This window comes from Pelecanus crispus, chromosome Z (genome assembly GCF_030463565.1).
Source record: "Pelecanus crispus isolate bPelCri1 chromosome Z, bPelCri1.pri, whole genome shotgun sequence".
Classification (NCBI taxonomy): Eukaryota; Metazoa; Chordata; class Aves; order Pelecaniformes; family Pelecanidae; genus Pelecanus; species Pelecanus crispus.
In genome coordinates, this window is record NC_134676.1 from 16,978,718 (window position 1) to 17,122,896 (window position 144,179).

The following is a 144,179-nucleotide window of genomic DNA, read 5'->3' on the forward strand; positions in this document are numbered from 1 at the left end:
GCAAAGTAAGCTGGTTTCCCCCTGAAGCAGCAGCCCTACCCAGCTCACCCCGCAGTGCGGCAGGTTAGGCACTGTCCTGGGAAAAGCGAGATGTGCTTTGAATCTTCCTGGACAGTTAGGAACTGAACCTTCGCAAACACTCTCCTTTCTGAATTAATACAGGGAAAGAAGCATCATTGCCATTTTTTAAAGGAGATGTGGCTGTGCCACTACTATGTTGAAAACTGCACAAGCACTGCATACTTGCTGAGACCCTTCAGCAGGCAGGTAGGTGGACACCAGCTTGTGAATCCCATACAGGCACAGGTTTGAGATAAACGTGATTATTTGCACTGCACCAAGGGCAGCACTTCTCACACGGTGCAACAGCAGCAGTGGCAATGTCTGAAAGCATTGAAGTAGTTGCAGTCTAAGCATCTATCACAGCTTTACACAAATTTAAGTTTTTCTCTGGATTGCATGCTCAGGGGACCGCTTTAAGAGCATGGAAATAGAAATTCTAGTTTTAGACTCTACTGCTTCCACAAGTAAGTAATGTTCTACTTGTTTTTCCAAGCCACTACAATAGTAAAAACACAAGAAATAAAATCTAAGTACCATGGGAAGCAGATGGAAAACCCATTGGCCTTGAAGGCAAGAATTCCTTCCATGCTCTCACTTCTAAAGATGTACATAAATATGTGAACCAGGCACAGCAAGTTTTCACAACACAAACACAATAGCTACTTTTACCTTTGCTGGAGCCTCAAAACTTGATGTTACATAAGTACATTCAGGAAAGGAATTTCCTCCCCCTGTCCTCCAAGGTGTCCCCTTAAGTTTTTCCATTAAAAACTGCTACCAAAACTGCGGCATAGGTATATTCAGAGCTAAGAACCCTGGTCTGTAGCGGCAGATGGATATGGGCAGAAGAGGGGCTCAAAATACTGCACTGCATCAAGGAAACAATGGGATATTGTAAAATAGGCAACAATAGAAGATACAGAAGATACCACAAAACTGCTCAGATATGCCTGTAACCTCTTGTCAGAGGAAAACTTTACCTTCTACATTTTATGAGTGGATTTTAGAGGTCCAAGACTGGTGTATTATCTCAGTGGTTTTGGCACTTACCTTGTACCCTCCTTCACAGGGGTGACAGACTGTTGGATTTTGGCCATGCATATAAATTACTGAAGAGTTTCATTTCAGAGCGAACCATCAAGGTCTTTTTCTGAGCCTAAACATTTTTCTTCACATTTATCAACCTGCTTTCTGATGATACTAAAGATAAAAGGATAGTATGACATATTTACTCATGACCTTATGACATGTATTGAAAGATGACCCCACTATCCACAGACAAGCATTTTCATCACTTTGCAATCATCTACTTTATCATTCCCCAGGTAGGTAATGGAATTCGTCTTCATGTGTCATCTACTACTATTTTCAGAGTGCAGACACACACTAACATCAATGATTAACATCCCAAATGCTATCATTTCTACAGCAGTTTTAATCAAAAGGTAAAAAAATCACTTCTCTAAGGACTACATATGTAGTCCATTATTTGACTTGATTGAAAAACAAGTAATTATGAAAATGAATGTGATAATTATGTTTGAGATTGACCCAGAGACATCAGTGAGAAGACACAACATGGAGAACCTAGCTGTTAGCAGAGTTTCGAGCTTCATTATTACTGTTTATCAAATCCCTCCACCTTCAGCCAAGACCTTGAGGGTTTTGCTTGTGCTGAGGTGTGACATGCTGGTGTGAACACGTACTGCTCCTAATGGCACAACAGAATACCATGAAAAATGGTAACAACAGATGAAACCTGAGATTTTCAATATTTGTTTTATTGATTGTTTTGCAAATACATAGGACTTGATGTTTAGTTTGCAGAGCTTACAGTACAACTACACTTCTATAATATTTCATTTTTTTTGCTTTTTCAGGGACAAAAGTCAATAAAATACAAAGTGAAATAAGTCCAATGTGATAATATAGTAGAATCCCCATATTGTTCAAGATAAAGAGTATCAACTGTCCATAGTAGAATCCCCATCTTCTCCAAGTATCAACTGTCCTTGTCTTGTCAAGTGCTATCAAGCAGAGGATGATCTCAGCGATGTCCCAATAAACCTTCATGCATACCATCAACCAGTGAAGAAGAACAAGAAGCTCTCATCCCTGTAATACCGATCATCACAACTACTGTTCAGAGTATACCTTAGCTATGAAACACCTGTGTCCACAGAGAGGGAAATATTTAGGAGTGCTTTAATTTCTAATCCAACTTTACAAATCGATTTAAAAAGTGGAGTCACAGCTTGTTGCAATTAGTTTGTGCGGACACATGACATTTGCATAACAATACCAATATTCTACCACAATATATTGTCCTCAAGATAAAAAAATTCAAGTGTGACATACAGATATTTGCACAACTGCAGAGCCTGTTCTCCTTTATTCCCCAGTTTTCAGCACCATATTGACTTTTGCTCTCTTGCATTAACACTGATACAAATAAGAGAAGACACAGAACTCATATCCAGCATTTATGACAGTCTTCAAGTACCCTTCCACGCTCTTGGTCAAGTGTGATCTCCAAGCTGAAGAGAAAAAATAACCTGTTGCACAGACCTTAGCTGGTTATTCCTCACAACATCCCTGTGAGGTAGGAAGAAAAATACGTTCTCTTTCAGCAACAGGCGACAAGGCAGAGAGCACAGATGACATTCCTCAAGGCAGTAAGTGGAGAACTAGAAAAGCTGAAATTCAGGAGTTCTTGGCTCCTAATTCTTTGCTTCAGAAACCAAGGTGCTGAACTCCTGGACATTATCAGGTCATTAGTCTTTTTATAGCCATATATTAATGACAATGGTGGCTTCTGTGCGTATGCCAGCAAAGCGTAGTTCTATGGCAGAAGCAGTGCATACCTGATGCTGCCCTCAGACACTTCTCCTGCCCTTTATATATGTCAATAAATGTTTGCTGTAATTAACTAATCAGTCCTACAACTAATGTAGCACAGGTAATTGCAATAGATCAAAATTTCTTTTATAGGTTTCTTTAAGACTTCCCCATCTATTTAAATATATATTTTTTCTCTGGATAAGTTACTATTAACTCCTTTCCCCTGTATAAGTTTTTATACTCCTCCCCTAAAACTAGCATCTATTCTGGGTACTCTTTATAAGAGCTTTTGAGTGATGATGAACAAGACACACTCATGGGTCACACCCATCCCCTCAGAGTAGCTCTTTACCCACCCCTGGCCCTGAAGGCAAAGATAGGCACCTTTTGCTGTACAGCACCACAAGGGTCAGAATTGTCACTGAAACATCTCTATGGATTGGGGAAGGGGCCTCTTGGCTGCTCTGTCCAAAAGCAAAACTGTTTCAAACTGAGCTAAAATAGAATCAACTTTTGTTATATAGAGATTTTTAATCTCCAAAACCTCTGTGAGCAGAACTTCAGTCCACCTCCACAGCAATAGAAAGGGACAAACTTTAAGAAAGTAACTCGTTTGGAATGAGTGCATAACATAGGGTATACACCTAAATAGAGAAAACAGGTGAAAACTACAGCTAGGTAAAAACTAACTTGTGCTAATCCTGGGTTAAGATATTCTGGAGCACTTTGATCAATGTAGTTTCAAGTCTTGCATGCAAATTACCTATCAACGAAATCACTTGTATACATCTAATCATGAAATCAGCACTAGTCTTTGTACAACACATTTCTTTCCCATGGGCTCAGCATCATGTCTTGTCTACACATTCAAGCCATACAATGGCTCACCACCCATTAGCACCCATGAGTTCAAGTCATACAACTTAGTATTATGGGAGTAGTTTTGTACTAGCATAAAGGTACTTACAAAGGCATTTTGTTTATTCCTCTGTGGGAAGAAGGATAACCTATCCTGGTATTGACAAGAGATTATCAAAGGATTGTTTAGAGTAAGTGCAACTGAACAAAACAATCTCCCTAATCAAAACAGTTTACTGCTATAAAATCCATGTGTAGATCAAGACGAATTTTGTAACTGTCCCATGAAAGAGAAGCATTTCTTATTTTATAATGGAAAAATGCAGTACAAAGTCTAGTACAGGAGCTAAATGTACGATTTTCCTATCTGGGTCCCTAGAAATGTGTTACATTCCTTCCACAACACACAGTGACTATAGTGAATACCTTATCCATCTAGTATTAGAATGCCCTTCCATACCACATCCCCACACTGCTTATCACATGTGTGACAGGCATATATATGTATTTATTTGTGCATCTGCATTTTGCATGTTTTTCAGTCACTTAATCTGCTGCAGTCCTGATGTCAAAGATTATGTCAGGAATTATTTTAACTGAAGTGTTTTACATGTTCCTATTTGTATGAATGACAGAAACCATTATACTTGGAGAGAACACTGTATTTTAGTAAATGCAGATTTCCAGTCAATTCATGCTCTAAATAATAAAGACATATTGTGCTGATTTGTGATGTGAGATCCAATGCTATTTGAAAAAACAATGGTAATTTTGTAATTAATAATAGGGAAAGGAAGATCTTTATTAAATAGCAGAAACAGTATGAGAGAAAGAGTTTTCATTTTGATTGTCTCGTGGCATTCATTCTAGTTTTCACAAGTTTGGGTTCCAAACTCTAGTTTTTGCCAATGCCTTGATCGGCAAGTCGTGCAAACTTATTGCTTTTACCTTTAAACAACTGTATTCCCTTCAAGGAAGGACAATCCTCACTCCAGAAACAATCTTCATTTGCCTTTGAATGGGGGCTGGGGAGAAGGATTATATCTGGAGACTAGAAGGATTATATCAGGAGACTAAGAGCAGTTCATGTGGGACAACTGTGCAGCTACCAGTCATCTGCATCAGGACAGAGACTTTTTAATCTTCCTCCTTCATACTAGCCCTATTCTAGTTTGTACGATTTAAATAGAAGGGGTCAGAGTTGGACTTTGGGAGGTGTAGGCTTCTTAATGCCAACACACACACACCATGGAAACAGCAGATACATTCAGGGCTAAGGACCTAGTTACTTCCACCGGTATAAACAGTTTTGTCACAGACTCATTAAAAGGTTCAGGAAAAGGAAGTCCATATTCCTAACGTCTCTCTCCAGCTGTGTACATTTGCTACAGACCACTCCAGAAAAAAACCCCACACCTTTACAGGAGAATGGACATAGTTAAGTGCTGTAGTTCCAGAGCAATGGAGTGACATGTAAGTTTAATGACATCAGGAAAAGCAGAGGCAATCATAAGTTTTGCATGGTCATTTTCTGAATCTGTGTAACATTGTAGTATTTGGCAGAGACACTAGAAGGCATTTTTTCGACAGTGTTCATTAACATTTTAGTATAACATTATTCAAAATTCAGGGAATAAATTCACCCTTCCATTACAACTGGTAATGTTATGAAAGTAAAATACAATTTAGGCTGGTAGTCACAGCCTGAGTTTAACTATCTGTAAACTACTTACAAAGCCCTTAAAAAAAAAAAAAAAAAAAAAAAAAGAAGTAAAATTGCAAAACAGACATCGATTTCTCTTCACTGAGCTCCCATTTGGAAACAAGCCTTCTGGCAAGTTAAGCCCAGTCTGTATTTCATGTTTAAATCTGCCTCATTGGTATTAGTTTTGGCGAAACCTAGTAAAAAGGAGGGAAAAAACACAACAGTCGGTATACAGATATAGCAGTACAACCCATCATTCACTTTCACCTCTATCAACTATGTGCCACTGAAGACTAGAGACACTGTATTTATTTGAACTCATATATCTGCAGTATTTCAGAGATAAACACTCCCACAACTACATTTTCTGATGCAGGAATACAAGATATGTGTGGTACTAGTATCCCACCTCTAAACTTCATTTATTTTGAGTTGGGTTATTGATTTAAGAATGCAAGCAGATTAAACTTGGACAGCTGAACCTGTACTTGCCCCTGCTAACTGCATGGTCTCCTCAGATGGCTTCCAATGCCCGCAGAAGGATCAGCTGAACTCAGGTGAAGCAGCAACTCAATTATACAGCATACAGGATGGCACATGAACATAACTCAAAAATAGGCCGTGGCTTAGTTAATGCCCTGGCCTATAAATGGTCATAGCTTGTGTAGAGTGGGGCTGCGCTTGCCATGAACAGCAACAGGAGAGATAACTGCAGATGGGCAACAGCTTCAGCTGTCACCTTCCAATCCACTTGCATTCACGCATCAATACACTGAATGATGTAGAGGCAACAAAGAAGATTATATTCAATATATGACTGAATCACCACTGCAGTATTAAAACAAGCATGCCAAGGAATCTTAAACTGATGATCTCCCTTCTTTGCTCAATAGCCAAGTTCATTCTGCTTTTCCTCCCCACCCACCAGGAGACAGGACGCTGTCTGTCAGTGCTGGGTCTGTGCAGAAGTAGTCAACTGAGTTTTGGAACATGCATATTAGCAGGGGATATACAATCAAATGTATGCATATCTTATACACATACTGTGCCTATAGCATATGTATACCTTTGATTTCATTATTTGTTTGATGATGAAATAATTCTAATTTTACCTATTTTTTTTTAAATTTGCTTTCTTCTATTCACATTAATTTGATTTGTCTGATGATTATATAGTTTAATACTTCCAATTTTACCTTTTTTTAAAAAAAAAACTTGCCTTTTTCCATTCACATTCCTTTTTGTGTGAGGACACACTTATGTATTCCATTGTTTTAATTCCATATACTCATAAAAATGAATTAGTGGTATTATAAGATATCCAGCAGACCAAAAATAAAACACAGTAAGCCTAAATAGGAAACTAGATGAGGAAAGATGGTGTAAATGGGAACAATACAGAGAATACTTTGAAGAGTAGCCATGGTGAACATTTGGTTGAACCCTGACTGCAGGTCTACACAAATACCTCTTCAAATATCTCCTGTTCCCAGCACCATTTAAATAGACGCCCCAGGATGAAGATCAAAAATAACTCATGTGATCTTACTTGTTCAGGATGAAAACCAGTTCAACAGATAATCTGGCTCCTAGTTGATTAATGTGTCCCACTGAAACATCATATACCATATTCCTTCTGCCTCCTTACCCCATGTTTTTCACTTAACAGTACTGAACAAGCTAACTCATGAAAGAATGATATATAAGGGCCTTCCCAAGCATTAAAGCCTCTTTCTCTTAGAGGTACAGGGCTGCATTTCCTGTACCAGTTAGATTTCTACACTATCCTTCCTCCAGCCACTATATATCATTTATAACCTTATGAGAATAGCTACCAAGGAAAGCTTAGTTCATGAAGAATGTGTTTACTGTATCAAATACTAATGAAATGTTTTCAGTGGATGGAAACTGGTCATTGATTTTTCAAAGTTGTGTGTGAACAAGGATAATAAATAGATGTAATAGGTACAAGTGTGGAAGAGGTGGAGAAATTCCCTGAGTGCACCAGCATTCCTGGACTAATTCCAGAAATCTTTCAGCATTTCTGACTCCAAGTGCCTATGTGCCTCACTTAATTTGTGCCTATTTCTGCCTCACCCGGGGATCGTTCCACTGAAGTAAAGGCAAAAACTGGAGGATGAAGACAGCACCATTAAAATCTGTATTCTGAAAATAACGACAAAAGGCAATTACTGGAGGAGATGATTGTTTTTCTGCTGTCGTCAATTTTGGCGCCATCAAAACCTCAAGCGTTTTACATTTGAATGAGCATATTACATTAAATGTAATGTCTGCACATCTGATGCTAACAGCTGTCATTTGTGTGTATCACTATCCGCTTCAGAAAGGGTCTGATCCCCATGAGTGCTGAAGAGTCAGAATGCCTGCTGAAGATAACAGAGGTGGTGACAGCCCAGCACAACTCAGAACTGGACCCAATGTTTGCTCTAAATAAAATGTGATTAAATAAGCAGAAAAATGCTAATGTAACAAAAGGGATGGTTTGTGCTTGGAAAAACAAGGAATAATCAAGTCTGAAATGCAGAAAGCCCCCTCAGTCCACTGCTTTAAATCCCAGTAGAGTCAATTTGGTAACACCCTGTGCTAACAGCACAGCATTTGGTAAGGGCTGAATGTGCTTAATGAAGACTATTTTATAGTACATAGCCACAGGATTGCTACTTTCTTACAGCACCTCCTAAGCAACACGTTCTTCATATTATTTCACTTATAGGAAGAACAGCTTATCTTGGAAGCTTCAAAATACTTTGCTAACATTGAACAGGTAGGTGTACTGGCAGGAGTTTGCCTGGGCAGTCCTGTACGCAGCTTCTGAACTGGTAAGAGGACACACAGCGTCAGGGACTCCCTGCAATTCAAGCTTGTTGACTTTCTGATTTCCAACCCAAACTACCCTTTTCAGATACACAAACAGCCCTATGCTTATTTCATAATGTTTCTTTATAGCAAGCAGTTCTTTCAAGGCCTGATTCTGAATGATGCTGAGTCCTAATAACTTCAAATGACCTTATCAGGTGTGCAAAAGAAAGTTACTGCTCAAAAATGTAAAAACAGCCCCTCAAAAAAAAAGACGACCAGTGTTAGCATATTTGTTAACAAAATAAAAGCTGCTTATCCCTTATTAACTCCTAATTATTTGGAATTGCAGATAGAAGCAAACCACAGTTCCAATCAGCTTTTGTACAGAAATCTGTTCCTGATATGACTTTTGCAGTGGGGGTGACTGATCAGGAATAAACACAACATCCATTTAAAAATTGACTCAATCCTGCAACAGCCTGTTTCCTCAAAGGAAAATGTACTTCCAGAAAATAAAACGATATCCTCTATTATTTTGTACTCACTGGCTTGAACTTGGACTGTAAATTTCTTTTTAAACATACACTAGTCAATTGCTATTCAACTACCTAATGTTTCCTTGGCAGATGCTTTTCCTAAACTCCATATTATCTTTTAAGATAATTTTGTAAAACTGAGCTTTTACATTAAGAAAAAACAAATGGGGGGCATGGGGAATTTTTACCCAGGCGGGCTTATCCTGATTATTTTTATAATGAAATACATCTGCAGAAGTATGGTTCTCAGTCTGTTCTCTCAGGGTCTCATCAATGGTATAAACCAGTACAAGCCCAAAGAGATTACCTGCCAAGGTGATCTATAGGCTAGGCTACAGCAAATCTGATTTAAGAATGCAGGATAAGCCAATGCTTTGTCTTCACAGCACAGTAAAATCGAGGGCAAATTGTTTATTTTTGATATGCCAGTCTCTAATGAAGATTGTTGACTCTAAATGTTGTTTTCTTTGATGTTTTGTTGTTGCAAATGTCCTTTAGGAGATGTTTTTCCAAATAAGTAAGCAGGCGGTGAAAATGGGACTGTATAGCCAAATGCGTCTCAAAGAAAGCCATATAGGCTGTAAAGTTCTCCCCTCCAAAAAGGAGTAGTCTGCATGGGGAGAGAGAGTTATATATAAAAGTACAGCCAAGCCTTAAAATCTCACTTGTAATGAACCTAGAGAGATGTTTATTTCAGTTCAGATCATTCACTGCATCCACTGAAAAAAGCTGCTAGAAAACGGTCAGCTCCTCATTTGCACCCATTAGTTCTGTTTCAAAGTAGCAAAACCTATGATCCAAAAAACCTGCTTTTACTGTAGCAATACAATATCACTGAAGTTCCTGTCACAGATATAAACAAGAACAAGATGTCTGTCTCAGTGAACATAAATAATCACAAGCACTACTGTTATTCTTGCAAGGAAGCCTGAGGCAGAATCTTGAAATGTGGAAAAAAGGACTGAGAATGCTGCTTTCTGAACAAATGCCTATTGCAATGCTCAAATCTTTATTTTCTGAACTCCAAAACTAAGTGAAGGAGCTGTAGGTGTTCGCTGTATATGAAAATCAGGCCATCAAGGGTGCAATACTGTGCAACAGTTACCCAGTCTTGCTGTCACGGATGTCAGCAGAAGTTTTGGTAAGGATTTCAATGAGGGGAGGACTGGGTCACTGTGGCCTGGAAACATCCTTTAGAGGGGGGCAAGAAAGAAAGGAAGAGCTAGTGCCATGCCACAGCTTTAATAAACAAATAATTGTGGCTCATCCTTTCCATCTGCAGCACTATAGAGATTTCAGGTACTTCTGGAACTACCAGTCAGTAGGTAATGCTGATCCTGTGCATACGCTGGCAGAGGTACATGCTTTGCAAGCATTTATGCAAGCTGCATGCTTTCAAGGTAAATAATGAAAGTGCATGAACCAAGCAGCATCTACATTTGTCATGGCCACAGCTCCTTCACTGCAGCTCGTGATTTCATGTATGACCATGGCAGCCATACAGAGCAGACTGCACTGGAGTTTGCCTTCAGAACTAGGAAATGGTGCCTGTGAAGTGTCCCTTCCTGATCCCAGAAAGACAGATCCCTGGGACCTAGACAGTGGATTGTTGTAAAACCTCTCATCAATTGCTAAATTCAGGCTACGCTCAAGAGTTAAAATTCATACCCCTCCTTCATAACATTTACAGGAAAGCACTAAGGGACAGTGGGTGGTGCTAGTCATTTTTTTGGTCCTAATAGTTTTGCCCTATCATACCCACCATGCTGCTGCAAAGCTTAATCTCATAGCCTGTCGTTTTAAGCTTACCACTTCTCCTTAGGAAGCTGGCAGCTCATGGCCTAGGCAGGCGTACTCTTCGCTGGGTAAAAAACTGGCTGGGTGGCTGAGCCCAGAGAGTAGTGGTGAATGGAGTTAAGTCCAGTTGGTGGCCAGTCACGAGCAGTGTTCCCCAGGGCTCTGTTTTGGAGCCAGTCTTGTTTAGTATCTTTATCAATGATCTGGATGAGGGGATCGAGTGCACCCTCAGTAAGTTTGCAGATTGACACCAAACTGGGTGGGAGTGTCAATCTGCTGGAGGGTAGAAAAGCTCTACAGAGAGATCTGGACAGGCTGGATTGAATGGCTGAGGCCCATGAGGTTCAACAAGGCCAAGTGCTGGGTCCTGCACTTTGGTCACAACAACCCCATGCAACACTACAGGCTTGGGGAAGAGTGGCTGGAAAGGTGCCTGGCTGAAAAGGACCTGGGGGTGTTGGTCAACAGCCCACTGAAGATGAGCCAGCAGTGTGCCCAGGTGGCCAAGAAGGCCAACAGCATACTGGCTTGTATCAGGAATGGGGTGGCCAGCAGGAGCAAGGAGGTGATTGTCCCCCTGTACTTGGGACTGGTGAGGCTGCACCTGGAACACTGTGTCCAGTTTTGGGCCCCTTACTCCAAGAAGACATCGAGTTGCTGGAGCGTGTTCAGAGAAGGGCAATGAAGCTGGTGAAGGGTCTGGAGCACAAGTCTTAGGAGGAGCAGCTGAGGGAACTGGGGCTGTTTAGTCTGGAGAAGAGGAGGCTGAGGGGAGACCTTATCGCTCTCTACAACTACCTGAAAGGAGGTTGTAGTGAGGTGGGTGTTGGTCTCTTCTCCCAAGTAACCAGTGACAGGACAAGAGGAAATGGCTTCAAGCTGTGCCAGGGGAGGTTTAGATTGGATATTAGGAAAAATTTCTTCACGGAAAGGGTAGTCAAGCATTGGAACAGGCTGCCCAGAGAGGTGGTGGAGTCACCATCCCTGGAGGTATTTAAAAGACGTGTAGATGTGGCACTTTGGGACATGGTTTAGTAGGCATAGTGGTGTTGGGTTGATGACTGGACTGATCATCTTAGAGGTCCTTTCCAATCTTAATGATTCCTAGTCTTTACTTTCATTATAAATAATCCAGCCACCAAGCCAGGAAACATGAAATTGGTACTCTACCCTTAATGGGTTTAGTGGTGGACTTGGTAATGTTAGGTTAATGGTTGGACTGGATGATCTTAAAGGTCTTTTCCAACCTAAGCGATTCTATGATTCTGTGATTCTCTGAATACTTTGGTTGCTTCTGCTTTCATTGCCTTGAACACAGACTGCTGGACTTTACTTTGGGTAACACACACTCCATTAAATACATATATAGTCACCTAATCAAAAAGAAACCAACTCTTTCCAAACAAGCAGGTTTGGAACACATAAGGACTGGTGCCTTCTGACAACGGAAGTCCTTTCCTGTAGTTTCAGTCTATTTAAATGTTACTAAACATGGCACCTGCAAATTCATCATGAAGTTAGTCCCCAAATTAAATATGCAAGAACAAAACAAAGTGACTGACTGCAATAGATACAAACCTACAACGTCATTTTTTTGTTTGACAGGCTGATCAGCCAAAGAGAAGAATTCCTGACGTTATCGAAGTTTTAAAAATTTGATAATTTTTTCCTAAATCACAGTCAGAAGCTGAATGAGTAATTTCCTTTGCACACAGAATTGCTGAATATGGAAGGCTGCTTCCACTGTAAATTAAAAAACAATAATGACTTCCATAAAATGTTACATGGAAATTAATAATGGAGCAAAGTGATTTTGTGGCAGTTTCCTGCAGTCTGCAGTTGGACGTCACTTGTCTTTAACTGAACAATTTTTCTCAGACAAACGAATGTATGGTGTTCAGAAGTGAACAGCTCTTTATTTAAAATATTTAAAATGCCACAATAAAAAGATAACCTATCTTATTTAGTTATCAGAAATGCTCTCTTATGGACACAGGAAATGAATGAAATTCTACAGGCTCATTGCTCAGAAAGTTTTACTTACTGCCAATAGTATGCTCAAAGCCTTAATAGCAAACTCTTTCACATACTAAGTGCTCTGCAATCTCTCAATCATGTGCTCTAGCCCTGCCATGAAACTCTGCAAAGAGGAAGAATATTGCACTTCATCCCCAACTAGTATACTGTCATACCCGCTGTCCTTGCCAAAGGAGGGCTGACCTGCCCCAAAAGACTTCACAACACAGAAGAAGAAATTTCATAATGTGCATGTAGAAGGCCATAAAGAAACTGTATGTTATCAACCACACATATGGAATCAGTTACAATCTAGTGTGCTACAGCTTTCCATTAATAAGCCAGTTTTGCGTTAGCATTAAGTGACACTTAAGAAGGAATGTGAAGGTCAAAAGGCAGTGGCTTTCTGGATTAATGTAGAGCATAAGTTTCATTTGTACAAGGCAATGGGAGAGAAAAAGCAAAGATATCAACAGTAGAGCACTTAATTGATTGGCACTAGTAACACAGAGTGGACATGTGTAGTCACCCCTGTTGAGAAGACTCACACCACCACCTAAAGATAGCATGAAAACTTAGCAACAGAGAGTTAGATAAACTTACTTATACACTGGAAAAATAAATACTCATCCACCTCTCAGATATGAATCAGCTCCCCTCTTCAAAGGATCAGAAAAGTTCCCTTTCCATGTTGTCCTTTTACTCTTAGCTATTCCTCCATCTCTTCTGTTTTTCCTAGCTTCTAATGCTTCCAATATAATCATACTAGATTAGCCCTAAATTATCTTCTTGTTTTCACTGTAAATCCCACATATAATCTACCCAGCCCTCACCTATAAGGAGGAAACTTACTGCGTCTACAAGTCTTCATGCGATGAGTGTTTGTGGAGAATATTTGTTCTGACACCAGACTAACGATACCTGTTTGTAAAATGACTTACTGTGAAGTCACAGCCAGTGCTTTTCTTGATATCATCCACTGTCAGTCCTTCCCAGATTTCCACAAGGGTCAATCCTTTCTTCTTGTCCACATCAAACACAGCCTGTAAGGTTCAAATAGCACACAATTATTTTTTTTATTATCAAAGCAGAAAATGAGGATGTAAGTAGGGATATTGTACAAAATGATATGCTGAAGTAGGTAGTGTTCCCTCAGTAATAAAAGATGCCATTATCAATTGGTTTCACTTTCCACTTTTCTGACTGACCAATAAAGATTTCTGCTACATTTATTTGTACCTGAAAGAATCTAAAACATGACATGTGTTAGTCTTGTGGGAAAAACGTGCAACTGTTCTGCATTGCATGAAATGAGGACCATGCCTGCTGCTCCCATCTGGTGAGAATTGAGCAGTCCAAAGGAAAGGGCTGAGATCATGAAGGAAAACAGGAAAAGACAATGTCTCCCTCATGCTTCTGTTTCGTTTTAAGGCCAGTAGAGAGGTACAAAGTGGTTGACCACCTTCATCAGATTATAAGCTTCTCCAACAGCTATTGTACACCCAGTGCAAATTTTAGTATTTTCAGAAGCTAGCACTGAAAGACAAGATTTCTTGTTGTATTTTTAACAGAAAGCCTGGAAGGAAGTGGCTGAAGGAGCAAAGCTTGTTCTTTCTGATGTCTTCACACGACACGCTTTCCACTTCCAAGGCTCACAAGTGCATCAAATAAAAACACTTGTAAAAGGATGTGCACTTTAATGGTGCCTAGCAGAGGGAGATACACAGGTTGCAAGCCAGTTGCCAGGGAAACCAGAAGATCTATAGTAATTTTCCTTAAAAAAAGAAAAAAGGTCAGTAGCAAAAGACTGGTGAAGATTGAACTTGAAATGAAAGTGAAGTCTTAAGCTCATCACAGAAGTGTACTAAAGTTCAGCTGTCCTCTGGGCACACGAGACTGATTTATGGGACTGAAAAACGATAGTTCCTCTAAGTCTTAGAAGCTGAGCATAAGGAACATACGCACTAGAAAGCTACTGTGGAAACAGAATTTGCAACACTAAGTACTGTTGTACATTTGTGTCATCTCCTAATAAAGCAACCAGATCTCACAAGTGGTGACTCTTAGAGAAATTTCTGCTTGTTCTTTACTTTCTATCAGTCCTTGTTCGCTCTCATTTTTTTGTACCTTACATTTGTATGTGGCCAGTTAGTAGAAGACTGGAAAAAATTCCACGTTTTGATTTATTTTCCCTTACTTTATGGAGAAAAAAACCCTTTAACTTGCAGTAGCAATATACGAACAGGAGAAAGCAAATTCTACACCAGCACCTTTGATCCATTCTACTTAGCATGATAGATGGCTCACAGGGGGACTACCCTAAACCCTTAAAAATATAAACACCAATAATAAAAGGAGTATGATTACAGCAAAAACCTTAAGTCACTTATCCTTTGCTGAAAAGATCCACTAATGTACTTTGAGTAGCAGCAATATCAGATGCTCACATGTACTTGCACTGAAGAGTAAATTCCTTCACAAATGGAATCAGGTAAGGACAAAAGAATTAAAGCCCTGCTACAGCTACAGGTTGTGTTTCTCTGAAAGAGTCTGTAGTATACACCAAGGAAGATGCCAATTGTCTGACATATACATGCTACACAGTTGTTGCTCTGCTGGGAAAAAAAACAAGCAGTGGTTACAGCTGTATTTGAGGATTTGCATCTCACACAGCAAATTTTTGGGAACACTTTGGGAAAAAAAAGGAGATACACACTTTAAATACTTCTCATGCATGGCATCTTTGCTCTGAAGGTGTCTAAGAGTAGGGTCCGGTATGCTAGATGTCAACGGTGAAAGCTTTAAAAGGAAAAGTATGAGCCCCTGGACCTCTGGCATTGAACTCCAAGGGAATCTTTGCCCTTCACTGGCAACAGATACCAAAATACCAATTCTTCATTTTTACCAAGCTTTATTACTTTTACTGAGCATCCCTTCTTAGGTATAGAGGAGGAAAGTATCAACAAGGATTCAAGAAAAGTACTTTACCTTCTCTGTAATGATGCGGTTTACACATTGTTTCCCAGTAAGTGGTAAACTGCACTTTTCCAAGATTTTATGGGCATTACCCTGTGTTTAACAAAATAGAAACATTACTTTTCAAAACCAACACAATTTACTCAGAATTCAAATCTATACATGAAAATCATAGCTGTAGCCATTCAGTGTTATTGAAACATCCACTGTACTCAGAACACTCTTTGAATTCACTTCTATGGCAGATCACATCTCTGGCAATTTGGGACAGTTATTACTTAAATGCTACATTTAAGGAGATGACTAATAAGAATCTCACTGTACCACTGAGGGGTTGAGTTCCTGAGTTCAGAAGTTCTGCATACTTCTGCTTAATAATTTGTCTTTCCTGCTGCAATGTGAGGATAAGAGATACATGGGACCACACTGATGACACATAAAGGAGAAAAAATAGGGAAAGCCATTGCGGGCATGACGTTTCTGTGTCTTATACTTTATCACAAATGGTATGTGCAGGATCGGCCATACAGACAGGCATTTCAAATCCCCAGGGCTTAAGTGCATAGTCATGCTCTGAAAATAGTAAATCCAGTTTCTTTACCCACATTGAATTCCCATTCCCTCCATCTCTCCAGGAAAACCCAAAAGCAGACTAAGAGAGAAGCACAATATGCTCATCTTCAAGTGCTACACAGAATTTATATTATCTGTGTTTTAGACAGAACAAATTAGCATGCAAATACAGTAGAAAAGAATGTATATATAGAAAATAGGATTTACTTTAAGGCATTTCCTTTTCTGGGGCATCAAATGCCAGCTACTCTAAATGCTGGGAAAAATATTTTCTAATGAGAAGACATGAAACTGGGCAGGTAAGGTTTGGATGGTGAGCTTTGGGGGTTTTTTCCTTCCCTTTTCTTTTTCCCCCTTCTTTTTTTTCCATTCTTTTTTCCTTCAATGTTTTTAATAGGAGTTCACAAATGGCTTTAGATCCTGCTAAATGAGCGTAGGCTGCAAGAGCTCTGAATGGATATAAAAGAGATGGATCACTACATTTTTAGTCAGTATTTGTAGGCGTTTTACAGAGCTAGCATTTAAGTGCACATTTCTCCCACTATCACATGCTTTTATTTTTTCTCTAATTATCAATTTTCAATCATGTATTTCAAAACTCTCAGAGTACTATATGTCTTATTTAACCATCTGAATGCAATACTTTTAAAATTTACAGTCATCAGTTTGCCTTAAGGCTTAATATAAACTCAGGAACCATCTCAGCCAGTTTGACTCCTGGGTGATAACAAAATGAGCAATCCATGCGCTTCTGAATTTATCTTTTTTCTGTGAAGAACTGCTTCTTCATTCTAATTCTAATTATATTGGCAAGATCCACACCTGGTATCAAGGCAACTACTCTGATGAAAGTCACTCAGTCACTCACTCACTCACTCTTAAGGAAAATAATGACTTGTGACATTGTTACTTTCAATTGATCTACTTATAACTTGTCCACCTCAAGGACCTTCCTGTGCACTTTGCCTAAGAGCCAAGACTAATCTGTGCTATTTGTAATATTTTGTCATGGTTTAACCCCAGCTGGCAACTAAGCACCACACAGCCACTTCCTCACTCCCCCCTGCTGTGGGATGGGGGAGAGTATCGGAAGGGTAAAAGTTAAGAGAACTTGTGGGTTGAGATAAGAACAGTTTAATAATTGAAATTAAAAAAAAAAACCAACCAAAAACGTTGAAAAGGAAAACAACAAGAAGAGGAACAAAACTGAGGGGAAAAAAAACCAAGTGATGCAACCACCCGCAGACCAATACCCAGCCAGTTCCCGAGCAGCGATTGCTGCCCCCCGGTCAACTGCCCCCAGTTTATATACTGAGCATGACGTCATATGGTATGGAATAGCCCTTGGGTCAGTTTGGGTCAACTATCTCGGCTGTACCCCCTCCCATTCTCTTGTGCACCTGGCAGAGCATGGGAAGCTGAAAAAGTTCTTGACTAGTGTCAGTGCTACTTAGCAACAACTAAAACATCAGTGTGTTATCAACATTATTCTCATACAAAATCCAAAACACAGCACTACGTCAGCTACTAGGAAGAAAACTAACTCCATCCCAGCAGAAGCCAGGACATATCTTCAGTAACGTATCAGGTATACTTCTCAGCCATATGAAATGAAGTGTCTCTTCTTGGTGCCCAACTGAGATTGAAATGCATGGACTTGAAAAGGTGACAGCTTGAATGGCTCCTGTGACCCTGAGAACTGATACATTCCAGCTTCTTAACACTTGAGCTCAAGATTATTGTATCACCAGTTAGCATTAAAGGTGACTTTTGGAAGACATCCATCGGGGCACTATCAGAATAGGAATCCAAATGGAACTGCATTAATTTTTACTGTCTGCATTTATATGGGATTTGTTCAGATAAAGGAGAAGACTGTTGTGTAGATACGTAAAACCCTAAGGTGTTTCAGTATGCTTTAAGTAAAAAACTCTGTTGTTGAAGAACAAAAATGTCCTTAATCTTCCACAACACATTAAAATCAAAACTATTCACAATGATAGAAAGGAGTTCTCAATTGAGTGCTCCATGTTTCAGTCACGTCCAAATCAGGTGCTCTAGTTTCCATTCTATTTTTCTGAATGGTGTAGACAACTCATTTCACAACATGGAACAATTACTAGCCATTACCCTACTATGTTTTGCAAAACATGACAATGATGGTATGGGGGTAACAACTTGACTTTTATTTCCCTTAGGCAGTATTTAGCAGATTAGGCACAGATGCACAGTGACTGTTTAGAAATTAAGTAACAACTTACGTTCTATTATTTTTCTTCATGGTTACAAACAAAAACAGTAATTTAGCAAAAAACACATTAAGAAATACCGTAACGAATTAGACTTAAGGTCCATTTGCCAAGTGTCTCACAGTGGCCTAAGCATATGGAGCAAAAATTGAGCCACCTTTCCACAGATATGCCCTCCTGGTCCTGACATGCTGTGAGGTATAGATTTCCTGAGCTAAGGACTGCTTCTGGGCAATGCTATTTAATTATCACTGATTAACTTAACCTCATAAAACAGTTTAGTGCCTTTCATATAGACTTAGTTCTTTGAGCTCCTGCATCATCCTGCCAATCATCCACAACTTCATTAGCTGGCTGTGAAAAATGTTTCTTCTTGTTTTAAACATGCTCGTTGCTAATTTCAGTTGGCTACCCCTACTTCTTTTATAAAGCAGTGACCAGCCATTCTGCATCCATCTTCTCCATGCCCTTATTATTTTGTGTCTTTCTACATTATCCTTCCTCAACAGCATTTTCTTAAGCTGAAGAGACTTCTACAAAACTCATTTCATGTTCTGTCATCTTTCTTCTGTACCTTTTGGTTTTCATTACATGTAAAAATTTAAGTAATTAAAAATGTAAACAATGTGGGGCAGACCGTATTTAGTTTTATTTGTAACATACTACATATCAGAGTTTAAAAAGAGGAACATTCTTTGGGTATTTATTTGAGTGTTAAGACAGATGCTAGCTTCACCCTTATAATTAAGTGTAACTTACATTTTGCCTGCACTGCAAGGACCCAGCCTATTGCTATGTTTAAAAACTACAACATGCATACTGAAAGGAGAATGCACTTTTAAACTCTGAGAAAACTTATTTTAATGTTTAACAAGCCATTTCTATTATAGAAAAAAACTTTAGAAGGATTAAAAGATCCTTCACAAGATCACAAATCAGACAAAACTGACTGCAAGAACTACCTATTTCAGCAACTCTTGAACATGTCCATTGAAGGTACTGGCTATATCCCACAGCCTTCTACTGTATTTCCATCCATCAAATCTTGACTGCTGCTGATTTGCAGGAGACTTTGGTGTCTAATGATAGATTTTTGATTATTTATTTGGAGAGTAAGATGTCAAAGATGACCCTATACTAAAAAGCCAGCAGACATGACAGACTGTCACAGTACATGTAGACATTTCTTTCACGCAGCAGCATGCTGGGCTTTGAGCAGGACAAAAGATTGCTCCTCTGACACGTAGATAGAGATGCAGTAAGCTCCTGAGAAAATCTTTGGTGTAAAGAATTAAAAAGCCATGAATATAAAATTGGCTCTGTAAGAAGCAGTCACCCCAATAAAAGGCTTCTGACTTTCAGAACTGGTCTCACAGGTGCTATACTTGCCTGTGTATTAAAAAAAAAAAAAAAAAAGAGGAGCACCTGAAAACTGTAACAGCAGCTTTTTATTTCCAAACATTAGATTTCCGTATTACATCATCTTCACTTTTGAGCAAACAAGAAAAAGCAGTATGAAGACCCCAAAAAGAGACTAGGTAAGAGGAAAGAGTGCCAAGAATACCCTCCATTTTAAAATAAGAATAAAATGAAAAATCACGCACATAGTTTATTTTTGCAGTGCCTTCTCACAAAAGCAGAATAAATAATTTATGAAAGCCTGTAACTGGCTCTATAGAAGTGCACACTAGGCATCCCATGTACCTAAGAGCCAAGTTACATATGCCAAAATAAATCAGTCTACACCTGGACTTTTGGTAACAGTGAACCTATCTGTGTTTGCATTTTTTTCAGGTTTCAGTACTCCTACTGACAGAAAAACAACATGCAAATAACTTCCAAACACTGTACTGAAAAAAGATTTTGGTAATAGTACTTTTAAGAGAAAAACTGGCATGAATAATTACACTGTGTGTGGACTCTGAGCCTCAATCAAATTCCACTGTAACTAGATATTTAGCATAAATATTTATTCAGATCACATTAATACCTGAAGTATGTGTCTGAGCAAACGGATAATTACATATCCAGTTTTTGGGAGGCTGTGATAGGGATGCAAGTCATATAGATGAATTTGCTTTGTACTTCCATTTACTTATTTACACATATGCATGCAAAAACTATTGGGTCAGACTCAGCCCTGTTACTGAAAATGTGCCCCTTAAGATCACAGCTTAGTATAAACTGTGAAACTACTATATTTTTCAACAATTTTTTAAGTGAAATTCATTCTTGAAATCACATTTAAAAACCACACAATTGTTAATATATTTAGCTTTCATATTTACATATTTACTACAGTTTACCATGAAAATTCCCTATGCTTACCCTTATGCATTCTGACAGGGTTATTATCTTGAACAATACACAACTAATTCTTACTGCAGACATACGACAAATTTGGAATAACAGAAACACAGAAATTAAACAGAAAGTTCCTTTTCAAACTTTCAGCATAGTTCCCTGAAACACAGATTTTTGTCCTTCAGTACATTTTTCTCATAGTTTGGGCAGTCCCATTTTAGAAGTTTCAAATGACAAGTTTCCTGTGACCTTCTGTAGGAGACTGTTTATATCTATAAAACTCCCCCCACAAAGAAGTGTCTAGATTAACCTCTGTCACAAAATGATGTAAGGCAGCCTGCATCTCATCATGCCAAAAAGATCTATTCTATTAAGCTGTCAGTACCAATTTGACTGGCAACTTCAAAGGTAAATATCTTTCTATCATAACAAGTATTTAACTATGGGGAATCTCATTTTTCAAATTATTCTGAGACAAAGAGTAAAACCTCTGGGGTAGCATCTACTGTAGCTCTGGCAATTGCCACTCTCATTAAATTTGCATGAAGTAACTAAAAAAATGTGTGCAGCTTTTAAACATCAAGTTAATATTTCATTTTTTTCCACGGTGAATGATTCACTTACTTAGAAGAGGAAAGGAACCATGCTAACATAGCCCCCTGTTGCACCTCCATAATAACTAACAGCAGAACTGTCAAATCCTCACAGAGCAGCAGAATGAATGCAAGGAGTCTCTTCTTCTTCTCCTCTAAGGTTTTTCTTCTTTTTTTGGTAGAGCACAAAACACTTATTTAGAAAGAAGCGGCAGAGCCTTACCTTGGCCGAGTGCTCCATGGTGACAACCACTTTGGTCTGCGCACTGGATACCAGGTCCATGGCACCCCCCATTCCTTTCACCATCTTACCCTAAAATTAAATTTTTAATGGAAATGTAACATTTTTACTATTTAAAAAAGAAAAAAAAAAAAAAAAAAGATAGACTACATTGCTATATGGGCTGCAATGACAGCACAAGACATTCACCTCTTCCTGCACAGAAAGCCCACTTATTTCATCACCACTCTATTCAAACACTAACAGAGCTTCACCAGAGTGAAAACAGCTGTCTCATTCTAGGCTCTATATGATGTACATGGGAGAAGGAGAAGTAGAATAAGGATCCACTGCTGTGGCTGGTGCCCTGGGGTGTAACTTAAATCTTAGTAGTACCATTGGCTTAATGGAAGCCCTGACACTGAGGAGCGATGAATTTAGTTCCAATGGCTCTGACATTAGAAGAGCAAAGTGTTCACTCTCCTGTTGATAGAAATGTCATTACTTCCTCAAAAGAAATCTTTGCTTATGAAATGTAGCAACAAGAACATCTGAGCATTCTCCACCTGCCAGTTTAGAAAGCCCTGGCTCCTATCACTGTATCAGCACACACCAATCTTTTTGTTCTATTCCAGGTGTCTGTGGACGTCATTTCAGAACACGGGCAACTAAATCAGTGTGGATCAGTATTCACTTCTGTTTGTCGCTTAAACCAAGCAAAGCTTCCTGCCTGTGTGACTCATTTGTCTCTTAAAGAGTGTCAGAATTGCACCTGTCATCACAGCAGCTGTATTATGGCTTCGTGTTCAGCTACCTCTATTTTTACTTTCTGTAATGCTACAGCATTCAACCCATGCCTGCTTCCACCACCTTAAGCTGAACGCCTCTGATCTTGGAAGGTAAGAGGTCCAGACTTGGCACACTTCTGACGGGAAATGACCGTAAAGTTTTATCAGTGTAAGCAGAGCAGTCATTTTTGGACAACAAGCACTAGACCCCAAAAAATAAACAAGGCAACAACCTCATATCCCACTCCAGATTTGCTGAGGAGGGCAGAAAGGGGAGTGGGACGTCAAGGCACCTACCTGCATGACAGGGGAGCTTATTAGGAAACATGAGGCAAGGAATTTTACTAATTAAAATAAATAAATTTCTGTCTCAAGTATTTTGTATTTGCTCTTTTTTGACTGGTTATTATCTGTAATTAAAATAAATTATGGACAGTAATACAATGTACACTGTTTTATATGTAAAACCTAAAAGTATATGGTTAAACGACTGGAAAACTTCCTAAGATAAAGCTTTTCTCTTATGCTTCCTTTTATTAGTTATGCAATTCAGTACCTTACTAGTTTCAGTACCTATGGTCCATGATATAAAGCATATGGAGAAGACTTGTCTAAGCTGCCAGGCCAGCAACTTATTGGTCTCTTGATCATAATGAAGGAAATAGACACACATGCCCCCAAAAGAATAGTCATATTTTCTTACTGTTTGCACAGTGAAGAATAAATCACATCTTCCTGTATCTATAAACAACCCCTTTGGAATTTCTCAGGTCAGATTAATTAACATTACTACTAAATATTTCTTTGCAAATACAAACCTGAAAGGGATGAGAGGATTTATCTCTGTCCTTAACTTCCTGGCACTGCTCAGATCATTCTCCACCCTACCTGGAAATACAGAGCTCTTTCACAGACTGCAGTGACCTCTCACGTGCCTGCCACAGGCTCACTAACAAGATAATGCAGAGTAGCTGAAGACGATGAATTATCTCCCCACTAACTCAGAATACATTTGCATTGAGGATTATGCTATCAATACACCGGTCCTGACAATGCCGTTAGTTCATTTTCCAGGCCCTTTAGTTCTTTTGACTGGTAAAGACCTACAGCAACTACAAAGTATCTGAAGAGTAAGTGCCAATGAAGGACAATGACAAATATACTGCTGGAGAAGCTGTCATATAGGACTGAGAGAAGAGACTTCATCCCTTTGTGTATGCAGAAGCAGGAAAATGCAAGCTGAAGAGAAGGACTTAGGGACCTTTAAATTGCTACATCTGCTCCTCCTCTTTAGACAAACATACTCATCCCTGCAGGGTGCCTGGTAAAGCAAATCCATTACGCATTAACTCCAACTAGCCAAGTAATTATATGCTTTTATTTTGAGGAATATCAAAAGCATAAGAGCCTTACATTGCTCCCAGTGCATCGACCGAACTCCCACAATTTACACTTTCCCCCACACCATACTGGCATAGGAGACAGCTGTACCCTAAATTTGAATTAAAATGCTCAAGACTAAAAGGTGATTCCCAAAAGACATTTTGTTCCTTTTTCCCTAGGATAAGCATGCAAACCAAAACAGTTCTGATATTTATAAACACTGCACATTTAAAAGCAACAAGCAATTTCTGCTTCTTTTAAATTTTAATAGCATATTTAATTGCATCTGATGTAAGTCAGACTTTTATTTGAATACTTTGCATGTAATATGCAGTCTGTCATAAAAATAAAGATTTCTGCTCCTGAAGACCACTTGCAACAGCCACCTCTGCTGTGAAATCTCTGAAAAAACCTAAATTGGGTGTATAGTGCTGGATACTAGCTGAAGTGAGAACTATACACTTCACTTGAATAAAATGTTAATTTTTATTTATTTTTGATTGGGCAAATTGCAGACAGTAAAACTGTTTACTCTTGGTTACTTGATAAGGCATTTAAGAGTAATGTAATAACCTGTACAAAGCTCAAGTGTTTTAAACAATTCATAAAGAAGAGGCATTTCAAATAAGCAACTGCTAAAGTACATTTGCAGGTTTCCTGCTCCTTCTTACCATGTTGGTAAGGTCCAGGGTTTGCATGCCCCCGGCCCCCCATTTATTTATTTAAGACAGTTTTTGTTAGTTCCCAATTACACTGGTGCTGCCAGCTTAAGAAACCAGAAGGAAAGACTTAGTTCAGTGGTGGAGCACTGGTAATTTGAAGCACTATTACAAAGCCCACTTCATCAGCAAGAGCTTGAAGTGAGAAGAAAGGCTTTTTTGTGCTTCCTGGGATGTCCAATGTTGGCAATATTTATACAGAGGGTTAAGCAGAGGACAGAGACAGGCTGACAGTTACCTTTTAGCTTCTCAGTTATCATAAAAGGTCCATTTGCAAGGAGGAATTCTGCTTTTCCCATTGTCCTTCATCAGCAGTTCTTGCTAAGTCTCAGTCCAAATAATCTTGCAATGCAAGAGGTGGAAATTCATAGACGTGATAGATTTTGTAATTTTTTTTTTTTATATTAAGATATTCAGCTCTTCTAGTCCTTCACAGTCATAAAACCACATAAAATTAGTGGAAATTCTTATAATGACCACTTACTGCAAAATAAATTACTTGTAATGGTGATGATGGGGCATCTTTAAGAAAATATCAGAGAAGGGTACATATTTTTTCATCTGACATCTTCATATCTGAACGCTGACTGGTCAAAATAGCACATCAAAGAGCCTGAGAAAGTAATTTAGCCTAATAGTAACTCCTAAACAGAAACCTTCCTTTTGGTTTGGTCACTTGTGGCACCCAAGATGATATGTGGCACTCCAACAGAAGCTTGTGAGTACTCCAAGGTGGGAAGACAGTCAAGATGTCTTTCAAGAGAATGTGAAGTTTTTCTACAATGGTATCACAAGCTAGAAAGAAGCTATAGCAAGCAGGAAGCAATTTATAAGAAAATCCAAACAGACTAAAAAGAGGTGTCTGAGAGAAAAGAGGAAAACTCAGGAGACTTCAAACACTATTAAGGTCTTGAATCCATGCTGGTGTCTTACACATTTCCTCTGTATTCCCAGGGGGAAGGACTTTTCTTCCATAGCTGAATTTCATAGCTACTCCCAACATCATAGCATAAAATGCATCTGAACTGATCTGGTTATGTTAAAAGAACATAATCTTTTGAGACAAACACATATCACATCAACAGTACAGTAAAGCAGATGCTAATGACGTGTTCAAGAAGCAGTGAAAACTTATCAGTGGTAAATGCAGCTTGAAGGATTAGAACACAGATGGAAATAAAAGCTTGAATAATTCCATTTAAAATTCACTATCAAAGGACAACCAAGGTGAAAATGTATACTCATTTGAACAGGAACTGAGCTACTTCTGTTAAGAGTCCTTGCCCATGTTGCCAACTGCCCCAATACTGTATTAAAAAAAGAAAAAAGCATTTAGTCTGAAATTTCTCTTTCCTTCCATTAAATGAAAGAAAGAATACATAAGCCTCACACTATACTCAAAGTTAGTAAAACTGCTGTTTCAAAAAACTCTTACAGAAGATAATGAATGCTTCTTGTTTAAACTACAGTCCTCATGCAGGCTTCCCATTCAGTCTGAATTTTCAGGCATCCCCCTGGAAGACCTTGAACAAGCTATCTAGGATGAGAGAGTAGATTTCAAGAATGTCAGTATGGGCTGTGACAGCCACAGACGCAGGCTAGGTGGCAGATAAAGAATCCATCACCAATCTCAGCTTCATTATTAAAGGAAAGAATTACATCATGCCAGGGACAGCTACTAAAATTCAGAGCAACTGGAAGAGTATGAACTCCACAGAGAAAAGCAGAAATGAAGGTAATGCAGTGGATACAAGATATTTCATCACCACCGTCAATGGTGCTAATGCTGCAGTCAAATGGATGAACTTAGGACCCCTTCAAAGTTTTCTGCTCTGCCCCTCTCTGCAGTGGTATGTATGTACCGCTAACATACATAAGTCACATAGGTCTCCCTCTCCGTATAGGTACTGTCTGTCTTCACAGATGTCCCAGCTTCAAATGACATGCACGGCACAAGAAGGTCATCAGAGCCTTATGTAACTATTTAACAAAAATACTGTCAATTGTTGTGGGGTTAGATGTCGTTGGTTTGGGGTTTTTTTGTTTGTTTGGGCAGGTGTGTATTAGCACAGACCTTAGCTTTGTACAAAAAAGACACCAATCAGAACATAACATTAAAAAAATACATATACATAAATCTACTCTAACTACATAAAAATGTTGATGACGTCCTTTGCCCATTGCTAACAGTCCTGTCCAGTGTTTAAGAGAAAGGTACATTTATAGTTGATTCTAAAATTAAAGCCACAACTCCGCCAGATTTCACTTTCCATTTCTTCAGTGAAAAAGACTGGATGAAGACTGTATCAAAAAAGATGGATAAAGCTGAAGAGTAAGTGTTCTGAAATATACTTCCTTGTCCTGTTTTCCACTGATTTTATGTCCTTATATGGTACAATTACAGAATTATTTTAATTATACTGTGAACTATGACAGCTGGATTAGATTTTACTCTCAGAGTATGACTGAACAAACATTACCAATAAACACTGGGAAATCACTACTGGGATTTTTGAATCAGTACAGTTGATAATGCAACAACACAACAAAGAGTTAATACTGGCTGAATGCAACAAAGTGGACCACACTTCATGCACAACAGGGTGAAGATATTTTTTAAAGGATGTCCAAAATAAAGATTTCATTGTATGGCTTAGCCATATAGAAAATGACCCAATTTTCAAGAATGCTAACCACACACATAATGAAAAGCAAAATTAAAAAGTAAGTATAATTTTTTAAAGAATGGAACATAAGTTCTTGAGTGACTGATACTTCTTGGCAAAATTTATTAATAATGCTTCCCTAAAGTGTAGCATACACAAATATGTGAGGTAACTATATTTATACTTTTACTTTCCATAACCAGAAAATTAAGGCAGCATAAAATATCTGCAAAGAACGTTGGTCAAATTTTATTCCTTTATTCTCCCATTGGTAACAGATTCAAACGACTGAGTGAAATTCAAACAAATACCTGAGAAACTGCATCTCAGGAGCAACTCAAAACAGTCTCCATTGAAATGGATTTGCTTTACAGTGATGAATGTTACTTCAGTGCAAAGGTACAGTTAAATCTTCCATTTACCTTTGCATACTGTTTCCAAAACACACAGCATAGCATGCAGTAATTAAATATTACTGCCATAATACTAGTCTCACTTGAAAGTGATGGTTCCATACCGTAGTCACAATTGTTACCACTAACCCACAGGTCAGGAATCTTTTGACGTAAGCTTGTATTTTTGAGACAGGCAGAATTTCTTAGCTGCTCTTGTTATACAGATGCCTAATCAATAGCTGCCACTTCCCACACTGAAAATTTAAGAGAACATGAATAAAATACCAACAGTGAGCTCCTATATTGCTTCCATGCAGCCTGAAGAGAAATAAACACAAACAAAATTGATAGAAAAAGCCCTCAAAAAGGTGGAAGAAGTAGAGCTAACACAATACTCTCCCGTTCTCCTTTGAGGCTCCAGGACTCTTCCAATGGTGGTAATTATGTGCTGCAAGGGCTCTGCAGGGCTTCCAAGCATGTTTTTGGTGGGAGAGAAGCAGTAAACTGATATACTACTGCAGGCTTCATTCCAAGACACGTCTGCAAAAAATTAGTATCTCTTCATATCAAAGTAATATCCCATTGAAATGTAGATTTTCAAGGAGACTCTAGGTAACTGCTAGGTCCTGTCCTTCTCCTTTGTTCAACTACTGCTGTGTAAGCCCTACTCAGTCATGTCCTAGACACTAGACAACTTCACATTACTACTAAGAGAAACCCAGTCATTGAACGTAATTAACCTGCATATTTTCTATACATAAAGAGTTTAGCTAATTTGTAGTGCTTAATTCATTTTACAGTTAATAGTTAGAATCATAGAATCATTTAGGTTGGAAAAGACCTTTAAGATCATCCAGTCCAACCATTAAATATGTTAAAATATTAAATATGTTAAAAGAGTTAAAACATGTTTCTCAAAATTTCTTGCAATGCTGTACAACTTGAAACAAAACACTGACAGTTTGATGCACTCAGTGCAACAAAAATACTAGAAGAGAGTTACTAGACAGTGTGTTTGTATTCAAGCAATGTGGCAAATAGCCTGCAACAAGGCTCCTTGAAGAAGACCTCCAGCACTCTCAGGCATGCAGGTGTCCCTTCTCTCATCATTAAAAATTATAATCTCCCATCAGAAAAGCTCTTGCTGTGGAGCCCTCTGCTCTCAGGCTTGGAACTACAAATAATAATTAAAAACAAAACCAAAAAACGCTCCCACAGTCACATACTCAGCTGGCCTCTGCCAGTTTACTTTCACTTTAAAACATCTCTACCAATGAACATGCAGTTCACCTCATGGTCAAAGTGTCCAAAACTGTGCAAAAGATGTACTTTGAAGCTCTGCAGAAAAACTACCAATAATGTATGAAATTATATTCCTTACACCTTAGGTTATAGTGACCTCTACAGATGGTAAATCAAAAGATTTATTACTAAATGTCTTCTTTTCAGATAATCTTTGATAAAGCTTAGAATTTTTGTATCATTGTATTCCAATTTATTTCATTATTAACACTTTAATCCTTTAGGTTTGGCTACTCCAAGTCAGAGCATTAAAAAATTAAGGCTGCTGCTTCCAAATTTCAATGATTGTTTATTTTTTCCAGGAACAATCCAGATTTATGTATCCAAACTCCATCACCCTGCACAAATTACATCACCCCCTTCCTCAGCCCCCTAACTGCATTACTTTAGCTATCAAAACATGAATTTTGTACTCCAGCAGAAGAATATACAAAGCTAGAGTTAATTTTCTGGCTCAAAATTGTATTTGGCTTATATTGTTTGTAGAGAATAAAGATGTTAAACAGTATTAGTCCTGGTATCATCCCTTCGGCTGCTGCTTGTTAACTGAACTGCTGGCCACTAGATTTTGAGCCTGATGGTTTAGGAAATTGCCAGCTTCCTTGGCACATCTGGATGTATCCCCTCTGTCCTCATGGACTTACACATGTCCAGTTTACTTAATCAGTCCATAGACCTCTTCTACAATGGGTACTACTCACCCTCCCCCAAATTCTACCACTAACCATAGAGACCATACCACTAAAGTCTAAGGCAAAGATGTTGAGTACCTCAGCGTTCATCCAGAAACACAGAATCATAGAAACATTCAGGTTGGAAAAGACATTTAAGATCAAGTCCAACCATTAACCTAACACTGCCAAGCCCACCACTAAACCATGTCCCTAAGCACGACATCTACACATCTTTTAAATATCTACAGGGATGGGGACTCTACCACTTCCCTGGGAAGCCTGTTCCAATGCTTGACTACCCTTGCCGTGAAGAAATTTTTCCTAATATCCAATCTAAACCTCCCCTGGCGCAACTTGAGACCATTTCCTCTCATCCTATCGCTTGCTACTTGGGAGAAGAGACTGACATCCACCTCACTACTACCCCCTTTCAGGGAGTTGTAGAGAGCAACAAGGTCTCCCCTCAGCCTCCTTTCCTCCAGCATGAACAACCTCAGTTCCCTCAGCCGCTCTTCGTTGCCCTTCTCTGGACACGCTCCAGCAACTCAATGTCTTCTTGGAGTAAGGGGCCCAAAACTGGACACAGTATTCCAGGTGCAGCCTCACCAGTCCCAAGTACAGGGGGACAATCACCTCCCTGCTCCTGCTGGCCACCCCATTTCTGATACAAGCCAGTATGCTGTTGGCCTTCTTGGCCACCTGGGCACACTGCTGGCTCATGTTCAGCCGGCTGTTGACCAATACCCCCAGGTCCTTTTCAGCCAGGCACCTTTCCAGCCACTCTTCCCCAAGCCTGTAGTGTTGCATGGGGTTGTTGTGACCAAAGTGCAGGACCCGGCACTTGGCCTTGTTGAACCTCATGGGCCTCAGCCATTCAATCCAGCCTGTCCAGATCTCTCTGTAGAGCTTTTCTACCCTCAGGCAGATAGACACTCCCACCCAGTTTGGTGTCATCTGCAAACTTACTGAGGGTGCACTCAATCCCCTCGTCCAGATCATTGATAAAGATATTAAACAAGACTGGCCCCAATACTGAGCCCTGGGGAACACCACTTGTGACCAGCCGCCGACTGGATTTAACTCTGTTCACCACAACTCTTTGGGCCCGGCCATCCAGACAGTTTTTCACCCAGCAAAGAGTACACCCATCCAAGCCATGAGCAGCCAGTTTCTCTAGGAGAATGCTGTGGGAAACCGTGTCAAAGGCTTTACTAAAGTCCTGGTAGACAACATCCACAGCCTTTCCCTCGTCCACTCAGTGGGTCACCTTGTTGTAGAAGGAGACCAGGTTAGTCAAGCAGGACCTGCCTTTCATAAACCCAGCTAGCTGGGCTGTCCTGTACGTGCCGTGTGATGGCACTCGAGATGATCTGCTCCATAACCTTCCCCAGCACCGAGGTCAGACTGACAGGCCTGTAGTTCCCCAGATCCTCCTTCCAACCCTTCTTGTAGATGGGTGTCACATTTGCTAACCTCCAGTCAACTGGGACCTCCCTGGTTAGCCAGGACTGCTGATAAAGGATGGAAAGTGGCTTGGTGAGCACTTCACCAGCTCCCTCAGTACCCTTGGGTGGATCCCATGTGGCCCCATAGGCTTGTGTGTGTCTAAGTGGTGTACCAATTTGCTAACCATTCCCTCTTGGATTATGGGGGCTTCATTCTGCTCCCCATCTGTGTCTTCCAGCTCAGGGGGGCTGAGCACTCCAAGAACAACGGGTCTTACTATTAAAGACTGAGGCAAAGAAGGCATTAAGTACCTCAGCCCTTTCCTCAGCCTTTGTGTCTGCGTTTCCTCCTGCATCCAATAAAGGATGGAGAATCTCTTTAGCCATCCTTTTGTTACTAATACAGTTATAGAAACATTTTTTATTGTCTTTTACTGCAGTAACCAGATTAAGTTCTAGTCGGGCTTTGGCCCTTCTGATTTTCTCCCTGCCTAACCTCATGACATCCTTGTAGTCCTCCTCAGTATGTTACCCCTTCATTAATGATATGCTTCATAATTATACTCTTCACTTGTAATAAGCTTCTGCATAGTGAAATGTGATGTCACAGACATTTCATCCATTTTGCTCTTTCAAGATTCAACTTTCAGCTGCAGGGCTCCTCCAACACTAGTTCAATGGTTTTTCTGCTAGTACAGCATGTCAGCCATAACAGGAGTTATATTATTAGCATTGTTTAATGGCTAAGGGATGTTCAAAAATGCATAGTAAGAAGGCAGAGGCCCCGGTGTCACAGGGGAACATTTCAGAAGTTCTGGTGTTTTGTTAAGCCTCTGATACATGTCACAACAGCAACCAGAGTCATATACCTTCTGTTAGGAAGGCTGTAGAAAATAAAGCAGTGCTTTGTAGTAAGGTGTAGCCACTGAAAAAGCAGCAGAAACTGTTTCATAAAATGCTTCTATTCTTAGGGTCTCAAAAAGTCACCAGTAGAAAGGAACTACAAACAAAGCAAGTATGGGCAGGGAGATGTGAAGTCAATCCCACAACTTTTAAAATCCCAGGTGAGACAATTTAAACTGCCACAGGAGCCAGGACCGCTGCGACAGCGCACGCCTGTGCTGCTGCTCTGTAGATGCAGTGAAGCTGCCCTGCTAGCAGCACCTTCTGACAGATAGGTCAGATACTGTGTCCTTCACTCATGAAGTGAAATCTGGCTCCGTCTAGTAGGTCCCAGCAGTCATGGGCTCCCGTCTGCTCTAGCTTGTCTGCCCTACTCCATGGGTGTCACCTCTGTGTTTCTCTTCCACCTCTCTTGGCCACCTTCTCTTAGCTGCACTCTGTTCCGAGGGGCTCCTCAGAAATTTGCCACCTCCTTCTCCTTTCCCTCCCCAGAAACCCTCATTAGTTGGAGAAATACCAAAGGGAGAAAGACAAAAAGCCATTAAGTAGTAGTGCTTAATGGAATAAAACTATCAAGAAATGCCAGTGTTTAGGAAGTAACTTCTGCCTAAGCAAACAGCATTGTTTACTGCACATGCTTGAAATATTCTCACCCTCTTCTTCCTTTACTCACGGGATTTTCCTCTCCATTAGAAATTAGCAGATAAGAGCAAATAAAAGGCTGTAATTATTGCAATGAGCCTTCCTTAGCTCAGTTCCCAGTAATAAATGCAAGTAAATACACACATGCACACACTACGGCTAAGTGTTACCAAGCTCTCACAGGACAGAAAGGATAGCTTCATGATGGTATTTATCCAAAACACAAAATTTAGAAGTATTACTGGCATCTGAAATAATGGTGAATACCATCAATCCAGGAACACAAAAGCTACAGCGTATAAGAAATAAACCAAACCTGAACACAAAGCTAAGTGAAAAATGTTACAGTGAAACACAGCTTAAGTTTCCTTACACAATGAGCTTTCAGCAAAGTCAATCTTTGTATCACCCCACACAAATCTTGTGACTAAAAAAGGATGCATCTCACTCATTATTCAACTTAACTGACAATAACTTATCATCTTATTCACAGGAAAAGCAGGAAGATCTGAATGCCTATGTGCTGGTTAATCCCATTTTAAAAATCTGTACTGTAGAATGGTAGTAACACATCAGTGAAGCAGATTAAGACCAACGGATCTCAAAACAAAGTAACCAAAGGGAAATTATTGCTAATTGGAAAGGCTCCTGGCTGGATTTATGGAGTGTCATCAGACATATTTACTCACAAGTAATACCAACTCACTGCAAAAGGAATTTGCAGACAGCCAAAGGTTATTAAGAGTGGCAAATGAGGATACCAAAAAGTCACAGGGATCCATGCGGTATATGCTAGTAAAAAGGTATGCCTCAAAGGTAACAAAAAGACTAATAAAAGCTACACAAAGTTGTATTTTATACTTTTCCTATTTTGAAAACATACCTGTTATTCATAAATCTGGGCCTGAACGGAATGGAGAGGCATCTTCATAAGCAAAATAAGCAATTCCAGATATGGAAAATAACACCCTTCATATGGATGCAAAACTAAAAATCAGTATCTTCTAGAGAACATAAAGCACTGAATGAAGGAATATATAAGTCTGCACACTTTTGAGAAAAACTTAGAATACAATCTAAGCTTCAATGTTTCAAGAAATATGTTTGTAAATGAATCTGTTTTATTAATGCAAAATGCTGGCTTCATCTTTTTATAGTTGGGATCTTGAAAGACAAGTCACAAAAACTGTCAGTGAAAGAATTTCAACATCATGATCAGAAAAATGAGTTTAACTTCTATACGGCAAAAAAGTATTCTGACAGAAAGTAAAAACTGCACAAAGCTACTGGAAAAGTGAATATTATTTAGTCCCTGAAAGCATCACGTGGTATTGTAAGTATTATTTGTGCCTGCAGTGTCTGTGAATGCTGTGCTTTTGTTCAGTCTAAGTCTAGGAAAAAGCTAAAGTTGAGTATTTAGAAGTGGTTTAGACTGTTAAATGTTTTGCTTGAACACAGGTGTTACTAGCAAGTTGAAAATACCACAAAATAATTCTGATAGTCTCCAATTGTGACATATCTTTGGAAACTGATGCTAACAGGAATCAAACAAGCCCTGCACAGTCAACTAAATATACTAGGAAAATATCTGGTGAAATCTTGATTTTGAAGAGCGCAGTATTACCTTAATGCATGTCATACTTGGACTCCTACAGTATATCTGATCATCAGATTATGTTTAAAACATAGTTCTATCAAAAGACACGAAACAGCAATAGAAGAGCGCACACAGGATGCCACAGTGTTGCACTAACAGCAGCATTAATTTTCAGACCCCATTTTTCACAATATTAACTGGATGACACTGCAAGTAGAAAAGAGTCTTTAAAAAGCTAGCACTCATATCAGTGGGATCTGAAAAGATCTAGCCAGCACTAGTCTGTCTGTTCTCAGTGGTGTGACCATAAAACCAGGTTGTGCTGTAAGAACATCTAAGGAAGACTCTTTTCTTACGGATTTATCTCCCATGTGCCATATTCCAACCTAGCCATAACCCCTTCACATCCGCTACAATCACTCACACAGACACCTGGAAAAGCTCTTCAGACAACCCTCCCATGTCCGCCTGTGCAGACCTTGTCTTTGTCCCCTTATGCTCTAGCCATCACTCCACAACTTGTATGGACACAGGCCTGTTGGAGAACTCACACAGACTGCTGGGCTCAACTAACACTTCTCCAATAGACAGGACATTCATTTGGGTTTTTTTTTCCTCCTCTACTCAGCTTTCAATTTTCAAAGACTTTCCTGAGACCTTTAGCACTCAGACAGATAGAATTATGCCTCATTACCTTAAACCAGGCTAAAAAGAAAAGTTGTTTCTAGACATCTCCGATACAAACTATATCAGAAAGTACCATACTGAAAGCATTTGATATTTTCACATGTAAACAACATGAAAGACACCTATGTTGTTTAATGTTAAAACATAAACTGTGTTCAAAGAATGGCTTAATGTCATCAGCTGCTTAAATAATACTGGGATTAGCTTGTATTTCTATGGTTGAAACCTGTAGGACTACTCGGATAAATACAATAGTACTGCTTCCTTCTAGATGCATTCAAAATGGCAACGCTGTGATCCTTTGACAAGAATACTGAGAAAAATAATGCAGACTTTTTTGCTATTTTACACCTTCCTTCAAGTGCTTGCTCCAAGTACAACTATACAAGAGTTGTCACTCTCAAGAGAAAGCATCAGTACTCAGCAAAAAAATGTGACATCTGAAAGGCATAGATCCAAGAGGAAGGAAAAAGGCTTACATAAATCATGTGCAGCTTTTCACAATACTTAGCACAAGCATAATTTTAGAGGACTGACTCCTGATAATTGACTGCTTGGTGCAAGCAGTATGCAAGAAAACCTGTTAACCTTAAAGCTGCACATAACCTCTATTTTAATGCTTTGAGCTTCACAACCCCCATTCTGCTTCAGCCCTTTTCTCCATTGCCTGACCCTCAGCTACACTTATATTATCCTAAATATAGTGCACTGACAGTAGTACAAACACCTACTTACAGGAATCATCCAGTTGGCCAGGTCACCATACTTAGACACCTGCATAGCTCCAAGCATTGTCAAATCAACATGGCCTCTGGCAACAGAAAGTGTGCAATTAGCATATCACATTCAAGTAACAGCCCACAAATCTTACAAGCTTTTGTTCACATTCTCATTACATCAATATAAAAACAGTGGCATACCACAGAGGTAGCAACCATTTTGTCACACATGTAGTTGTGGGGAAGCTTCCCCTCTAGATGTATCGCTGAAGCAAATTTTTCTGTCTGCCTAGTGAGCCTCAAAAACGTTATTACTTTTGTCTGGTTTTGGTTAATTGCATGCACAGTCAATCACCTCTGAACTCATACTTTTAAGTGCACTCCTTCACATATTTACATGCACTCATTATCTTTTCAGAGCCATTAGGATTTAGTGTCTGTTTGCATCCAACCTCCTACCCAAAAAACAAACAAAAAACAGGTGCAGATGGTGGATTTCCATTAGGGAGGTGGAATGAGAACCAAAGTTGCAAGCTGAGCAAAGAGAATACACAGAGTGCAAGTACAGATTAGATACTTGGAAATGACCAAAAAGTAGCTGTTAAAACAGTTATAAATGTGTTTATATATGGCCAGGTGATGGAAGACATGAACATCACTATGGTATCTATTAGTTACAGTGTTTTTCTATTTCCAATAGCTAGACCTAATCCTCTGTAAACCACCACTGATTAAGTCCATGATCATTTTTACAGGTTGTTAAATGCTAACCACATTTCAAAGAATTACTAATGAGTTCAGTCACTGACTCAGTTTATTCATGTTTCAAAAGATCAGGGTTTGTGTTGTTACATACCCTCTTATCATCGCAAATGATTCATCACTAGAGAAATAGGAAGAACCTGGAAGAACCGTGACTGTCTCCTTACCTGTAAAAGAAATAAGCTACAGTATGTATGCATTTTGTCTCTTTGACAAATGAAGTCTATGCTATTAACCTAGAAATTAACCTAGCTATCAACCGAGGAATAAAGGGGGGGTTTTATCCAATTCTTTTGGATTATGCACAACTATGGACCTGATTACACTTACTATGTCACCGGTAAACCTAATCAATCACAACAAATTTTGAAGCAGTTTATGACATTTTTTAATGATAGGATTGCCCACTCTTTGACTACCACCAGTTCCAGGCAAGACATCACTGACACCAGGGGCTAAGAAATCTCTGTGGAATCAGCTTTCTGCTCTATCCACATAAAAAGTGAGAGGCAACTCTCTTTTGAAACAGAGAGACAGGGAGATTGCAAGGAAAAGCGAGCAGACCAGATTGAAGCCTGGAGTGATAATGATGTAGAATACAGAAAAATAAATGACAGATCTAGACTACTCTTGCTTTGTTAACGTTCACAGGAAAATGTCCTTCTGTGTGCTGTACTGTTCTCTGCACAGTGCTTGGGTCAAGCAATGGAGCACACACGGAAGTGTCTCATTTTGACTCTGTGCAGAGCCCTCTCTTTCCTCTCCTGCCAGCACTTTGAATCAGTCTAAGCAACAACCATGTGTACAGAGTGCCTCTGGAAAGGCTTAAGAAACATGGCCGAAGGTGAAATTATAAACCAAGCGTGGGAAACTTGAGAGGAAAAAAAAAACCAAAACAAAAATCTTTAGCACCAGATGACATTGTGAAGGAAAAGTTAGTGTAACAACAAAGGAGAAGAGGAATGAGACATCACTAAACAGTTTCCAGAAAACAGGGGAAAAGAGATTAACTAAGAGGCTGGGAAAGGGAAGGAAACACTGTATGAAAGTTAAAATAGAGACCTAGGCTACCTGCTTTAATTTATTGAGTTCACTTGATGTGTATTATATGCCAAGACATTGTATGGAAATGAAATTTCGACACACAAAATAGTATAGAATTAAGGTCAGACAAGCAATCTTGCAGTCAGATCACAAGAATTCACCATGCTAACATCCAGACCTGCTGAGACTGCCTGCATTGTCTTTCCCTACCAGGCACCCACCCAAGGCAGTGGGAGAGACAACACAGCCTGCAAGCAGCAACATGGAGTGAGAACCCTGGGATAAAGTGACAGGCTAAGGCAATGTTGAGAAGAAAGACACAGTCTGAGGACCACAGAGTAAAGTAGTAAGAGCACCGTATCACCCACTTCTTGAAAATGCTCTCAGGAAGTCAGTACTTCTAAATGTTTCTGCTGTAAGACAGAAGTCTACCTTTCAATTACAGTGAAGATAAACTTCGTGTGAGACATTCAGAAAATGGGACAAGCAAAAAACCCATACATATTCCAGGGAAACAGAATTACATTTGCAGACAAAAATTTGGCAAAAGCTCAGATCAGGAGTGCGTTTTGAAAATGTGGACTTTGGGGGCTGATACTGGACCATTCCAGCCGACAAATGCAAACAGAATTAAATCCTGTTCCGTTGTCATTTAGCTTCTGTTTTCTTCACATGGTTTTATAAATTTGGCTGGAAAGCACCTAGAATGGTCTTAATCCAACTAAGCGTCAGTGAGATTTAGCAGCTTCTGAATGTTTCAGCAACGATAACAATAATAATTTTGGTGGTAGAGCTGAGGTTCACCTATCCTGTGTCCCATCTGCTGCAGCTTCAGAGGAAGATGTGATGGTGCTCAACACCGAATTACCAATACTAGAATAATCCGATCTCCATGTTGCATTCTGACCTCTTACGCTAGCTTCATCCCTGCAAGATTATCTCTTCAAAAATATTTATCAACCATAAATAACAATTCAAGATCATCTTGACATCCATATAAAAGCACAATGATTTTTCAGAGTATTTATCAAGTTCTTGAATATTTTTTCCATTGTCACTCTGTTAACATGTTCATTTCTAATACACCCATATTAGAACTTAAGTTCTAATGTGCGTGCATAATTTCACCTTTTATAGTAAATGTTTTTTATTCTAAATAATTCTTTCCTTCCAGTGACACCATCAGCTTTTTTTTTAAAAAAAAAAAAACAAAACAAAAAAACCAAACCAAAAACTCAATTTCAGCTCAAGCATTGACACAGCTCTCATATGCCTCTGACATTTTCCTTCATGCAGTGTACCACAACAGTTACCTAGCTACTGGTGAAATGTTGGACTCAATTCCTAATTTCGTATCAGAAGATGGCCTTAAATCACTTCTTATTTAAAACATAATACTGAAACAGGGGCAATAACACAGCAGTATGATAATGGTATCAATTAGTTAAACCAGGCAGCAAATGTTTCATGTCAGTGCATAATTGCTGGACTGCACCCTGATATGAACTAAAAGCTTGTTTGATGTCAGTGCTTTATCTCCTTTGACTTTCAGAGTTTAACTGTACTTGCTAACAGCTGCTGAGAAAGGTACTGTCTATATAGATACATATGTACACATCCATACACATGTGTGTATGTATGCATAAATAAAAAACATAAAATCGTTTTCCATATGAAAAAACAATTCTAAACTATGGGTCTATAACCTACCATTAACGCCAATGACAATTTATAAGGTGCCAAGGCCTACTTCTGTTTGTCACAATGCAACATACAGGTGTAATTAATTTTACGTGGAAACAGAGAATGGACACAGGCACAACTTTCCATGAAGAAAACACAAATAAGACCAATGCACTAAACCATAAAAAGCTTAAGTTTTTACATTGCATGGCTGTTTCTGAGGTGAAATGCCCCAAAACAGCTGGGCAAAAACAGTACGTGAGGACTGGCATTCCTCTCCTGAAGTAGCAAAAGCAGCCGCCTGCAGCAGAGCCCTCCAGTGTGCCAGGTCCCATTTAGGGAGCTCTTTCCCCCTGCCCTGGCTACTGCTCTCTCTCCAAATGCAGATGAGTTGCATTCCTGGCAACTCACTAGCCAAGAACAAACCAGGCCATTAGACACAGGATGTTTTAAAACATGTCCCAAGCATAAATCATTGAAAACCATTTTCTAGAAGACACAAGGTGAAAAGTAGCAGGAAAACAAATCCAAATTTGCATGTAGGCTTCACAAAACAATCTCACTTCTGAAAAGGAAGGTTTGACCCTTTACTGCCTGGCCTGGAAGAGAGTTTCCTTCAGTAGCTACTAAATTGCATCAAAGCATAAGCTCTCTAACTAGAATATTAAACACCTCCATTGATCAAAACCAACCTTTACTTAAAAGACAAATACATTAATATTTATAGGTAAATAAAACAGGAGTTCAAATACTGAATCGAAAGAAAATTTTTAGATTAACAATGAATAATCATTTTCCATAAATTAGATTTATTTAAAAGATTTTTACCTGCATTAATCAGGTCTGGATCTACTTCATTTTCAAGTGGATAAGGACCCTGATGACAATGACACAGACATATGTCAGCTTAATATCAAAATACCTTTGAGATACAATTCATAACTGCTTTATTATTTCTAATGCTTATTACTGAAAACAGATCATCACATACATGAATATTTTTTATCTTTAGCAGAACAACATCCCTGATGATACAAGCCACCATTTACATCAACTAACATATCAGGACTGATGGACATATTGTTAGTGGCTGTTAGAATTACTAAATAACCACGAAGTGGGGGTTTGGTTTCGTTTGGTTTTTTGATTTTTTTTTTGTTTTTAACCAAAGTCACATTTTTTTAGAAAAAGGTATATAGGTGCAACTTCATAAAGCCATACAAAAGTGAAAATAGTATTTATTTTAAGCTTTATTTAAAATTATGTTTGATAAGGCTTGCAAGGCTTGGTCTTGCAAACTACTGAAGGTTCTGACTCCTTCCAGCTAAACATGGACTTAAGAACATACTTAGCAAAGTAGCACTATAATCCTGAAATGAGCATTTCCTTAAAAACTCCCATGCACAACAGTAAGAATTTTATGATCATGCAATATGACATATATTTGAATATGATTTTTAGTAAAATTATAATCAAGTTGGGGGCGGGTGGGGAATAAAACCCAGCCACTTCAAGGTAAGTACACTACAATAAGTGCCCAAGATATATTCTTACCAAACCCAGGACTCCATTTTCACTCTGTAAGTGAACAGTTATATCTGGACTGATGAAGTTACTGGCCAACAGCGGGATTCCAATACCCAGATTAGCTGAAGAGAATTGGTTAAGGCACAAACAGGGACACACTTACTGCAAACTAATAAATTAAAACAAGTTATCATTGTACTACGATTAGATTAGAACTGTTGTTTTCACACAAACACTTTCATTTTTACTTAAACGCCTCATATTTGTGATGAATTATTTTGCCATTTGGACTGTCTAATTGCATTCTGTCAAATGCTTTACATGATAAAAAGCCCACAGTGCAAGTAAGCTTCATTTCCAACATAGATAAGTTTTTCAAGAAATTCTTGCAAAACATTCAACTGTTAACAAACTCTCCAGATATGCCTAGATAAAAACTCCAGGTATCCTATGTCTTAACATCCCATCTATTTCAATAGAGTGTTAATAAAATGAGAGAACCTCAGGCTCTTGGAAAGACAACGAGCATGGTAATTAACCTGTCTTAAACAAACCAGCTGCGGTTGTTATTCTAGCGAGTCATCCCTTTAACCTATAGCACAGCTCAAGGATACCATACATGCCATCCTCAAACTCTAAAGCAGCCCGTCTAATGATCCTCTCCCTCACATTGTCTCCTGGTTTTTCTTTGGCTTTTGAGTCTTCAGGCTTTCGGATTGATAAGCGCTGCAAAAGAAGAAGTAATCATAAGTATAGATTAGAATCCAGATTCTTGCTTCTCAAGACACAAAAGCCTGATTTGTGATTGCATTGAGATACTTGGTCTAAGAATGTTATTTATCCATCTTCTACAAAAAAACCCAACCTTTTATTCTATCAGTGCAAGCTTATCTAAGTCAATGGAGTCATCAAACATCCCCAATGACAGCCTCAGAGCAAAACGTTACTACTTCTTTGTATCGCCAAGGCTGAGAGAGTATGTCATACATACACAACTGGTTAAGAACGCACCAAGCATTAGTGCAAATACAAGCAAGTCTGAGATTCATTACCCCAGAGATACCTAAATAGATTTGTCAGATGTCAGCCTACAATACAAATACTGCTCTCTTTCTGCATTCATTCAATTCAGTGGTCCTAGTCTAGATTTATATACATGAGACAGACAAATGCCAGTCATCTAAAGATACTAGGAGCTAAGCAACTGTTTTCAAACATAAATCTGTATAATCTTGCATAAATCTGCCTGAAGTTGTTTCCTGAGATTTCCTGACCTTAAATTGACACTTTCTAAATCACATGTAGATGAAAATACCATGACATTCAAGAAATTTGTAACACCTTTTTTATAAACTATTGTTTACATAGATTATGATCTTTGCACATCTCTCCCATGCATATAAAACTGCTCTGGGCAACATCATGTCCTGCACCCCCATATCTCTTCACATCCTCTCCTGCTTTAGGCCATAATGAACAGATCAGGCAAAATCATCCTCTGTTCCTTTTCATCACCACAAAAGATTTTTTGCAGTGTCTTTTTTCCCCCGCGTTGGGAGTCACTTTCCTCTTAGGCAGTCAAAAACAGTCGATATCAATCCTCTTGAATTTCCCAGCAACTTTCGTTTTATGCCTTGGCTGTCTTCCCTAGAACTGCTTCACTTGCGAGTCGTAGAAAAAGTAAGAACAATCACTTAGGGTTTCTCTGCAGCAAAGGGAAGGTTGGATAGAAAGCATGACTTGGATTAGAGGGACCACATCTAAGCCAAATTAGGCAGGAACAGCTATTTAAAGCCAGTAAGAATTATGACAGACTAGTGTCTGTTGTCTTTATTCCTCATCTCTCCTCTTACCACTCACCATACTCAATGCTTTTGTATGTACAGCCACTTCCTTCATATATAATCTTTTATGGAAGAGTAAATAAATCTGCCATTTCCTTCCTATACTTCTATTAATGAGGGGCGCCACTGCCAGAATTACAAAATTACACAACCAAAATTAATCTGTTACAACTTTGCTGTGCAGTTTATAGTAGCTTTTTTCCTCCCTCTCTCACTTCCTTTCTTTCTTAAGCATATAGGGAAGGGGGCAGTTGACTAGGTAGGTGTATTCATTTATGCAGCCAAGCCAAAGAAAATCAGGTGTTTGTATAAAGGTCTTCCCTGGACAGTCACCTCTTCATCCACTGCCAAACTGCAATAAGAACAGCAGTTTAGTAGATGCAAATGGATTTCTCTCATGAACGGTAAAAGCTTTTGTGTGAGATATTGCATCCATTCACAAGAAGGAAACAGACCATTATTTGCAGTCTAACACAACATGCCCAGAGAAAGGAAAAAGAAGGGGGGAGGAGGGGGGAAAGCTTTGACACATCTGTTTCCACTCAAATACTCAACAACATGCAATATGCTTTTGCAGAATGAACAGATGGAAGGAGGAAAAAAAAAGCTTTTTAACCTTAACATTCATAAAAGAGTTTATTCAGAGAAAAGGCCTTGTATGACTTTCTAGGACTTTGTGACTTGATTTTAATAATAAAAGTTTAATTATTATGATTTCTTTCTGCACTTTTTTTCCCCCAAAGATTTTTTTTCCCTTGTGTCATATATCTCCCCCTCCACCAGCTCTTCTGATGACATTTTGAATAATTTCCACCTCCGGACTATGGAGACACAGGAGAAACACAGAATTTTCAATTGCACTTTAAAAGCATTGTCACATCACCAAAATGAATACAGGGACATAGCTTGAGTGAGGCAAAGCCACAGAAACAAAGAAGAACAATTACATAATCATAATTTTCTTGGATGTTTTCAGCAACGGAATATTATTGCTGCAATTTTTAATAGCTACTGACATCTTTTATTCAGACCAGGAATGCCACTGGCTAAAAAAGTTCCTGATTAAAGAAGAGGGAAGAAAGGTTCCAGGACCTTTGCAATGTAACGTAATTCAATACATGGCACAAAAGGGGCTGAGACTGGCCCTAGATGCCCATGTCAAAAGCTCTCTAATAGAAAAGAAAGCATCTAATTGTCAAAGTCAGCTCTTAATCTAGGTGTTCCCCTTGTGGTGTCTACAGAAAGTGAACTGAGAGAAGGAAGGAGAATAAAGTAGCATTTTCCATCAAATTTTCAACTGCATTAAAGCCACCCAGGACGACAGGCAGTTGCTCTAAATTATTCAGGGACTGAACCAGAGAGGCTGAAGTGTAAGAAACAAGGCTCAATTCTCAGGGCCCCACCTAAGCACCGACTACCTAAGTACACACTTAAGCTCCAGTACTTAGCAAAACTTGACAGGTCTTTCTCACACTATCTTCTCAGTGCTAAGACTTAAAAACCCTGCAAATTCTGAAATATACCACAAACTGAAATATGTTGTGACCAAGAAGTTCAGCAACTTACTTCAATTCTCTTCTCAAACTTCTCTCCTTTTATCAGGCGATCAACATAGATTTTGGGAACATGAATGTCTTCTGGGGCAAATGCTCCTATATCAACAATTTCTTCTACCTACAGAGAGAAAAGGGAAAGCAAAAAAATTTAGAAAAAAGTATTTAGTGAGAGATTTTATTAGCAATGAAGTTTCAAATATTAAATACACAGTGGATCAAATCAAGAAAACTAAGGAATGGGACAAACAGAAATACCCTTTAAAAGAGGTTATTTTAGATGCTCATCTTTCTTCTTCTTTCAAACGATATTTCTACAGACAAATTGAAAGTAGCTTATGTTTGAACAGACCAATTTGTATGACCACCTTGAAGAAATATACCATGTAGAGTTACATCAGAATTGCTTGTACCTACAAGTATTTTCCATCTAAACAGAAGGAAACAATATACTGGCGACAAAATATCAGAGTACAAAGCAGAAGTATGAATTTTAAGGATACAAACACAGAAGCTGGCTTGAAGTTTCTCCATAGTGTACTCAAAAATAAAACTGAACACATTTGAACTGTAGTAATTGACTGCAAGAAAGATGTGAAGATCTAGAAGTCTCTACAGTTAGCGAAACAGACATTCAGCACAAAATGGCACTGATGCACATGTAGTATGTTTGAAATGTCACCTATCTGGAGCACCACAGACAACAGGGTTTTTTTTCCTTCTACATCTGAGTTCAGGGTGGCCTACCTAGAGACCATGCCATGGCCAGATGCCTGCAGCACAGACCCTCAGCAATGTCTGGTGCTTTCCCTGACAAGTCTCAGGTGCAGAGAGCACATTTCACTCTGCCACGAAACAGACACTACTGCTAGGGCTGTACTGCATTCTGACCACAGACAAAATGCATACTGTTAAAGCAACAGGTCAAAGATAACACCGAACCAAGCTACTCAAAAAGAAATTAAGTTAGTTTCCAAACTGCTTTATTACCAGCAACTAGTTAAACTTTCAGGAATGTCCAAAGTCTAAGAACCCCAAAACAAGACCCAGGGTGTTGACCTATCAGTAGGGGTACATCACTTAGCAGTCATCACCAGTGAAGCCACATTAAAGAGCTTAAAATTCAGTTTGACATCCTGCTGTTACTGCACAATGTGATCAATAGTAAAATCTATAGTACATCTGATAGACAATTACCTTCCTACTGTGCCTTACAGTGTGACAATAAACAAATCCACCCTAAAAGCAGCAGGGGGAGAGGAAAAATTAACAAACTAAAGACCACAGGATCAATTTCAGATGATCCCTAAAAAAAGCCCTAGGGTAAACAGACAGGAAGAGACAAATTGTGAAATCTGTAGGGCAAAGGTGGTAAGGAAGAGGCTGTAACAACCACAGTGACACCAGCCTCAGTGTTCATGGAAGGCAGAATCACACATCCAGAAAGTCCTTATCCACAAGATAGAGAGACAATCAAATCACTATTTTAAAAATTCAGACTACTGTATTCATGAAAAAACGGTGCAGTTGCATCCATGCCCCATCTCACTTGAAGTTTATTATCCTATACATGAATTTTAAAATTAATATGGAGAACAAGTCAAACACAGGGTAAAATGAAAAAATCCTGAAGCACACAGCTGAAGCACACTGCACTTTCAGTGTGCTGGCTACTATCAGAACACGCTCAAAAGGGAGGAGAAGCAGGAGACAAGACCTTTCAATGAAGCCATATACAAGCAGATGATCTGCTACCAGCAGAATTCCCAAATTCACCTTTTCTAATTAAATTTGTCTTCACTTATCAGGTGGAAAATAAGGCCTGGGGACTACTAATAGCTACTGATTTGAACTTTCTCATAAAAGAACTACATTTATTTGCTGCAGTAGCTGAGATTATAAAAGCAAAATCTTTGCTGGCACAATTCAACCAACATCAACAGAATTATGCTGCCAGAAAACTTGACAGACCGTATCTCTCCCCCCACAGAATACACAGAATAAATAATTTATCCAACACTAAATTGTTGAATGTTTGTTATTAGTCACCCTATTCCCTTAACTGGTTAGTACCTGGCCTCTTTGGAAACAGCAGTCAACATGATAGCTTTTCCTCACAAGAACCATCAATGTAATTTATTATTTCTGTATATTATCCTAAATCAACGTAACACAGACAAACTGTCTTTTATCCTAGGGATTTCAAATGAGCCTAAGGATCCCTGCAGACTGGAACACCTTTGTTTTCACAGGCAGCCCCCCATTATTCTTACTGGTGTTTCACAATTTCCACGTTCTACCATTACATGAAATAAGCATCAAATGTAATTAAAATTAAGTATGTTAAAATATCCATATAGCAATAAAATGGAATTTTGAAAAGGGATTAAAAATTTGCATGTAATGTCTGCAAGAATACGTATCATCCAGTTCTGCAAGTGAAATTAAACATCATGTTTGTATGAAGAAAAAATTTGTGCAGGGGAAGCACAAATGTAATCTGATTGCTCTAACTCTCTCTCCCAACTCTGCTCACAGGGAACTAGATGATACCCAGCTGAGACACTGTAGATGGGCTGCCAGCAGCCTCCATCAGTACTGCCAGCACTGCTACCACAGATGAAGCTCTGCCAACAAAAGCGAAACTGGGAAATCTGATGGCTATGGGAATTGGCAATTTAACTTTCTGTGACCACTGCAAGACATAACCCAAGCATCTTTCTACATAAGAATGATAATGCAAAAATAAGTAGGTCCATAGCTGGGCATATTCACTTCCCTTTCAGGTTTCATATTCCTTTATGAGTCTTTTCTGTAACACATCCACAGCCTAAGTCTCAATGAGGCATGCAGGAAAGCATTCATACTAATAATTAAAAGGATGTGTGTGAATTTTGTTCCTGTTCTGCTCTCCATCTTATCTATCCTTCTGTTCTTTCTTCTCTCTACTTACCTTGCCTCAGGCTTTATTTTGTCCTGTAGAGAAGAATCCCTGTAAATATCAAAAATCATTACATGGCATCCAGCCAAGAGACACAAAGCAAAGCATAAAGAGGGAACTAATCAGGACAGACCACTTCCTGCACCTTCTTCAATTAGCAAATCAAAATACTCTGGTACCATTTAGATTGCCTTGATCACATGTGTTCATTTTAAATCTTAACTTCATCAATGTGCTAGAAGATAGCAAATGTTTACATCTTTGCTACACAGGTAAAGCTAAAGAGTAACTTCAAGAGACTGTATGGGCTGGGTTCTCCCTTCTGGAAAGGCTCTGATGCATGATTCAAAAATCCTTTCATTGTTTCAAGAGTTTCACAGTATTGGTTTTCTTCCTGGGTATAAATGTTCTTGCAAATCTTGTCTAATTGCTGACAATGGGAGCAGAATGAATAAATTCATTTCTGAATACTGGTTTATCTGCAAGTACACCCAGAAAATAAAAGCTGTTCTTCACTATGATTCACAAGAGCCTTCTGCCATTCCTTTTGGTATCAGCACTCATAGAATCAATGGTCATTTGTTTCACAATATCACTTCCTTCTGTAATTTACATCTACTTTCCCGTTTTAAAGTAGATTGATTTATTTTTGCTTACAGAAATTCAGCTACTCTTCTACAGTTTTATCTCAGAATTTCTGAAGGCTTCCAGAGAGAGAAAGGGCACCTTGAAGGTTCTGGACTTCCAAGATAAAGAACTCTGGTTCTTGATCAAAAATTGGCAAGGAAATTACAGTGACACAACTATTCATGCCAAAACACTTGAAAATAAAAAGGCCTTTCCTTTTATGTACCTTTTAACCTGTGTCTGCAGCCTAATTAGGTCCTTTATGATACATGAAATGTTTTCAGCTGTTTTAGTTTTAAATATCAGTTTTCATAAAACTAAGCCGTAACCAGAAATGACAATATAATTCCTTATTAGGGGGGGAAAAATCAAAAAATGTGCGGGTGTGGGTGGGTGAGAGAAAAAGAGACTGGGGAGAGAGAGAGAGTTTAACAAAACCTATGCATTTTTAAGTAGCTTCTTTTAACACTGGCTTTATTAAATCTACCACTATCTTAATTATCCTAGTACACTTCAGTTCTTCAAATGGATATAATAAAAACACCCAGAACAATGTAAGTAGAATAAAACATTACCACTGGTCAAATGTCCAAAACAACAGAAGAATGAAATCAAATTTAACCCCTTAGATGATCAAAACAAACTCATTAGAGCACTTCAGTTCACTACTGGAAGAATCAGGATGTCACTGCAAAACTCATTGTAACATTTACAAAATCCTAAGAAGTTTAAAAAAATTTTTAAAAACACAATAAGGGCTATGAGGAAGAGTTGTATGTGTCTGGTTCACTCAAGATCACAGAAACTGTGATCAACCATTCCCCATGGCTAATGACAAGAAAAAAAAACAGTGTTAATTTTAATTGTTTAGACTGAATTTCACAAAAAGCTTTGCTATTTTAACACAGTGGAATACACTCTAAAGAGAGGTCACTGGAATTTAAGAACAAACTATAGAAACTTCTTGGGCTACAGGAAAGAGCAAAGCAGGTTAGTATTTACACAGTTCTGCCTGCATGCAGAGAGATGAAACAGAGGATCTTCTGAGTTCAGTTCCCTCCTTTTCTAAGATCAGCCAGACCATTAAATTTCTACTCCTGCAAAACCTATAGTAATGAAATGACAGTCAGTCAATAGCCATCCTGAAGAAGAGACTTTTACAACTTTAAAAAGCAAGCAGTTACCAAGTAGTCTGATAAAGGCACATCTTGGTCAATAATCACCAAGTTATGCTCACATTGGACTTGGAATAACTGTCTTCATAAGCATACTGAGGGGCACAGGAACAGTAAAAATCTGTAAAGTTCAGATTTATTAGGGAACCTTTAGCCTAATGAGACTGATCTGGGTCACATTGAAGGTCCATTTAGTCCAGTAACCCTTCTTCTTGGCAAAGAACAGGAGCTTAAAACAGCATGGTACTTCTGGTTACATTCTCCCAGCTTCTAGCAATGTGCAGTTTAAGGATGTTCTCAGTCAGAAGCTGGACATAGACCACTTTACTTCATAGCTTCTGATAGACCATGAACTTGTCTAATAGTTTTCTGGGAACCCAGAAGATTCTACCATTGCATTTCTACAATTTAACTAGTATGAAAAACATTTCTCATTATCTGTTGTAATTTCACTGTGTGCTTCTTTCTCTTTGCGATACAGGAATACCATGCAGCTGTTCTTTACTTGCCCATTCCGTACGAATGAAGATCCTATGTACCTTTATATTTTTTTCCTAGTTTCTAGTAGACTCCTACCCTCTGTGAACAACACAGAGCAAATCAGTGAGGTGTGTTGCCAGTATGTCATATCTGATCATTAGGGAAGAAAAGCTGACATAAATCTCCTAGGTTTGTCTCCAGGTTTTTCTTCATGTGGCTACAGATCCTCTTAGGATCTCCAGTTAGGAGCCCCTGCTAGATTATACTCATTTCACCTTTGTCTTCTCTGTTCAAGATCTCCTCAATTACCTCCACTTCTAGTTGCCTCAGGCTTAATCTCTTCTCTCACACTTCTCTGCACCTGCTGCCTGTTTCCTCCAACCGCCTGTTTCCCTTCCACTCATTTAACCTCTTCCTCCATGCTGTACTGCTTACAGCAAAGAAAACAGACTGCACTAAATTACCTGCTCTAGGTACTCATGCATAGCAGTTCTGGGATAACAACCATAGAGAAAAGAGGAAGCATGCTTGATTATCTGCAAAAGCTATCTATATGTAAAGCTGTGTGCATGCATGAAAGAGTACGAAAAGAATATGAAAAATGTAACCACCAGTCTCTGAAGAAGTTCTACCTTATACATAGAACTACACTTCTTCAGAAATTTTTAAGCTAGTCACATTTTAGCACAGCCAGGATACACGATGTTCTGAAGTTTCAAGAACATGTTCAAAGTCAGAAGATACTGAAATTTCTGAAAAGAATAATCCTAAGAAAACAACATTCTCAAAACAATGCATCTTCACCTTTTTTTTTCCCCTTATAACTGGCAGTTTTACCCAAAATAAAAACTCACTTAGGTAGACTCACTTAAATCACAGTAGAAGTGATTTTATAAAAGAGTAGCTACTTCAGCAATAAATGCCTGCTACCAACTGTGACTATACATATGTACTGTAAAAATGTATTCTGTAAGTATAAACTGAAACTTGCAGTTTTTTCCTCAAGATGTTTGCAAAGTAGATAATGAAGAAAAAAGCAAAGTCTGCTAAGTATTATTTGTTACTGAAGTTACTCCATTACACTGATGGAATTGCTTGTTCGAGTAGGTCTATATAATGCTGTATGCATCAAAAAGCAAAAGTGATAAATGACAGTTGTTTTCTTGCTTCCTTAAATTCATTTACATTTTATGCTATTTTTCTACTGTAAAATTACCTGAATTAGAAGTATGAGAGATGACTTTAAGATTCAGCAATCTATCAGTACCTGTATTACCAACCAACCCAGTCTCCTGCAGCAGGCACACCTAAGGAGTGATTCCTTCCTAAAATCTTCTTAAAATCTGTTTGTTTCGATATAAGCCATCAATGAACTCATGCTGGTTGTGATCACGTTTTGTGACTTGTGCTTCTTGATGAAATGAGGTGATTTTATAGTGCTCCATGCTTATTTTTACTATACTCAACTGGATGATAGTAGGGACAACAAAAAGGGGAACATAGTTATGTTCTTACCTTTTAATTATGAAGTGCTCAATTTGTATTCAGTACCTAAGTTCTCAACGCAAAATGAAATGTAACCATTGACATGGAATACATATACAATTGCCTTCTCAGATCTGGAAAAGGCAATGTTGGAAAATATTTTTTTGATTACATTATGTAAATATTTTTCAGTCAAATAATTAAAATAATGGGAGCAGAGATAGAAGAAAACAAACAAAAACCCCACAATCAGTGAACACAGTCTTTGTTTGTTAAGGTCTAGCTAACTGCAAAAGAACCCACTTGACCTGTACTAGGTACCTCTGCCAAATAAGGTAATTGACCACACCCCAAATCCTTCCACTCCAGAACAGACGAGCTGCTAACAATATTAACTCTACTGGCATGATATCATTTAACTTTTTTGCAAACAAAGTGTACATTGCTTTAAATTATTCCTGTACTTCATTGCTTATTTTCAAAATACATTAAATTGAAAGCCTTTGAACTGATTAGAAGGTAAAAATAAGTAACTGACATTTTTTATTAAAATTATTCACATATTATGAAGAAGAATTGAAACCTAAAAAAAAAAATTATCTTTAATCTCAACAAAAGATTTTCTTTTCTTACTCATATCAGAGAAATGACAAATGAAAAGAGACTGAAAGAGATCTCATCTCCTACGCATTGAAAGAAATGTAACTTAAAGGTCAGGAGACAAATTTAAGCTTTACTTTCAAAAATGAACTAAGAGGAATTTAGGTACTGAAAGGAGAGGTAGAAAAGTAAAAAAAAAAAACAACAAACTTAAAAAAAATTAGAGATTCAATTGCACCAAGAAGGAATTTTTTTTTATTTTCCAGGCTATGCAAGTCCAACTAAACCACCCCAAAATTCAAAGAATATGTCTAACTAAGAATCAGACCAGAGCATGCTAAGCAGGAGACACTTAGGAAGGTAATCAAGATAAAACAATATATTATAGGCTATTTTGTAACAAATTATGTTGCTGGTTCTCTCTGGTAAGAAAAAGAAACCCCACAGGTGTTTCACTAAAGGCAGCAGACACATCATCTCAAAATGGCACTTTACGTGCACACATGTATTAGTTATCCTGCTTATTTCAGACGTTCATTACAGACAGTGGTAGTTTACAAAGATTTCTGAAAACTAGTTTACATGCTACTTTCTTTCTCAATGAGGGATCAACGGGATCCATTTCACCTTCAAAATCATAGCATGTATCCCAAAACACCAAAATATTCAAGATCAATAAAACTTTTTCACAGTGTTAAGGAGAAAGGTAGTCAGTGTCTTGTTCAAGGAAAGGACTGGAAGAAAGAAAACAACTGATGGTAGTATCTCATATGGCTTAGGCACCTTCAACAGATTAATCAGAAACCACAGGAATGTGGGTATTAAGAGATTGTAAGTAACAAATTTTAAGAAAAATAAAACTTTTCTTACACTTAATCATTATCCTTCCCAAAAGCTGCCTGGAAAGGAGAGCTCTAGACATACATGGAAACAAAAAACAAGGATAAAGTGCTTCACAGAACCAAAAATATTATTTGACACTGAAGCTGACAGAAACATATTAAATCAGTCCTTCATGCAATAAAAATGAAAAATTTTGCTTAGCACAGCCTAATGAGAAAATTCTGATTTCTTTCCCTCTAGCAACAGTGAAAAATTGTCTTTAGTACATTTGATATTCGAAGTCATAACACGTATGACCTCTAATCTCCTGATCATACCAAGTTTTCTATTCTGTCTCTGTATTTATTAATCAGGCAGAATAACCACTGAAGCACATCAAGCCAATACCAATTGGCTTAGAATTCCCAATGCAACTCTTACACAACTTATTTAAACTGTTTTTTATATAAACTGTTTGGGTTTTTTGACCCTTCCCTCCCTAGCCCACTCAAAATAGAAATACATTAATGATAGGTTTCTTTGCTGTCTCTGATTCCTCTGAATTGTTGAAAGAAAAATTCAGCACTCTCAGAAACCTTCATTTGGCAATTTTTGTTCTTCTCGTGTCTGAAAGTCTACATGACATCTTGAAGTGGGTGGTTGGGTGTGCAACTTCATATAACTCATCTGATTCTCCCCTTTCCCACAGGCCTCCTGGCAGACATCTACATCAGATGCATTTGGTTAGCGTTATGTTCAACCTTGATGGAATCTGATGGAATCCGTCACAAACAGCAATTCATTTCTACTTGTATGATGGCTCAATTTAGTCCCTTAAATCTGGAGCTTCTTAAAATCCCAAATTACTTCTAATTTTGAATGAATGAAGCACACCTACCATCACATTTCTGTAAATTTTAAGACCAAAACCATGTAAAAATAGCTTTTCTCCATGCATGAACACTGGGAGAAACTGAGTGCATACACAGCTCAGGAAAATCAAGGGATAGTCTACTTCTGTGTGCATGGGGGGACAAGAGTGTTTTCTGACTGCTGGTGGCCAAGGCAAACACAAAGCACATAACCCCTCCTAAACGCCTTGCAGGAGGTGACCAAATACCACAGCATCAAGAATGTGCTGCTGTTCAAGCTAGGAAGCCTGTTCCTTAGCTGGCCTCATCCTGAGATGTTACAAAAGCTACAAGACTTTTCAAAATACACAATTGGGGAAAAAAAAAAAAAGCCCAACAGCACAAAGCAACAGAAACAAAGGTCCATAAGAACTCACCTAATTCACTTAAAAGAACAAGAGAGAACTATGAGACATCAGTATAACTTCCATCAGCCTGGAATTCAAATAGGCAAAAATTCTGGCATAAAAATGCAAGTGTCTATTTTGAAGGTACTGTGGGAAAAAATTGGTACCTGAAACTATTTTTATTGAGAAATTTAGTTTACTTAAAAAACTCATTGCTAGATATGTTTGTACCTTCCTTTGCATTTCTTGATGCTCAGAGTGTTTGAGAAATTCAGCACTTTGAGAGCCTGGGGGGGCACAAGTGCTCCTTAGTGCATTGCTTACACAGCCTATTGGCTACATGCCTCCCCTGTTTTGATCAGGAATATATCCCAGCTCTCCTCTTTGCTATTCCTCGCTTTTTTTAACATGAAGGAAAAAACTGGTGTAATACTTTTGACTTTTTCCAAAGGTTAAGAAAAAAGAGAAATGTGCCTGGTTTTATATAACAAAAAACCCAAAACACCTGTGTAAACATGAAGCTGTTTTAAGATTTGTTTAGCTATCGCTTTCTCCAGTTTAATCACAAGTGGCAAACTAAGGAACTTAGTATCTAATTCACAGGAATATCAATGGGAGTGCATTTCCACACACTGGACTTCATGAGTGCAAGTTTTCTAGAAAGCAATTTAACACAGTTTTGGAAAAAAATGGAAGACTAGGCAACTTTCAAATAAACACCAGGAAACTGTTTGGGAGACAGAAATAGAAAACTACTCTGTGGTCCCCATCCATTCTTTTACCATCTTCTGCAGCCTGAAAAATCAGCATGATTTGAAGCCAAGACAGTCTTGGTATCTCAATCCTTTACTTCTCTTTAAATCCTCACGTTCTTCACTGAATAATTCTGTTCTATAGCATTTGCAGGGAAGGATGCTGCAAGAGAAGACTAAAATCTGAGCTACTGATTCAAACAATTACTCCAAAATTCTCACTGCAGCAATAGTTATAAGGCTGCAGCTTTTCAAATTACAGTATTTTGACCACCTGAAGAAATGCATTTGTTTCATGTCAGTAGGCAATTACTCACATTGGGAACTTTTTGTAAGATTTTCAGTTTGAATGTCAAATCTTTCTCATTTTGTACTAGAAATCTCCATCAGAGATGTTAGTAGCACAGAAAACAAATTACTGCTTTAAGACATGTAAATAAAAGTATATATGCATATAAATTCCTTGAACCATGGCTAAAACTCTCTCTGCACCATCTTTTCAGCGATATAATCATGTGTGATTTAAAATGCAAAGACTGCTAAATCATGGACTGATTAACACATCTTACACACAAAGTAGGGCATAAGAATTATCATTGATTTATTGTACATATTAGTACATACAATGGAAAGTTAAATTTAGAGTATTTTAAATCCTATTAATTTTCAAATTCTCATGATACAGGACATGAGTGCTTGCTGTAAATGAAATATACTTCAAATGCACAGTATGTAAGGTCTTCTACAAACTGTTATGAAAAAACCCTGAATTTAGCTTTAGGAGCAAACAGAGGCTTTCCATCAGTTTCCCCAGCACACTGACTTCCTGGCAATCTGTGATATCTACTGATCAACCATGGACTTGCTTTAGCTTGTACTTTCTGAATGTCATATTTGTTCTTAACATATGTGACAAGGATAAAAGGATTTCTTTTTCATTGATGATTATATTCACATCTGCAATGAACTTCTGAAGCTGAATGCTGAGAAAGCTCATGATATTCATTCAAGAAAGTATCAATTTAGAAAGGAATAAAATTTAAGAGACAGATAAAAGAAAAACAAATTCAAATCTTCCAGCACCATGTTGCGTGTAGGTAAAATTATCTGAACAGCAGTAAGCAACAACTTCATCTGCTATGAATTTTAACCACTTAACACTCGCTATTCTGGCAATGAAGTGCCAAATCTGAACCGACATAATTATGTTATACATAGTTTTTATAGAAACATAAATATATAAAAAAACAACTAAATATAAATGTAATATAAATACATATTTTTTTATAAAAGGGAAAAAAACCCTAAACCCACATTATAAACTATTAAGGAAGTTTATTCCTCTGAAAATCAGAAGCATGTTAACAAAAAAGAACTACCTAATGAACTCCCTTCTAGCCCAGTCTATTCCAGTGCTTCTTAAATCATCATAAGATGGTCTGCACAACGGCTGCAAAAATGCTTTGTTTTTCTGCTCTGTATTTTAATAAATGCACACACAGAAGCAAGGAATCAAATACAATGAAGGGAAATAAAAACAACAAAAGAGCATTCAAGTCTGCAGGTGGGCTTTTTTTGGCAAACTAAAATTACCGTGGCAATGGTGTGCAAATGTTTCTGGGAGCTGCTTTTCCAAATCAGTACTAATAGTCCCTGGATTTCAATTCCAGTCCTTCCCTGACTCATTCTTTAACCTTCTGTGACTGGCACCATAATAGTCACCAAACTGCTTTTTAACATTGCTGAATACTGAAGCAGAGAAGGCATTAAACACTTCAGCCTTCTTTGTACTCTTCACTGGTGATTTTACTCTCTTCATTGAGCAGTGAAGTATCAAAAGTATCAAAGTCCTTGGTCTGTCAGCCCACTATGTACCTACTCTTAGAAAGATTTCTTGCTACTTTCAAGTCTTCTTTATTTTGTACTGGGCTGGAGATTTCTGACTTTGCTCCTATGAGCTTAAACTTTTTTGTTTGTTTGGGTTTTGTAATGCTTAGCTTCAGACATCTGACTGTGGTCTCACTTTCTGCCATTTTTGTTTTCTGTGTTTGAGATAGCAATGACTGTGATCAAGGTCAAACTCCTGCTGCTCTTCCAATGCTTTCTCCACACAGGAAAAGTTTATTTTCAAGCTCTTAACAGAGTCTTTCCCTAACCTCACTTCCTCTTAGCTATACCTCCCAGTTGCCTTCACCTACCAAGTCCCTGAGCTCATGAAATCAGTCTCCCTAAAAGGCATTCCTGATACTTTGCTGTTTTCCCTTCTATGCTTTCTAAGGATCATGAGCTTGCACTTCACAGTTATTCTCTCACAAGTGTTCACTCAAATCTTTCATCTAAGGTTCCTCTGGGAAAGGATATTGTCATGTCTATACTCTGTAATTGGGTTACCTAAACTCAGATCCACAAGCATCTCTGACTCAGGATTTATCCAAAACCTAGGTATGTAAATCCAGTCATGCAGTCAAAAGCCCTGACTAACCACCTAGATGTTTAAGATGCAAAGACTTCCATACTTATACAAATAATATGTATTTTTATATATAACGTATATTTTGCATATATTATACTAATATATTACGGCAACTAGAATTCTGCTGTCACTTGTGCTAAAAGCTGCAAGGTGGCAAGACTAAGCAGCTCAGTGTCCATCCTGTGCCAAATGGGATTCTCAAACAAAACATCCCCCCACTGCAGACCGCTGGGACAACCCCTCAGCAACCATCCCCTGAGTACACACAGAGTCATCACTGAGCAATTAAACAGTATCGGAAAGGCTACAGCAACACAACAGCTCAGTGGTTACAGCATTTGCACAGAAGGACATCAATTCTGTATCCTTCTTGGCCTCTAAACCTGATCTCTGCTTTCCCAGAAACACATCCTAATGCAAAGTCTGTGCCCATCCCAAATCCAGAACTGCTCCCTCTACCAAGGTTCAGTTTCGAGTTCCATGGCTGGGGCATCCAGGTAAGGAAAAAGATTCTTTTAGAGTATTTCTCCACTTTAAAATAGTACTTACAGGCTTTTTACAGTAAACTGTCACTGTGCAAAAACCTGGAAGAATTCCTCAGAACAGAGCTATGCACCTGAGGAGAGTTTTGCCATTGCTAAAGGACTTGGAGGAACAGACATCAAAAAAAAGGTTCATTTTTCAGTTTCCTCAATAAAACACAATGCCATGATTTAGCACAGATAACAGGATACAAATAGCTTATTTCAGTCTGCTTCTGTCCCTTAGTGCAGTGCAGTTCATTGTACCTGAGATAATGGCGCTCACTGACGTGGCTCTGTTGTTACTAAGCAACCAGAGATAAAATGCAGGGTTTAATGATTTTTATTTAATGCATTTTTATGAGAAAGTACACTCTCTTTTTTACTCCCCTGATATTATTTGAGGTGGAAATGCTGTTTACACAGGGAGATGTATTTAGCCATCCTCTAAAATCTGAACAAGAAAATTATTCAAACTGGATATTCAAACAGCCAGTCAATAAATATTCCTAAACATATTGACTATTACCACTATGAAACATTTACATCATGGCAGTGGCTGAGATCTCAAACCACTTCACCAGGGACAAGTATTCAGTAGGTCTCACAGCAGAGAGTAACAATGGCAAGAAAACAGACAACAGCGTAGGGACATTTGGGGCTGTTATGCAGATTTATGAACTCCTCCATGGCAGAGAGCAAGAGCCCAAGCCTGTTATCACCCTTTACCTCTCCCATGCTATCATGATACCCACACCTGGCAAGGTCACACCATGTGTTTTCCTGTGGCTTTGCGTTGCCTCGATTCTCTCCAAAAAAGAGCCATCATCACCAAAAGCTGTCCCTCCTGGTGGTGCCCTGCTCACAGGAGGCCCTACAGGAGATGCACATCTTAGGAAGCATCCTAGTATCACAGCCCTTGCCCTAGCAGTCTAGGCACACATCCAGGAGGCCTCCCTGTAACTCCAAGCTGCTACACATTTCAAAATTCCATCACAAAATTCCACAGGTCTGTTGAGGGGCCTGAAAGCAGTGCCACCTGCTGAATTCAGCAGATGTGTTCTTCATTCAACAGAGTATTGGAAATGTTACCACCTATGTAAGACCGCACAAGCCCTCAAGGTTCTTCACATGCCAAGCCCTTCCTCTGCACCTTTACAAGGGCTGGTGGCTTGTATAAAACTTGTGACCACTGAGTTCCTTTTAAATCAGCTGATTTACCAACTCGGAAACTATGCCTCAGGCTGAGAGCATGCATGAGGGCTCCAGTCCAAACAAAGCTACAGCTCCGACTGCATATTTAACTCCTTCACGTTCTGCAAGATGAAGTGAGAAGCAGATGAACAGAGAACTTTTTTTGAATGCAACACTGTAGAAGAACTAACAAACAAATAAACCCCTGCATCATTTTGCTTTCACATATAGACAAAGCCAAACTAACTAATGCTGCCAATACTGGATTATTTAACCTTTTGCTCTGCAAAAGTTACCTTCCAAATAACAGGAATCCCGCAGTTCAGTTGAAAACTTCTTTTTGATGCTTAATACTGGTCATCTTTAAATTATAGTAGAAATTCCACCAGCCTTAGTGCAGTTGGATCTTTACTGACGGTGATCTGTGCCTCAGCATACATCCTTATTATAATGAATGTTAGCAGGTTCTACTTCCTGCCACTTAGGTAAATAAAATAAATGCATGTAACAGTCCAAAATTTTTCTGCAGGTCAGTAAACACCTCTTGCATTTCATTAGAAGTTTACAATCAATGTATTTCTGATCCCAAAAAGGGTACTGAACAGCTACTTCTGACCATTTGTCTAGTCAAAATAAACAAGGCTGAGGGTCAGATGCTTTAATCTGAAATTTGATCTAGGGGAATTGTAAAAATCAGCAACTCACCACTGTGTGCCACAGACATAACTGGTAATGGTACAGCCTGACTTCCTCCTCCTTCAGAAGCCTCTCTATGCACAGCCAGCCTCGCTCCTCACAACATGGGAGAGTTTTTGAGCAAGCAATAGCTATCAGTTTGTGGGTTTGTCAAGTGGGGTTTTTTGGTCTCTACTCTTATCCTCCACATCCGCAAATGCTGCCAAGTTCTCCCACCTCTGAATTGTTAGAAAAATTGTCTTGTGCGTATTTCAGCTAAGAGAGTGTAAAATGCCACACTGACTTAAACTAGAGAACAGCAGCTTTAATACATTACAGAAAAAAGCATCTCTTACTGTGTATGCATGTCAGGAGACTTCACAGCCCTCAGGTTAACTCAGAAAGACAGATTAACAAAGGTAATTGATTCCCAGTGTACTTCCCACTTTCACCAAGTTCACAGACACCTTGAGATTGGATTTCCAGTAGTTTATATTCCCCTTGGTATGGATCTTACTAAGCCAAGTAACATTCCGTATTTTTATCAATGATCAGAAACTAAAATAAATCTGGGGAAAGGCTAGTGAAATAATAAATCCTAAGGAGGACACGGCAGTACCAGACACAACAGATAACCTGAGGTTATTCAAACATAACATGTATCACAACAAAACACAAAATTAGACATCTGTGATCAAGAAATACCTGGCATACTTACAGAATGCATGTTGGAAAACACTGATTACACTGTTCCTGAAGTATGCCAGAAATGGATCAACAAGGTATAAGCAACTAACGCTGTAGGACCCCCTGTACAATGATCAGCAAAGAGTACAGGTATGCAAATGAGGAAGCAACAGGACCAAAGAGTACTCTGCTTTTCAGGTGACATCAGCGGCGGCAGTGTTACAATGCTGAAGACACTCCAGCTGGTCACATTTATAAACTTTCAGAAAAAAACAGAGTGAGAAGGCAATGGACATAAAAAGGATAGGAGAGCTGAAGAAAATGTTTTACAGTTAGAATCATTAAGACCTCAATCTGTTCATCGTATCAACAGCACTGAGAAGTCACTCAGTGGGAAGGAAATGGCAGCTTCAGAAAGGTTTTTAATCTAGCAGAAGAGAGTAAAAGCACTGGATGGAACCTAAAGCCAAATTAATCACCGTAAAAAGACATTTTTATACCAGTGACGGTGATTAACCGCTGGAACAAGCACAAACAGAAGGATAGGTTTTCCATCTCTTGTTTTGTTTGCATCAAGGCAGGATAACTTTCTGATTAAACCTCTCTTCCAAAATTCAAGTTATACTCTGACTGAATGTACTAACTGAGCTTAACAGTGACACAAGCGAGTGGCCTAGCACCCATACTTCTAACATAAAGTTTAACAAATTAAGTTCTGTTCCTGAAAAAGAGATTGCTTCTAAAGGGCAGGATAAAACTAGATGTACACAAACAATCAGAGAAAGGAAATAAATAACCCATCAGAGTAGCTACAAGGAACAACAACTCTCTTTTTCTGTGTATTTATAGCATTCACTTTAAAGGAAAAAATTCAACAACTCAAAAATCAGAAACACACAGGGATATACCTCTAATTTTTACCAGTTACCTGCCTCAGCTTGGTGCTTCGTGCTAGACAAGTAGATGTTGGCAGCGTAAGTTTGGCTGCATAACAGGTACCAAGTTCCACGTTCAAAACCAGGATGGGAGCACCAGACTGAGAAACTACAACCCTGCAAATCCCAATTAATCACTGCATGACTCCAAAGAAAGTCTGACCTGTAGCTAATTTGATGGAAAGAAGCAGGGATGGTTTCAAATCTCTACTTCTAGGGCTGTGTGCTTAAATTAAGATAAATGGTCAGTGGGTGAAAAACAGAAACAGAGCTGGGAACAGATAGCAGAATTCAGAAATCCCTGCTACCAAGAGACTATCCAAATTACTACCCTACACAAACTTTTTTCCGCTCCCTGTAAGTGGGATTGAGAATTTCACCCTTCAGCCTTGAGCAATGTTAACTAAGGAGTCAGGCAAAACTCTTTTCAGTTGCCTCAGTTCCCTAGTGATTAGCTCTAGACAGCTACACACTGACAATGCTCAGTACTGAGGATGTGCTAGATGCCATACTGAGATATCTCCTTCCAGTTCCCTGGGTTTGAACTCCTAAATCCAAATACAGCATTCTGAATTCCACTTTGGAATAAACACACTTAAAAGTTAAGCCAATGAGGCACTGCATTTGGCTCAAAATACCTATTTGTCCTAAATCTCTGGTCCCGCCTCTTCATCATTAATTTGTCCATAAACAACTAGAGTTGTAAAGTAATATTAATGTGCCATCTTGCAAAAGCTTGTAAGTTTTTAAATGGTATTGAAAATGCAAGACTCATGGTGGACACAGTTCATAGCAGATCTCCTAAAGACTGTTAAGTGGAATTATAGCGAGAAGGATGTCACATAATTGCTGCTCACTGACAAGAAAATTCTACCCTATCACACGTGGATAGAAGAGCAGGAGAGAATGAGATGGAATGTAGGTGGAAGGCTTTGATCTACTTAACTTCTCTAAACACAAGACTGAACAACATATGAAGGGCAAGTGACTACAAGGGAATGATGAAAGATTCTTTATTTCATTTTTAAACGAAAAAATATTTTAAATCTTTCTTGAAAACCAACAGTGAAAATTCGTGTACTGTTGCTGAATTGTCACTGTAAGTCATGTGACAAATTCTATGGTATTTTTTGCCATAGTTCTGTAAAACACAAACAAATAACTCAAGCTCCCAAATGTGTTATCTAGAGATGTTTATGTAACAAATACATTTTTCCAGATGAGATTTTACAAAACAAAAGAAAAAAAAAACACAAACAAAACAAAAACTCTGCAGAAACAAAAGCCTCTTCCACTTAGAATTTACTAGAAATAATCCAAAAGAGTTTGTCTTCATCTTACTGTCAAACCACATTTAGCTTTTATTAGGCATATAAAAAAACTTACCAGAGAGTGATGAAAAAGCTAATAGAGCTGTGTGTCTTTTAGATATTGCTATGCCTTGGCAACTCTCCAATCACCAATACATTTCCAGTGTAGGCTGCTCCATGTTTTTAAACATTATCATTTTAGACAACAAGGAAAAAGGACAAAAACACTGGAAGAAACTTCTAGATCATCTAGTCCATCCTCTTTCTCAAGGCATAACCACATGTCTGTATCTCATTCTGGACTAATATTTATGTAATTTATTAAATTTTAGAGACCACAACTGTGATAGCTCTATGATTTGCCCAATCTATGTTGTTATGTGCTTAATTGTTATTATCAGAAAGTTTTGCATAAGGTCTTATGTGAACCTTCTCAAGCACAGCCTAAGTCTACTGTTTCTTCTTTCATCCACATATTATTTTATTTAACATTATTTGAAGGCTGTTGCCACGTTTCCCTTTCAAAATCTGATCACAGCGAACATGAAGTCCTAGCCAGGATCAGGTGAACAGTAATAAACTGAGGAACCACAGGGAACTAATCACTAAAACAGAGCATAGTGTTAGGAGTAGGCAATCCAAGGCAACATGTTAGGCCACTGTCCCTGGCATAAAATCCACCAATGAGTCAAGAAAAGGAGAACTCTGTCCCCAGAATACCATGCAAAACAAAGGGGTTTCTTGACTACAGGGCTATAGGGCTTACTGTGTTTCATTCCCTACCTCTACTACAGTTGTCTTGGCAGCTTTGCACATAGGTTGGTTGAAGTTTCTTGCAGTTTTTCTGGAAAGAAAAGAAAATGAATAAACATTAAAAGCTGTAATAATACAAGGAAAGACTTTTCAGAGATAAGCTACTACAAGTATCTCTGTAATATAAACATCACAAATCTTTTCACCAGATAGCTAGAGGACTAATAAATAAATAGGAAGGAGGAAAAAGTATTACGGAATTGTGTAAGATATATATGAAATTAAATCATATTTTGCTACATTCAAAAATATTTATTACAGCTCTTTTGACTTTTAATCAGCACATTGTTTAATTGAAATTGGGTATGCTACCGACATCCTCATTTATTAGACCCAAGAGCAGCAGCAAGCTGGGCTTTGTACAATGTACCTTCCCATTATTTCACTGCACAAAGAATGAAATTAATCTCCACAGGGGGACCAGCACAGGGCCTAACAACCTCTCAAGTCCCACATACGCCTTCATAATTCGGACTAGGACTTGGGATAGCACTTTACACAGTAGTAAATTTAATCCAATTCTCTTGATTAAAAAATCTGTGCCAGTTTTGGCACTTACTGCAAGCCTCTGGCATTCATCCTAAGTACTCCCATGCAGTATTTCTGTAACAAGGAAAAAGAACTTCTAGGGAATAAAAGTAACACATAACATGTATAACTGTGCTGGGATCTGCACCGAGATCGTAGTAGGCACAAGGAAAAACAAGTGACCTGTGTTAGCCCCTCTCTGTATTTTTCAGATAACAAACAAAACTGTGTGGCATAATATTTAAGAAAAAGTTATGTATATTTTAGTGCGGTTCCACCGATTGCTTCTCAGCATTTTTCCCTTTTAAAAAGTAGGATTCTTGAAAATTTTTCATCCAAATGCATGAAACTAGGGTTCAAAACAAGTCAAAACATCCTTTCCCCCTCCATCCCCTTTCCACAGAAGCATTTTTTTTCCGACCATCCTTATCTGCCAGCACCTTCTCCTCCTTTCCCTACCCTTTTGTGCGATCACCATGCCTAGTGCTGCAGCCGTGCTGACCTTTGGGGTGCTGCTGCCACCTCGTGACTGTGGGGTAGGTAGGGAACTGAAATGGCCAAATCCGGAGACAACCATGCAGTTTTACCAGGATTTCTAGTGCAGAGACTTACAGAATCAAAGCCATACCCAAAGACACATATCTTGGGGAAACCCCTGTTTTATTGGTAATACACAGCAGCTGTGAAGCCTCTAACAGAGGCTACAGAAGGGACAATACCTTTTGTCCATGGGTCTCCGCTGTGGCAGTGTGAACACAAAAGGATGTAAGAAGAGGAAATGATTTTTAAAAAAAAAAAAAGTACTTGAATTTATATTCTTCTCTTAGTGCATGAACACAATACTAGCTAGTAGTGATTTAGGGAAAACTACCCTAAACTAGGTAGAGTAGAAAAATGAGAAAAAAAATAGAGTTACAAAAGCTGAATTAAAATAGCAGGGAATGGACACAGATGGGGGAAGGCAGATGTGGAAACAAAGAATTCAGTATTTCATCCCAAGTGACTACTTTTCTGAGCCAAAGACTTTCTCAAGATCATAGTGGCTGGTCTGCCAGTAAAAGAAACTTGAGAGAAATTTATTTTTACATAGGGGAAAAAGTTAACAAGAAAACATTCCAATGTCAAATTAAGAAGAGTTAATGGGCTTGATTCTGACCCTATTTATAAAAGCTTATGCAATTTAGAATGTTCTTGAGTTAATAAGTTGTTGCAGAAGCAGCAGTCTTTTACAAGATCAAAGGGCTTCTTTCTAAAGAACATATCATCCAGAAGAAAAAACAGAAACTTTATACCTGTTTTCCAACACAGAACTATGTTCAGGTTTTTGGAGTATGAAATCCAGTCGGCCTTTTTATTTTGAGATAGTTTTCTGGACATCTAGACTCAGCAACGTCTACAAAGTCCATTGTTCCAGCGATGGATTCCTAAGCTGACCCAAAGGCATGACAACAGTTTTTCTCCCAAAGGCAAAGATAGTAAACTAGTTCATAGTAGACTAAACCAACGAACTAAATCCACTACCTACTGGTGCAGAGATGAAGGGACACCTCAGATACAAGCTGAATTTACATATTGCAGAACCACTTGAAGCACAAAGAGATGACCTGACACGACTGTCTGTGACAGCAGGGGCTCTGACTCAGGTTACCCCTTCAGCATCCTTGTTCCTTTGTCAAGTGTACTTGCATCAGCACCAAACCACACCTCTGCTTGTAAGGTGGAACTATATTGGGCTAGAACAACTCCAAAGCAGAATGGTACCACATGAAAAGCAAGGGGAGCCAAAGGAAGCAGAACAGCCACAAAAGCAGTGGCACTCCCTGCTGTTGTCCCTAACAAGCAAAGCTCCAAGGGAGCTTAAGACCTGGAGACACTCTGTTCTGCTAAGTAGAACTATACCTGCATCAAACTAACAAAGCGAAATGCCATATACACATCCTTTCAGCTAGCACAGTAAGAAGGTGGGGATTATTTCATTATGTTTCAGGGAGTCTTGGATTATTTGTTTTGGTAATGGCGCACTATACCTAAGAACTATTAGCTGCTGGGCCAGATGCAGGTCTTGTTAGTCAAAAGTTGTGGTGCAGAATAGCCCACTCAACATAAAGATGCCGGAAAGGAAAGCAGCCCCAGTATGCTGTATGGAACAAAAGAGCTAGGGGACACAAAGTCTCATGTAGAAAAACCCTGTTTAAAAAAATTGCTTTCTAAAGGAGCTGGTGCCATTCCGGATCCGCAAGAAAACAGTACAGCTTCATGTATAAAAATAGACAAAAAAACTCATGCTGGTCTGTGGTCCAAATAAATCTACCTAAAGTACCTCCTTTAGGTTTAAAAAAGCTCTTAGCTTAAGGGTGATTAACAGTTTGGTAGACACTCCATTCCTCTTGGCGCCACACATAGCAGGTGGGAAACACACTATGAATAGTACCACACTGCCATGAAAACGGTGGCAGATGCGAGTAAACACAGCACCTATGTCTACCTAGGCACACCTCAGCAAACAAAAGCAGCAGTCATGTAATAGAACAAGTATGGAAGGATCCCACTGGCAGTGAATACATACTCAGTATGTAGCGCTAAGTCAAAAATACATTTTCCTTTTCATCCTCTAGATCATAGAAATATTGCTGTTATATTCTAATCTATTATAATTTCCTCCTCTGTTGTCTCCCGCAGGCTATGAGATGAGCCTATGTTTCTCTGTTGCAGGCCATGAGGTAATCTGCGTCTCATCCAAAAATAGAATGCATCGCTCCTTATTATGAGCAAATTCTTTTAAGCTAGCAGTACTCTACATGGAATAAAACACTGGATGATGACGGTTCCATCTTTGATTAGTTACACTTGGAAGAAGGAATCAAGATTTTCAGGTCTCCACTCCAGATGGAAGTAGTATCTAGTATCAACTGTATTGTGTGAATGTGGAAGACACATGAAGACTTCTGTAAGGAACAGCAGAGAGAGGGAAAGGCATAAAGAGAGACCACAGGACAGAAAGGAAGAGGGGGAAAAGGGGAGAATGCAACCAGTCTGTTTCTGTGGAGAATGAAAGAATTTTCCAGAGGTAAGCAAGCATCAGTAGATAGATATGGGATAAAAGCACAGACAGTAGAGACTCAAGATCAAAGACACACAAGCCCAAGGGGGAAGACTGTTTCCTGTATTCCACATCCCAGAGCCTAAGGAAAGCAGTTTAGCAGCCATCAAATTCATGTGCACACACACAAAAAAGTTCACTTTTCAATCAAAAACCATCTTGTCTTGCCAGCGGGCAAGCCAGGATGTCAAGAGTTGGGTAAAATACAAAATTCTTTCTTGATTTTCAAGTATTTTAATTTAATATTACTATTATAAGAGAAATGGATAAACATGTATGTGGATACATGTGTATATATACGTATATACACAAAAAAAGCATTATTTTATTGGTATTATTTTATATGCATATTTTTCAGTTGCTTTTTCAACTTCTTGTTTGGTTTAATACATACAAAGACAGACTGAATCATTCAGCATCTTGTAGTAAACTGCAACGGATTACCACAACACTTAACCTTTTCATCTGATAGCCATAAAACAAACAAATAAAAACCAGACATTAAACATAAGCAAACCTCTCCTGCTTCAGCTCAGGACAAACCAGAGGACAAATACAGCAACTCAAACAAACAATGTTATCACTAGCGCAATGCCCAATGTTATCACTACAAAAAAGTTTAAATTCTTATGATGCCTCTCCCTACACCACTGAGATCAAATCGACTTTAAACACACTTTTCTGGGGGCAGAATTGAGTTTTTCCATTACTGAATGGCCAGGAGACTGACTCAGCTCCCTTCTCTTCTGACATACATGAACCTGCACTTTTTGGGTCAGCCTTCAATTGCACAAGGAAAAGGACCCAAACTAACATGAAAATTGAAATTAACAGAATGTCACTACATTTCTCCACAGTCATCATAATGACTTTAGTCTGCTATGTCTCATTTTTAACTACCAATGTTTCATTTCACAGCTATGTCTGAATTCTCAAAAGTCATTAGAAAAAGCAATTATATTTTGTTTTTCAAAGCAGTATAATTTGACAGTAGGGAAAGGCAGTATGAAAGAAAGTGAAATCAGTAAAACATTACTTTGCCACCACACAGGAGACAGGATTCTCCTTCTCTTTCATTATCTAAACCATTAAAGAACCTTTTCCCACTGGTAAACAAGTCATACCTGAAAATAATGTTTCCTGCACGATCAGCCTTCCATGCCTTCACAAGAGCAAAGTCCCCTGTAATCGACTTCTCCAGAACAAAGTGACGTCCATCAAACTCTCGCACCTACAGAAAAAAGTACACTATTGAGATGTAGGTTTCTTCAAACAGATCTCCCATGTAATATTCATTTTATGTAGTTAATTTTACAGATTATGTTTAGACTTCTTTCTGGACTACATAAAGTTTTATCTGAAAAACTGTAGCTCAACTGTATAATAACAGAGAAGCACTGAAAGGCTGTAAACCCCAGTTTCATTATAGTGTCTCTGTTCAGTGAAACAGAATGAGAATCAGATCCATATCCCTGCTGCTCCATCTACTGGAATTAGACATGCTTTTTCCTGCACATCTACCAGCTAACCAAAAACTGAAGTGCTAAAGCAGAACTGTTGAAAAAGTTCATATCACTGCCTACCACCAGATACCCCAAATCTAAAATGAAGTGGATTCGAGACAGAGTACTCAAATCACATCATCTGGCAGGCTGGATTTCATTTGGTTTTCTTTGCATTTATGACCCATATTTGTAATGATACTGAAGCCAGAATACGTAACTGACAAACAGCTAGTATTTTAATCCCATACAGAAACATGAAACACCATTTCTCTTAACAACGTAGGAGTATACACAAATACTACTTGAGAGCTGTTTAAAATTTCTGAGAGGGGGAGGAAGTATGACAAAAGTGTATCAGAAGTCAGTTTTTCAGTCCTGTAAAAGGAGATCTGAGCTTTTATAAAATGACACTTGCATTCAAAATGGATTTGGAGAACAGGTTTGATCAAATCATGCTAGTCATGTTATTAGCCCCCCAAAATACTGAGGAGAGTAAAAGAGACTTTTCCACAAATGTTAAAATTAGAAGAAAAATGTTATGAAAACTATAAGCTATTTATTAAACAAAACATTCCTTCAAATGGTAAAACATCACAATGACATATTGGGTAAGAAAATTAAGGGAAAAAAGACTAAGTTAATGATTAGATACTGGAAACAGACTTGTATAAAAGACACAAAAAACATGGAGGGGGGGAATTACCTTTACCCCAGAGACATTCTTGAGGCAGAAATTAATACTGTTTGCAGCATAATCATAATAATGAAACATACAGCATTAGCCCCATCCGTTTCTTCAAGTACAGTTATGGCACTGAGAAATCTCTTCCCTTCTCCAAATTCTACATCCAATTTCAATATGAAGCCCTTGTTTCTCACTTGGAAGCCACACTCTTTTATTATTTCTTCGCAATTTCAAATACTCTGACTAAATTGCATTTCAACTGTTGGCAAATGCGTTTCCCAAAAGTTTGCGTTAACTGAGCTCCTCCCTGTTCAACAGGAAAACATCCCATCTCTTCTAATGCTAAACCTTCATGTACAGCTGCAGGGCTGCTTACTCCATGCTACAGTATTTAAGGAGCATCTGCCCCACTAACAGGAGGTTGTTCTCAACCCATACTGTACACTGCACTGGCCTGGTACAAGATTTTGTCTGAATACACAGTGAACCTGGTCAGAGAACTGTCAAGTGAAGAGTAACTCAGCAAGGTAGGTTTTCACTTGGACCAGCTCTTAATGCTAAGTCACCCTAAAGCTGTAAAAACTTTTAAACACATCACAGAGGACAGAAAGGAGCAGCAGGCGGAAACCTCATGTGTCTGGTACCACAGCCATCCTGTTAATCCAATATACCAAGGTGAAACTTGGCCAGGGGGTGCTTAAACTACTGTTTATCTTGGAAGTATGTAAGAAATTCAGTTTTCAAAGCAGAAGGCTGCCTAATAACAAATGGACATCTTACCTCTCTTGGCTGGCTGGCAATGGCAATGGTGCCATCTGTGTTGTACTTGATAGGCGCACCCCCTTCCTGCACCAGCGTCCCATAGCCAGTACTGGTGTAAAATGCTGGGATTCCTGCTCCTCCTGCTCTAATACGTTCAGCGAGTGTACCCTATGGGAAAACACATTTAAGAACTAGTCATTTGGAAATAATAAATCAAACTTTGATGAATGGCTTGCATGAACTTATTTTTATATCCTGTCATTTCTTCTGAACTCAGCAGACCATCACATCTACGTCGTCCTCCCATTTTAGCTCTCCTTTGTGGGATTGGTACTGGATACGGCAAGAAATGCTTCACACACAGCCATCTATTGCTCAAGAGCACACAGTCACTCAACTCACTGTCAATGCCCAAGCCCCAGCACTTTGCTGTGTTTCCTCTCCTTCAACTTGTTTCCCAACCCATTATTCTGAGAAGAGTACAGTCCTTTTTCTCTTTCCCACCTGACTACATATGCTAGAATGTTTTTCTTTCATATCAGTCCTACATATTTACATTTCATTCTACAATGTCTTAAGTAAAACTGCATACCTCACTCCAAGTTGCAACAGCCACACATAGCAGATCAAGAAAGGAACAGTGAGTCCAGTGATGTAGGTTGCCTGTGCTGAGAATACCAAGAAGCTGACAGAACAGCATTTCTACTCTATTTGACTACCCCATCTGCACTCTGCTCTATGTCCAGCTGTACCATGGATATTAACAGCCCAAATTCCTCATCAGCCTTAATTATGGACTTATGGCCAAAGACATGTCTGCCTGCTTTTCATTAGTGTCCTTTCCCAGTTTTTTTTTGATATTTTTCTGGATTCAAAGCAAGACAAGAACATCACGGTTAATAATCTAGCTTGACAGTCTCCAAAACTTTGGTTCATCGGTTGCATTTTCCCCAGTCATCCTGCAAGAAACACAATGACTTCTGGTAGGTTTACAAAATGGTGGCAAGAGGCAGATGTGAACCACACAGTGAGGCAAAGTCTTGTATTCCAAGCAGCCTTAGCATTTCAAGATCTCACCATGACCTCATTACCTCACTGTGTAACAAGGACACAACAGTTCCCCATTTTGCCTAAAGTCACACCAAACTTGAAGAGCATTTTCCAAAAGGCTATTTTAACTTCACACAAATCTTTCAAATCCCTGCATCTCCTAGCAAGTCATTAATTCACTTTACTGTTTACCACTGCACACTGTAGACCCAGTATTTTCATTCTGGATCTACATAGCTTGTCTGTGCAGTTGTGTACAGAAGGGTTAAAAGATGGAATTTTGGTCCCTGGATGGACACTGGATGAGAAGTAGATAGTCGAGGAATGCAGTTAGCACAGGAGACAGGTAATTTATTGTTTGAAATGCTGATCGTGGAGTCGAGGGGGCTGAGAAATGTTAGGGAGGATCATTTCTCAGCTTTCTTATCTCTGTGGTCAGCAAGGAGGTGCAACTGGGAAGATACAGGGCACAGCTCACGATTTTCCTTGCTTTGTAAGCATCTTGTTATTGGCTTGAGCAAGGTTGATACGTGACTGCTGGATTATGGTAATATGTCGTGTGAAGAAAGCCCATGAACCAATAGACAGGATGACTATGTCGCGTGCAGCGTGCCTGACCAGCGGGCACATGCGCCACAGGCTCCCTTTGTTGCAACCAAGGCGTGTTTTCAGCACCCACTGGTCACGTGTGTCAAAACTCATTTTCCTCTGCAATACAAATACCGGGATTTCCTGAAGAGGGGTGGGCCGGTGTACAGCGAGGTCACCGTTGCCTCCGTGGGGACGCCCACACAAAGCTGGCACCTACTGACCGGTGGGCTGAACTCACAGCGCAAGACGGCACATCTTCCTCACAGTCCCTGGGTTGGTAAGACTATTGCTTTGCTAAACTCTTTTAGTAGTTAATAAAGCCTTTTGTGCTGCTAGATAGTCTGTGTGTGCGTGCCATTCTTTCCCCGGGAATCCTCAAAACTACTCTAAAACAGCAGTCCACAAAGCCAATTACATGTCTAAGGAGTTCAAGGTCTTCTAGATGAAAGCACTGAACATTAAGTAGGAAGAAGAAAAAAATGAATTCTGAGATTTGCAACTTTTGAAACATGAGAAGTGACAAGTCCCTGGTTATTTCCATGTCAGCTGACTGGGTATAAAAGGAGCTTTTCTGCCTACCTCTGGGATTCTAAGAGACATTCCTAAGAGATGGAGCCCAAGACCCTCTTCTCCATAAAAACTTAAGACTGTTGGTTTTCCCAGGGACTTAAATCAATAGCTGTTTAAAGCACAAAGGTTATGTGTCACCTTTGGAAATGCCACACACTAATATGCTGTAGGCTTTAAAGTTAAGAGTACTAATTTCACAGAACTAGATCTCAATATAATGTGACTGACACTCATGATTTTAGGATCTCATTGCATTCAGGCTATTTGGGTAGCTTGGCAGTGCTAAAATAATTAAAACTACGGTGCTAAAAAGTAAAGTTGTAAATATTGGCTCATAATGCTATGCAGAAATTAATTTAGTTAAGATTTAATGACAAGCCCAGAAGAGTTGTCTCACAATGAACTGAAATCTCCTAACTTGACTCCTACCCACTAGGTGGCAGACACTGCACACACAACATCCCCAAAAGCACACAGGAGCTGCCACCAATGCGGGAATTCAGCAACTATATGTATATATCTATCTATATATACACATACACACAAAATTAATATAATGTAACAAGTCACAAAAGGAATTCACACACTACAACCACTCAGTTCTTAACAGACCAGTTGCAGCCTACAGCCCATGATCCTAAGACAGCAAGTGCCATCTGTCTTTACTGCACATCTGCACACAAGCAAAACATCTGGATTGCAAAATAATTTTATAACAGCACTTAATTATTATTCTACTCAGTATTTTAGACAAAAAGAAATCACCAGTCTCCTACAGACGCTCCTTACCTGTGGCGTAAGCTCAACTTCAAGCTCACCAGATAAATACTGGCGTTCAAATTCAGCGTTTTCTCCAACATATGATGACACCATGCGTTTTATCTGCTTAGTCTGAAGCAGAAGACCAAGTCCAAAATTGTCAACACTGTGCAGAAAAAGCCAGACAATACTCAGCATTTATAACAAAGTTTTGTTGTATTCAAAGCATTTGACAAACTTTAATGACTTAACAAGATAAGACAAAGTTATCTCCCCACATTTAGACATAAGGAATTGGAGACAAAAATAAAATTCCAGCTTTCCAGAGGGAGAACATCAAAGCTGCAATTAAAATTCAGGAGTCCAGTGCTCCAACCTCATCTCTTCCAAGGCACTGAATATATTCAAAACTTCATTTTAAAGACATTTCACATGTAACAGCTACAAATACCATCGTAACAAGTGGTGTTATTTTACATATCTGCTCCTTTAAGAAGTCTGACTAGTTAGTAAAAAGTCATACATTGCACAACCTGGCTTTGAGTGAACAAAGACTTATTTTTTGTTTAAACTCTTGTTTAAACTCTTGCTCCCCAGGAAAAAGGCAAACGATTGCTTAGCAGCTCAAGGAGAAAGGTACATTCACATTTATAGTGCCGGTTTGTATATAAGGTAAGAGAATATCTGTATTTATATTTTCTTATTACAGTAAATAGTTCACTTTCTTATTAAGAAATTGCCTACTCCAGCAAAAGATAGTAAGACTACAGTCAAGATTTTCTTGTCTGTGTCATAATACCAGCTTAAACTGAATGCCAAAGATAACATACATTTTTCTTGTGCCAGGGCTTCTAAATTCTGGTATCACAAGAACATGTTTCAAGAGTTCCTGTAACAGAAGGGCTCTATAAAAAAAGGTATTTCAATTTGAAAAAAACATGAGGTTAAAATATAAAAATGGAAATAAACAGAGATTATATTACAAGGGCATTTCTTTCACATTTCCAACACATTATGCAGGATATTGGCAGACTGGTACATGTGTGCGAAGCTCCTCTACATTTATGTTGGTCTCTGCAACGTTATCAGTGGAGAACTCAGACCCTCCACTTCCACTAATGGGAAAGATGCCGTGATCCAGAAGCACCTCACAAAAAGTGATGTATATCTGCCACTACTTGTCTCAGTATGACTTAATTACCCACACAATGGCTTGACATTTCAGGGTAAGAAATACTGAAAAATATCAAAAGAATCCTTTAAGAAACCAAACTCATTATCCAGCATGCTGTAATTAACATGCACATGTGCTTACAATATATGCATCCTAGTGAAAACACCCCTCCTGAAGAAGAGCTCCAAAAGGGCTGTCTGTATTTTCTAATTCTATTAATTGCTTCAGTGAAATATATCCCTTTCCTACAGAAATCTCACCCTCTTGGTATTCTTACACCACCATGTCTACAATATTACTTCCTTCTCTAGCTACAGTCAGAAATGAACTCTCTTTCCACCAGATGGAGGAAGTAATGCATCAGACTGCTTTCCCTCTATTCTCCCTCCTTACACCTTACCCAAATTACCACTAAGTATATCCCCTAACCCTGGCTTTATAAACTATGGTGATGGGAAAAAAGAAAATGTAAAGGAGACATGTATAAGTACTGTAATACATAGCTATACTCCCCATACAAAAAACCACTATCTTACTCAAAAAAGGGGGAAAAAATCCCCCAATTTAAAAATCAAGATATGATGCTGAGTGAGCTGAGGACTATGTGTTTTGCACAATAAATCAGCGTAGGTCAGAGGAAAGAACCCACTGAGCCACAACTAAACCTCATTTAACGTACGTTAATACTCTACCACTTCAGGATCCACATCAGTGTCCTGGTTTCGGCTAGGATAGAGTTAATTTTCTTCCTAGTAGCTGGCATAGTGCTGTGTTTTGGATTTAGGATGAGAAGAATGTTGATAACACACTGATGTTTTAGTTGTTGCTAAGGACTGCCTATGCTAGTCAAGGACTTTTCAGGTTCCCATGCTCTGCAAGGTGCACAAGAAACTGGGAAGGGGCAGAGCCAGAATAGTTGATCCAAACTGACCAAAGGGCTATTCCATACCATATGACATCATGCTCAGTATAGAAACTGGGGGGAGTTGGCTCGGGGGAGCAATCACTGCTCGGGAACTGGGTGAGTATCAGTGGGCGAGCAATTGCATTGTGCATCACTTGCTTTGTATATTATTATTATAATATTGTTATTATTATCATTACTATTTTACTTTATTTCAATTATTAAACTGTTCTTATCTCAACCCAGGAGAGTTTCTCACTCTTACTCTTCTGATTTTCTCCCCCATCCCACTGGAGCAGGGGGAGTGAGCAAGCGGCTGCGTTGTGCTTAGTTGCTGGCTGGGGCTAAACCATGACAATCAGACAACCCAGCTGCGACCTCCTGGCATCCTTTCAAAAGGCCAGATTCAAAAAGTTTACTATTATGCAGTATTCATTTTCAAATACAGAAGCAGTAACAATGAACCCACTTTTACAACAGCACCACTATCCTCTTGCTTGCCAGCGCTGATGAACCATAGCACGTGTTGCAGTGCTGCATGTGAAGGGAGAGAGGCTGAGCAGAGCAGTGCCAGCACCAGCTCTTCGCCTCCTACAACAACACTCACAATAACTGCACGGACAGATGTGCAGTCAGAAAGACTTCTCAGCTCCATGCATAATGAGGACTATTTTAAGGTTAGTCCTGTTTTAAGAAGATAGCTCACTTCTATGCATACTCAGGCATTTTGGAAACGGCATGAGAGGAACTGAAACAAGCTTCTCTGACCTGGTTCTCTGAATTTATTCTATGTTCTCTAGATGTAAAGAACTTGACTTACTAGCTATAAAAGCCTTCTCCACTCCCCAACTCTGACCTATTAAAAAAAAATTTAAAATCTAACTCTGATGCAATGTTAAAAGTGTTGCAGTGCCCAAGCCTTGAGAATAAAATGCGTGCTGCCTGGAAACAACCTATATTTCTAACTCCCCACAGGAAAAAATTGCAGCAGTTTGAAACTAAAACAGCTGGGAATAGAGCAGAAAGAGGAGTCTTGTGGGCAAAGAAAGGGATTAAGAAAGAAGAATAAAAACACAAATGTCAGAATTTCCTGTATAGGATCGCTCAAAGCAGGACATTCCCTCTCACAAGAAAACCATCAAACCCTGCCCTCTTGTTATGAAAGGTAATAAGCAAATTTAACAGACCAGCCAATATCTGACAGCAGGTTAATGGGTTTGTATAACTAGAGTAGAGTGTAGCAAATGTACAGAAGTTAAACAAAACTGTGCAGTGCTTTGTAGTGCAAGAATAAGCAGGGGCAGCTTGAACTGCTTACAAACCACAGTTTGCTACTTCTATGTGTCACTCAGGTGGTTAAGACTGCTCTTACCATTGCAAAACTTGGAGTCTATCAAGTAGAAACAGGCAGACACAAGATTTCTGCATGCAGACAACAATTCTGAGTGCACATTCACATGAGAAAGGGATGGCAACAGAGGGTCAACAGCAGATTTGTAATAGTTAAAGAAATTTCTTCCTCGTTTCACTAAAATATATAATCCTTCCTCCTACAGTCTCAGAAGCTGGACTGGAGCACATTGCCCTTAGGATTTTGCATATCGTCCTGCAGCATCCCATGCAGGATCCCATACAGATACACCTGATTCCCTCATCTACTACAGGAAGGTAGTAGAAATCTCAAACAAAACTTTGTAGTTACAAAGTTCCCTATAGAAATTTAATAGAAAATTGCCCAAAATTATTCTCTGTCACACTTATCCCAAGTTGTTCCTCACTTCTTAAGTCACTCTTTCTCCTCACCTCAAAGGCAGTCTATTAAAAAATAAAACTGCAGTGAGGATCAGTCACTGAGCACATAGGTCATACAACCTTTTTTCCCTAGCACAATGAGAAGAGGAATTTTACCTTCAGAAAGTCATGCACCAAGAGGCTCTGCCTGCCTGGTAACACAAAATTCCCAGGCACATTTCTTCTTCAGAGCAGCATCACAAAATCCAGTTGCTGTTACTCATCTTGTACGTTTATTTTAGATGTAAATTTCTTAAAAGAAATATAGTGCTATCCATCTTTTTTAAGGATGCAATCTGCATTCAGGTTTCCGGCTCAAGTAACCCTTTTGCTTTCCATGCACATCAGTTTTCCTCTCACCTCCACCAAAACTCATTTTGAGCACTTCAGCCTATTTTATGTTTCCTACATTTTTTTCTTATATTTCAACATCCTAAGAAACCAGCATTTCACACAGCAGTGAAATGCTGTTCTCACTCCTGTTCTCACTACCCTTCGCTCTTTACTTGATATCTCTATCCCAGAATAAAAATAAACCCCAATTTCTGGTTTAGGAAAATTTCTTTCAATATAACATTTTTAATGTTACTTACTTGTTCTCTCTTTCCATATTTTGCTGCTTTCTTGGTTGTTTTCTTTTAGGCACAAAAGTTTCTTTGAACTTTTCAGCTTAAATTATGTCTATGCTGAAAATGTTACCCCTTACAGCATCTGTCTTGCAGGCAATGCCCTTCCTATCAAATAGTAACCATAAAAAGAAAAAAAAGATCCTTTACTGAGTACGTGGAAAGAATACATCCTGCATACCTATTTCAAAAGCTGGGTTCAGTCCTTTAAAAATGTAAACAAAGACAAGTGCAGTAAAAAAAGTGTTGCCCTAGATAGGAAGGAAAAAGGCATAATGGAATATATATGATATAGTTATGCATGCTGTTGGAAGAGGGAAAGTACACATTAATGCTAGACAGAGAATGCATTCCTTTGTTCTCAAAATTGTTAAGATTTCTAGAAGTTTTCCCATTCTGTATTAGGATGAAATCTGAATCAACAGAACACACAAAACACATATAAGAAAATAGATCTAACCTGGCACTCATCAAGAACGTAGGTGATGCAAGTTCCCCATTCTACTGATGCGGACAAGAAAAAGCAATCACAATTAAGGAGATCTGGTTGTTTAGCAACACATTCCTTCCTATTGTTTTGCCCCTCTCAGACCTACAAAACCTTCCTGTCAAAAACTAATGTCTGCCTTTTCTAATAAAAAAATTAGCCAAAGACTCCCAGCCAGATCTAGCCCACATATTTCAAGCATACTGTAAGTAGTCAAAGGCAACATGTCAATGTTGCACTCCAGATACACAGTTAATTTGCAGCTCTCAAGCCTTTCTCTTTGGTGGCTCAAGCAAAACACGTTCTACAGCATCACAGGAAAGAAGTGATTACCAAAATTTCCAAGCTGATAAAAGCTTCACACACCAACACACCCTACACAGCCTGATGAAGTAGCGAATAGAAATTACCTTCTTATGCAGAAAAAAGGAGACTTGGAATGTCACACTACTCTGGCAAGAGACATAAGATGGCTTTTGGGGTTTTTTTGAGTAGAAGGAGATACACTCTCCTCTCTCTCCTGTCTTTGTAAAGACACTTATAGGTGTCTAAGAAAAATGGGGGTGGTCAGGACAGCCTGGCTGCCCTTACTGGGAACACTGGAAACTGCTGGTAAGCAGCATCAGTTAGCATGCAGGCTTCATTCTACATCTCTTAAAGAGAAGTATTCCTCTATATTTGTTGTTCAAAGATTCTCCAGGACCTCTGGTGCATATTCCTGGGACATCCCACCAAGACCAGAAGTCACTGGCTATGAAAGATTAACATGAATATTTGAGTTTTGGAGAATTAAAACATGTTGGCCAAAGAGGACCTAACATGATGCCCTACCTGACCTTTCTCCTTTCATAATGTGGGGATTGGAAGGATGGGAGGGTAACTACATCACCCCTGAAGACTATGGATTTAGAAAGAAAAGCATGCAATAAGAGTCCTGGGACAAGGCTCCATCTCAGGCAGAAACTAGAGTTTCCTACAATTTGCTGTTGCTGCAAAAAAGCATACTTATGGTTGGTCCCACTCCTTGAGAATGCTTTATGTAAAGACATTAGTCAGCTTCTGGGGATACATGAGGAGTATCTAGGCATTCAGCAGGTCTGAGTGCTGCACAGCTATACATGAAACTTGGTAACAGATGGACCTGTTCCAGAGCTAGAAATTTCACTGGCAAGCAGGAGAAGGAAACAATTTCCGCTATCATTCTCCATTTAAATGAAGCTTCATCTCATCTGTTTTACTTTGTAACATCAGCTTTTCAGTGCTCAAAATGATCCGCTCCAAGTTACATGCAATCACGTCTCCCAATACGTCCACACTGCCTAGGGAAGTCCAGATATGCTCCCCAACTAAAAGGAATGCATCAATCACTACCTGTTTGGCACCTCTTAGTAACATAGCCTTCAGGCTCACAGGGGTGCCTGACTATAGCATGGAAGTTTACCAGCATGAGAGAAGGTATGTGGCTGAAGATAGCATTCAAGTTCTTAGTGATGCACATTCATAGGTCCACAAGAATAATCATGAAGTATAAACCTGGCAGCACCAGGTCATCCTTTATAGCCTTTGTGCAGAAAATGAGTAGACGCCTATTACATGGCATTTGCCAGAAGAGACCAAACAAAAGTGCAGGCACACCAAGGGTAAAATAAATGTGGACAATCGCTCACACAACAGCTCTTGATGACTTGTCTTCCCCAGTCATCTAGCTGGCTCTTAACAGTGAGATTATGTTCCACAATAATCCCCCATGCGTTACACTGGAAGATTACTAAGGAGCCAGCTCAGATGATACTGTGTTTTTCCTCCTTTTCTGTCTCCCACTTCCAGCAGGGTACATAGTATGAAGGCAGGATGAGGAATGGGAGTCAACTAACAAGGAGAGGAAAACAAATTCAGCTCATAGGAAGGTAAGTTAGACAGAGCCATAATGTTTATTCCCGCTATTGGTTCTGGAGACACTGTCTTCGGCCACCTGTTTTCTTCCCTTTTTCCTAGGATATTTTCCCACCTGTCCTAATGGGAACTGCCTAATGGAAAGCAGAAAAGAGAGGCAGAAGCTCTCTGAGGGAAGGTGACTGAGAAAAGGGAAGGAAGAGAGAAGTATGGGTGCTGCCATATGCTAAGGCAGTCCTGGACAGGAGAAGGAAGAGGTAGGACAGAAAACAGGGCAGTGGGTCACAGTTCCCAGCAACCACAGAACTGTCTCACCACCTTTTCAGCCCATGGCAAAGGACAAAAGAATCACTGCACTGAAATCTCTCTCAGCTCAGCAGCCTGGGACTTCGGCCACTTCAAGGGGAGAAAGAAGAAAGAAAATAAAGGAGCCCGCAGTTGCCAGGAATCACAAAGCCCTACGTGCAAGTTGGCATGACTGAGCCTTAAACTCCCTCTGCTCCTTCTCCACAGTGTTTGCACTGCACTCTTCTCCCTCCGCTACTAAAGTTTTCTGTGGGAACTCTGTCCTCTCTGCTCCAAAAACTTCACCTCAGCTCCAGCCTCACAGCAAAATGGCAGTTTTCTTCCTCCACCATCCTCCCCCAAAAACAATGCTCCACTCCTGTAAGAACGATGGGTGCTGGCATACAGGCCAACTCCATCAAAAGGTTGTGAAGGCAGGTAATTTTTGAAGAGGGCAAGTACTGTACACTGGATGGTTACATCAGCAGTAAGGTCTCCTCTTCCCACATTCCTTTCTGCTATGAAACGGTTTATTGTGGTTTTATTACAACAAATGAAACAACTCTATTCAGAATTTTTAAAATTTACCATATTTTTCCTTCACAGTGAAGTTATATGGATAGCCTTAATCCAATAAATATTTTAATTTCATCACAAACATCATACTTCAAGTGTCTCCTGGCTGAAAGCTAGGTTTAACTTCTATTGCTGCTTTTCTAAAACCAGGTTCACACAGCTTCTCGACCACACTGAATTCTATACCTATTTTGTCTTTCTTGTTTGTAATCACAACCAGAAAACACAGCTGATTTCACAATAGTTCCATGTAGTGCAAAGTTTAGTACAATTCACCCTGCCAAAATCCTAAATAAACTCCACACTAAAATTAGCAAGATGACCTGGTCAGATTTTCAGGGATTTACAGTTCACACAGTGTCACCAATTTAACTGCTGTAATAAAGCACCTGATTAGATTCTTTACAAATAATGGAGATGATTTAAAAAAAAACCTGCTTCAAATGAAAGTATTTTATATACCTTGCCTCATTATTTTAGTAACTTGCCATGTGCAGGATTTTACCTAACTCCATTCTCTCTCCACCGAGAGAGGTAAGAGTCATTGGTGACCTTGCATTTCACTTCTGAAAGTGTATTTACTTTGGGATGTTTAAAGAATTTCTTATGCATATATAAAAATGACACACACAATGTAAGATACTCTGAGCATCACCTTAATCATATCTTCGTGTACATACAGGCTTTCTTCCCAGTCCCTCATAGACTTTCTTCAGTTACCTTTTAGCTCTCTCAATCATGGGATTGTCAAATTCATGCCATCAAAACCACCTGACACCTTATACGATGTGAAAAAACTTCCCAACTTTCTTTGAATTTGGAATGCAACTTTCACCTGACGGTATTTTTTTATATATTTTTTATATATATGTATATATATAAAAAAATATATGGTGCAGTAAGTTTACCGTTGCATCTGATGCCATAGAGTAGTGCCTTATCTGGAGATTTGGGAACTGCAAACAATCCATTAGGAAAACAAGGGTATTATGTTCAACAGAACTAAGTAACAGTGCACTCAGGCATCATAACCAACAGTTCAAACATCTCAAAGATATCTTCTCCTTACTAATGTATAACATTGTAACATAAAAAGACCTTCCTTCAAAAACAGCAGAGACCAAAGGTTCAAAAAGCTGGTAATACCTTTTAAGCAGACAGTCCGATCTGTGATAATCTGACAGCATGCTGTCAATCTCCTTTTAGATGATCACACAGGTCATTAGTAATCATTAACTGTGACTTCTCTATTTTTACTGTAAGTGAAACCCTACTGTTCAACACTATTGCATTCAAAAATAATGCATATTTAAGTCTCAAAAGCAGACAAAGCCCGGTGGAAGTAGCTCATTTGATACAACAGTCAGACCACATGTGCAGCTACTACAAGTAACGGACTTCTTTACTACCAAGTACAAACTCAGCCTATTGAGGTGGCAGAGACAGAATGGAAGTGTTGATCTCAGAATGTGATTATACCCAGTTACCCATTTCATTAAGCAAAATTAATTAAAAATAATATTTGGTGCCAATTTCTTAAAACTTTAATTTTAAATATTTGGCTGTGTTGACAACAACATAGTTTTTGTTGCAACACTAATCCTGAAACAACAGGTCTGATAGCTGGCATTAGGGAAGTCTTAGCATAAGCTGACCTGAAACGCCCAAGTCCACTGTAACTTGAAATCAGTACGCAACAAGATACCAGAAAGTCACAAGGAGATGAAGAAACAGCCACATGCAAGAAGGTACTGCATAGTAACCACAACTATGTTGGGAATTTACTGAATCAAGGTTTAAAATAAGGACCTACCGACATATGTGGAGCAAACCAAATTCAAACAATAATGCAGCAAAAATTTAATAAAATGGGTTTTAGTAGCTTACTGACACAGCATCCTCTAAATTTGAAGGGCTTATAATAACATAGTGTAAAGAAATACTTAAAGAGTATGAACAAACTTGGCAAAAGAAGTTACAAAGGAAGGTGTGAGAGGTTGTATTTCAGAAGTACACCCACCCACCACGGTATCTTTCACTATCTCCCCTGTTCACAAGCTCCAGTTTCCCCTGCAGCAAGCTGTGTAAATACCAGAGATACTGGATATTTGTACCGTTTCCCTTTCAAACACTTTGCCTTGTTTGGCTAGGCAAGAGAGTAACTACTCTTACAGGTGTGGTTTCACTAGCTAGCATATGCACTAGCATAATGCACAGCAACAGACATTAAGTTTAGCAGTATGATGTTTCTAGCCAGGGTACCTAAGAACACCCCATGCACTACTGTACAACCTGTGCTTGGCAAGCCTTTCAAAGGCCAAAACAAGGATTCTACCTGCCAGCAACTCCGTGATTTGAACCAGGATTTGCAGGAGAAATCTCCTCCCTATTACACTGCAGCACAGAACAGTAGGGTGTGAACTTGTGAACATCCTGCTGCTTTAAAGTTGTTTCCAGACACTGCCAAGCATTTCTAGTCTTTGCTGAACCTTCTTTCCAGCTAAGAGAGAGTTGGTAAGAGCGCTTCAGGACTTCCTAATTACTGCTTTCCTCTAGATGCAAGTGAAGTGCTGTCTCCACTGCTGCTATTTTAGTTATAAACAGATGGCTCTCTAACACATTTTGTGGTTCACTCATATTGAAAGACATGTGACTTAATCCATGTAGCTGCACTGTTCTCCAGAATAGGTTGTCTGTCTATGTACTTGGCTCCTTCCCTGCCCCAACTGCAAGTTGCCTGCTAACCCCACTGCAGGATGAGAAAACCTAACCACAATCAACTACCTCCTGTTTGCTAGAAGAGCTGGAGAAGAGAAAGCAGCTGCAGCCAGGAAGACGAAACACAGCAGGGCAACAACTGCAGCACAACAGCACCAAAGCAAAACACACTGAATTCTGAGGCACCTTGGACAAGTGGAAAGTTACTCACCCCACAAAGTCCCTGACATCCCACGATTACAGCAACAATTCACCCTTTGAATACTATTGCTGCAGGGTATATGATTGCTGTGCTACTTCAGTTTTCAAATCCATTTATTAGTGCTGCAATACTTGACAATATTGCTATACTTTTTGACATGGCATTAGAAGATGCTTAAATGGCATCAATCACTGTGATGAGGATTCCGACTTTATTAATGATGACATCTGTGCTTTAACGTGGCTCCCAAACCCTACCAAACTAAAGTTCCACGTAATAGTAATACAATAAATAAAAACAATAGATGAGACTATATTTTATTATTAATTTCATTTCAAAATAAATGATACTGTTCAACATGAGAGCAAAACCAGGATTTTTACAAACTAGACTTTATGAAAAGCCTAGATGCCCTCCGGCATTTCTAAATCATTACACTGTTCTGTGAGGAGCTTACATTCCATGAACGTTCATGGAAAACTAGTTTCAAGAAAAGAAATTAACTTTTGCTTTCCCACCAGCAACCAAACATTTTACAGTAATCACTCCAGCCTCAAAGTCCAAAGAATTTTCAGGAAAGTTAGCATTATTTCAAGCCAAATTAATTCTAATCTATAACACCAACAACCATATGCAGAATACAATACAAAATGTCATCTTCTCCATTCTATTCTACAAAGCTTCTCTTTTCGCTTTTTATCACAAACCCTCACCTCCCTCCCAGAAGCATCTGTGCAATCTCTCTATCTGGATATATGTATGTCATTCAGAAATAGAGTATGAGGGAAGTGAAAGATCTCCAAGTGATTGATCTTTCCACTCAAAATTATTTCTGTCTCTTTCTCTCTCCTTTTTATCATCCAGCAGAAATTGTTTCCCACAAGAGTCTAAGGAGCTTGAGTGTGACTGTTTATGTGCCAAATACCAATACAAATCATATCTGTTCTCCAAAGAATGTGCAATGGCAAGCATGAAGCACTGAAAAAAAATGAAGGCATATTGTGAAATTCAGTCTCAGAAGCATGGAATATATACATATGTGTATATGTAAAAAAACCTAGATCTGTGGTTTTAACTTATGTTAAATACAGTCAGGTTAAAAACAAATCAGACTGAGATACAAATCTACGGACAAAGCATACAGGAGATGTAATGATGCAGCTGAAAATAGCACAAATCATTATTAGACAAATCCCACCTACTTCACTTCTTTTGCAAGCCTGGAGGAATTGCAGAATCAAGGGTTGACACCTATTCTCATTTTGTATGAAGAACAAAGAAGTTCTTTATACCCAAACAACTTTTCTGGCTTACATAAACTTGTTTCTAACATAGGTACAGAAGAAAACGGTTTCCCAGTGATTTTTGGTTTTTCCCCTACAGCTCTTGTTCTGCAACTGGATAAAGGCTGAGCTTCTACAGAACAGATGGGAGACTTCCAAGCCCAAGGAAAGGGCTCAAAATTGTGAGCATTAATGAAGTTCCATGAAAACAACACAAAATTCTTATTATTATTTCACCACAAATACAGCATTCAAAAGTAAAAAAGTTCACAGAAAATGTAATAACACAGATATTACCATTTGCTGAAAGTAAGCAACATTACAAAAAATAAAAAAAAAACCCAAACAGAAAGAACGCTCACAAATTATCTTCCTTACCAACTGGGGTGTGTAACCCCCGTACATCTAGCTGTGAGAAGACTCCCAGACAACAGACAAAACAATAGAGTTTCACAAGAGAATAGAGTTTTGGATGAGCTCCCTAATCAAAGAAAATTTGCAAAAGAAAGTACAATAGCACTAGGAGACATCACTCTTCCAGTATTCTTTAAATCTACAATGAACTCAATCACACTGGAATTATTATGTTGCTGAAGGTGACATTTAATAGGATAAGCCACTGAACCAAGGTTACGGACAGCTGCAGATGCTAGTCAACCAACAACACTGCAAGGAACAGAGTATCAGTCTTACTGACCAGGCTGATTTCAAATACAAGTCATGTATTCTGTGTATCAATATTTTTTCATTTCTATTTTATCAATGCATTTCAACAGAAGTGGCTGTAGTTATTTCTCTATATGAATATCGTTAGGTATTGCGGAATCTACTACAGAACAGCTTGTGTAAAAATTACCCCTAATGAGAATCTGAGAAATTTTATGTAAAAGAATTATTCTGTCAACCCCACATGAATTTCTTAATGGGCGAACATTTAAAAAAAAAATCAAAAATTTCAAGGCCCATTACAGAGGCTCTCTAGTCTTTCATCATAAATATTCTCCACTGTTCTGTTGTTCGCGGTTTTTTTAAAGTAACAGAATTACAATAAGAAAGTCAGAAAGCACTGAACTGCAGTTAAAAAAAAAGAAATCCCTATTTAGAACTTCACACACACACACAAAAAAATCACTGATACTACATTTAAAGCATCTTAAGTCAGAATTTTCAGTTACAGTCCACCAGTTAAATATATGTAAATATACATATTTGCAACCGTCTACAACCATGACAACTGCTCCCTGATACAGTACTGTATTTTCTGGGCTCACTCCCAAAATAGCAGTTTCAAACAAAGCTGTGTGGTTAATATGAAAATTCTTATGATGAAAAGTAAAACTTTTTCATACATATCAGCCTTTTCACATGAATGGAATATTTAGTCTGTACTTATTAAACCACAGACATATGAATACCTACCCTGCATTATTACTGACTGCTGTTATTCCCTTTACTCCAGTCTTCAGTAACCCCCCAATGAGGTTTTCAGGAATACCACACAATCCAAACCCTATGTAAAAGAAAAGAAAATTGAATATGTAATAGGAGTTTGAAAAAAACACAGATTAATCCGAAGTCTGAGAATGTGCACTGCTTAATTAAAAATCTTTCCTGAGTAGAACAAGCTCCTTAGTTGACTAACCAACACTTCTGGAAAGAGCTGCACCCTAGTACTGGAATCTCCCGGACACTAGATGCTTCCCAGTTTGGATGAAAGCCATTTAACTGTCAGAGGTCTGGTCACACACGAATGGCCTTTTGTAAAAGAGCTCCAGGTCCTTGGCTCTCCTGACGTGCGTCCTAACCACTGTACTCATTACTCCTCCTTCTCCTTCTACCCAACTAACCTTCAGTTCTTTGCTGCACATAACAATGTCAAACAGGAGGAGTGAGGAGTTCTCCCACACAGCTTAGCCTGTAATTAGGTGATAAAAATCTGGGAATTATAACGCGCTTGGGAAGATGTGTAACTGGAAGCACAGCAACCCTGATCTCCACCGATGCCTCACACTCCCACCTATTATGCAAGAACGCAGTATGCCTAAAATGAAATACCACGCCACATTTGAGGTGCCTAAGTCTTAGGCCAGACTCTAACGCTACAACTACTACCATTTCCTTCCCAACGACTTAGCTTCAGATTTCCCTTTGTTCCAACAACAAAAATACAACAATTCTTCCTAGGAGGCATGCTGCCTCATTACGCATCCCCAGTGGATTTCCCATGTTTTACAACATCACATTTATTACTTCTTCAATACTAAAAATTGCTTATAACCTACTAAATAGAGAGATCACTTTTCTTTCAGTAGATCAAATAGCATGAAATTGTGGAAATCATGTAGAATATTTAAAAGCTCAAGTCACAGTGAAAGTCAGTATGACACAACTTCCCGACTCCTCTGGAAATGCTACACCTAACCATTTAGTGTAACTTAGATAAGTATTAGCTACACTTCCTACAGCCAGAAACAGGTTAGGTGATTTTGTTCAAGGTCACAGAGACCCAGCGACTAGGCAGATAGAGACTACTACCATAAAAATAATTGAAACAAATTTTATTTCTTCACCATCCGAAACAACGATGCTAACTCGAAAAAGCCCAAGTTGATTTTCTGCATTCAAACTGGCAGAGTAAAGTCTAATACTTAACTAGTGGGGAAAAAACTTAATGATTTTTCTGAGGCTTTTTCCCTCCCCGAAGAAACAAACTGGGATTTTCTCACTGAAAGAGTCTGCCCCTCATTAGCAGAGTAGGAAATCACTTGTTTAAAATACCCATACAAGCATATGGATTCTTAAATCCGTTAATATTAGAAGAAACACGGTAAAACAGTAATAAGTATCACATTAATAGAACATGTGACTGTATCCATAAAGAATTTAAATATTTACCACCAACAAGTATAGTTGCCCCATCAGGAATATCTTTTACAGCTTCAACTGGATCAGTATAAAATTTGGTGTTGCGTTGACAGCTAGTAGAAAAATAGCATCCACAAATCTGGAACAACATTAAAGGAAACAAGTGAATGAATAAAAAGCATTATATAGCAGCTTTATAATGATGACCATCCCTCTGGCTAGATAAGGGGGAAAATATATAAAAAAAGATATTGCTACTGTAACCACTAAACATTGCAGGGGGGAGAGAAGGGTTCAGGTCTCCAAAACAAGGACTCTATTGTCTCTCTATCCCCCACATCACCCTTATTTTATGACATTCATATGTATTATGAAGGCTTTAGGCTTAACATGAGCTGCATTAATTTGACAATATTCAAACAGATCTTGAATTTCTGAATTCCACCCTAAACTGCTGACAGATTGTGACTTACTGCGATCAGATTCACAAATACAATTCCTCAGTGTGAGTTAGAACAACCCAAAGACTGCTCTAGCCTATATATTGCTACTTGTAGCTCCAAAGATATTCAGACACCAATCATAAGCAGAAATTGCTGAAGCAGAGAGCCAAAACCACCACAAAATTTGAGTGGAGGCCAAGGAACAATACAAAGTACCAGGCTGTGCTGGCAGTGTAGTAAGCAGTGACTTCCTTCAACGGAGTGAACCTTCCCCCAGCTTCTTAATGCAGTCGTAGAGCTCTTTGTGTTGTTGAAGAACAGCCCAGAATCAGAGCGACTCCAACTAATGACACAGGAAGGGCAAGAGGGAAATCAACACAAATCCCACCCCCAAAACTAGACTTCACAGTGCAAAGCCATTACACAGTAACCATCATAACTCATCTATTATATTCTTGGGTCACAGTTACCCTTTTTTTTTTTTCCTTCTTTAAGTATTTCCCACTAATACTACCATACATTAATACTAATCAACTACTGTCAAGGCACCAGAAGCAATTAACATTTAAGTCACTCCATTGATACAGTCTTCATAAATCCAGAGTATTTGGAAGTTCAAATATTACCTATTGGTGTTTCCACTTCAAATTTGATAGTAGAGTGATAAATTTTAAACTGGGAATGAAGGAGAATGACTTAATAAGTAATAAACAAGCTAACCTTCACGGTTTAAAGACAATAGCCTAATTCTTCCCTAAAGACTTGCCTTAAGATCCAGTTACAACCAGGGCAGTAATTTTTGGCTCAGTTTCAAGATTACACAAACTGCCTTCTTTAAAAAATTAAGGCTGCAAGAGTTTATACTGAGTATTAGGAAAACTTTTCTGAATGGAGGCTTATCTCCTCCCCAATGAAAACACTGATGTTCCTCTGCTTCGATGGGCTCAAAAAAAAGGAAAAAAAAAAAAATCAGTACGTGGGTCATAAGGAACAGTGCCAGGTGAGAAAGAGTAAAAAACCCTTCCCCATGCTCCATTACACCATGACTATTTCTTTCAGAAACATCTTTTCATGGCAGTAAAGACTGCAAAGAACGTCTCTTCTGGTCACATCTGGTAGGCAAGTGACAAAATGGGTATTAAGTGCTGGTAGCCTTGGGAGCCGCAGTACAACAGGGCTGGAAGTGGGCATGAGGGCCAGGGCTGGAAGGAGACCAGGCCACTGCCGAGTCCCTGTACCCACACAGAGGAAAATATTTTAAAGAGACCACATGGTACCTTTTCTTTAATCTTCCCAACTGCCTGTAACAGTGGGGAACAACAGAGCAGCATGTGTTACATAATGCGTGCATTCCCAGGTTGAATGTCTCTAACGAGGGTATCTGCCCTTCTATAGCAAATATGTTCTTTTCAGCCCCTTTCCCACCCACTCTGACATGAGACCAAGGGGCTTTCAGGGAGCCGAGGTGCCAGGGATCACCCACCCTCCCCTGCACACTGGGGCAGCAAGCTCAGGAGCTGGCTGCAATTCTGGCAGCCCAGGTTTAAAGAGAAGTAACAAGGGGACAGATGAGCTCCTAGAACGATCAACAAAATCGAAGTAAATTTTACAGAGGAGCAAAGTATAACTTAGCAAAACAAAGAAAGAGCTGTAATTATTTGCCCATAAAGACATCAGGAAGAGTAAACACGGGCATGAGGAGAGCAGATGAGCTGCTTCAACTGAAATAAAATAAGCCATAGAAACAATTCTGGCTGAAGAGACAAAAATTTAACTTGGCTACGGCTAAACGTGGGCTGGAAGATCGGTGAGGTCTGGCAGAAGCTTCCCGCAGGAAGAGCAGAGCAAGCCAGCCGGCCGGCCGCAGGGCTGAGCCCCACACGTCTGCGAAGGGCGATAGCGGGGCTGCGGGGGAGCTGCGCTGCTGGCCTGCACCCTCCCTGCCCGCACCTGCAGCCTGCCTCTAGGGAAGCCCGACGTGGCGAGAGCAGGATCGAAACAGTAGCATACTGCGACTGTGCTGCGATTTCAAATGCAGGGGAAATGGGGGAAAAAAAAAAAAAAATTAAACCTCAAAGCCAAACCTCCGGGCCGGTCCCCCAAGGTCACCGCATCCCAAGCCGACGCGGGGGCCAGGCCTGCCCCCGGGCCGCGCTCTGCCCTCCTCCCCGCCGCCCGCGCGGGCCTCCTCCGGGCCGAAAGCCTCACGGCGACAGAGAAAAGGGAACAAACGCCATCACTTCCCCGCGGGAGCGGGCAACGCCGCCCTCGGGGCCGCAGGGCTCCCCCGCCAAGGTCACCACCGCCCGGGCGGGCGCGGCGGCGAAGGCCCGGCGGGGCAGGGGGACGCGGGCCGCCGGCGGGGCCGGCCGCTGCGTGGGGAGTGCGTCCGAGCGGCGGTCCCGGGGCTCCGGCTGCCCCCGCCGCCTCGCCTTACCTCAGCCCCGGCACTCCGTGGCCGCCCGGCGGGAAGGAGGATGCGGCGGGCGAGCGGCGACAGGAGGAATTTGTACGCCGCCATCTTCGCGCTGCGCGGTTCTCGGGGAAGGGAGCGGAGGGGCGGCGGAGCTGGGCCGAGGCGGCGGCGGCGGCGGCAGCGGCTGCTGCTGCTGTCCAACGCCGGGCGAGGGGAGCGGGAGCGGGAGCGGGCGGGACGGCGGATGCCGCGGGCGGAGGGAGGCTGGGGGGCTCGGCCCTGACGGCCGCTGACGTTGGCTGCGCCTGAGGCGGAGCCGCCTGAGGAGGGGCCGTCGACGGAGGGGAGCCGGCAGCCCTGAGGAGGGGCCGTCGACGGAGGGGAGCCGGCAGCCGCCGGCTCCCCTCCGTCGACGGCCCCTCCTCAGGCGGCTGCGGCCCAGGCCAGGGCGTGGAAGAGCTGTCCAGCCGCCCCGCCGCTCCCCGAGCCCGGGGAGCCCGGCCCCGGTGCTGTCCCCAGGGCAGGGTCAGTCAGGGGGCTCAGCCCCAACTCCTGGAGCCTGAGGGAGCAGAAGCCCACTGGTACCCCCCGACCCAACAGTCACGGGTTCTTAAAAACCCCTCAGAGCCACGGAAAACACAGGCGGACAAACCCGTCCATGTTACAACCACTTCACTTATTAAGGCTGGGGGTTTTTCCTCTTTCTTTTTTTTTTGCTCCGTGACTTCCACAGGTGGACAACTCTGATGCGCCGTCGCAAGCGTCTCCCCGTGATGTCTGCGGCTTAAATTTCTGTCCTACCACTTCATGACCGAGGGCTAACATCACGAGAACTAAAGTAAGGACAGAGGCTTTGAATGGTTAAAGTTTCCACCGCGCAGCCCTCAGGGTGAGCCAGGCTCCAGTAAGCGCATGGTCTCCACAGGGCACTTGGATGCTATGTTTGGGTGGGAAAATGTTACTAGAATAGATGCATACTTGTTTAAGCAGCCACGTGATGTGAACTGCTGGCATTTCTGCTGCCACTAGAAGGAAAATTCAAAGCATGCCTCCACCATTATTTACACTTTCTAAAAATACCCCGCATGATCAGTGTATGCCCTAACAATGCCCGACGGAACAGAAGGATTCGCAGAAAAATGTAAGCAGCTGTTTAGATGCAGGAAAAGAGAAACTCCCCTCACACACATGAAAGGAGGTAACGCTTCCTGCAAGTCATGCTGATCCTCCTCTCGCTTCCAGGCTGTCTCCAACGCAGCTGCTGGCCTCACTGTACTTAGCCATCATGGTATGAACACGCAGCAGGATAATTTACAATAAGGAAGCCAAGGTTTTAAGAGCGTGCTGCCAGTCTCCAAAGCGTTTGTGCACACGCGGTCAATTTTATTAAGAGCGCTGGTCCAGCCTTGCAGGTGCTGGTCCGTGGCCCCTGCCATGCCACCCTCTTAGGCATTTTAAAAGGTGGTGGTACCCGTAGTTACAGTTCACATAACAGACAAACCTTGCAGATGCCACTGAAGCGTAGTGGAGACACCTTCACTGTCAGGAAGATTCTGGGTTTGTGGGGTTTTTTTCTAGATATTAGCTGTATTTAGCTAGTCAGTTAAGTCTGGGCAGTTCCAGGTGTAAAAAGCTACAAATTACAGGGGCTTAGTGAACTGAAAAACAAAGTAATAGCATAGCTTGTATTCTTCCAGGGCTATGCATCTGCAGAAAAGTTTTACAGGACTGGATTTCTGAACCTCGGTTCTACCTAAATTTCACATAAACCTGTAAATTCCTTAAGTCACGTTTCCTTTCATGAAAAAAATTCCCTAAGTATTGAAAAACTTGTCTAAAAGAAGTTTATTCTCTTCAGTTCAATAAATATCTTCGTTTAAACCAACACCATGCATTCTCGACTTGTCAAAGCATTCACTCTTGAGTACTTGTTATATAGCCAGCTAGCATTTATTTTACATGGGGTTCAGACTATTTGGGCCTCCAACAGTGTTCCTCCGTGCAGGCTGGAGGAAGGGGGCTAACTGCATGCAGTAGGTGTAGGGCATGAGTAGTAATACCTCCCTGGAACATCTATTATGCAAAGCCGGTAATTCTACTTACATAAATTACAGTTTCTGAACTAGGAAATTAAGGGGATGCAACTTTTTCCTTATCAGGTGCTATGGATTATCTAAACACAAAATTATTAAAGAAAATTGTGCAAAGTCCACATCTTTGGACTGCAAGCCTCTTATTTTGGCTTAGAAAAGCTCCAAACATAACTGAATGAGTAGATGAAAGAATTTGTTCTGGAGTAGTTTATAAAGGATAGTAGATCATCTACTTTGTCTTAATTTTTAAGATGTCTTAAAGCTTTTCACACAACATGGACTACAACTAAGCAGCCAACATGAAACCAGTCTCTAAAATGATCAAGAATATTTTTAATATAATCTTATTTTGTTCATTGAAGTAAATCACGTAATAGTGGTAGCATGCGAGTCAAACATTTTTCAAGTTCAACAGCATTTACAAATGAGTAGCGAGAGAGTTTTGAGCCCTTATGCCAAAAACAAGTCAGCAGGTGGGCATTCTGGAGCTACCACAGGTTAATCATTATATACATGGTATAACACCAGCTTACTTATGCTACTGCGAAGCATAATAAGACGTCAAAGTCAGCACTCCAATGCAGTGAAATAGTATTTCCCAGAGAAGCCACCAAGAGTTAGCACATAGGCAGGCTACTTTCATGTGTTTGATTTACCTGTACAGGGGGAAGAAACAGAACTCTGAGATTAACAACTTTGTTTCTAGACAAACTTCTTAAAATTTGTTTATACTTAACCCAGATTTTAGCTAATTAAAATTTAGCAATTTACCTTTCTTTCAGATCTGCTGGAATTTGGCAAGCAAATTCAGTTACTGAGGCATGAAAATCACGTATGGAGACACACAGAAGGGAAAGCTCATTAAACTATGCAGCAACTAGAACACACACAGAACACCAAAACTTACCTCCAACATATTAATAGGTCCCAGTTCTGAAACAAGAGGTTGGTGTTTAAGTACTTTTGAGTATCACTCAAAATACTAAAGTATTTTTTATGTTTATCATTTAAAAGCACTTGAAACTCATCTTTGGATAAAGTGGAATGAACCTGATTCCCTTGATACGGGATGGAAAGTCAAAGAAAATTGAAAGATTTTTTCACAGCATCTACATCTTCCTGCAAGAATGGAGGAAAACAAATAAAGGAAGGATATAAAACTTACCACACCAACCTAAAGGTATTAGATAATTATAAATATATTTCAGCTGAGAACATAAAAATATTTACAAGCTGCTGTGCAATACATTCAACAATTTTAAGATCAAGTCATAGCATTTACAGGAAATATATTTAACTAGGGGAAGACAAAAGGGCTGCCACCTGCATCGCCAAAGATTACACTAGTAAGCCATGTGAACTTAAATATTCAGCTTATTACCACGGTTCAGGTGAAAGGAAGGTCATTACAAAGAAAAATTTATATTTACGGGTCTAGTGAAAACTGAAAATCATCAGGGATTTGGCAAATTAAAGTTCATTAGTCAAAACTAAATTGGAAAACAAATAAACAAAAAAGGCAAAAAGCCATCTTCTAGACAGTTACGGAAAAGTAAAGCAAATGAGAGAACCACAGAGCCAAGATTTTTGAAGGAAACAACCTGTGGAGTTGTTGAAGAATTGCTTTCCCAACTACCTCCTGCAACATTTTCTCTTCACAGGCCTCAGCTTAAGATCAAACAGGATACCAAAGTATGAAAAGATCCTGAAGCTACGTAATAAGGAAGAATCAACAACCCTTTGGTAAGAGCAGTTCTTTATCTCTGAAGGAGCTCTTGAGGACCTCTTGAGCAGACAATAGAAAGTGAACAGATATTTTTGTTACAATGAATACCATAGTAGAATACAGGAGCTCACCTAATTAAGAAAATAATAATAATAAAAAAAGATTAATTGGATGAGGAGGTCCATATTGTAAAAAAAAATCTGGGGAGATTTTTTTGTTTTTTTCATACTAGTCCAGTTTCCATTATAGCAGTTTCATATTTTAGGCAGGAGGCGCTACTTTCATATAAACAATATAGAAGTTTCTATATTGTGTCAGACTATCATATTATTACAAGCTGAGATAAGCAACTATGCAGAACTTCTTAGAAGCCACTGAACACTTTATACTTGGTCACAATTGGAGAACTAAAGTTACTGCAGCAAGTTATTCACTTATTAACCTTGACAGCACTGAGAAATAGCCACTGAAATATCAGTAGTTATATCAACAGTTAAATAGTTACTTCAATTCAGTAGTCTTAAAAATACAAAACTTCAAACTTTCTGACCACTGCAAATGCTGCGCCACAATTCAAAACCACAGTACTTACAAGGTGTAATTATACAGTACTGACAAATAAGGTGTCATTTTTGTTTAAATAGAACCACAAAGTCTGTTACTCAGCATGATCTTTGGCACTTCTATTCATGTTCATATACTGCACATTGAGTAACTGTCATCAACACTGTCTAAATTAGTTAAGTGGTAATAACCTTCAACAGTGACAGTCAGTATGTCTACTAGTTCTGGATAAAGGATAAGTGGCTTATCATTCCTTTACAGCAGGAGTGAGGAATAAACCAAAATGTCTATTCAGCAGATATTTGCAGACATCAGCTGCACAAGTTCCATATGTTTGTGTATTGATATTTATGGAGGCTGGTTTAAAATCTTATTCAGAAAACCTACTAATCTCTTACTCCTCATTTTTGCCAGGAATTTTTTTCTGCAAGAATGCAACACAACAGGAAAGTCTTTCTTTTCCTCCCTCTGGCCAAGCTGAAAGAATGGAATCATTTTACACTCCATACCGGTAGTGTTGTAAAAGAGTAAAGGTAAACATAACAAAAGGGGCTACGGAAACAATAAACTGTAAACAGGAATCCTGAGAAGCTGTCACACTGCAAGTCAGTTCATGTTTGGTAGCACTACTGTAACAGGCTTTTCCAGATTCTGCAATGCAACATTACATTAATAACCTGCAGCAGTACTTTAAAACAAACCTCATCAGCAACAGAAATACTTTAAACTCAGAACCTAGGAGGACTTTGTAAAACTACTAGTGAAGAAATCTTTTTTCTTGTATTTTATACACAACTTAGAAAACCAAATATAGATCCTTGAGATGATAATGCAGAACTTTATTTGCAGACGTTGTACACAGTAAACGGATCACAGCTCCCCACCCCGTACCTCACTGCGGCTAGTGCTGTACAGTAAGACTACACGACAGCTGCCAGAGTTGGAAATAAAGAAAAGCAACGCCTGCCTGGACTGCAAGTTTTGCCTGTAGCTGTGGTTTCCTCTTTGACACCTGGACTTTGCCATCCATTTCCTGGGTGTGGAGCTTAATTCACAAGCACCATTTCTTGGCTAGAAGAGTCTAGCTTGCAAATTCATGTATGCCATCCAAGCCCTTGCAATTTTTTATCATCCACTGACTAGGGAGCCAGTTCCCTGCGTGCACGGACAAAACCAAGTGCCAATCCATTCTCATCTGAATTATTTTGCCTAATTCTTCTAGTCCGTCCAGCTGCTGGAGGAACAGCCGTCTGCAGTTCAGAACGGCTTCCCCCTACAGTGGGCAGCTCATCAATGGCTTGGTTAACATTCTCAATGGTCCAAAACTTACACATCTAATAGGGAAAGCAGACAGTCATTTCCTGTGACATTTCATTTCTCAGTCTCAATCAAACGAACAGAATAATTAGTAAGGAAGGTAACTTAACTTTCACACAGCATATATGGCAAAATCTGAAACTTTTGTTGTTACATTTTTTATAAAGTGATTTAAAATGTACCACTACCATTCACTCCTCCATCTTCTTAAAAGGCCTCTTAGAATCAGTTGGTCTTAGAATATCAGGTTTTCCCTCAGCTTTCCCCCAGTTTTGCTTTGATTTTAAAGCTGGTTCTACAAATGACCAGCTGGGTTAGCTCAGTTGGTTAGAACATGGTGCTAATAACGCCAAGTTCACAGGTTCAATCCCTGCTTATTGCAGGGGGGGGTTGGGCTCGATGATCTCTCAAGGTCCCTTCCAACCCAAAAGCATTCTATGATTCTATGTATAAATACACACTCAAAAGGAGCTTGGAAGCCTGCTAATTCTAAGCAGCAGGTTCCCTGCATTTACAAGCACAAAGCTGCGTGTTGCAAAGCTCTCAGGCCTCTTGCTCTCAATTTCACCAGGTCCAAACACCTCGTCAAGATCCGGATGGTTTGTTTCAGGGGCCAGTTTGAAGCCATACCCTAACAGTTCACTGTGGACTTCCGTACTCTGCTTTTGGGGTTTTGCAGAGCTTCAGGAAACACAATCATTTCAGAGTGACATCACTACCCCGGAACATCCCGGTTAAAAGGTGGGCTATATTGAGCACGCTGGTGACACCTTGTGGCATCCTGCTGAACGCTCAAACAGAAAGGGCTTCCAGGTGTTTGACGTTTGTCTTCCTCCAGCACCAATGCCTGTCCTCACGTACGACCAGCAGGCCCCAGTGAGGCGCCTACTTCTGTAGCAAGTTTCGCATAGAGATCTTTTAAGTACCAATAGTAACCACAAAGACTGGGTTGAAACTCATTACTATGGGAATGGCAAAAAAGGTCTCAGATTCCCACATAATTTTAAAGCACCTTTCAAATGTATAATTCACATGACTCTAGATTATTTATTGAAGTGATAAACATGATGCTTTTTGGTTGTAGTGCATTTAAATTGTTAATAAATTCAAGCAAACACTTTCAGAATTTCACACAGCTTGCAAGTTACCCGCAACAGGAATCAGAAAATGTCAACAATCTTGCATTTCCCATTTACCTCACAGGGTAAAACCTCGATTACCATTATCATGGTTTGCCACTCCAGCAGTTGTGCACCATAACAGAGGAATTACCTGTGACAAGAATAGGTCTTCAAAACCAGCATACTTATATTCATTTTCTTATGCCTTTGAAAGATAGGGTATTTGATTGAACATAGGTTCAGGAGGGTACTCTCAGCAGTCACACTCCCAGGTAGCAGATTTCCAGCGGCCAAGCAGAACACCGCAGACACTTCACATCCTACTCCACACTTAACATACTAGAAACATGGACTTCTTGCCCTAGCAAGGACAGTACATGCATTTGCATGGCTGAACATTCAACTTTAGTACAGGAAAAGGGGTGGGGAGGCTTTTAACACAGATGAGCTTCCCAGTCATGTTCACCTGAAAGATACAATTACATGAGCACAGCAGAAAAGGCAGTGTCATAATGAGTGGGAAGAACATGCAAGAGAGCAGAGCAGCTGTTTAAACTAGTACCCTTCCAAGAGAAACACCTGCCAAACTAAGGCATGACACCTCTGTCTTACATTCTCAAGTACGCATTGCTTCTTATCCATCCCATGATCCTTTCAGGAAATTTTTTTCCTCAAGAGAAACCCCAGAAGAACTGGAGAAGCTTTAATGCTAAGTACTACATAGATTAATACAATAGCCCAATTAGTAGATTTTAATTTTGCTATGATCCAAGGGAATTAACTGTATAAAACCTCTTACAGTGGCACAAAACTTTACTAAGAGCCAGAAGAATGTTCTCTGACGGTACATTACACATTACAGTTTCAGAAGGAAATTCCAGTCTCAGCTTATAGCCATCCAGATGAGCTTGGTGATCCACCTGCAGACGAGGTCTGTGGAAAAAATGGGCAGCATTCAGTCAGGTAAGCAAGGTGACTTCACACACCAAACCGTCACATGACTCTAGGATTAATACAGTTTGTTTGACCTAATGACATTACTTCTGTGTTAGCTAGAAGTCAGCTGTGAAGTAATACCCTAAATTACATACACAGTAATTTGTAACAGTTGGAGACTGGGGTGAAGATTGCTCTAAGCAAGTTCTCCCAGACCAATATGTACAGGAGCCCATAAATGAGATGTGGCAGGCACAAGCATTCTTCTGGATGAAGGTGTCCACAGTACACAGGGTTCTTTGATCATTAACCATATAATAGAAAAACACAGGTTTCCTTGCCTGTTGCAAATAAACTGTTTCATTCTGTTACAGAAGATGGTACATTTTATACTTTCTTTTTGAAACAAAACTACTTCAGCTCTCCCTCGAGCAGCAAGAAGCAGATCCTTTTCATCACTCTCTAATGCTCCCTTTTTTTAGGAAGGTCACTTTAGAAGAGAGCGGTTCCAACTCAAGGGTCAGTGCATGCCCCTTCTAATAACCAAAATCAAACTGATAAATCATCTTGTATGTTCAGAACCTATTCAAATGCAAATCAGGTACCATGTTGTCCCGGTTGCAGGTGACCACATTGTAAGAAAGCAGCTGGTTTATATTTTGTCAGGGGAACCTGAACTATACACAGAGTAGAAAGCAGGTAGAACAAAGAATGGTCATGCAACGTTAGGCAAACAAAAATATGACACACCTACCATGTCTACTAATAGTTGGCACTCACATGCCTCTCCAGAATAAATATATTTCACATCTATTGACACAAAGGTAAAATTCCATTATAGATCACCTTTATGCCCTGGTTTTACATTTGGCATCAGCAGTATGAATATCAAATGCTCTGACTTGCATATATTTCAGATTGAATACATAGCCTTATTTAAAAGGACTAACTGAATTTGATACTTCCTTATTCAATGCCATGACATTATCCACTATGACACTGAATTCTGGAAATCATTTCACAGTGCTTAATCCCAATCATTTCACAGTGCTTAATCCCATGAACATGGAGGAAGTCTTTGGTAACTATCTTCCACTTTCTTAGCATTGTTTTGAATAAATTCCAGCTTTACACCCCTTCCGTGGCAATTGCAAAGCCACACAGTGAAAGAGAGAGAGAATGTATGTCTCCTTTTGTGAATCCAAGGAACATTGGAAAGGTGATACCATAATATTGACCATCTTTCTTACAGATATTATTAGATACAACAGACTCATTAAGTTCACAAACAATAAATAAAGACCCTTGTTTAATAGTTTCTGTGCATAAATACAAATTTTTTTTTGCTTATTTTCAAGAGCAGAAATATTTGCTTCAGAGAATACAGTGATGAAAGCCATGCGAAGGACCAAATATTCTGTAACACATTATAATAAATTCAGTTTCTCTCAAGTATTTCTATAAACATTTCCTATAATCCTAACACAGTTTATGGTGCAAGTCCAACATCAAAGACTGAGTGCAACAATCCAGTTGTTACAGAGGCAGCTCTGACCAGGAAAGCCACAAAACAGACTGTGATGTTGGCGTATCCCTTCAGCTCACCTCTGCTCACTGAAGCTCATCAGCTGATGCAAAATGAAACAAGGAGGACCTGAAGCAAACTTCAAATGTATTTTGAGCAAACTTCTATTACTCAAATCCACAGGAGACAAGTATGACTAAATGTCATTAAGACATATAAATAAGTAAAAAGACCACGGACCTTGGATTAATTTTTATAGAGTGCTCCTTAGTTACTAGAGGTACACTGTAACAGCAAAGCCTCATTTCTAAGACAGCTAAATCAGCATAATGCCTACCACACGCACACAAATTCTGACCAAATCCTGAATTCACACTAATTCCATAAAATGGAATTTGTCCCTAATTTAGGTAGTTATGCTTTTGTACACTATCAAAGTTTCTAATTTTCTTAAACAAAAAAAAAACACCAAAGAAGATAAGTCGCTTCTCATTTCTTTGCCAACAAAAATATACCATTACTACTTAACACTATACAAATCTATCCCTAACATAAGTAATTTACCATTTACATAATTTACGTTTGTGAAATCTATTGCGCCGCTGAATAAGCCTATCTCATCTTTCCTAAGTCAACTCAGATCTGCCTTAGTTACAATTATGGTATTAAATTCAGAGACAGATGTCTAACACTTAAATTACCCATTAAAAATTATGAGGATCACATATTATTCATGCTTGCAAAATAAGGGCATAAATTCATTCTTGAAATCATAGTAATTCCATGTCATTTTAAGATGCTGTACCAAATACAGTATTATAATTTCTCTCAGGTTCTACAGGACTTGAAGCATGCTGCTATAAACTCAAATTACCCAAGTACATCTGTATTAACATCCATAATGGCTTCCCTGTTCATTTTGAAGACAAATTTTGACCACAGACTCTAAAACTGGTAGGAATCTGCCAGATAGGGGATAACGTCTGACATCTTTTGAGTCTTGTTTGATCAGGTCTAATCTAGTTTTTCCATCTCTGTCTTTCCATTCAATTTTTCCATTAGTAACTACTTCCACTCACACACATACCCTTTTTTCCTTTCTGTTTTTCCCTTTTTTTTTCTTTTCTTTTTTTAAACTTTTTTTTTCAAACATTAGGAGTCAGTTCATGACCAAAGCAAGCAGTAAATAATCCAGTAATCATCACCAGGCTTAGTAACCTCTGGTCAGAGGACTAATTTCCTTTCAGGAAAGCCTCTTTCTTCCAGCTTTCTCTCTAGAGATCAAAACAGCACATAATCAGAAGGCTGAGGGGTGACCTCATCGCAGCCTACACCTTCCTCACAGGGGCAGCGGAGGGGGATGCTGGTCTTCTCTCTCTGGTGACCAGCAACGGGACACAAGGGGATGGAACAAAGCTGGGTCAGGGGGAGTTCAGGTTGGACATTTGGAAAAGGTTCTTCAGTGAGAGGTGGTCGGTCCCTGGCACAGGCTCCCCAGGGAAGCGGTCACGGCACCAAGCCTGGCAGAGTTCAGGGAGTGTCTGCACCATGCTCTGAGCCATGCGGTTTACTGTCAGGTGGTCCTGCGAGGAGCTGGGTGTTGGACCTGATGGGTCCCTTCCAACTCAAGATATTCTGTGATTCTATGAACGTATACAGTTCACCTGAACCCAACAAAATTTCCCTCTTGGCTACTTTCTCCAAGAATTAGTATGAGTTCATTATCACCCCACTTAGGTGCCATAGTTCAAGAAAATTTGCACAACCTCCGCAACTTGGAAGTTCTTGAAGCTGCTAGTAATGATAGAAGTGTATCAATCGTTGCTGTGCAAAGCTGCTTTCTCTAGACAATTCTATACTTTTAATTAAAGCTAAAAACATTTTCCTAGTTTGGATAATAGTAAATATACAGAGGAATAACACACTTGTGTTTAAGTATTATTTCTTTAACTTTCAGAAATAAACGATGTCACAGAACTTCTAAAGCAAGGTAGATTATGTATATCCAAAACATTAGTTTTTCTAGTATGTTTAAAGTTTTCAGGTATTCAGACATGTCAGGCTAGCCCAGCTTCACAGTTAGATACATCAGGACAGTTAGTGTTGATGGAATACCACAGGACAAAAATAATTCCAAAGTGTATAGTTACAGCCAATCTGTTCTCTAGCAGCATACACACTGACGCACACAGATCTCAGAAGGACAGAAAAGAGTATGTGGTTTGGAAGGAAAGAAGCAGCAGATTCTACTGTAGCAATCTACAGAAACCACTTTACATTCACACCGTATATATACATACATGCACATACACAGAGAGATATATTTATATATAAACCCAAAGTAACAGGGAAACACCTCTGGCAATGCCATATTCTTGGCTCTGAAGGACAAAACCATAACAGCTTCCCCTCTTCCATCAACCGCAACTGTTTATACACTGCAACACTTTTCCTGTTGTGCTTCCACCACTTCAGGAAAAGAGCCTGTCTCTAAATAGCCAACACCTTACGCTTGCCCTTATTAGTAACAGTAGCCTTAAAAACAGGTAGTGCTAGGCACTGAAAGATCACAAATCCCACACGAATCCCTTCACCTGAGATGATTTTACCATACTGTAACTATTCCCTAAAGTAACCCTACAGAGTGAAACAATTTTTTGCTTCAACATAATAAGTGTCACCCAGAAGGAGTGTTTCTTCTTAAACATGGAAAATTTTCAGAAAAAACCTGGATGCAACTTCATCTTTGTGTGAGGTTCTCAGGCTTTGAATTTTAAGATTTCCCAGCCCTGAAAAGAACAGTGAGAGGTAGCAAACCCCAAACCAGGCAATCCTGTTTCAAATATCTAGCAGGGATTTTATCTAAACAGGTTCTAAGCAAAAACAAAATATAAGGCAAATTGAGGTCACTGTTTTCTCAAATAATCAGACAAGAAAAACCCCTGAAAGACACTAGACAGGTCTTCTGCTGCCTCACACATTTCATGGAAAAATCAGGTTGGGGGAAAATAAATAAATAAACCCAGTACAAATTGTCCAGGCTCTCTTTTCCTCAGAGAAGTGGACATCACCCCCCTTTTTTTAACATTTGTGGCAGCTTCTGTTTTACCGGCTTGGTATTAACAGAAACGCACCTCTTCCATCTCAGCTACTGACAAGAAAGGTCAAAACCAGATTTCACTGTATATTTCAAGAAACAACAATTTCTGGAAAAAAGCCATTGCATATACATCTAGCTTTCAAAACAGATAGAGCTAAAGTAAGCTGCAGCAGGGCCTGAAGCATAGGAATTAAAAAAGATACCACTTCCTTTATCGAATGAGTCAGCACACAACCATTTGGGGGTTTTGTTTTGGATTTGTTCAATTTTTTTTTCACAAGAGACACCTTGACAGCTGGATGACATCTCCTTCACTATTAAGAGCTGACTCACCTGCCCACTTGACTAGTTATGAAGAAAACCGCTAAGGAAGCAACACAAAAATCATAGCTGGGTATTGAAACAGAGAAGTAACGGCGTGTCCTGGTTTCAGCTGGGATAGAGTTAATTTTCTTCCTAGTAGCTGGCATAGTGCTGTGTTTTGGATTTAGTAGGAGAAGAATGTTGATAACATGCTGATGTTTTTAGTTGTTGCTAAGTACTGCTTATGCTGTCAAGGACTTTTCAGCTTCCCATGCTCTGCCAGGTGCACAAGAAGCTGGGAGGGGGCACAGCCAGAATAGTTGCTCCAAACTGGCCAAAGGGCTATTCCATACCATATGGCGTCATGCTCAGTATAGAAACTGGGGGGGGGGGGGGTGGCCGGGGAGCCGCGATTGCTGCTCGGGAACTGGCTGGGTATCAGTTGACGGGTGGTGAGCAATTGCATTGTGCATCACTTGCTTTGTATATTATCATTGTTATTATCGTTATTATATTATTATCATTACTATTTTACTTTATTTAAATTATTAAACTGTTCTTATCTCAACCCAGGAGTATTTCTCACTCTACTCCTCCAATTCTCTCCCCCATCCCACCGGGGCAGGGGGAGTGAGCGAGCAGCTGCGTGGTGCTTAGTCGCTGGCTGGGGCTAAACCACGACAGGGCAGGACCCAGAAAGCAAAGGATCTGAAAAAGGCAACTTATCAGTGCATAGCCATTCTTCCATCCCCAAACTACCCATGTGGAAAGTGTTGTGTTTCACTTAAAACATGAAGCACCGTTTCCTCTACTCTCAGGTACGATGTGGTTAACTGCCATAAAACTTTTGGTATTGTTAACACAGCTGTTCCTTAGATGAAAAAAATTGTATCTGGCTATGGACTATGCAGGAATAAATGACAATACATATCCAAACAAAACATTAAGAGATTTCTTCTAGAAATCAAACCGTTTCTGGAAGCAAACACAAATTCGCCTTTTAGGTTTTACTTCTTTGTTGATCTGCTTGGCAACTCTTTCATAAGACGTAACACAGACAGCAGCAAAACCATCTGTAAGTAGACAGCTTTTCACTACCTAAAGTACCCCAGTAAATGGCACTTTTTTTCTGTTTTTTTTTAAAAGTACTTCAGTGGAACACAGGCACTAACCGAATGAACATTATTACTTGAAAAGGGGACAATGTCTTTAGTCAATTATTCTTTTAATATAGTCAAGCTAACAAAACCCAGAATATTGTGCGAGCTCATGACACATTACTCCAATGGACACTGAGGTATGAGCTTTTTCCAGGCAGGTAAAGAGATGGAGAAAGCTAGAGAAGCAGCATAGTGAAATACAGCATTTTTGTAACAACACAACGTAAAGTATTTGGTGATTTTGTGGGGCAGTAGCAAGATTTTGTTAAAAATAAAACTGTTTTCCCCTCATAACATGGAAGCTATTTAGCACGTAAGTTCATGAAGCGTGCTATTTAAAGTTGGACAAAAAATTGGAGCAAGTGTCTCTCCTCTAACCAAAGATACAGAGTTTCAAGATGATTTAACTGCACTTTTACAGTTGTACCTCCACGTGTTAAGTAATCCAATACTAAAACAGAAAAAAACACCAATAAAATGGATTTATTGATAAAAAATATGGGTTTGGTCCTAAAAAGCTCGCTGCCTTTCAGCATTCATTTCCATTCGCGGATGGGCAAGGCCCATTTCCCAGTGAGGCATCGTTCCATGGGGGCACCACAGGGACACACCAAGGACTCTGGGGACCGCGACACAGACCTGCCGAAGCCACAGACGCCTGCTGCCACAGACCTTTAAAGCCCACATTAAAATAAAGCCGCGGCCCCGGCCTTCAGGGCGCACGGGGCTCGCCCCGCCGGCCCGGCTGCCGTCCCACTGAGGCAGAACCGGGGAGGCCTGAGGCGCCCTGGTGCCCCGCTGCCTCGGCCGGGGCTCAGACCAGGCCCGCCAGGCCGCACCACGGCTGCGCTGGCGGCAGAGCGCAGGGCAGCGCCGGCGGCGGCACGCAGCGCTCCCCGCCCGGCCGGAGCCGCCCCGCCAGCCCCACCGGCACCCCCCGCCCCCGCCAGCCCCACCGGCACCCCCCGCCTCCGCCAGCCCCACCGGCACCCCCCGCCCCCGCCAGCCCCACCGGCACCCCCCGCCCCCGCTCCCGCCCCGGCGGCGAGGCGAGGCGCGGCCCCCCCCGCGGCCCCGGCGCCGCTGCGCCTGCGCGCCCCCCCCCCCCCCCCCCCCGCCCTCACCGGCCCGCCCCGATGGCGGGCGCCGCCGGCTGCACCGCCCTCACGGCCGCCCCACGGTGACGGGCGGCGGCGATGGCGGAGGCGGCGGGCGCCGAGGCGGGGGGCGCGGTGTCCGCGCTGCGGCCGCGGCTGGCGGCGCTGGGCCGGCGGCTGGCGGCGCCAAGGGGGGCGGGCGGCGACGGTGAGAGGCCGGCGGAGGGAGGGGCCGGGGCTGGGGCTGGGGCCGGGGCCGGGGCCGGGGCCGGGGCTGGGCCCTGCCCGGCCCTGCCCGGCGTTCCCGCGGGCCTGCGCCGCCCTCTGCCGCCGCCGCGCCGTGCGGCATCCCGCAGCGCTGCGGGAGCGGGGCGGGGGGCGCCGGGCCCCGACCCCCGGGCCGCTGCTGAGGGCTCCGCTTCTCCTCCTCCGAAGAGAGAGCGGCCCCAGGAGCAGCGCGGCTGCGGCCGGCCCTGGCCTCTGCCCCGGGGGAGAGGCTTCTGTGCAGCGGGGCGGCTGAGGCCTAAAAGGTGTACCTGCGCCTTAGCAAATTGTGCTGTTGGTGTGCGCCGCCTTTGCAAGCCGAGTGTGTGGAACTGGTGTTGAAACATCAGACCGTAACCGTGACTGCCCTTAATTTAGGTGTGAAACGTGTACTCTAACAGGACAACGGGCTTGTTTAAATCCTATATTGTTCAGCAGCTCTTGTAGTTACTGCAGGGATGGATAAAACCGTATGAAGTGAACAGGGAGAGTAAGCAAGGCTCTTGCTGTGTGCCTTTCTGTGCTAAGGAAGCGTTGTATTCTTCCTTCAGATACCTTCTTAGCAAAGGGCTCTGCTACTCTGGACAAATTGAATAACCTCTGTAACGAAGGGGAAGAACATCCTTCCACGCTTTTGCAGCTTTACACACAGGTAGTATATTTCAAGCATTAAGAACTCCCTTTCGGGAAAATCTGCCGTCTAGGGTATGGGAGAGGGTTGGGTGTAGGAAAGAGGGAATAGCAGAAAGGGATCTCTTACTTGCTGTGTGCGGTGATCATCCGTGGAGCGCAGGGCTGCTTTTCTCTGGATTAGAAGATAACTTGGAGTCTACAGTAATTGTGCTAGTGCTGTAAGAACAGAAAGGGTTTTGAGTTTATGGTCGCTGTCAGCAATCTTACAGAACTTTTAACTTGCAGCTTTGTAAACTAAATGTTAAAAATGACCTTAAAATTGTAGTGTTTTATAAACTAACAAGTTTGTACGTTAGTGCATGCCACCGTCCAATTATTTTGCTGGTAGCATTTTTACATTGTGTGTCTTCTTGTTTTCATAGGCTGTCTTAGACATTACATATTTTGAGGAAAATGAGCTGGTGGATGAAGATTTTCCAGAAGAATCTTCCTTGCAAAAAGTTAAAGAACTTATTTGTATTCTTTCAGAAGCAGAAGACCTAGTGAGGGAATGCAGCATAAATGAAGAAGTGAGTACTAATGTAACTCAGCCAGAGAATTATTTTGTTATTTAAAAATAAAAAAAACTGAAACAGGATAGTAGTATTTGTATTTTTGATGGGCAGAATTTAAGACGTTTTGAGAAGTTTTCAAGTCTGTCTTGTACTTAAATAGTGATTCCTGAAAATATTTTTTCAAACAACTTGTTGCGTGCTCAGAATCTTTCTTGCTAACATTTCCTGATTCGATGTGCTTTTGGCAGTTTAAATCCAAAGTGTCAGGCTTGTGTCTGTGGCTGTTGCTGTTAAGTACAGGCTCTAAAGTTAGAAACTTAATTAACACTGTTTGCATGTGCAAGTGTGTATGTGAGTAGTTCAGATGGTTTACTTTTGTGTTAGCCCAGTTTGTTGGATTTTATTTCAGCCCATCAACGTCCTTGGTGCAGAGTTGTTAGAATGTCTTTACTGGAGAAAAGGAGCCCTGCTTTACATGTATTGTCATACAGCAAAAGAAAGGAGTGAATGGCTACAAGAAAACATTGCCATATTTAAAAAGGTAAAGGAGATTGAAAAGTTCAATGACCATGTGAATACAGTTTTAAAGTTTGACTATTCGCTTTTAAAATACAGCTTCTTTTTTGTTTCCTTTTAAATAGGGTTTTGGGAAATTCATAGCAAGAAGTATTTCTGGCTATCATTAAATTAATCAGAAGTTATCTAAAAGGGCTTTTTTTCTCACTTTTTATCTGTACTCAGTGTCTTAATGATGGAGTTCATTACTTGATGAAGATGCTTAGCTTTAGATGCCCTCTTCAGCTAAATGAAGATGTCTCAGTTCAAGATGAAGTCACGGCTAGATTACTGAGTGAAGGTAAAAAAAAAAAAACCAAACTACTCAAAAAACCACACAACACGCTCCTCTTAATAACTGCTCCACTTTATGAAATGCTTTATTGTGTATTTTGTTGTTTGACTTCATTTGTATTCAAAAACTGTCACTGTGTAGAAATTAAAAAAAAACAGATGAGATAAAACAGGCAGCAGTGCTTCCCCCCCCCCCTTCTTTTTGACTTATGGATTTTAGGAGGTGGCAGTGCTCAATTTCTCTATGTTTTTGAGTGCACTGGAGGAAAGTGAATGGAAGCAGTGGGCATTTCACGCATAGCATGTGTGTTTTACAACCATCCAATTGTCAATTGACAAACGTTGAAAGCACAAATATGACTGCAGAGGGTGCTGGCTGCTAGATGTTCCCATGTTGGTCTTCCTCTTTAGACCTAGGAGAACGCAGATACGAACACAGAACTACTGACTTCACACAGGTAGAAAGTACATGGCAGAATTGGTTAGATTTGGCAAACTTCTCTCTGCCTCCGCTTTATGTAGTTTTATGTAAGTTGCATTACTTTAGTACCTTTACGTGAGGATCTGAGGCTGCATCAATGTGATGCAGGTAGGGTGATGCAGCGGGAGGGGATTTGTAAGGTAAAACAGCTGGTGCTGAGGACACAGTGCCCACGTTGTACACACTCAGGACTAGCTCTACTCTGGCTGTGGGGATGGAGCACCTTCTTGCTTCGTTTCATCCCAAAGTGGCATTGCTCCAATTCAGCTCCACAATGCAAAGCCAAGGTTAGTAACTGATTTGTAGATTTATTTAGCAGGAATTTTTTTTTTTTTTTGTGACCACGGGCACGTATGTGGCTTTCTATTCGAACACTAAAGCTGCTGCTGGTTAACTTAAGATGATGCTCAAACAACATCTTTTAGGCTTAAATTGTGGGAGGCACAGAAGTATTTGAAAATAAATACGCATAATCATGCCTGCACTTAATGGATTGTAACGAAATACTGAAATTCTCTTAAGATAAATAGGCAAACACAGTTATCACAATAATACTTACATGGCAATTTTAAAAAGATTTTAGCATTATGGAGGGGCAAAATGGATAGAGTAATGAGCAAGGCCTTGATCCAGGTTCTCTTCTGGGCAGTGTCAGTCATCTCATGGTTAAAATTTGGTTTTTTTGGTGTACCTCTTTAATAGGCTTATACTGCCTTTTTGGAATTTTTTTCCACTGTTACTGAAAAAAAAAAAATGACGTTAACAAGCTGTGTGCTTGCTTGTAAGAGAACAATAGAAGTACTTGATGTAAATTATTTTTGCAGGTGTATTTAGTGACACTCACTTACTGGCGATGATGTACAGTGGAGAAATGTGCTACTGGGGGCTGCGACACTGTGGAGAAGAGAAGCAGGAAAGCCTGGAGACGATAGATTCCCTCTCTAACAGTGACGTGGGCTGCGGATCACAGAGCACATCGCTGGATTTCCGAGAAACGGGCAAAAACGTGTTAAGGAAGTATGTGGCTGTATGCGAGGGACCTTTAAAAGGCCACGGGTGGAACACAACAACTGCGAAAGAAATGTTGTGTTACTTCGTGCAATCCCGCAACTAAAATAGGTTGGTTTGGCCGTGCTGGAAGAAATCTTGGTGTCTGACATGCGCGCTTAGGGAGCTGGTCTCTGCTTCGGCGTCTGACCGTTCTTCTTCATCAAAATGTATATTTTCGTTGCATTAAAAACACGCACGCAAAGAACTCCTGGCGTAGAGCTCCGAGGTCTAATGGTGTTTTTTCGCGGGGGGGGGGGGGGGGTGGAGAAAAAAAAGAGGATGACTGCGTGTCTTCCAGGATGCCGTAGCAGTCTGTCTGTCCGCTCCGCCCCGCCGGCGCCGGCGCTCTGGCTCTGAGGGGCGGCGGGCGGGTGTGGGCGCCATGGCGGCCGGTGGCGCGGAGGAGCGGGGCGGTTTGGAGGCCGCTGTGCTGGGGCGGCTGCGCGTCCTCCGGGAACGCTGGAAGCGGGGGACCCGCGAACGCGGCGGTATCGCCGCGTTCGCGGGTCCCCCGCTTCCAGCATTCCCAGAGGATGCTGAGGAGGTGAGCACCTTGCAGGCGCTGCCGGTGAGTTCGGGCCCAGGGAGGAGGGCAACCGCCCCCCCCCCCCTTCATCCTGCCTCTTCCATCTTCAGTGCTGGTGTTCAGTCCTAAAACCGCTGCTCTCGGCTTTTTTCAGATCGACGTGCAGCTGAACATCATGTCCTTCCTCTCGCCCCAAGATTTGTGCCGCTTGGGAAGCACGAGTTGTTACTGGAGGGCGGCTGTGCAAGACCCGCTGTTGTGGAGGTATTTTCTCCTGAGGGATCTCCCCTTTTGGACGTCTGTTGATTGGAAATCGCTCCCAGATGTGGAGATTTTTAATAAAGCCTTTTCGGAAGTCAGCGATAATGCGCTGTACGATTACATGGCAGTGTAAGTATCTTCATATTGTCTTACACGACTTACAGTCTCTCCACAGCCGTAACACTCCACCCGCAGTCATGTTTCATATTTACCGCAGTAAAGCTGTGCTGTAAGCCGCTGCCTAAATCTCTCAAATCCATTGTTTATTTTGGAAATACAGTTTCCTGTTGTTTGACAGTTTGGTCAGCTCTTTCTGTTTGGGATTCAACAAGCATGTAAAAAAAGTGAAAGCCAACGTTATTATAGAATTAAAACATTTTTTGCAAACTGCACGTCTGCTATGCCACAGAAATACAGTTATCTCAGAAGCGGTGCGTGCTGTTGATCTTGATAAAAATGTGTTCTTCGCTCTCAGTATGATGACAAATGATTTATTACTTCAATAAAAGTACTGAGAAGTCTTCAAACTACAGCAAATGGAATGAATCTTTATTTTTTTCATCCTACCTGGAAGACCTAGGGAATAAAACAAAAGGTTTTTTTGAATATGCACAGAATAACAAGTAGTATTGCTTTAGCCCTGACAGTCAAAGGCTGTAAGACAAAGACTGTGGTTTCAGCTAGTATATAGTTGAAAAGCATGTCATCACTCATAATGTGTTTGGATGACTGAGAAGAACTCAAGGCAAGCAGATTGTTCTGTGGGGTTTTTTTTTAAACTTCATTCAATTCTCTTAATTAATTTGCAGTTTGTTTTTTTTTTTTTAATTTGCAGTTAAATTTTCCAGAGGTGATATTATGAAACTGTTGCTTCATGATCAGTGCATTAACCTCTGCAATCGCTGTGCCCTTCATCCCCGCTTTACAGATGGGAAAGATGCATCCCGAATTTGAAGTGCAAAATATCTACTGATTTTGAACATCAGATCTAAATCTCTTTAGGTCTGAATACTTCAGAGCTTCACCTATTTGAAACCACCTGTCCCTGATTTCCATTCTGTCTGTGAGCACTTAATGGTTTTGCTGGTCTCAAATGAAGCATCTCAGTTTGGGTGTAGGGGAACACATGTTTCATGTTTCCTTGAAGTGATTTGTCCAGCAGCAGCCAACCATGACCACAGAAGCAAAGATTGAAGCTGCAGCTGCTTCTCTAGGATGTCTGTTGCTTCTGTGGCTGTTACTTCTTTCCCTTGGTTACCAAAGTCTTTCCATGGCTTCCAGCTTCTGCATCAAAGGAGCACATAAGCTTGCAGGCAACACCTGTCTCCTTTCCTGATATCCATTCTCTGTGCCTGCAGGGGAAATGGTCCTTTTTTAAGGTGGAGTTACCTGTTTCATCATTAATAAACACAAAAGCGGTCTAATTAAGGTTTGAAAAGCACTCAGAAGTCTTGTATTCTTTTATGTTGTATGTGACTCATCAGCTTTGGTGTTACTTTTCCAATACTGTGTGTTCAGCGAGGGTGGAGGAATTTGTAATTTTATTTTATTTTTTAAAGTAAACTAAAAGATCCATAGATAGAAGTCTACTAAGGTCCAAAAAGTCAGTATTTGAACTTCGAAAGACTGATGCCTTTAACCTGTTGGTGCTTGAAACTATCAGTTTGGAACTTTATCATTTTTGACCTGTGCGTGAGTTGTACTGGTAACAAAGCATGAGAAGTGTGGGGCGTAAATCAATTTATGTTGTTTGATTAATACCTCTCTTGTATTTTGTGTTTAATTTCTAGTTGCATCTATTTTACACAGATACAAAAAAAGCTGTCCTCAGAGTAGAAGAAGTTTGAAATCAAGCCGTCCCCGGTATGGGGCTGTGACTTCCTTTTTGCAATCACTGGTCACTCAGGCAGAACCTCGCTTTGCTATGTTTGGGCCGGGTTTGGAAGAGCTGGATGACTCTTTAGTGCAAAAGATGATGACATGCCCAGAAATTCTGCTAGTAGCTGGCCTACCTCAAAGACAGATTCATGGTAATGCTGGTTTTGGCTTTTTTATTTCATAAATAAGTACAGCACAAAAAACAGTGGGGGAGAAATAGAGAAAAGGGATGCTTTTTTCTCCCCTTGGAACTCAATAGCATAATGGTAAAAAAAAAAAAAACCAAAGGACATTTTCTCTCTCTGTATGTATTCAGAAGGATAAATGCAGTGAACATGTGGGATACAATTATAGCTGCAGTGAATTTATGATTAAATTTGCGCAATGTCAGAGGGATCATTTTGCTCCTTGTATTTCTGGTTTGGTCTTAAATTCCATGTCACACCTGCTGTTGTAATGGATAAATGCAGATAGAACTTTCTTTAGATACTGATTGCAGTAAGTGCCTGAAAAACACACTTGTGTTTTTATACAGGAAGTCAAGATTGATCCTTTATATGATTCAGTCTTGTGGTGTCAAACGGTGTAAATTTCATTTAGAAGAGTTACAGGAGCAGGTGAAGGATTTTTTCCAATGTCTAAATATAGTTTTGCACATCTGTAATTTCACTTCAGTCCAAACCAGAGACAAAAATGTATTACTTTTTAACTAATGTTTATTTCAGCACAACAGAATTGGAATAATTAGATTGTATTTATAGAAAGTGTGAAAATATGCTTCCTTAGTGTTACCTTTTTTTCTCTCTTCTGTCCTTTTTAATGCAGCTTGTCGTAAACGGACTAGAGCCTTTGCTGTGCCAGTTTCGGCTAATAAATGCAAGTTTAGCTCCTCTCTGACTTAGGTTTCTAGGTTCAAGTCTAAGTATCAGAAACATGGAAATGTCTCTTTGTTTTCTTTTAATACTGATTTTAATTAAAGTAATAGTCTGATCAATTAAAGAATGTATAAAATTTCATTGTAAGATAGTAAGTATGCTACACCTAACAGCAACACCTAGGCTTGGATATAGCCATTTTGTAGCACCACTGGAATTTTCAGCCTACCACTTAGTTGTATTCAGTAACCAAATAGTTGTCATCTCATGTATTCATTTTTTCCCCTGTAGGAATTGGATCAGGAGTCAGTTTTCAGCTTAATAACAATCAAAAATTCAATATTCTGACATTGTATTCAACTACCAGGTAAGATTTTTTTCTCCACCAAAAAAAAAGTACAGTTTCTCCATTATTTCATACTTTTCCTCATGTTTTTGTCACGTGATTTTTATGCGTGCATTCATATGCATGGATATCCCTTACAAACTGCAGCTTCAGTGCCTATCTTCACTTTTTCTTTCTTTCTCCAGCTGCTAAATTTTCATGTGGAAGTAATAAACCTTTTCCAAACCTTATACATAGCAAGTGAGTGTGACAAATACATAGCAGGCGCTTCTATCCCTCTTGATACCTTGATTGATTCCCTTTTGAAACCCTATATAAACTCATCCTGGGGTGTGTTTTCATACGCACCTTGGGGATTGCTAACAATCTGTGGATGTACACTAGGAAAGAAGGGGGGCAGGAGGGGGTGGGGAGAAACGAAACTTTTGCTTGCTCAGGCCATTTTCCTGTCTCTTTCCTGTGCTGCTTAGACTCTCAAAATCAAGTTTTTGCATTCTCAATTAACCTGACTACTGAAATACTGCAATATCTTTCAGCGTGGAAAGGAGGAGAGCAAAGGCAGAGCAAGCTGTTGCTGTGAATAAGATGTTCTACCAAGAGAACAGCATAGTAGGGAATCAGCAAGCTGTGCACTACAGTGTCATAGCTCAAGTGAAAAAGGTGTGCGAAGTAGTTGATGGATTCATTTATGTTGCTAATGCAGAAGCTCATAAAAGTAAGGGTTTTCTCTTTATTTTATTTATTCGTATTTTGTGAATGATTCAAATATCCTAAAAGATTGCAGTGAATACACAATACATCAAAATCCATGTTTTGATTCTTTGAAAATCTGCTTCATTAGTGCTATATCTTCATGGCTCAGCCGGTCAAAGAGGTCCCCTGTCCTAGACACTCTCCCTCATCTCCCTGTGAGGGGTTCTGGCCCCTTCTTTCATTTATGGCAGCTACCGATATGGTTGCTATCTAAGCTAATGTGGGAAATTATCTGGATTTAAAAAAAAAACAAACCAACCCCTGGGCATGGGTAAGAGAAGCCTGAAATGGATCAGTGGAGGTGTAACAGCCTGGAAACAGAACCTTCACCACAAAACTGCAGTAAAAGATGCAATTAGTCCAGATTAGGATAGTCCTGTAAGAGGATAATCCATATACCTATTATGGTAAATGTCTTTACATTCACCAACTTTAAATGGAGGGAAAGGGCTAGCTCAGAAAAGAAGAGGGTAAAAAAATGGGAAGGGATGTACTAAGGAGAAAAGTATGGTCAGTAGGGAAGGGCTGCTGACTGTACAGTGTGTATTTCTTAATGGCTTGTTGCAATTTTGATGTCTGTGAGGTATGTGGAAAACACTCTGATGTTACAGACTGGAGTAGACTGCCTGTAGAATCTATGGAGATCTTTAAATAACAGCTTAGTGTGACATGAATGTCTGTGTGACATGAATATCTGTGTGACATGAATGTGGATGATCCAGCCTTCTGATAAGCAGAACTAGATAATTTGGCCATGTTCCTTCCAGCCCTCTGTTTTCTTACCTCTGAAATCCTAACTATTTGAAAAGTTTTTTTTAAAAAAAAAGTTCTCCTTGGGATTTGCGTGTATTTGATACTCATATATTAAAAATTGTTTCTCAGAGCATGATCGTCAAGAGGAACTGGCTCATATTTTGGCAATGATTGATCCAGCCCTTGGGCCTCCAAACAGACCTCTGCTAGTTTTGTCTTGTGTCTCTCACATCAGCGTGAAAAGAATTCCCTGTGTTTACATGGCACATCAGTTGCAACTAAACCTGCTACATCGGCCCTGGATGGTACTTGCTTTTAAACCTTCATTTTTCTGTTGCTCTGTGGCTTAAATTTAATTTAGGCTTATGATATTTCCTGAACTGTACCTACCTAAGCAAGCGTGCAGCTTTCAACACGAGTACGTGAGCTCTCCACTTACGTGAAGAATTTAGTTTCTCTGGTCCTCTAAGATGAATCATTAGCCTATCTGAACATAGGGGAGCTAAGTGGCTTGCCCAGGAACACACAAGAAACTTCAGATGGAGCCAGATTGGAAGGAAGGGCGAAATGCTGGTCTTGAAGGGAGTAAGGAGGCTTCAGTTAATTTACATCTAAATTTCCTGAGTCACAACCCAAGGCCTTGGGCACAAGGTAGATTTTTCTGCCATTTTCAAGAGACTGTTAATTGTAACTCACTTGACGTGAGGTATTGCAGCTTTGACAAATTAGTTTTTTACCTAGCATGTGAGGTCCTGAACCTGTTCTTTTATGCTTGTCAAACACAGTATATATCAGTATGGCTCAGCCACACATAACTGATTTTTGGTGACATTGTGTAGCTGAAGAATAGTACTTAATCAGAAAAAACAAAATCCTGATTTGAGATGATGCCTTTGTTTTCATAAGGAAAATGTTTACAGGCTTTTTTAAAACCATACCATTTATAATAGCCACTTTATAATACGTTACAGAATCTGAAAATTAATAATATGCATTGAGTTCTAAAGCTAGTAGCATTTTTTCTTTAAGAGTTACAAGAAGAATTTTCAAGTAGATTCTCACGTGTAACGTTCCAGAATAGCTGATGGAATGATTGAGATAAAATTCAACTTGATACCAAGAATGCAAGGCTTTCCTAATGGGTCTTACAATTAATTTTGTGAAGAGTAGTGGGGTTTTTTTGTACTTTACTCTTAAGAAACCTTTTTTGTCTAAGGGACCTCTAAAGCAGTGATAACAATTTAGATTTGGTATGAGTATTTCTGACTTTAAGGATAGACATGGAGTAATGCTAAAGTGCTGCTACATCCTGTTACCTGTTTTCTCTAATGCATTGGCTTTTTTTATTTTTACAGGTGCAGGACACTGTAGCTGCAACTTTAGCTGGATTGCTAAGTGGAATTGAGTGGCTCCTGGAAGAAGCAAATTGTAAAAATGCACAGTAAAGGAATTGTGCGTTGTTTTACTGTATAGAGACTTCGGTGTTTTGCGGTTTGGATGAAGTGAGAGTCTTGTCCTGACAGAGCACTGTCAGAAGATTTAAAAGGCAAACCTGCATATATTTCTCTGCATGTACTTTAATAATTAACATTCTTCCAACTGTAGTCCTGAGTTAGAAATACAAGTAGGTTTGCCTGGATTCCGGATGGAACTCCATCCAGCAGCTGATGAAGAAGTGATTCTGGGGGCAGTCCGGGTGTTTGTTTTTTCTTCTTTCTTTCAAACTCGGGCCTTTAGGGTGCAATCTTTTCGCAGTATATCTGATAATCTAATCTCTCCTGTAAATATACCTAACACTAGGTTAGTTTATCAGCACAGCCCTATGGCACGCATCACGCATTCAGTAAGTATATTCAGTGGTGATCTCGACAGTGATGGTTCCCACCCAAAGAAAATATACCATACTTTGTGCATTTTTCCAGAAGCAATGCCTAGACAAGAAATAGCACCTGTGGGAGAATTGTCAGTCCAGACCAAAGTTCTTAGAAGCAAACAAACTACCTACCGTGTATGAATTGGTCGTTTATTGTTTGTGATCTTATTTGTTAGCCAACCACAAAAGACTTCAGCATCTTCTGCTTTCTGTTGCAGTGAAATTATTAGCTTGAACTGGACTTACCTCTGATGTCATGAATAAATGTTAAATACAATTGTTAGGACTTCAGGACATTTGTCGAATATATAGGACCTATCAGTTACTCCAATAGTTGTGGCCATCTGCAGATGTGAAGTGTACTTGGTTTGAAATTTTCTACACAGTTGCAAATATTTTTGTAAAAAGGGGAACAGCATTTTAGAGCTGGAATTGCATTTTCCGTATTGAGGTCATTTGGGATAGTCCTAGTCTTCCACCTTTTTAATGTTTTTTAATTATTAGATGAATGTTCAGAAACTTCCCTTGGATTTCTTGCCTATGCATTTATTTGTTTTGTTCTGGGTTTTTTTTGTTGTTGTTGTTGTTTTTTCCTCTCTCCATGGAAATGCAATAGTCTCACAATTTTTTCTTGGTACCTAGGTAAATGACTGCCTGGTGCACATTCAGCTGTAACTGCCCTCAGTCTGGTGTCTTTGTGTGATGCTCAACACAGCTAGGTCAGAAATGTTCCATTTGAGTTGGGGGTTTTTTGTTGGTTTTGTTTTTTATTTTTTGTTTTTATTTTTTAATGAACTATGACAGACAGAGGAACTGGTGGTTTTTTTCCTCATCTTCATGCACAGTTAACTCAGCTTTCTGCACATTTTTTTATGTCTTCTAATCAGGACATATGGGAGCTTCAAGGGAAAATCCATGGGAAGCTATAGTATGATAATTCTGTGCTTTAGCCTTTTTTTAATAGGGTATGTGTGCTTTGCCCTTTAAAATAGAGAAGACACAAAAGATCTATGAGTATTTGGGGGAAAATTCCATGCTTTGTGACTGGGTGCGACTTTTCTGCTAGCCATAATAATTCCGTAATGATCTATCTGTAGAGCATTGAATGCAGCAGCCTGTTGCTATGTTAGCCACTGCAAATGTTTTTTTATGCAAGATCCTTGTTCTGCTTTCTTCATAAGGAATAAATTATTTTTTAAAGAACGGTATTTACTGTCTGTTAAGCCCCCCTGCATGGGTGCACAGGTGCTGTGTGCACACACACACTGTCCGCAGTCATGCTGTCACAACAGATAACAAATTGTCATTGTCACACAATCACAGAATGGCTGGCGTTGGAAGGGACCTCTGGAGATCGTCCAGTCCAACCCCCCTGCTAAAGCAGGTTCACCTACAGCAGGTTGCGCAGGATCACATCCAGGCAGGTTTTGAATATCTCCAGAGACGGAGACTCTACAACCCCTCTGGGCTGCCTGTTCCAGTGCTCTGTCACCCTGAAAGTAAAGAAGTTTTCCCTCATACTCAGAACTTACCATGTTTCAGTTTGTGCCCATTGCCCATTATCCGTCGCTGGGCGCCACTGAAAAGCGTCTGGCCCCATCCTCCTGACACCTGCCCTTAAGATACTTGTAAGCGTTGATAAGATCCCCTCTCAGTCTCCTCCAGGCTAAACAGACCCAGCGCTCTCAGCCTTTCCTCATACAAGAGCTGCTCCAGTCCCCTAATCATCTTTGTAGCGCGCCGCTGGACTCTCTCCAGTAGTTCCTTGTCTGTCTTGAACTGGGGAGCCCAGAACTGGACACAGCGCTCCAGATGTGGCCTCACCAGGGCAGAGCAGAGGGGCAGGATAACCTCCCTCCACCTGCCGGCCACACTCTTCCTAATGCACCCCCGGGTACCGCTGGCCTCTGGGCCGCAAGGGCACGTTGTGGCTCATGGCTAACTTCTTGTCCAGCAGCACTCCCAGGTCCTTCTCTGCAGAGCTGCTTTCCAGCAGGTCAGCCCCTAACCTGTACTGCTGCATAGGAGGAACACTCCCTAGGTGCAGGACCCTACGCTTGCCTCTGTTGAACTTCATCAGGTTCCTCTGTGCCCAGCTCTCCAGCCTGCCCAGGTCTCGCTGAATGGCAGCACAGCCTTCTGGTGCATCAGCCGCTCCTCCCAGTGCTGTATCATCAGCAAACTTGCTGAGAGTACACGCTGTCCCTTCATCCAGGTCACTGACGGACAAGCTGAACAAGACTGGACCCAGTACTGACCCCTGGGGAACACCGCCAGCTACAGGCCTCCAACCAGACTCTGCGCTGCTGATCACAACCCTCTGAGCTCTGCCATTCAGCCAGTTCTCAATCCACCTCACTGTCCACTCATCTAACCCATGCTTCCTCAGCTTACCTGTGAGGATGTTATGGGAGACAGTGCAACAGCCTTGCTGAAGCCAAAGTAGACAACATCCACTGCTCTCCCCTCACCTACCCAGCCAGCCATGCCATCACAGAAGGCTGTCAGATAGGTGAAGCATGATCTCCCTTTGGTGAACCCATGCTGACTACCCCAATAACCTTCTTTTCCTCCACATGCTTAGAGATGACATCCAGAATGAGCTGTTCCATCACCTTGCCAGGGATGGAGGTGAGGCTTACTGGGTCCTCCTTCTTGCCCTTTTTGAAGCTTGGGGTGATACTGGCTTTCCTCCAGTCCTCAGGCACCTCTCCTGTTCTCCATGACCTTTCAAAGATGATGGAGAGTGGCTTAGCAATAACATCTGCCAGCTCCCCCAGCACTCGTGGGTGCATCCCATTGGAGCCCATAGATTTGTGGGTGTCCAGTTTGCCTAAATGATCTCTAACCTGATCCTCCTCAACAAAGGGAACGTCTTCCTTTCTCCAGACTTTCTCTCCTACCCCCAGGGTCTGGGATTCCTGAGGGTCGGCCGTAGCAGTAAAGACTGAAGCAAAGAAGGCATTCAGTAACTCCGCCTTTTCTGTGTCCTCCATCACTGGGGCACCCACCTCGTTCAGCAGTGGGCCCACACTTTCCCTAGTCTTCCTTTTGCTACCGATGTACCTGAAGAAGTCCTTCTTGTTGTCCTTGACATCCCTTGCCAGATTTCATTCCAAGTGGACCTTGTCATCATTAGTCATTAACAAGCACTGTTATTGTATGTTATCTGTTTAATTAACAGATATTAATTCACTGTAATTTTAAAAGTTCAGGATAATGTAGGGAATATAATTTTTCTTAACCTAAAGAACATCAGTTGTATTAACTTAAAGATAGGATAATTTAAAGGATTTAGAATTATGAGTTTTAAGGATGCAGCCTAGGAATCAAACAGTGGAAATGGGAAGTCTGTGCAGTCACAGAGCTCCAGCACGATAGGAATCGCAGCGCTGGTTTTGGGGTAACTTGCATGACTGAGTACTGTGTTGGATCAATGCAGGCAAGGAAGATGGGTGTGTGCACTGTGCAAAGGAACAGCTTAGATGCACAGAGGTATGCTCTGGAAGAGGCAACCAGCCTGTTAAGAATTCATATGCCAAATAGTTGCAGAGATGCACCACGGACTTTGTTTAGCACTACCTTTTAAATTTCACCTAAAACACTTCCTAGTATTTAAAAATTCCTAAGTCTGCTGAGTTTAGAAGTGTAGCAAGTCAATTAATCTTAGGACTTAAGTTGTTACAAATTCAAAATCAGTTGGATATGGAATATGAGAACATCACTGAAGTGTAGTTTAAAACTTTTTAATATAAACCCCCACTTTTAAAAATCTGTTTGGTTTGGTATTTGTAACAGTAAATGCAACTGTGATGGCTTTGTGAGGAATAAAACCATCAGGATCTGAATCCCAGAAATCTTGCTCTCCTTGGGATGAAGGATTCTAACAGTGCTAGAAAGAAAATTACTTTCCTGCCCACTGAGGCAGGATGTTTATCTAAACAGTGGTCACAGAATAAAAGTAAAAGGTTAAAATGACAATACATGCCATTTAAAAGAAAACTCAATTACTGAGGCTTCCCCTGAGCAGCTTTCCCAAAACCAAGTGGCTGTGGGGATGCTAATTTTCAGGTCTTTGAAACTTAGAATAACAAAAATGCCCGCTGCCAGCTCCAAAGCAGTAGGTGAGGGTACCTGCCAAGCTGGCAGGACACCTTCGTCCTGCAGCACACCGACAGCGTCCCTCGAACCTGAGCGGTGCCTCGCAGGTTGCTCTCACGCAGCGGCCCCGGGGGGTGGCGGGGGCTCCAAGCGGGAGCGGCAGCGGGGACCCTCCGCTCCCCTGCGGCTTCGGAGCGGGGCGGCGGCTCCCTGCCCGCCCCACTGGGTGGCACTGCCGGCCCACATCAGCCGCTGCCGCCCGCCAGGCAGCATCCCTACGCCCTTCGCCAAAATTGCCTCAAGTCATCAATTTTACTCGCTTCTCAGATACGGCAGCAAGCAGACGCAGTTATAGAAACGCCTATGAGAAAACCAGCACGTTCTTCAAAGGCTTACGGACAGTGGATATGCTGCCTCTTCTTTTAATCTGGTGGGTACTGCTATTGATTTGTGTGGTAGGATGAGTATTGCAGCTAAGGAGAATAGCTGGAGTCGCTGTCAGGAGGATGTATGGAAATAAATGCTGGTGTCATTGCAAGGTGATTGACGCTTTAGTCTGTCATTTAGTTTGTCTTTTGTGCCATTTTAGCACTAGTGGTTCTGGATAAATTATTTTCCTTATGTACAAGAGTAAAGAAATAATATTCTTTGCCCGGTTACAGAAGGTGATATAGCTAGAGCTTGTGCTTGAACCTCAGGCCAGAGGGTGTTTGCACACAGGCTGCTCTCAGTTCCCTTGAGAGGATGAAATTACATGTCAAGAATGTAGGTAGGCGTATAGCAGAGATGTTCAATGGGTGAGACAGAGCAAATGACAAAACACAGTGGATCTGGATAGAGGGGTATATTTAAGAACCAGTGAGATTAGATTATCTCCCACGCTAGCTCGCTCCCCCTCCAGCATTATGTTCGCTATCTCTAACCTTCCCTGCCCAGCCGGGAGGTCACAGCGGGTCCAGGGTGAGGCAGAAAGCCCTGTCCGCTTGTGCTGTGCAACTGCTCACAGGTACCAGCCTGGGCACTGCTGGCCAAGGTCCCTGGGCAGGTGCTCCACCTCTTAACCGACTCACCAGCCCTTTGCTGGGGCCACTTTGCTGCTCTCTCTCGTTTGTATCTCACATACTGCAGGCTTAAAACTGGACACCCTGCTCCAGATTCAGACCCACAAGTCCTGGGCAGAGGTGAATGAGCACTTGTCCTCAGCATAGCCCAGTACGTGGTTAGCCTTTGTCATGGCATGGGCATGCTGCTGAACCCCAGTTCACTGCTCCACCAGGAGCTCAGGTCCCTTTTGCAGAGCTGCTCCCAAGCCAGTCAGTCCCTGACCTGCACTGATGCACACTGTGTTCCCTCCCGGATGCAGTACTTTGCGTTTTTCTTTGCTCAATGTCTGGAGATTCCTGAAGCACCTGCTAGCCCATTGAATGCACACTTGCAATATTTCTGGCTGTCCTTGCAAAAGGAGCCTAGTATCTCTGGGAGCACTGGCCCTGCACAGGCAGCATGCAGAATCAGTCACCTGATGGGAGAGAAAAAAGGCATTCAGTCTTTTCCTGAAGGCTGAAATCAATCAAGCCATCTGCTCCATCAAAAAAGTTGAACAATACTAGTCTTAGAACCTCAAAATAAATTCATCCACAGTTTGGCAAACTGGTGGGACATGAGTATGAAATGCTGATATTGTCCCAGAAGTACATTTCACCAAGCTCTGAAAAGTGTTGCATTGTGAAATGATCGTGGTGACAACCCAGAAACACCTACTTTATTCATTAAATTATTTAATACCACTCTCTACAAAGTGATGACAATAAAATAAACTCTTCTGTTCATTCTCAGGAATGACAATCAAGGAAGTGAGCTGCGTAGAGAGTCACTGAGGGACTGAGGGCTGTATTTCTTAATCAATAGTGTTCTGTTGATAAAGGGATATAATTTTGGTGTGACACCTTTCATATCTTCTCCACAGACTTGAATTATGAAGGCAATTCCACAGCTTGATGTCAGGGGACACATGTTCCACAAATGTGAACATATAAGGGCTACTCTCCAAGAACAAAACCAAGCCTTTTTCTCTACTTTGAATCAAATCCAGCTTATCTTTTATGAAAGGTTTTTATACAAGTTTCCTAAACAAATGAATCTAGAAAGAGCAGTTGCTTAGAAATTTCTCCTGTAAGACTGATAGTATTCACAGCCAATTACCTTAGAAATTCAGCTGGCTTCATCTTAAATTTTGTGGAGTTTTAAAGAAATGTCCATACCTTTAATTCATATGAAAGCAATAGTTTAAATCTGACCTGTGTATGTGCTATACATTAAATTCTGTAGGATAAATTATTTTAAATTTTGTCACGAATCTGAATGATGAGAATTTAAGTAAACAAGTTACCCGGGAATCCTCTTTTTAGAATATAACCTTCATTCATCACATGTCCAAACCTTGTGCAGTATAGCATAAGCATGCACAGATACAGCAGATACAGCTGCACATTATTCTTCTTTTAAAAAGCACAAGCTGTTTGCAAGACAATAAATGCAAATTACAAGTTTAACAAAAATATTAAAAGAATCTTATGTTTTTTTCAAAATTAGAGACTCAAATTTTGTAAAAACATAAATTATTGAGAGCAAAGAACCCAATTACCTGATTACTGCTACATTCATATAAAATAAGAGGGGCAACTCTAATCCACATGTGGTTGAATTGTGCACTTGAATCTTTTTTCTTTTTGTGCATCTTTCAGTCTTTCGTTGAAAAGAATTGCTGCTGAGCCAATATCAATATCCTTTTCAGCTGATAGACTTGAACTGCTTTTGGACTTACTAAAACCAAAAAAATTCTACGAAGTATTTATGGTTTTTAACTTGCTTTTCACCACAGAAAGTGAGTTGATGTAAATCAGCTGGTGTACAGACACAACAAGACATTTTTCCTCTAGCAGTTCTCTGATCAGTTGCTCCAGTCACAAGTAGATAATAATTTAGAAATAAACTGAAAATCAAATAAGTTAAAGGAAGTATTGGTGTAAAGATTTTTAGGAATATCTTGCTATGCCTGAGCATGCTTGAAGGTGAAATAGTTTGAGGGACCCAACTTAAAAGAAGGCATTGGAAACTGCTGCCACAGTAACCAACAAGATTCATGGTAGGCACCCAAAATCACCAATCATGGAAAATTCTGGCTAACATCAAAAAACCCAAAACTGGCATTTCCACAGTGCCCATTGTCTATGGGTGTCCCTACTGCCACCTGAGTCACCCCCTCCAGTCTCACACATAGAGACTCACAGACAACTCCTGCCTTACTTTCCCCCAGGGGTATATTTCATGCATCTCTGGTCTCTAAGCAGTACAGCACAGCAGTTTCCTTCCTGCTCTGTTATTCTGTGCACCAAATTCATTTCATTGGCCTGACCCATGATTTGCCGAGCAGATGATTCTGAAGTCAGGGGTGGAAGAAAATGCAGAACTGTTCTCCATCTGCAGCCTGCAGCCCACATGAGATTCTGCTTTCAGAGGCGCAACCGTATGCCAGGAACCCTCTCCTAATCCTAATCACATCCCAGGTGTATAACTTTACCCCATATTTGAGCACACAGAAATGCATACACTGGAAGAAAGGAAGGTCTTGGAATATGTGGGCCTCATCCACAGAGTTTCAATAGTGATGGCATGATATGCAGTGAAATTCCTGAATTCCGATCCTGTATTCCTGGTGAAAATGCTGCTCGGATATTTCTGTGCACTTACATGTTGCTAGTTTGATTTCTTTTTGTCCACATCAAAGTGGAATGGAGATATTTGGATACTGGAATATTAGTGTCGTCACACCATTCCCTGCAATGGCAGAAAGGTCAGGTTGCTTCAGAGAGGTGCTTGCAATATACCCAGAGTTTTTCAGGCTGCATATTTATCTGAGCACAGGTAGAAGTTGGCATGACAGCTAGGGCACCACTCCTCAGAATGGGTATCTTCTTCCTAGCAACTCTGTGAAATATCTGAACAGACTGCCTACATTTGAAAATTGTCTCCAATTAGAGACTGAGTTCAGAAAAAAATTGCTATTCTTGAACAACTGCAAGTAGGGCCATTCCAAAATAAGAGCACTTTGTTCATTCAAGGTGGGCCAAACTACACCAGAAGGACATACTCCTGTCCTGGGAAAAGTGCATCAGCACACCGGGTTTACTGTTGTAAAACAGTTCCAGAGTAACTTCACAGAAGGTAAGCCTTAAATGATAATGTCCTGTAAGAGAAACAATTATTGTGTTTCCAAAATACAAATGCAGTGACTTAAATCCTTGAATTAAGTCTTTTTCTTTCTTCCTGGATCATTGTTTGACACACTGATCACAGGGGCTGTATGAAGCACGCATCCTGGCCTCAGTAAGCTGTGGGCCATGCTTGCACTGTACTTCAGTTGCAGCACATCCCAAAGACATGCACTGCAGCACGGTTTTCACCTTGACAGCCCTGTACGGCTGCTTATTGCCAAGAGAATGCATTGTGACTTGTATGTTTGTGGACCCAGGGCCAGAGGCCATAGCTCACACAGTCCATCCAGGGTGACAGCAAGTCATAACAAGGAGTAATGTGGGCTTATCTCCTCTGAGGTGCCAGTGCACTGGACCCCATCCAAAACCTAGAACTTAGTCCAGGTCATATTGATAGTGACCTGGAACCACTTCCTAAATAGAGCAGAGATGTAGCCTGAATCCACTAAAATCACGTTCCTGCTGGCTCAAGTTAAGAGAGGACTGGGATCCTCTAACTCGTTGCTCTAGATCAAGGAATCGCTAAATAGCCCCCCCCCCCTCGTATTCATCATCAACGTTTCTGAAGATAGGTTTTCATCACACGACTATTCAAGGGTATTTAAGTAGGGTGTTGTTGAGAGTACCTAAAGTTAGGGCCCCAAAGTCCCTATGCAGAGAGAAAGAGAGAGCGAGAGATACGTATCCCCGGAGAGCATTTTGGTGATCCTGTGTTAATTTAGCACATTGCACCATCACTGCTCCTAAAGAATTTGGTTTATGATATTTAATTCTATTTTGTTTTATCTCTTTGAGACAGTCTGAAAGTCTTGGATAAAAAAGTGCTGGAGTCTCTCCCAGCTAATAATCTGCTTTTGTCTGGACACTGGCAATATCATGTCTTGCTCCTTGCTATCAATCACACGCAGAGGTCACACTGCTGTTCCCTTCGGGAAATTACCCTATTGTTTGCAGAATAATAAGAGCTTCCTGTACAGACTGTTCATTTTAAAGTCTAGGACATCAGAGTACATTTCTACCATAAATGTAATAGGGTCAGTCCTATTACTCCTTTAATGTGCTTAATATGCTCTAGAATCTGACTACAGATTCAGATCCTTCAAGTACCACATATGTGGCAAGGGTCATGGAAGTCAACAGTACTCATATGCCTGAAATTTAGCATGTGAGTCTTTGCAAAATGAGTGTCTCACTTTTCCTTTAGAAATTATAAAGGATATATATATATATGTAGATATAATAATTCATTAGATTTCTTTCTTATTCACTTGAAGTACTCTAATCAGACTGATTTTGAAGCTCCAGGTTTATTTGATTTTACAGATGTTTTGGCTGATTTCATTGTCAGAAACTGAGGACTGCAATTTATCTAGTCCTGGGCTTGCCAGATCTCCTCTGTACAGAGCAAGAATCATCCTTTTCTTACTTTTGGGGTTGCTGCAGTGATTTTCCCTCATTTAGCAACATGCTACAGGGCTGTGGTTCAGTTGGTTACTGGCATAACTCAAACAGTCTACAGCATAATGAAGAATCTCTCTAACCAGGGGAGGGTAGAAGAACTTGGTTTCATAATTAAACAAAAGTGAATTAGCAGTATAATTTTCTGTCAAAGAAATAGACGCCAATCAATAGCAGTGAGGTAAAAAAAAATCCACTGAAGCCACCAGGGACTATTTACTTTGATTCAAGAGCCAAATGTATTTTTCTTGATCTGTGCATGGACCATGTAGTAGTAACTTTAGTTACTTTTCTAGTAACCATCATTCTCCTCTTCCTTCCTTCCTACCCTGCTTGCAAAGGGCTTGACCAGAATGGACTGGATGATCTTAAAGGTCTTTTCCAGCCTAAACGAGTCTATGATTCTATGATTCTGTGACAGAGGTGCATGTCCTCATAGTCTCCATACCCTCAGCATATGTACTGTTCCAGCACTCAACATCCATGCATTGCACCTGGCCTCACAACTCCTCTGACCTTCTCCTTTCTCCCACCAGACTTAATCCTAGCCTCACAATCCCAGGGAGAACTTTAGTTCTCCATTCTGATTCTCCCCTGTCTCCATACAGAGCCTACCTGACTTTTCAATACCAAGGTGGGTGAAATCCAGCAGGGCTTGACTTGCTAGTCCACAATCCCTCTCCTGCATTCCTCAGATATCCTGGCTGTTTTCCAGTTCCAGGCATTTTAGCCTGAGCTTTCACTTTCTGCCATTACCTGTACTTCTCAAAATTGCACCTTCCCTGGGCTTTCCAGAGTTTCCAGTCTTCTTTTCCTTGTCTGTCTGCTCACCACATCTCTGTCTGTTTCTTCAGTATCTCTTAGTCATTTGTATAAGGTCATCAGAATGGCCATGGTGGGTCAGCCCATCATCTCTAGCAGATAGATACATCATCTACAGTGACTGGATGTGAAATGTACCTTCCTGACCTCCAGCAACTTGTTTTTCAGACATTCTGAAGCAGTCGTGCTATTTTTGCATTTATTAACTCTAATAATTTCTCCTCCTTGCCCTTTTTTATGTGGCTGTCTCTTTTCTTTTTACATGTTTTTGAAGCCAAGCTCATCTATCACCTCATTATCTAGGTGAATGGTATCTCTTTATCAAAGTCTCTGGATCCAGATTTTTTTTTTATTTCTGCAACACCTACTGTTTTCAGAAGTTTGGGAGCAGTTTGTGCAAGGTACTGTTCAAACACAAAGCAGGAAGATAGATCTTACTCCAGTGCACTGACCACTTAATTATAAGATGAGAAACACAGGTGGGCAAAAGTAAGTAGGAGTGTTTGGATAGGATGAGAGTGGATGGCTCTGCACAGTGATACAGGCATCTCAGTAAAACAACGTTTTAAAGACATTTTTCTTTATTTGCCTACTTACTTTCAGATATTGCTTTAGGTAAACAGTCATGTTCCCTGTGTTTCAGGATTGTTCATCTGTGTGTTATCCTCACGGTGGCTTCTTTGTCATGTCTGCAAAAACAGATTGTGCAAACTTTCACTTTATTATGAAACTTTCATTTTATTATGAAGAATCAAAGATTCTTTTTCCTGTTCACATCACTAAATCAGGGGGAGTGAAAAGAAGCTGGAAAATCTCTCACATTAAAAAAATCTCACCTATATTTGATAACTGAAGAGTATTTTTAGAAATATTCTATCTGAATAGGCGTTTTACAAATTCGAAATCCCACTCTTTTGATGATCATTAGTTTTACACACTACATGAGGAGAACCTTTTCATGTAGTGCCCTTGAAAAGACCTTGTGGGTTTCTGGGCCACGCAACAGTCGCTGGCTAATAGGAAATAATAAAAACTGAAGCTGAAACCTAAAGTGAAAACATGAGCTGGAGCCTGCGAAAGAAACTGGATGGTCTAGACATGTTTTTCTGTGCTGCTGCTCTCAGACCCACTGAATTCTTGGAATTTAAAAGGCCATCCAGATCAGACATCCTTCAATTCATGTCTTAGCAGATTCTTCCCTTTTAGCTCAGACTGACAGTCTCTTACTCTCTGTTTGCTCCATAGGTAAAAAGGCAGGAAATAAATTCTCATTTCCAGAAAAATCTGTGAGCTATTTTTCACAATTGTTCCAAATGTGCTATTTCCATATGAAAATAAGCAACTTTAGTTCTTTCTCGAATGCAAGAAAAGTACTTTGTACTGTTAAAAATAGCTGTGATACTCCTCATGAAAGCTACTCAGTAAAGAAAGTTACAAGTTCCTTCTTATAAGCAAGCACATGTGAATTTGTCCTTTTGAAATTTTTTCCATTTATTTTGTTAAATTCAGGAAAAGACTGAATAAGTGTTTTGGGGTTAGGTCATTTCCCCAAAACTAACCAAACAGGAAAATGTTGCAGAAAATCTTGGAAAAAGAATTTTAGATATGTGGTAACAATTTCTCCATTGTCTGCAAGCATTGTGATGGAAAGAATGCATCTTCAAAACTATGTATGGAAAGTGGAGTATGGAAATGTTGGGGCAATCTGTAATAGCAGACAGCACATCTCAAAGCAAGGGTCAACAGCCAGACATCCACAGGCTTGAAGTTCTATGTTTCTAACAGAATTCCACACAAAATCCTCAATATTTCTCTCTTTGTGACAATGACAGAGAATATCACTGCTGCCTAATTAGTTCTCTGTCTGCTGCAGAAATGACAGTAGATGTGCTTGTCACTGAGAAAAGAGCAGAAAGCACTGAACCAAACAGCTGCTGCTGTGGTGACACAGAGCCATGTTGCAAAGGGAATACTAATAAGCCCAAATGGTACACACTGGAAAAGGGAAGACTTTGTTTGTATTTCACAATGTACTGTGAAAAACAGCTCCACTACTTGAAAGGGATCATTAACAGTATGATAAGAGGTAATTCAATACTGGCTCTGCAATGCTCGCACCAACTATTTTCTTTCATTTACCCAGAACTCAAAAAAAAAAAAAAAAAAAGTTTGAAATTGGTATGCTTACTACTAAACGTGTGAACAGCAGAGAGTGCTGCAATGCTGGGAACATTTTGCGTTTTTTTACCCAAGTACAGATGCTTTTATTTGGCTAGTGGCTGAATTTACCATAAAAATAGATTTAACTACTTTATGAATGCTTACTATTTCATGTTGATTACTGGTGGTTTAAGCCAAAGGTTGCACCCTGTTCCACCAGGCCAATGAGTATTATTGCAGCCTAGAATTAGCTTTAAGTAAAACTTATGACACAGTTCCAAACAAATAAAGAGAAAGAGGCTTTTTCCCTTTTTTTCTTCCCATACAGGCAGGTATGTTAGGCAGTGGCTTAATTCTGATTGTTATAACACTGTTTAGGCAATTTGCAAAGGATACAAGTAAGATGATCTGGAAGACAGAAGTGAGAAAATAAGTTAGTCAACTTTTCTCATGGAGGAGGAAAAACTAAAGGAATATCCTACCTCCAGCAGGATGTTTGTTTGTTTCTTTGTTTTGGATGTTGCTATTCTGTTATTTTCTTCTTAGCTTTTAGGTGTGGAGGTGCCTTGCAGCATTATTAACAGGAAAGAAAATGCATACAACATCAGGCAAGAGACCTGGAGGCATTCTGCTCTCTCAAGAGCACCCTCCTTGTTTTATGTCTTTGGGTCCATAAAGAAACTCATTACCTGAATGTTAAAAGTCAATGCACCAAGAATTGTTGTACGATTCCATGTGCATCACTAAATATTTCTCTACATGTTTCACATGTAGCTTTATACATTCTAACTGCTGCTGACGTGCCCATGTCCCTCAATAACTAAGGAGCTGTGATGGACAACTGTGAAATCTAGTCATTCAGGAAGAATACGCAGTGTTTCAGTCCTGAGTCTTAACTAAATCACACCTGCTGTAAATTCAGCACATTATATAGGAACACTGCAACAACAACCACCTGTAATTTAATACCAACATTGTAAATAGGCTACTTGACTGCAGATAATGCTGTAAAGTCCGTTCACACACACGTTTCCTGAAGCACAAATACACCAAATAAACTTAATAATCTGAACAATATCAATTCAACGAATAATCACCTAAATCTATTTCTGGAGCTCTTCATTGCCAGTAGGATGAAAAAGGAAGGGATTAAATGGAAAACATGGGGTTTAGCTTTAAGCTAGGTGAGATCATGAGTCTGCAACACCTTCTAGGTATGATATATTTTTAGATTTATTTGAAAAATAAATTTATACTTCTGTCTCCATTTATTTTTTTAAACCTTGAGCAAAGATATGTTTGAAACTGTTGGGTCATGAAATGTGATTGCTACAATATCAGGGTATGACACGACAGGATCATGCTGCCCTAACAGAAGGACAGACTGAGGACCACAAAAGAGCTACATCACTGCACCCGGTTGAATCCAGTGGTATTTTCTTCTTGCAGTGTCACATAGGCATCCGAGCTCACTCAGAAGTAGCTGAGAATTTGTTAGTACAAGAATTTATATGACTTGATTAAAGGGTTGAGCCAAACCTCTCTTTTAAATGAGAGCTTTGGGCTGTTCTCTCAGGAGGTGGAAATCTCAGCTCAAATCAGGCATTCAGTCAGGCAGAGAAGGAGCTAGAATTTCTGTTTCTTCTGAAGACTGAAAGAACTTCTTAACATAAGGTCTATACTGTGTAAAAGACAGCAGCACCATTGATGCAACTGCCTCTTCCTTACCTACATTTCTTTAGTTACAGCCTAAACATTTGAAATATTCTGTTATGGAAATTGTAAATTAATCGTTTTGCCACCCTGGACATTTCTTCCTTGTTTTTTTCCTTTTACAAAGAGTATTCACTGAATTCAGTCATCACTGAGACTGACTAAATGGTTGTCAAATAAACTATGCCTAAAAACCAGTTAAAAATAACAAGCAGTTTGTCTAGCCATGCTTGTCTGGCAGCATGAGACAGATTCCTCTAAAGAAACTGTTGTATTCACAGTGGGTCTCACAAACAATTGAAAAATCTGGACATGCATGAAATAAGGTATTTCAGGTGCATCACCAGTGTATGCGGCACAAACAGCATTATAAGGTCTTTAAAGCAGTGATACCCAGCAACACTGACAAGGCAGGGAAATACTTTCCAACAGAAAGGACTAAATGGGACTGAAGAACAAGAGTTTGGGACTCAGAATTTGAGACCTCTTTTGTATATACTGGAGAGGTGTCCTGGTTTCGGCTGGGATAGAGTTAATTTTCTTCCTAGCAGCAGGCATAGTGCTGTGTTTTGGATTTAGTAGGAGAAGAATGTTGATAACATGCTGATGTTTTTAGTTGTTGCTGAGTACTGCTTATGCTAGTCAAGGACTTTTTCAGCTTCCCATGCTCTGCCAGGCGCACAAGAAACTGGGAGGGGGCACAGCCAGAAGAGTTGATCCAAACTGACCAAAGGGCTATTCCATACCATATGACATCATGCTCAGTATATAAACTGGGGGGGTTGGCTGGGGAGCAGCGACCGCTGCTTGGGAACTGTCTGGGTATCGGTCGTCGGGTGGTGAGCAATTGCATTGTGCATCACTTGCTTTGTATATTATTATTACTATTATTATTATATTGTTATTATTATTATTTTACTTTATTTTATTTCAATTATTAAACTGTTCTTATCTCAACCCAGGAGTGTTTCTCACTCTTACTCCTGCGATTCTCTCCCCCATCCCATCAGGGTAGGGGGAGTGAGCGAGTGGCTGCGTGGTACTGAGTTGCTGGCTGGGACTAAACCACGACAGTCCTTTTTGGCGCCCAACGTGGGGCACGAAGGGTTTGAGATAAGAACAGATTAACTAGAGTGTATTAAGGAATCTGTTAACAGTTGCCGGTCATGATATTAGTTCATCTGATCTGTACCATGTTCTTTTCTTGGCTGTGCATGTTAAAGCTTGGTGTTGGTCTGTGCATTGCGCTATGCTCTGTAGTGATTAAGGATGTTTTGATTGGGAGGTTCCTTATCAAAATCCTGACCTTGAGCATGGTTTTGTATCTGGGTTTTATACACAAGTCATTACTGTACTTCGGGTACCACCTCATGGAGAGAGTTAGCAATTATACCTTTCCCTCGGAGATGTTTGTTGTGGAGGAACTACAGAATGGCACCTTCATTACCTTATTCTATAATGCTTCCTCCCTCATTACAGAAAGTTTTCAGTATTTTGAACATCCCTGGGCAGTTAAGATACTTCTATTGATACTTCTTGGGAATATTGTTTTGGTTTTGACAAAGGTTAGTAAGCAATTTAAGAATATCATCCAGAGATCTGCCCCAAGGCTGGAGAGTTATGAGTGGCAGGGTGTGTGGGATCGTATGCGCAAGTACCTAGGGCAGTGGGGACCTCCAGTGTTTTGGAACTTCACCCCTGAACAAGTGCAGAATCCTGAAGAACTAGTAAAGTATTTGGAAGAAGTATGTTCTCACCCTGGCAACTCCAAAGAGACACAACTCATTGCAACATGCTGGGGACTGGCCCATGCTTATAGAGCCCTGTTCAACACTATTCAGTACCCTCAAGGGAAAGAGAGGGTCTCTGGATCTGATGACAAAACAACAGGCACTGTGGCTACTCCAACCACAGCCATGAGCACTGTGGCTACTCCAACCACAGCCATGAGCACTGCAGCTACTCCAACACCCACCACAGGTACTGCAGCCACTCCAACCCCAGTGGCAGGCACTGCAGCTAAACCAGAGAACCAACCTGCGCCGGTATCAGTTGCCCCTATACAGAAGAAAAAATACACGAGGAAATCAGTTCATTTAGTAAGGGATGAAGATGAACCAGGGCCATCACGAGAACCAGAGGAGGAAGAACCCATGAGATGGTGACCACCTGATCACTATCCCTGAGTGAGCTGCGAGATATGCGAAAAGATTTCGGTCGTCATCCAGGCGAGCACATCATCACCTGGCTGCTCCGATGCTGGGATAACAGGGCCAGTAGCCTGGATTTAGAGGGTAGGGAAGCCAAGCAGCTGGGATCCCTTTCCAGGGAAGGGTGCATTGACAAAGCAATTGGAAAAGGGGCAAAACCGCTCAGCCTCTGGAGGCGACTTCCGTCAAGCGTGAAGGAAAGGTATCCCTTCAAGGAGGATGTTTTATACGGCCCAAGCAAATGGACCACCGTAGAGAAAGGTATCCAGTACCTGAGGGAATTAGGCGTGCTGGAGGTGATTTACAGTGACCTGAATGATGAGCAGTTAACCAAAGACCCAGATGAAGTCAGGTGCACACAATCCATGTGGCGGAAGGTGGTACGGAGCGCACCAGCATCATATTCCAACTCGTTGGCAATACTAGCCTGGAAAGACGACGAGGCACCCACGGTGGATGAAGTGGCTAGACAACTCCGGGACTACGAAGAAAAGCTCTCTTCCTCCCTACGGGCCTGTGTCTCAGCTGTGGAAAAACTGTCTGAAAAAATGTGCCAAGAGTTCCAACAACTCAGAGAGGATCTGTCCTACTCCCCACCTGCACGGACCAGTGTCTCAGCCATTAGGAGTCAACGTCCCTATGCTCAAGAGAGAGGATATAGAGGATACACACCACGGGGCACCCTGTGGTTTTACCTGCGTGATTATGGAGAGGACATGAGAAAGTGGGATGGAAAACCCACCTCAACCTTAGAGGCACGGGTGCGTGAGTTGCAAGGAAAAACTCTTAGAAAAGGCGGTTCTCCCAGGAAAATTGCAGCTCCAGTTTCCAGTGAGCAGTTCCCCAGACAGAGTAAGAGGGCTAATTTTACTTCCGACCTTGATCAGGGGACTTTTGATTCACATTTACAGGAAGTGAACAGCGAATACTGTGACCAGTGTTAGAGGGGCCCTGCCTCCAGCCAGGTGGAGGAAAGGGACAACTGGGTTTACTGGACTGTGTGGATTCGATGGCCTGGAACGTCAGACCCACAGGAGTATAAGGCTCTAGTGGACACTGGTGCACAGTGCACGCTAATGCCATCAAACTATAGAGGGGCAGAACCCATTTGTATTTCTGGAGTGACAGGGGGATCCCAACAGCTAACTGTACTGGAAGCTGAAGTGAGCCTAACTGGGAATGAGTGGCAAAAGCACTCCATTGTGACTGGCCCAGATGCTCCGTGCATCCTTGGCATAGACTACCTCAGGAGAGGGTATTTCAAGGACCCAAAAGGGTACCAGTGGGCTTTTGGTATAGCTGCTTTGGAGACAGAGGAAATTAAACAGTTGTCCACCTTGCCCGGTCTCTCAGAGGTCCCTTCGATTGTAGGGTTGCTGAAGGTTGAGGAACAACAGGTGCCGATTGCTACCACAACTGTGCACAGGCGGCAATATTGCACCAACCGAGACTCCCTGATTCCAATCCATAACCTGATTCGTCGACTGGAGAGCCAGGGAGTGATCAGCAAGACTCGCTCACCCTTTAACAGTCCCATATGGCCAGTGCGAAAGTCTAATGGGGAGTGGAGACTAACAGTGGACTATCGTGGCCTGAACGAAGTTACACCGCCGCTGAGTGCTGCCGTGCCAGACATGCTAGAACTTCAATATGAACTAGAGTCAAAGGCAGCCAAGTGGTATGCCACAATTGATATTGCTAATGCATTTTTCTCCATCCCTTTGGCAGCAGAGTGCAGACCCCAGTTTGCTTTTACCTGGAGGGGTGTTCAGTACACCTGGAACCGACTGCCCCAGGGGTGGAAGCACAGCCCCACCATTTGCCATGGACTGATCCAGACAGCACTGGAACAGGGTGAAGCTCCAGAACATCTGCAGTACATTGATGACATCATTGGGTGGGGCAACACAGCAGAAGAAGTTTTTGAGAAGGGAAAGAAAATAGTCCAAATCCTTCTGAAGGCTGGTTTTGCCATAAAACAGAATAAGGTCAAGGGGCCTGCACAGGAGATCCAGTTTTTAGGAATAAAATGGCAAGATGGACGTCGTCAAATCCCAATGGATGTGATCAACAAAATAACAGCTATGTCCCCACCAACTAGCAAAAAGGAAACACAAGCTTTCTTAGGCGTTGTGGGGTTTTGGAGAATGCATATTCCAAATTACAGCCAGATCGTAAGCCCTCTCTATCAAGTGACCCGGAAGAAGAACGAATTCAAATGGGGCCCTGAGCAACAACAAGCCTTTGAACAAATTAAACGTGAGATAGTTCATGCAGTAGCCCTTGGGCCAGTCCGGGCAGGGCAGGATATTAAAAATGTGCTCTACACTGCAGCCGGGGAGAATGGCCCTACCTGGAGCCTCTGGCAGAAAGCACCAGGGGAGACTCGAGGTCGACCCCTAGGGTTTTGGAGTCGGGGATACAGAGGATCCGAAGCCCGCTATACTCCAACTGAGAAAGAGATACTGGCAGCATATGAAGGGGTTCGAGCTGCTTCAGAAGTGGTTGGTACTGAAGCACAGCTCCTGCTGGCACCCCGACTGCCGGTGTTGGGCTGGATGTTCAAAGGGAGGGTCCCCTCTACACATCATGCAACTGATGCTACATGGAGTAAGTGGGTTGCATTGATCATACAATGGGCTCGAATAGGAAACCCCAGTCGTCCAGGAATCTTGGAAGTGATCATGGACTGGCCAGAAGGAAAAAACCTTAGAATATCACCAGAGGATGAGGTGACACGTGCTGAAGAGGCCCCACTGTATAATAAATTGCCAGAAAATGAAAAGCAATATGCCCTGTTCACTGATGGGTCCTGTCGTCTTGTGGGAAAGCATCGGAGGTGGAAAGCTGCTGTATGGAGTCCCATACGACAAGTCGCAGAAACTGCTGAAGGAGAAGGGGAGTCGAGTCAGTTTGCAGAGGTGAAAGCCATCCAGCTGGCTTTAGATATTGCTGAAAGAGAAAAGTGGCCAGTCCTTTATCTCTATACTGATTCATGGATGGTGGCAAATGCCCTGTGGGGGTGGCTGCAGCAATGGAAGCAGAGCAACTGGCAGCGCAGAGGCAAACCAATCTGGGCTGCCGCATGGTGGCAAGATATTGCTGCCCGGGTAGAGAACCTGGTTGTAAAAGTTTGTCATGTAGATGCTCATGTACCTAAGAGTCGGGCCACTGAAGAACATCAAAACAACCAGCAAGTAGATCAGGCTGCTAAGATTGAAGTGGCTCAGGTGGATCTGGACTGGCAACATAAGGGTGAATTATTTATAGCTCGGTGGGCCCATGACGCCTCAGGCCATCAAGGAAGGGATGCAACGTATAAATGGGCTCGTGATCGAGGGGTGGACTTAACTATGGACAGTATTGCACAGGTTATTCATGAGTGTGAAACATGCGCTGCAAGCAAGCAAGCCAAGCAGTTCAAGCCCCTTGGGTATAGTGAACGATGGCTGAAATATAAATATGGGGAGGCCTGGCAGATTGATTACATCACGCTCCCACAGACCCGCCAAGGCAAGCGCTATGTGCTCACCATGGTGGAAGCAACCACTGGATGGTTGGAAACATATCCCGTGCCCCATGCCACCGCCCGGAACACCATCCTGGGCCTTGAAAAGCAAGTCCTGTGGCGACATGGCACCCCAGAAAGAATTGAGTCAGACAACGGGACTCATTTCCGAAACAACCTCATAGACACCTGGGCCAAAGAGCACGGCATTGAGTGGGTGTATCACATCCCCTACCATGCACCAGCCTCTGGGAAAATTGAGCGATACAATGGATTGTTAAAGACTACCCTGAGAGCAATGGGTGCTGGGACATTTAAACATTGGGATACGCATTTAGCAAAAGCCACCTGGTTAGTCAACACCAGGGGATCTGCCAATCGAGCTGGCCCTGCCCAATCAAAACTTCTACGTACTGTAGAAGGAGATAAAGTTCCTGTAGTGCACATGAAAAATATGCTGGGGAAGACAGTCTGGGTTACTTCCCCCTCTGGCAAAGGCAAACCCATTCGTGGGATTGCTTTTGCTCAAGGACCTGGGTGCACTTGGTGGGTGATGCGAAAGGATGGGGAAGCCCAATGTGTACCTCAAGGGAATTTGATTTTGGGTGAAAATAGCTAATGAACTGAATTGTATGATATTAATTGTTTTATAATACTGTATGTTATCTCTTAACTGTATGTTATCTCTTAACTGCATGTTAATATAATAATATAGTAGGTTAATATTAAGTATATAATACTGTATATTATGATTGCTATATGCCACATCAATGGTATTGCAGTAAGAATTGCCCAGCTTAATGAAAATGAACTTTGATGAAACCATGTTGGAATGAGAACTGACTTCAGCATGCAACAGTCCAACACTGCACACCACCTCTCCTGCTCTGAAAGACTGTGATGACAGGTGGAACCCAAAGTCATGGGCTAAATGAACTCAATGGACATTTTAGAGGGATGGGCCATAGACGAAGGGAATGATATCTGTGTGTATATCAAGATAGGGAAAGCGGTGGTGATTAATTGGAACACATTGGAAAGGGGAGGGCCTGTGCATGACGTAGACGGTATAGAATAAGGGGTGGATACTGTCCTGGTTTCGGCTGGGATAGAGTTAATTTTCTTCCTAGCAGCAGGCACAGTGTGTTTTGGATTTAGTAGGAGAAGAATGTTGATAACATGCTGATGTTTTTAGTTGTTGCTGAGTACTGCTTATGCTAGTCAAGGACTTTTTCAGCTTCCCATGCTCTGCCAGGTGCACAAGAAACTGGGAGGGGGCACAGCCAGAATAGTTGATCCAAACTGACCAAAGGGCTATTCCATACCATATGGCGTCATGCTCAGTATATAAACTGGGGGGGTTGGCTGGGGAGCAGCGACCGCTGCTCGGGAACTGTCTGGGTATTGGTCGTCGGGTGGTGAGCAATTGCATTGTGCATCACTTGCTTTGTATATTATTATTACTATTATTATTATATTGTTATTATTATTATTTTACTTTATTTTATTTCAATTATTAAACTGTTCTTATCTCAACCCAGGAGTGTTTCTCACTCTTACTCCTGCGATTCTCTCCCCCATCCCATCAGGGTAGGGGGAGTGAGCGAGCGGCTGCGTGGTACTGAGTTGCTGGCTGGGACTAAACCACGACAAGAGGCTTGCAAGAAGGAGAACAATTTCTTTAGTTCAATAGTTTTGTGGTGTGTCCCAAAATGAGAAAGCACATTGTTGACCCTCAGTAGCCTGCAAGGACTTCACCCCACTGCTCCAGCTTTACAGCAACAAAGGAGCCTGAGGTATGGCAACTCTCTGCAAGGCTAAGCCAGTGCAAAAGGAATGCAAAACTCATGGCACCAAAGAGGGAATAATCAAGAGAAATTCTGATTTTGTCACTCAGTGGGAAGACTGTCTTGAGTTCCGTTTCTTGCTCCCAGAGCTCATTTATTCATCATCTCGTAAGTGCAAAACACACACATGGTTCTCCCAGAGATCAGAAACCATGTTCTTTCCTTATTCACCTTACCAGACAAAAGAGTAAGTCGCTCACAGGGTTCTTGCATTTCTGGCTGTGTATTGGTGCTTCTGCCTTCTGTCTGATGAGGAAACACACTCTGAGGCACTGTCATGCCAAGCTGAAGGGACCTTGATCCTTAATCTCCTGTTTCCTTTGCAAGACTTTTAAAGCGAAGCTACTTTGGAAAGGTCCTCTCAACCTCCTCTTTCATTTTTAAGAGCTTTCTATTTGAGCAGGGTATGATCTGATGGCATGTAAGAGGGGATGTAGGTAAAGCATTTCTGAATTGCAAGAGAACTTAGACACAATGGATTTCAGGCAGCTTTGATGGTGGTTAGTCTGTTTTGCACATCTTGGAAAGTCCTAGCTGTGACACCTGAACGTGGTCTAAGTTTGCTCATGGTAGCATAGGAAGTGTGTAGATGAGCAAGATGAGCAATGAATTGAATCCACACTGAAGAGTTCAGTGGCAGTTTTAAATTTTCAGTTGAAATTTGGGCAACTCATTGAACAGCTGGAGGCAGTATGTAAAGTAAAATATGAAGCACAAATTGGACTCCCTCCCTGTAAAGAAAGTAGGTATCAACCCATAATGAAACTTTTCTTAGCTGCAAAGGAGATATAAACAGACACAATAAGAATTGTATTGCAAGTGTTCATATTATGCAAAATCCTGACGCCAGCGGGTGTTCAAATTACTGAAAAAACATCTTTGTCAGTTCAGAGATAGGGAGATTAGTGTTATGTGAATAGTACATTATGAGTCCAATTCTCTGCTGTCAGCAAGGGTTTTTTCCCTTAGCAGCAGCATCCTTAATTGCCTTTCTATCTGATTTTCTAACCACATTAATTAAACTTCAGAACCTGATTTCATGTCCTCATCTGTGCCGCTACCTTAGCCAAAAGGGGAAATTATATACTATGTAAATGACAAGAGAAAGCACGTTTCACTGGAAAACGACCTCAAACCTTCTTCTGCACCGGAGGTCCCATGAGAGACCGCCCGGAGCAGGAGCTGGAGCTGGTGGGGAGAGGAGAGGAACATGGGTGAGCGGCTCAGTGATTCCTCTTCACCAGTTCCAAGGGAATAGCATTGCGGCTTTACCACCTGAATCAAAAATTAAACAAAACCCCAAAACAACAATTAAAAAACCCCAACAAAACCTGTAACAGCCCCACTCGCAAAAGGGAAAAAACCATAGCACACTTTCTGTGCTTTGCTGGATGTATGGCTTCTGTGCCAGAGGGACTGGGAAATTACCATATCATCTTCATTCAACTTGGATGTTAGGCTACAAAGCTTAATGAGTGAGAAAAATGCAAATACAGCGTGGGAAAAAAGTTAACAAATTCCTTTTGGCTTGTCTATAGTGACACGTGCACCTATGTTTACTCTGAAGACTGATGGCCCCTTTCCCATTTACACCACAGGTCTTTGACCATCCCTCTGGCACGGTAATAGCATTACACTGGGTAGAAATTATGTTATATGACTTTATGCCTGCTTACAACAGGCCCTTTTAATTCAGCCTACAGAAGAGAGCTGCCTCCTGGGTGCTCCTGCGGGGGCCCTGCACCCAGGCCAGCCCACAGGCAGCCGGTGGCCCCACCTGCCATGTTCCATTTGCCTCAGCAAGCTGCGGGCTGGCTTTGGTGTCTCGCTGAGGCCTCCCCTCGAGCTGCAGACCCTGCTGCTGAGGGAAGAGGCCACACTTAAAAGACAAAAGTGTTGCATTTCAGTGGCAAAGGTCCCAGCTGGCTGCCAGGAGGGTTCTGTCAGAAGTTGTCATATGAAGCCTGTGAGGGGGTGCCAGACCCGGCTGCCCCGTGAGGCAGCCCTCCGCAGTGACAACGGCCGACATGGCGCTCCCCTGGTGAGGCGGCACTTCTGCTGCTGAGCCCTCCCGGGCTTGCACAGAGCACAGGTGCCTTCAGAAAGGCAAAGTCTTAGCTGTCTTTGTTGAGTGTCAAAGCAATGCAGCTAGAGAGCGGAGGAGTCTGGTTTTCATCTGTTTTGCCTCCACCTGACCCACCTCTCTGCTTGCTTTCAGATGGCACCTCAGGAGGGAGAGGGGAATGGAAAGGGAGGGAGATGGATCTCAGCTCTTCGTACCAACAAGCAATAAGAACATTGAAAGAGTCAGCTGCACAATTTGATCTCCTTGGCAGTGAGGTTCGTGCAAGACTCACCTCTGGTGGTATTGCTCTTTACAGCACTAGAGGCTGTGGGGCTGTTTATTGCACACAAAACTAGAATAAGTTGATATAATTTGGAAAAAAGAAGACTGTATGGGCTCCTCTTTGTCAGCAGTGTGCCCTTGCAGTGAAGCAGGCTACCTGTATACTGAGCTGCAGTGCAAGACAGGAGCCCGCAGGTTGAGGGAAGTGGTGTGTCCCTCCTGTGCCACGTTTGGGAGGCCACTTCTGGAGCACCACATCTGGTTCGGGGACACTGGTCCCAGAGGTGATGATTAACTGGGGAGCAGCAAAATCCCACTCAGTGGATTAAGGGACAGTCAGAGCCTGAATTTACAGAGCCCTTGTAACTTGTTGTAGTAACACAGAAGAATATTGGCCCCTCAGTGGAGGTGGTTTAAAATGAGCACGTCATAGATCTTGTTACTAACTGCAATACTTAAAGCCATAATTTTGCTTGCAAGATAGTTCTCAAGGCTGCTCTGCGTTTACCTGGTATAAAGCATGAGGAGAAGGCTAATAAAAAATTCTCAGTATAAAGTTGTGAAATACATCTCAGCAACCTCTTAAATCATCCAGATCCAATGTTCCCTTCTCCTTCCTTGTTCCCCCAGTGAGAGATGTGTGTCAGGATACACATCCCCCATCTTAGCTGAGTTTCTGCCACACCACTCACATTGGCTTAAACCAATCATGAAGGTCTACAGGACAGAGAGCTTAAGGGGGAAGAGCAGTCCCACTTCTGCTCCTTCTCTGCTGGAGTACCTGTCAGACCATATGGGTATCAGAAAGCCAGAGGGCTCTCACGAAGCTCTAACTTACATCCAACACAAGTGTGTGAGATTAGGCAACAGAAATCAGCTGACGACCAGCGTGGGAGCAGTTTGGCCCCAGGCGTGCTGCTTTCATACAAGAGTAAATATATCAAAGTTTGGAGTAGGCTGGGTGGGTAGTTTTGCCTTGTCAGGATAGATGAGGTCTTGTCAGGTGTGTTAGCAAATAAAAGTTATTAATTCACTAGTTCCTTCAGATCATTTAGCTTTAGCATAGCACTGTCTCTGAAATATGTGATGGGGATCAAATATTGGGCTAAGATCTTTGCTGTGTGAGATAATGAGGATGCCTTGTGGGATTACATAAGCCTAAAGGTATCTCTGTACCTGTCAATAAGTTCATAGGAAAGTGATTCCTCAACCAAAGCAAGCTGTAGTGTCTGAGGGTGCAATCTGGTACAATCACTATAATAATAACTGAAAAATCAGTGGTAGTGTTTATTTCACAGAAACTGGGTACAACATTTCATTTGTGTCACTGCAGATGGAATTACTCTCCTACACACAGAAATTTTCTGAAGTGAAATAGAAGGTGATATAAACCATTCATTTAAATAAATTGTATGCATATACCAATATACTCTCTAAGGCACTTACTGTTTGTGCTTAACATTCCTATTTGGTCAGGTATGTACATATGTCAATGTGACTGCTTACTATTTTAGGTACTCGCATGATTTTCATGGGGTTTTTTTTTTTTCAGTTATCTAATATTTTTTCAAGGAAGACAAGATCTCCTTTAACACTGCAATACCTGCATTTACTGATAATATAACAGGATGTTGAAGGCATAGTTGGTGGGTTGCCTCAGAAACTTACGTAGCTAACTGGCATTACTAGGAAAATTTGACTTTTAAAATTCAGTATTATCTTCTAGGGAGAAAAAAAAACTTATGAAGTTTTGAAGGAATCAAAGTAATAACACCTTCATGGACAGACTTTTCACCTGTATTCCTGGCTCCAAGAGGTTCATTACTTCAGAACCTCAGCTGTGACAAACAACTTTTTATTAGTACTAAAGGATTTGTGACATTTTCCACCACGTAGGAAAGTTGGTTTGGTTTTTGTTCCTCCCCCTCTAATCCAAGGAATCTATTCTCTCTGGATATATTTATTTTACATTCTGGCACCAGATGGATGCTCATTCTGTATTATAACCCCACCCTGTTTGTACCCTCTCCTTCAGCATTGAAATCTAAAAGTTATCCATCCTGTGCTTCACCTCTCATTATCAGTGAGACCACAAGCTAGCTAGCTAATACCTTTGGAGAATTTCGCATTCATTTTAGCAAATTCATACAAAATGGGCTATCTCTATGAAATAACTTTTTTCTAGTGCTTTTTAAATTACAAATCGATCAAAAATACTGGGACTGCATTGCATCAATATAAGTAAATTTCTTCAAAGCCTGTTAGAGGTTGCTATAATTAGTTTTGGTGAGGGGGTTATGCTTATTACTTTTCAGTATTTTTTGAAAAAAATATTTACAGTATAGGAAGTAAATTGTTTGATGTCTTCACAATTTGTTGTCTTTCACAAACAGAAGCAGAGGGAGGTTTTGCTCACAGATCTGCCGTTGGACCTAACTTCTGATCCAATGGAAATCTTGCAGATGAAAGACAGTTTCATTTCCAGGGTCTACTTGGTAAACTAAGTATTAATGTCAGAATGATTTAAATTCTTTAATTATTATTAAGTGTGCATATGACTGTAGGCATATCTGGGACATATACACTAAATTCCTTATGTTATCATCCAGTATACATAGCACACCCTGAGAAATAACTCAAAATTATAACTCAAAAGAAAAAAAAAGACAGAGAAGACCTGGAGGGAAATATTGAATACAATGAAAAATGTTCAGTGAAATTCACTGAGTGAATATGTATTCTTTTGAAAGACTGGATAAACAATAAACGGATTAGCAAAAAAAACCCCAAACTGGCAGAAGTATATGTAAAAGAGAAAGAGAAAGTTATTACTAGAATGAATATTCTATGATAAATATGTTTCAAAGATAAATGCAAGACAGATTTTTTTTTAATTATGTATTTACAGATTATAAGAATACATCAATAGAAGACAATGCAGTAAGATCCTGAGTTTAATCACTGCTGGCCAAGAAGAAGATTCCAGTTTTATAAAGCCTGAGAATATCACACCTTTATATAAAAGTTTATTCCCTACTTTCAGTTTGCATGTGTAAAGAGAGAAGAATTTGCTTTTAATTGTTTTCATAGGAGGAAGTTAGTAGACATGTAAGCAGAAGCAAAGAGTTGGAAACAAAATAGAAATTTAATTCACTAACCTATGCAGTCCTTGGTCTCAGTTTTGGGAATGGGCATACATGTACTTAATCAACCAAGACATCATCACTTCAGTATTTCAGAACCCTCTCTGTGTCCATTTCACATTTAGAAGCAGTTTTACAAAGCTGTAATAATTTTTGTACAGAGATGCTCCTTTTGCCTCTTTCATGAGAGGTTTACTACTGATCACATTTAAGCCAGTACATTTATTTGTACTTCAGAAGTCTAGCTCACAATATTCAGCAACCTCTCTGTGGATGTACCGTACTTTACATAATGTAACATCTAATGAAAACGAGATCCTGTGTATTCTATGTAATAAGTATTTTGCCTAAATATTCTCCATCAGATATTTTGAATCTCTGCCAAACTTCCAGGAGGCGCTGGTGAGCCATTATCTTTTCTCTCTATGACGAATTTGCTATGTTACCTCTCTTTTTTACCACTTTGGAATGTTAACATCCATATGAACCATGGAGCTCGCTGCCACAAGAAATTAAAATAATGGTTAACATAATGCTGCCACAGAAATTAGTATTTATATATGAATATATTAACCAGTATATTCTTGCTTCCAATAATGGAATATTTATAGGAGAAATAATTTACCTAGGGTAATCATAACTGGAGACGAATGTCAGATCTATGAAGCTCCATATTTCTGACTTTAAACCAGTCTGAGAGATTAGAATTACAT

The 144,179-nt window shown here is 40.5% G+C and overlaps 3 protein-coding genes across 3 annotated transcripts; 2 read left to right on the top strand and 1 right to left on the bottom strand.

The window, feature by feature from the left end:
* Positions 1-5,560: 5,560 nt before the first annotated feature.
* Positions 5,561-89,950, bottom strand: OXCT1 (3-oxoacid CoA-transferase 1). Its single transcript, XM_075726055.1, has 17 exons — positions 89,867-89,950; positions 87,017-87,125; positions 85,541-85,631; positions 72,213-72,348; positions 69,231-69,380; positions 67,385-67,491; positions 62,603-62,663; positions 43,898-44,005; positions 41,102-41,213; positions 40,515-40,609; positions 39,789-39,837; positions 36,328-36,400; positions 35,488-35,563; positions 21,555-21,644; positions 15,625-15,705; positions 13,578-13,679; positions 5,561-5,661 (listed from the first exon to the last, which is right to left on the bottom strand). The coding sequence occupies exons 1-17, from the start codon at positions 89,948-89,950 to the stop codon at positions 5,626-5,628; spliced, it is 1,560 nt and encodes a 519-aa protein (XP_075582170.1). The 3' UTR covers positions 5,561-5,625.
* Positions 89,951-104,886: 14,936 nt separating this feature from the next.
* RIMOC1 (RAB7A interacting MON1-CCZ1 complex subunit 1) lies at positions 104,887-109,328 on the top strand. Its single transcript, XM_075726495.1, has 7 exons — positions 104,887-104,995; positions 105,603-105,703; positions 106,107-106,253; positions 106,648-106,779; positions 106,980-107,094; positions 108,393-108,687; positions 109,299-109,328. Exons 1-6 carry the CDS (start codon positions 104,887-104,889, stop codon positions 108,680-108,682), a joined length of 894 nt encoding a protein of 297 aa, XP_075582610.1. The 3' UTR covers positions 108,683-108,687; positions 109,299-109,328.
* Positions 109,001-115,455, top strand: FBXO4 (F-box protein 4). Its single transcript, XM_075726494.1, has 7 exons — positions 109,001-109,186; positions 109,299-109,534; positions 111,215-111,435; positions 112,450-112,525; positions 113,041-113,219; positions 114,140-114,315; positions 115,366-115,455. Exons 1-7 carry the CDS (start codon positions 109,001-109,003, stop codon positions 115,453-115,455), a joined length of 1,164 nt encoding a protein of 387 aa, XP_075582609.1.
* Positions 115,456-144,179: the final 28,724 nt, after the last annotated feature.

Coding starts and splice junctions, on each gene's coding strand:
- OXCT1 (XM_075726055.1), bottom strand. CDS start 89,950: ATGGCGGCGTACAAATTCCTCCTGTCGCCGCTCGCCCGCCGCATCCTC. Junction 87,126..89,866: donor CACGGAGTGCCGGGGCTGAG/GTAAGGCGAGGC, acceptor ATGTTGTTCCAG/ATTTGTGGATGCTATTTTTC. Junction 44,006..62,602: donor CCAAGACAACTGTAGTAGAG/GTAGGGAATGAA, acceptor TTCTCTCTGTAG/GTAGAAGAAATTGTTGATAT.
- RIMOC1 (XM_075726495.1), top strand. CDS start 104,887: ATGGCGGAGGCGGCGGGCGCCGAGGCGGGGGGCGCGGTGTCCGCGCTG. Junction 104,996..105,602: donor AAGGGGGGCGGGCGGCGACG/GTGAGAGGCCGG, acceptor TTCTTCCTTCAG/ATACCTTCTTAGCAAAGGGC. Junction 105,704..106,106: donor TTTTGCAGCTTTACACACAG/GTAGTATATTTC, acceptor TTGTTTTCATAG/GCTGTCTTAGACATTACATA.
- FBXO4 (XM_075726494.1), top strand. CDS start 109,001: ATGGCGGCCGGTGGCGCGGAGGAGCGGGGCGGTTTGGAGGCCGCTGTG. Junction 111,436..112,449: donor ACCTCAAAGACAGATTCATG/GTAATGCTGGTT, acceptor TTTCCCCTGTAG/GAATTGGATCAGGAGTCAGT. Junction 112,526..113,040: donor ACATTGTATTCAACTACCAG/GTAAGATTTTTT, acceptor AATATCTTTCAG/CGTGGAAAGGAGGAGAGCAA.